This window comes from Trichomycterus rosablanca, chromosome 19, assembly GCF_030014385.1.
Source record: "Trichomycterus rosablanca isolate fTriRos1 chromosome 19, fTriRos1.hap1, whole genome shotgun sequence".
Taxonomy (NCBI): Eukaryota; Metazoa; Chordata; class Actinopteri; order Siluriformes; family Trichomycteridae; genus Trichomycterus; species Trichomycterus rosablanca.
In genome coordinates this window covers 3,325,904-3,470,082 of record NC_086006.1, presented here as the reverse complement: position 1 = coordinate 3,470,082, position 144,179 = coordinate 3,325,904, and the positions used below count along the sequence as shown (strand labels likewise).

General features: G+C 40.9%; 5 protein-coding genes across 8 annotated transcripts; 3 read left to right on the top strand and 2 right to left on the bottom strand.

Moving 5' to 3' along the window:
- The first annotated feature begins 29,245 nt into the window (after nucleotides 1-29,245).
- fignl2 (fidgetin like 2) lies at nucleotides 29,246-31,282 on the top strand. Its single transcript, XM_063016186.1, has one exon. The coding sequence runs from the start codon at nucleotides 29,258-29,260 to the stop codon at nucleotides 31,280-31,282; it is 2,025 nt and encodes a 674-aa protein (XP_062872256.1). The 5' UTR covers nucleotides 29,246-29,257.
- A 10,608-nt stretch (nucleotides 31,283-41,890) lies between these two features.
- stat6 (signal transducer and activator of transcription 6, interleukin-4 induced) lies at nucleotides 41,891-82,367 on the top strand. Of its 2 annotated transcripts, XM_063015969.1 has the most exons (21): nucleotides 41,891-41,978; nucleotides 58,955-59,103; nucleotides 59,996-60,140; nucleotides 60,362-60,445; nucleotides 60,550-60,748; nucleotides 64,841-64,923; nucleotides 65,060-65,208; nucleotides 65,873-66,007; nucleotides 66,268-66,429; nucleotides 69,336-69,423; nucleotides 70,420-70,542; nucleotides 71,321-71,413; nucleotides 71,489-71,689; nucleotides 72,251-72,345; nucleotides 72,450-72,583; nucleotides 72,808-72,957; nucleotides 76,623-76,683; nucleotides 77,829-77,885; nucleotides 78,322-78,351; nucleotides 78,846-78,923; nucleotides 79,095-82,367. In XM_063015969.1, exons 2-21 carry the CDS (start codon nucleotides 58,973-58,975, stop codon nucleotides 79,153-79,155), a joined length of 2,259 nt encoding a protein of 752 aa, XP_062872039.1. In that variant the 5' UTR covers nucleotides 41,891-41,978; nucleotides 58,955-58,972; the 3' UTR covers nucleotides 79,156-82,367. The 2 variants fall into 2 exon arrangements, with proteins under 2 accessions (XP_062872039.1, XP_062872040.1); XM_063015970.1 differs by lacking the exons at nucleotides 41,891-41,978; nucleotides 58,955-59,103 and adding an exon at nucleotides 59,180-59,248.
- mipa (major intrinsic protein of lens fiber a) lies at nucleotides 54,911-92,378 on the bottom strand. The gene is made up of 5 exons (XM_063015971.1): nucleotides 92,019-92,378; nucleotides 90,285-90,449; nucleotides 89,237-89,317; nucleotides 87,953-88,153; nucleotides 54,911-55,051 (listed from the first exon to the last, which is right to left on the bottom strand). The coding sequence occupies exons 1-4, from the start codon at nucleotides 92,376-92,378 to the stop codon at nucleotides 87,968-87,970; spliced, it is 792 nt and encodes a 263-aa protein (XP_062872041.1). The 3' UTR covers nucleotides 54,911-55,051; nucleotides 87,953-87,967.
- Nucleotides 92,379-98,342: 5,964 nt separating this feature from the next.
- ptges3a (prostaglandin E synthase 3a (cytosolic)) lies at nucleotides 98,343-106,680 on the bottom strand. The gene is made up of 8 exons (XM_063015617.1): nucleotides 106,513-106,680; nucleotides 103,280-103,393; nucleotides 102,293-102,362; nucleotides 102,105-102,203; nucleotides 101,929-102,018; nucleotides 101,792-101,848; nucleotides 100,371-100,398; nucleotides 98,343-99,365 (listed from the first exon to the last, which is right to left on the bottom strand). Coding segments are annotated over exons 1-8 (480 nt in total). The 5' UTR covers nucleotides 106,515-106,680; the 3' UTR covers nucleotides 98,343-99,345.
- Nucleotides 106,681-112,898: 6,218 nt separating this feature from the next.
- On the top strand, nucleotides 112,899-119,705 carry dtx3 (deltex E3 ubiquitin ligase 3). 3 transcript variants are annotated; one of them, XR_010015394.1, is made up of 5 exons: nucleotides 112,899-112,956; nucleotides 114,908-115,722; nucleotides 117,414-117,631; nucleotides 118,753-119,109; nucleotides 119,216-119,705. XR_010015394.1 is itself a non-coding variant. In XM_063015745.1 (4 exons), exons 1-4 carry the CDS (start codon nucleotides 112,944-112,946, stop codon nucleotides 118,826-118,828), a joined length of 1,119 nt encoding a protein of 372 aa, XP_062871815.1. In that variant the 5' UTR covers nucleotides 112,899-112,943; the 3' UTR covers nucleotides 118,829-119,705. The 3 variants fall into 3 exon arrangements, 2 of the variants coding, with proteins under 2 accessions (XP_062871815.1, XP_062871814.1); XM_063015745.1 differs by having other exon boundaries at nucleotides 117,417-117,631; nucleotides 118,753-119,705; XM_063015744.1 differs by having other exon boundaries at nucleotides 118,753-119,705.
- Nucleotides 119,706-144,179: the final 24,474 nt, after the last annotated feature.

Genomic DNA, 144,179 nt, shown 5'->3' with positions numbered 1-144,179 from the left:
GACTGAATAACGAGGGAGTGTCTGATGCTTCCTCAGCGCTGAAGGCAATCCCAGCATTCAGTGTGGCACAACTCACAGCCAATCAGGAACCTCGCTGTACCGGCGTCCTCCGACTGTGATTTAACATGCTCAGTCGCTCTGACGGGTCCTGACAAGGTCTGACTGCTGGCTTGGTTTGCTAGAGCCTCAAGGCTAGTGTGTTTAGTGTTTGTAGGCTTTTACAGCCGGGGCTAAACGTTCCTGAGTTGGATGATTCGGTGGGGTGACACCTGTCAGACTCTCTTTCTGGTGGGCTGTGCTTAAATCTCGCCGTCCTCCTCTGATCTCTGTGAAGGCCTTTTGCTGCTCTCAGCAAGCTAGCGTTTGTTTAAATGCTCACATCAGCACAAACAGCCTTTGGGGGTGAATCACGTCTGTTGCAATGCTATCAGCAAACAGCTAAACTTTTATGATTAAACACCTGCTGTCGTCCTCCACCTACAGTCAGCCAGGATAAAAAATACACAACTACTGTAATCACCAGTCAAACTCATCTTCAGGTCTTTTTACAAATGTTAGACTGGGGTTAAGTTTAGACTTTGACTGAGCTGTTAAAGGACATTAAGACTTGCCTTTAAACCACTTCAGTGTTGTTTTAGCTTTATGCTTTGGGTCATTGTTGTGTTTAAACATGAACCATTGCACCAGTTTGCATGCACATTTGTAGCTGTTTGGCTTTTTCTTCAATTTAACATTGTTTACTGTTTTTAGCAAATTCATCTTTTGGCCTGGAGCATCTTACTGGTCCTGTGGGTGACCATTCCTACCATTCCCAGCACCTTTTTAGATAGATAAATAGATAGATAGATAGACAGTTTGTTTTTTGGAACATGACATAAAACAGATTTAGGTTTCAGGCTGTATGCAGAGATATTTCACTTGGTTCCTAAACAGCACAGAGAGAGAAAAGTGTTGACTGAGTATTTCTGTGCTGAATAGCAGCGCTGGAATAAAAGGCCCGTGCTGGACAAAGGGATCTTTTTTATAGATGCTGATAGAGCAGGTTGTTGTGTTGAGTTGTCGTGGAAACTGGCTACAAGCTCAGTCGGTACCTGAACACAATGAACAATGTCCAGAACTGCATAGTCGCACGGGAACATTTTTGGTTTTGGGTGGATCTTTGTTTGGAGGCATTTAGCATCATGTTTGCATTGTGTGTTGGGAGCTGGAGGTTTTGGATGCTGCCTTGTTTGGTAAATCTGGTTCTCAGTTCCTTGGAGCGAAATCTGAGCTGATGAACTCAGTTACAAATGTCATGTGAGTCAGCACTGACGGCTGATTGGCTAAAAAGACTCACATATTACCAAGAAAACAATATATAAACCAATCACATAGACAGAAATGTTGCTTGAAAACATTTGATCTTAAATTGTTACTTACTAATTAAGCTAATTAATAAATCTATCTAATTTATTAATAATTCATTCTTATTTTACAGCTAAGCAGCTAAATCCTGCCTTTTGGGAACAGCGTTATTACTGTTAATGAAATCTTACACTAAAATTACAGTCCTCCTAATATCCTTCTCTTTGATTTCCTCTGTAATTGCACATTTTCAGATTATTAAAAACATGAGTTAAATGGAAACAGAACACATTTAGAAAAACATCATTACATTTATTAAAATTAAGGAATAAAACCCTGGGGTAGCACAGTGAGACATGATTGGCTATGTCTTGTGGAGGGGGGCTGCAAGGGAGGTCTCCTGCCTTGCGCTCTTTATTGCCTGGTGGAACCGGACCTGCTGCAGCCCTGACCAGGTTAAAGCAATTGATCAAAATGATATTAAATTAAGTTAAAAAATTCACATTAAATTAAGTAACAAAATTATTTGACACCAATAAAACCTTTGTGAAATAATAACTGTCTCTTAATCTTTATAGGAGTAATTTCCACAACTAAAAGCTTTTTATAATTTGATAGTCTGTCACGTTGCTGTAAAGGGTTTCTAAGCATCAACTGTGTGTTTTAGATCCTGCTTCAACATCTCCAACTACTTCAGTCAGCATTTGATCCAGTCCCACTTTAAAACTTCAAATCATTTTATTTTTAGCCACACTGATGTGAATCTGGATCTGAGTTCTGGATCATTCTCCTGCTATATAAGCTAATCACACTTCAGCTTCAGCTCAGACAGATGATCTTACATTCTCTGCAGGAGTTTATAACAGAGAGTGAAGTCGATTTGATGTTTTTCAAGTTCTGATGCAGCAAGAACGCTTCAATGCCACAAAAATTTTAATTTTCCTTGTTGTATAAGAAGCATCCATGTTGATTTGTCTGTTTATGAGGTTTGTGTGGGTGCCCAGGTGGCGCAGCGGGATATTCCTCTAGCACACCAGCGCCGAGATTCTGAACTCCTCGGTTCAAAACTCAGCGTTGCCACCGGTCGACTGGGCGCTATCTAGCGGGCATAATTTGCAGTGCCTGCAGGCAGGGATGACCGGACTATGTGGGTGGGGTCTTCAAACGCTGTGTAATGACCCTGATTAGCAGATAGAGAGGCATGGGCAAAAAAAAGGGGTCCACTGGGACTGTGCACGGGTCAGAGGAGGCGTGAGCGGCAACATACCCTCCCTGAATGCAATCTGGGATCCACAGCAGCGGATGACAAACTGACTACACTAGATTAGGAGAAAATGGGAGAGGTTTGTGTGTGTTTTTTTGGCCAATATTAGACCAGAACCGGCGTTTAACCACGTTTTCCTGAATGCTGAGCTCTTAACTTTGCCTGGTGTTTTGTGTATTGGATTGTATTAAAGTCATGAACACATTTTGTGACCTTAACTGAGGCTGGAGAAGATGCAGTTCTTCGGATGTTTTTGTAGGTCCTTGGTGGCATGCTGTCGGAGAGTCCTCAGCCCCAGATTCATCAACTTTTCTTTTATCTGTGGTTTGAGGGAGTTTTAGTTTTGCAGCTTTATCAGGACTGATATATTTTTAGCGTCTCTTGAAAATTCCTTTGATCGCTGCATAGTATTCCTATATATATTTTGCACTAACTGCTTGGCTTTGATGATAAGGTTGAAGATAAGTGAGATTAATATTTTACAGGCCTCACCAATATAAGACAAAGAAAAGATGTGTTTGGTTTGCTAACCTGGTTTACTGATCCAGTTTGGGTAACTGAATGATTGACTAAGCTAAGGAGTTTTTTTTTTTACCTCGTTGATGCGTGTTTTATTCCTTAGTAATAAAAAAATCTAATTTACGTTTATTACGTTACTGGGTGGGGTCTTCAAACGCTGTGCAAGGACCCTGATTAGCAGATAGAGGCGTCTGTGCAGAGTGCATGGGCGAAAAGAAGGGGTCCGCTGGGACTGCGCACGGGTCGGAGGAGGCGTGAGCAGCAATATATCCTTCTTGACTGCAATCAGGGATCCACAGCGGTGAAAGACAGATTGACTACAATAAATCAGGAGACAAAATGGAGACTTCTTCTCTTACTCTCTATGTAAGGGCTCTTGGATGCTCATTCTGTTTCTGTGTGGGTTTTGTCTGGGCAGTCTGGTTTCCAAAAAACATGCAAAATACAGGAGGCTGAACTCTTACAGAACAAAGAAAATTAAACAATTTAAACGTATTAATAATAATGTATAAACCATAAAAACATGCATGCAAGCATGTTTGGTAAAAAATACCGTATGTGCGGTGGGTTGCATGAAGATAATTAAATTGGTAATGTGATGTCAGCGTAATGTGATGTACTGCGTCTGCCGGCTGAAGTGTTCAGAGGATTGTGTAACAGAATCAGTAGCCGAACGTACACGGCACTGACCGGTGCTCTATAAACAGACTGTCAGCTGTGCTGTCTTCATCCTCCTTAAGAATCTCTGGAGTGTCCCAAATATATCTCTGAGCACAGAACCGGTTCCACCTGTGGAAATATCAGGAGAGGAAGTGTGTGTAAACAGAGCAGCTCGGTTAGCTTTTCCTGCGCTGAGCGGCACACTGCGGTGGTAAGATCATGTAGATCTGTACACACGTGTACGCGTGTATGGTTCGCTGTACCGCTGACACATGGCAAGTCACAGTCGGGGTTTCATGTGGTTAAACAGGAAAACCTCAGGAAAACCTCAAATCAAAGCAATGACCATTTGACATCCATTACTAGTCTGGACTTCAGCGCTAATAAAACCGTTCCCATGGCCTTCAAGAGTCCTGCTGAAAAATCTAGCTTTCTTAGAGCTTCTATTCTTATTTTGGAGTTAGACCAGATCAGTCTTTTTTCTAGGGTCGGACGACCTTCCAAGTTCCAATTTATCCCAAACTGGTTTAGTGGGGTTAAGCTCAAGGCTTGTATTTGTAGTTTAGTGAACAGAATTTAACCTGCTAAGATTGAGTGAACATGAGTGAGTGAGTGTGAGTGAGTGAGTGTGAGTGAGTGAGTGAGTGTGAGTATGAATGAGTGATTGTGTGAGTGAATGTGTGAGTGAGTGAGTGAGTGAGTGAGTGTGTTAGTAAATGAGTGAGCATGTGAATGAGTGCCCTGTCATTGGTTCTTTTTTTTTGCACCCAGTGTACCCATCATGTTCTTAATCAGATTGGGCTGCTAAGATTGAGTAAATGAGTAAGTGTGTGTGTGTGTGTGTGTGTGTGAGTAAGTGAGTGAATGAATGAGTGAGGGATTATGTGAGTGAGTGAGTGTATGAGTGAGTGAGTAAATGAGTGAGTAAATGAGTGAGTGAATGAATGAGTGAATGAGTGAGTAAGCGAATGAGTATGTGTTAGTGTGTGTGAGTGAATGAGTGTTTGACTGAGTGAATGAGTGAGTGAATGAGTGAGTGAGTGAATGAGTGAGTGAATGAGTCAGTGAATGAGTAAAAGAGTGACTGTGTAAATGAGTGAGTGAATGAGTGTGTGTGTGTGCAAGTAAATGAGTGAGTGAATGAGTGAGTGAGTAAGCGAGTGAATGAATAAATGAGTGAGTGAATGTGTGTGTAAGTAAATGAGTGAGTGAGTAAGAGAGTGAATGAATAAATGAGTAAGTGAATGAGTGAGTGAGTGAGTGGTGAATTAGCCCTGCCATTGGTTTATTTCTTTTCTTGCTCCCAGTTGGTTAGAATGAAGGAATTACTACAATTAAATGAATGGATGAATAAATGAATGAGGCTTGTTTATTTTTAAGGGCAAGCACTGTTTAGTGACCGTGGTCTTAGATCTTAGATCAATCCAGCGAATCTGATCTGAGAAAGATTGCGATTCATATCAGACTGATCCAACCATGTGAGAGAATGATCACCTCCAACTCTGGTCATTTCCGGTCACTCTTCCAGGAGCCACAATGTTTTTAGTATAAACCATGTCTGTCATTGGTCAGTCTGTTGATGTGGACAGTTTTGCCACCCCTAAACTCTCTGAAGGGTGAACCCAGGGCCCGTCCCTTTCTCTCTGTGAGCAGGAATGGTCAGCTAACCCTCACCCCCCACCACCACCACCCCACTGCCCACCTCTCATTCTCTGCTTAAATACTTTTAACAAAAAGGATCTGGAGGGAGGAGGGCGAGGGGGGATGGGAACGCTGGGGGAAGGGAATTGTGTATGTGCTCTGTGTGTCACTGGAGAGAGAGAGAGAGAGAGAGAGCACGAGAGAGAGAGAGAGAGAGAGAGAGAGAGAGAGAGAGAGAGAGAGAGAGAGAGAGAATGCAAGAGAGGGTGCGAGAGGCAGAAGGACAGTTGACTTCAGTAGAATTGAGCTCTGAGTGGAAAAACATAGCCGTGTACCCACGCTCGCTCGGGATTATCTGGATGCTTCTCAATCTGAATCTGAGAATGCAGGCATGAACAGGTAAGCCTGGCACTTTACCTGGCACTTCACCTCCTCTCTCTCTTGCATTCTCTCATTCTCTCAGTCTTTTTATTTCTTGCATTTGACTCTTTCTTCTGCAAGCTTAAAGAAATTTGACTGCTCTAAAAAATAAGCAGGTATCTTGCTGTAGACTTGAGGGTGTTTGGACTGTCCGTGCATATTTGCCCCCTGAATTGTGCCATCTTTGTCATCTTTACGCCTTTCTCTTCATTATTTTCTCCTATTATTATTTTCTCTTGTTATTAAAGCATGCTTAGATGTGACACTCATGAGGTTCCTCTGCTGCTGGAATTGCTGCCAGTTCTTGTTTTGGTCAGTAAGTTTTGGTTTGGTGAAGTTTGCTTCTGCATGCTTTAAGACGTCTATCATCTTCCTGCGATGGCTCCAAACTGCAGGACGCTGCCCGCTCGTATCACCTGATGCATTCCTGCAAACCTACACACGCTTGTACACGTGCTTCCACTCCTCTGTTTTCAATCTGTTAGTAAATGATCGTTTCTGGTACACGAGGGTACACAAGGGCTCGGCGGTAGTCGTGGAAGTGGTCGGTGTTTTGAACAGCATGTCAAGTCTGGTCAGAGCATCAGGATCTCTGGGCAGCGTGAGCAGCAGCAGTGTTTGAATGGCATGATTATGTAATATTTTTCATTCATGTGTGAGCTCCTCTGCGCTCCTCTGAGCTCTCGCATGAAAGCGAATGGCATTCCACTCTCAGCTCCTGCATTTAGACTGATGGGTCATTTAATGTTTTTACAATACAGTGACCACATAAGATGTCCATCATTCAGAACATCCACTGGATATTTAGTTTATTTACCTGCACTTCATTTGTTTTGTATTAAAAGAAATTGAATTCATCTTTAAGCATCTTCAACAGATGATTTAACAGACATTGTGTATGTGTTTAATTTAAGGAAATGCAAAACTTTTTACTTCTTTGAAAAAATACTAAATGTTAAGTCAATATTATTGTTTTTTATTTATTGGTTGTTTTATTAAATAAATAATTTAATAAATGTTATAAACATAGGGAGAAAATAGAACTTTATTTTCTTTATTTTCTTGTGCTTTATTTAGTATTTTATTGATTTTCTGAGAAAAGATTATTTAAAAAAAAAAAATCCACTAAAATAATGAGATTTATCATTTTTATTTGTTGATTTATTATTATTATTATATATATATTTTTTAATAATATTTAGTGTTGGTTTAATCTAAAACAGCTGTTTAAATAAATGTCATTTTTTTAATTTTTTTTATTTATGTAGTTTTATTAATTTTATTTATTTTGCAAAGTGTGTAAAATAGTAAGTTAGACAGCAATTTAACCTTTTTAAATGTATTTAAAATATTAATTTTAATGCTTTAATTTATTGATAAAATGTGTTAAATGTTTGTTAGATCAGATAACTAATAACTATTATATTGGATTTACACTTTTTTGGAGTTATTGTTTTTATTTAATTGATTTATTTATTAATAGTTTAAGTTCTATAAATATATGACATATTAGAAAAATACAATAATATAAAACTGTATGAGTGTAAGTTTATACATTTTAATAGTAATTAAAAACACATTCATGTAAATTAATCATAATTTATTTGTTTTAATTTTTAAAAGATATTACATTCTACATGTCGTACACTTTCTAATAGTATAAAATGTTTAAATCTTTACATTTATTTTACATTATCATTACAATAAATTGATATACAAGGGTTATTTATTTATTCTAAATTAAAGGTTTTGTTTTTATTGATTTTGATTTTATAGATTTATTGGTTTTGTAAAATATGTAATTAATTAGTTTTATAGATTTGATTGTGCAGGTTAAACATTCATTGATGATAAATATTAGTGAGTATAATAAAGTTTTGCTCTCCGCTCCTGCAGAAGAGAACATGCGTCTGTGGGTTGTAAAGTGAACGGTGAGCTCTGTAGAAAGCTCGGGTTTGGGATCTGAAATGTGCCTGGTCTTGTGATAGAGCTCTCTTTATTACTGCTGCTGCTGCCTGAGCTCTGGTATGCGCTGGGCTTTTTGTGAGGCAGATTTAGAAAGACCTCTTTAGAGAGTGGACACAGCCATACAATCAGCTTAATGCCTGCGTGCAGGCTCTTAATGAATACCCCCGTGTGTGTCCGGCCCACTGAGAGCGCAGGTCTGAGCAAAGCATTTCCATAAAGATCAGATTCCTGCACAAAAGGATCTGTTTCTTTCTGATAACTCGATTCTGGAGGCTCTGGGTTATTCAGTCAGCTGCTGGTGTATTTATGTTCCCAGTGTTTATGTGTACTAACTTTCTCTGTCGTCCTGTTCCAGGGTGTGGATCTGTAGTGTTCCAGTGCAGGCCGGTGATGGACTACAGGCGAACCGACACTGAACTGGTTTCACCTGCAACACTGTCGTTCTAAACCAAACCAGGTCCGCATAATGCTGAGTCCCATTGTTCCCTATAGTAAGTTCCAGCATGCTTTAACATCTTTTCCACATGTGTCTCACAGTGACAGTCATGTCCAGGTGGAAACTGTAAATCTATTTAGCTGTAGCAATATGCTAATGGATAGTTACTTAGTTAATTATTAACTAATTGTGAAGTGAATAATTATAACTGGTTAACTTGTGTGTGTGTGTGTACTTTACCTAATGTGTCAGGACTGGAAGGAAAATGCAAAGCAGAGGGATGAGGAGTGTGTGTGTGTGTGTGTATTGGGGGGGTGGATTGATGGCTTTAGCAGTAGAATCCCTGCAGTTCTGACAGTGTCATCTCCCAAATACCCCCCCCCCCCCCCCCTCTTCGTTTTCTCTGCTCTCCACACTCGGCCAACCTAATAACTGACGTGTCCAGTTTTAGGCCCAGTCCCCCCCCCACCACCATTCTTCATTTGAGCCCTTTCCAAAACAGCATTGTTTGTTAGACAGCATGGTGCTTTTTCCTCCCGGCGTGGAGCCTGATGGAGCGTTTTAGCCGGGCTCTTCGGCTCGGCACCTCTGCGCTTTATCGGCGTGACAGCTACATAAAAGAGGGAGAGAAATCAAACCCGAGCGCCAAGTCCGATCAATCTGAGATGTAATTACATAATAATGAATGGAGGCCTTTCAGTGCAGCCCGAGCGCGTGTTGCAGCATGCAAATGTTACTCGCAGCAACGAGTGATCGTTATGCTCCTCAAATATACTCTGTGTGCTGTCTAAATAGTTTACAAGCTGCATCTTATAGCAAGTTTTGTTTGTTTTTTTAAAACACAGTGGTCTAGGGGTGAGTGTAGAAATAAGAAGTCATTAATTACTTCACATCAGGGATGAGCAAGATCTCAAAATATATCGTCAGGCATTTTTACGACACGCGAATCAGTATCTAATTATGTGAACGATTAGGTGAAGAGGATTTGGAGGAGCTATATTACAAAATTTAAAACTATGCATTAATTTTAGCATTGCTGTAATCATGATCTGGAAAAGAAAGAGTCATTTATTAAGAATAAAGGAGGAACAATAAAACAATTGGGTTTTAAAAGCACTTTTAGTCAAAAACAAAAACCCACAATGATTAAATTAGTGTATAAGTTAGATGGGGCAGTTGTAGCGTAGTGGTTAGGGTACTGTACTAGTAACCGTCAGGTTGCTGGTTCAAGCCCCACTACTGCCAGGTTGCTGCTGTTGGGCCCCTGAGCAAGTCCCTTAACCCTCAATTGCTAAGACAATATACTATCACAGTATTGTAAGTCGCTTTGGATAAAAGCGTCTGCAAAATGCCGAAAATGTACTTAGTGAAACAAGTTTGATACAAGTGACACCATTTGTAAGGGGATTTATCTGCGCACTCTTTTATACAATGTAATAATAAACACACATTTTTATTATAACCGTGTCTCACTGTTTGATGTTCTGAAAATCAGTTTGTAAATAACCTCTGTGTCCAAGTCGCTGGTGCAAACTAAAAAGCTTTGTATAAAACAATTAAATTATAAAGTACTTGTAGAGAATATGTAGAGATGATACCTCTATACTGTGCAGCTCTACTAAGAAAGTATTTATAGTAAAAAAAAAAAGGGGGGTTAGAAGGTAGGATTGACTATTTAAATCACTAGAAAAGGAAATTGTGGTGTCAACATGATGCAGTTATTTAAACACAACCACACCCAAATCTCCACCTAACCTTTAGAGAACAGTTGAGGTACACATACATGACGACCCTGTATTTTTGTTACCTCCCCAATTTGAGCTGCACTACAGTTTAGTTTCCTCGTCTCAGAACAGACCTGAGATTATCAGCACTGCCAATCTGTCTTTTGTTCTTACGAAGTTAGCGAGGCTGTATTCGCTCAGAGCATCTTTTGTGCTGGAATTCACTTAAAGGCTTAAGACCAGACAAGTCAGGTCGGTCGGGCTGGTGGACAGATCCTGGACGGACGCTTCCTGACAGACCACATTTTTGTCCTGCCTGATGTGATGTAAATAATACAGAAATGTGCAAACAGCTTTCATGTCAGTGTGTGGTTAGTGTTACGTGATATATAAGGGGTTGGTTGGTCATATGGCTCAAATTCTCTCTCTCTCTCATACACACAATTGTCTCTGGTTGTTTCCCAAACATTCTATTATTTCTGAAATATTCTTTGGTATTCCACACCAACTCAATAATCTAAATTGCTGTGAATATTTTTAATCCTGCAGATAAAATTAATAGTTTTTTTATTATCTTCAGGGCCTTCAGTCACAAAAACAACAGTAGCAATAAGGCCCCAAGCCTGCATGGCTTAAACTATATGGCCAAAAGTATGTGGAGACCCATCTTAATCACTGAGTTCAGATATTTTAGCCACACACATGCCAAGAGGTGTATATATGACATAAAATATAGTCCTCAAACACTGTAAAAACGGAGGTCCTTCCACAGGGTACAGAAGGTTTAATAATTTAGGTAAAGACAAACTCCAGATCCCTGACCTCAACCACAGTGAACCCCTTTCAGATGAACTGGAATGATGATTTTAAGCAAGGCACAAAAGACACATTTCACACACCCTTCTGCCTAACCAGAAGAGAGGAGACTGTTATAGCCACCTCCATCTGTATATTGTTTGGTATGTTAGTCCTTGTAGCTTTAAATGACCAGTGAATGCGTGTATAAAGATCCTGCTTACCCAGAGTTTCAGCACCAGCAGCATTCGATGATTGATCTTTGTTGATAAGCATGTGTGTGTGTGTGTGTGTGTGTGTGTGAATAATAGGACTGCACATGCAAATGTTAAATATCTTAAATGTTTACTCTTTAACCACTTAAACAGAGACAAAATCCTCCCCCAGCTCATTTAGCTTTCATCCTCTTCCTCAGAGCTCCTCAGTTCTGAGTCAGCTGAGTCGATGTGGTTTACATGTGAATGTTGGCACGTCTTTGTTGGAATCCTCTTTGTGAAATAGCTGAGTATTTTCACCATGAGAGTCGAGCCAAAGGAAGTCATATTGGGCATTTTTTTTACTGCACAGACCTCTGGAACTGAGCTTGTAGCGCTAGATCTGGAACTGAGAAACTACCAAACCCTCCAGTCGATGTTATCTAGTGGTACTAATGGGTCAGAACTCCAGTACTGTTGATTTCAGAATTATATGTTCTAGATCACTAAAATAATGTCATTTGTATATTTAGTACTCCAAAAAGTTTTCATATGGCAGGATTTTCATTTGTCCCTCTTAGTTTTATGTCCAACTTAAATGCATTTTTGTTGTTTGATGATATAGTGTGCTGAATTTACTAAGATTTAGTTACAGTTGAAGTTAAAAGTTAGCATACATGTGTAAGCTTATTAGTCTTTGAATTTCAATTATTTCTGCAACTTGTCTGTTTCTGTGACTAAATAGAATACACTTCTTAGTCAAAACCTTCCTAAATTCACTGTGGGTCTTCTAAAAATATACTTAATCCAGCTTGCATTTCTAAAATGACTTTCAGCGTTGTGGTTTGCTCTGCTGATTCCTTGTTAGTTATAGGGATTGGGGGGCTGTATTGCTCTCGCTGTATTGACTGGTGCATTGCAAAAAAGTGGACTGAATATTTATTTATTTATTATCTGAATACATATTTAAGTGTTATAGCAGGATAATGACCAAAACACTGTCCAAAACTAGGTTTTGAACAGCTAAATCAGACAAATATTAGGCTTTTGGGATGGTGGGATGATCTAAATTGCTTAAATCATGTGGGCTGTACTGTAAAACAGAGTTCATTCCAGAGAACCAGCGCATTTAGTTTAAATTATTTAACTACAGAGGTCAAATGTTCAGGAGCATGTTGATGGCTGTACAAAACGACTTAATTCATTTAAAATTATCGCGATCGAGGTGTGTGTTTATATTTATGATCCAGTTGATTTAGTCCTATTTTCCGAAATCCCACAATAAACGTGTACTTTTAAGGATAAATAAATATGTGTTCTAATAATACTATGATAAAAAGGACAGTTTTGATATCTTTGATATTCCAAAACAGCGGTGAAATCCCTCTCCCGTACAGGTGTGTGTAAACTTTTAACTCTGACCCTATACCCACTACGCATGTTACCTTTTCTCACACTCAAATTCGGACCTGAAGGAAATCTGAGAGAGATTCCTGGGGTCACGGATACTCCTGCAGGGATTTGGTGCAAAGAATCTGTAATCTACACTTCAAACACTCTCCTAAATCAGTCCCAGGCCCGCAGCCCATGAGTGCTCTAACTTTTGTTGCTCGGAGGCCCAGCGTCCAGAGGACCTTTCGCTTTTGAAGAGCGAAACGAATACAGCCGGCACCTTTTCCCAACAATGACCTCATTTCTTCTCCTACTCCTCGCAAAAAAAAAAAAAAAGAACCTGGCCTGCTGAAGTGCTCTGATTACATCTGTTAAGTCATTAAAGCTCAGAGGCGAAGGGGCACGTCTGCGCTTCTGGATGAGTGGAATATCTCGCGGGCCTTCATCCTGACACGTCCACCTTAACGAGAGCGGCCGGCCTGAATGCGGCTCTCGAGGGGCCCTTGAGTAAACAGGAGGTCCGCTGAAGTGTCTGTGTGAATGAGCGCCGGGGTCATTAGCGACGGGTGTGAATTGGGTTTAATTAGCCCCTCAGTTCACTGTGTGGGATACAGAGCTAACGGGGCGATGCAAAAAAGAGGGCTTAGAGATGCTCCAGCTCCCCCTTCTGCAATCATCAGCTCAGCTTTATGCAGGAGAGCTCATTAAGGTCCGGCGCTGCGGCAATTACACTCCTAATTAAGGTCTGAACACATCTCTGGATCATTTGGGTGGCCTATCTGCCTGCCCTGCTGGTTATAATCGTGGTACGGCTGAGATATTTTCTTCACTAATAATGATATATATTTTTCACCTGTAAAGCTTTTTCTGTACAAACTAAAATAGCAGGTCTAATGGAAACAGGCAAAATGAATCACGTTTATAGTACCTGAGCAATATAAGGTGCTTATTTGAAATTATATGTATATATGTTTCTATATTTACATATAATTACATATTTTAATATTAAGTGTTTTTATCCATATCTGACACATTTATAAAAGTGCCACACTAAGGTAACATATCATTTAGTACAGTACTATGTGATTTGGGACACGCTCAGACTGCTTTTTTAGGACGGACAATAAGCTGGAACTGTTTTTAAAGGCTCAACTACGATGTTGCCAAAATACAGAATACGGAGACTCAAAACAAAGCAAATTTAAAGATCAGTATCTGGAGGTTGAGGATGCAGGTTGAATGTGTCAAAGCTGCAGAAACAGAAGCCAGTAAGAGAAAATTCCAGTGTTTTTAAATGGTATGCTAAATATACAGACTATTTAATAACTAACAGGGAGTCCCTAAAGTCTGGACACACAGGAAATATCACTAACTGTAACTAACTATGTTTACTAAAATACACACACATGCATATTGCATCACAAATAGTGGAAACACATTGAAGATGTTATTGATTAATATTCAAATGAAATCAAATGTTGTTAAATTGTATTGAAATTTAATAAATATAGGAATTTTGCCTATGTGTTCAGACTTTAGGGATTTAGGTATTTTAACTCAAAAACCCTTCCGGCGCCAGAGTGGCAGCCTTCTCAGTAGCTCCATGTTACGGTACCTTTCTATCTATCTATCTATCTATCTATCTATCTATCTATCTATCTATCTATCTATCTATCTATCTATCTATCTATCTATCTATCTATCTATCTATCTATCTATCTATCTATCTATCTATCTATCTATAAGCCAGTCTGTCTGTCTGTCTGTCTGTCTGTCTGTCTGTCTGTCTGTCTGTCTATCTATCTATCTATCTATCTATCTATCTATCTATCTATCTATCTATCTATCTATCTATCTATCTATCTATAAGCCAGTCTGTCTGTCTGTCTGTCTGTCTGTCTGTCTGTCTATCTATCTATCTATCTATCTATCTATCTATCTATCTATCTATCTATCTATCTATCTATCTATCTATCTATCTATCTATATATATCTATCTATATATATATGTCTGTCTATCTATATAGTCCGCTAGTATGCTTTGGACGCACTCAAACTACTTTTAATGGATAGACAACACGATTGTAACAAATTGACTGAGTCTGAAGTTACAGATTACAGTCTTATTAAACAAATATAGATCAGTTTAAATTGTAGTACCTATAGACTGAGGGTGTATTTTGTACTTGGGGTCAGGATCACATGCTTGTAAGAGCACTAACTGGCTTATTACTGTCTATTCTGACCATCAGAACTGCTTTGTTACATAATCTTCGTTCTTTAGGTAATTTCTCAAACAGATGAAACATCAGTGGTTTAAAAAACTGCATCATGCACTGTCGAATATTAGCATGGACACAGGAGTGGCAGTTTCACCCCTCACGTGGATCTCCCTTAGTGAAAATCCTAATTACAGCCCCGGAGTGATGAAAATAGACGCGTCCTTGTGTAACGTCCTGGTCCACTTCTCAGCGCGGTGGCTCAGAACTCAGGCCTCAGCGATGCAGGTTTGGTTTGGCTGGCTGTTCGTTTTGTGAGCACACAAACAGAATCCTGACTCGGCTGTAAAGTCAATAAACAAACAAAGAGAGAGAGGGAGAGAGAGAGAGAGAGGGGCGAAGGGATTTGGCAGGGTGGGAATGCAGCACTCACGGTGGGATTGGAAAAGAGGGGGCAGGGAGGAACGGTGAGGGAGGGAAAGAAGGAAAGCAAGTTAGAGAGAGTGGGAAGGAGGATTGGGAGAAGAAGTGGGATGAAGGAAAAAGGGGGAGATGCAGGAGAGATTGGGTGTACGGGGACAGATGGAAAGGGGGGTGATTGGTCATCAGCGAGCTTTAGAACAGCTGTTCTTTGATATATTAGTGGACACAATGACCTAAACCCAGCCTGCAGCCACAGAAAATAGGGACCCTGGTTCTCTGTAAGAGGAGGGGTCGTATTTTTGGCCATTTGTGGACATGAATTTGCAGGATGATGGGGTGGGGGTGTTGTTTCTAAAATTATGAGCATCTAGGCCATTACGTTTAGCCTTTTCACGCAGCTGGCCACTAATAATTGAAATCTGTGACTCCTACAAATTCATCAAAATGACCTGTCAACATAAAAAAGTATTTATGATCTGTTTTAAAAATATATTGTCGAATCAGTATCATATATTTTTTGGAATAACAAATGAATTTAAATGGTTTGCAATTTCTTTTATATTATATCATTATTTAGAAACATTAAAAGAAGAATTTTATGTTCTGTATGGCTAGGTCATGTGATCATATGGCACGTATAATCATTTACAGCACAATTAAATATTTGAGAGTATCTTATGTATTATTAAGACTATCAAACAACTATTAAAACTCTCAAAACAATGACATTAAATGTAACAAATAAATAACACACACCCAAAACCCAACAGAAATGTAAAGAATGGAGACCAAGAGTCAAATAGACGTCATAAACCGTATCTACTTTTCATTTATAATTTTTTTCTCATGCAAATGGGCTAAACTCAGATTGTGACAATTCACAGATCATTTGTAGGCCTGTGCTTAATTGTTAAATGTTTTACAGTGATTCTTGTACACTATAGTGGCAAAAATATTGGCACAAATTCCTGCAGGCATACTTGTAAGAAGCCTTCTCAGACAAGAAGCTGTTGTTGAAAGATGAAAAGATCACAAATAGGTCACTCTATTTTATTCTATTCCATTTGTTTTTGAAACGGGATATCCAACGGTTGGCCATATTGTTAAAAACGCAGTATTTATATATTTAATTGCATCTTTGCTAGAGATTTCATTTCATTTTAACCACTTTATCTCGGTCTGATTCTACTGGGATGCTGGACGCTATGCAGGAATGCCCTGGACAGGGAGGTCTTTGGCTAATGCCCCCCTTCAGACATAGCCAATAATGTCTGTGTAGATGCCTGGCTGGTCAATAACTCAGGTTCAACTCTCAGTGGTGGGCTGTCGGCGCCAGTAGAAATATTTGCTGAGTATTAAATATAAGAAAAGACACCAGGCAAATTATAAGCTGTACACATTTAACACATTTTAAAACAAATGTAGTAACTATAACGCACTTTTATTTGTTTAATCTGTAGGACATTAACTTTAAACCTTGCTAGACCTTGCTACACTGATAGTTTTTACATTTACATTTTTTTTTTTTTATTTGTGCAGTGACACAGCTAATAAAGTGGGTATCAAACTGCACCACGGTCGTGTAGACCAATTCCTCTCTGTACTCCTGTGTACAAATACCTTCCTGACGTGCAGGATCTCATATTGTCATAAAGTTTATTCATTTAATCTCTTTAATTTTCTGTCTCTGTAAAACAGTTTGAATTACTACTGTGTATAAACGGTGCTGCACAAATAAACTTGCCTTGTATTTGTCTGGATTTCACATCTTCACAGACGGTGGAGTAAGTGATTGAGTGTGTGATGCCCTGTAATGAACTGGCACCCTATTCGTGCTCCTAGTGTTTCTTGGTAAAGCCGGACCCAACAAGACCCTGATCATTTACTAAAGATGAATGAAATAAGTGTAATTTGTACTTTATTTTAGACTTTTACATTGTCTAAAACATATCAGTTATTTTCTTGCTTACTGTGAAAGTGAATGTTAAACTAATATAAGCACCTCAGATTCCCACCACTAATCAGAGTACAGATAATTAGGTTTCTCTGCACATACCTGCAGCGGTTCTTAGTATTTTTATTAACTAGGCCACAGTGGACACCATCAGTGGCTAAAAGTGAATCCAGTGCACGTGTATAAATAAAAAACTTGAATAAATAAACTTGAAAAACCAGTCATGTTGGTTGTGATCAGTGCTTCAAGGACATTTATTTATCAATATACTCCGACCAAGCATAACATTATGACCGCTGACAGGTGAAGTGAATAACACTGATTATCTCTTCATCACGGCACCTGTTAGTGGGGGGGATAAATTAGGCAGCAAGTGAACATTTTATCCTCAAAGTTGATGTTAGAAGCAGGAAAAACGAACAAGCGTGAGGATCTGAGTGAGTCTGACGAGGACCAAATTGTGATGCCTAGACGACTGGGTCAGAGCATCTCCAAAACTGCAGCTCTTGTGGGGTGTTCCCGGTCTGCAGTGGTCAGTATCTATCAAAAGTGGTCCAAGGAGGGAACAGTGGTAAACCTAAGGCTCATTGATGCATGTGGGAGACGAAGGCTGGCCTATGTGGTCCGATCCAACAGACAAGCTACTGTAGCTCAAACTGCTGATGAAGTTAATGCTGGTTTTGATAGAAAGGTGTCAGAATACACAGAGCATCACAGTTGCAGGGCTGTTTTGGCAGCAAAAGGGGGACCAACACAATATGAGGAAGGTGGTCATAATGTTATGCCAGATCAGGTTATATTAATAAGGCATTTTTTAAATAATTATATAGGGCCTTGTAACTTTGTACAAACGACTATTATATTAAAATTTGACCAACGCATGTTTTATCAAAACTTATTTCTAAAAGCTTTTGATATACTGTAGTTAAATGCATAAGTGTAAGTTAAATGTAAGTATGATGCCACTTTTAATGTAAGTTTGTACAGGTGGTAAATTAATGAAATATTTGGATAGTAATTCCCCTCAAATGCCCATCCTAACAGAATTATCACATGAATGTATTTTCCATAATGCAGTCATCTCACATCTCACTTTGTATTAGACTTTCAAATGGTTCTTGTTATCAGGAATGATCATGCTCACCTGTTTGCTCTTATAGCGGCCCGATGTGCAGCGTTAACGCATCCAGGTCTCAGTGATTTAACAGAACTGGGCATAGGGGGGATGAAAACTGAACATAAAGCTTCTTCAGTAGCACTTCAGCAGATCGCTTCCTCCTCTAGAGATCCTGGATGCTCAGTATTAATAGATGTGCGCAGCGTCAGGAGGAAACCGGGCAGCAGGTGTGAACTCTCGTAAGAGCTCTCCAACTCTTCTGCTATTACATCTTTTTAGGACCAAGAAAAAAGAGAGCAGATGAGCTCCACAGGGATTGGGTTTCATTTGATTGATCACAGCACTTTGACTAATGCATAGATTTATAATAATTTTCGCAGCAATGCCCAATTATGCACAGCCTATAAATAACGACAGGCTGTTGTGCGTGTTATATGAGGCTCATCTGTTGGGACCTCACACTGGCTTGGGGGAATTTGTTCCAGAGCTCAGCGTCGTTTTTATGTTTCTTTACTAGATGCTGGACAAAGAAAGTCTAGTTTGACAAAACTACTATGATGATAAATAAACACAGTTTATATGCAGTGAGATTACAAAGTCCATTTAAACATTTACACAAATATGTAGGGACAGATGTTTTTAATTGCCTAACATTTGCAAAACTGTGTATCTTCATAGAATTTAAACTTTTCTTTAGAACTCTTCTTTATTAGTGTCAGTCCAGTTGTTTACATAATGTTTAACACTTACATCAGTCTAAATAGGTTCTGTACATAATCTATAAAAATGTCTTTTTAACTTGATCAGGGAAAAAAACCAAAAGCAGTTTAGTTACTTTCACAGCAGTGTGAAATTTTTATTTACTTTTCTGTGAAGAACCCATTCATAAGCAAAACATTTACAATGACCAGACATAACATTATGACCACTGAGAGGAGAAGTGAATAACACTGATTATCTCTTCGTCACAGCACCTGTTAGTGGGGGGGATATATTAGGTAGCAAGTGAACATTTTATCCTCAAAGTTGATGTGTTAGAAGTTTGACGAGGGCCAAATTGTGATGGCTAGACGACTGGGTCAGAGCATCTCCAAAACTGCAGCTCTTGTGGGGTGTTCCCGGTCTGCAGTGGTCAGTATCTATCAAAAGTGGTCCAAGGAAGGAACAGTGGTAAACCGCCGACAGGGTCATGGGCGGAGCTGTGACTGACTTTTCACTGTGCATTGAGAGGAACAAGCAGCTTCATTCAATTGTCATCATTTAAAAATCAATACATTTAAAATTCAGTGAGTACTCTATGGTTGTGATAATTTAGCAAAGTAAACATAGCGGTTCTCGTTTGGAAATGTAGTAAAATTCAGGTAGAAAGATTTGTAATTTTTGTTTAGTTTAATAAGAAAAATTTTACTGAATTATAAAAACTCTTGGCTTAAGGATAATGTAATCCTCCTTGACAAGAGTGACCAGAGGCGGGTATCAAACCCAGGTTATCATGGCCAGTTTGCCACCAGTTCTGCAAGTATGGCATCAGCCTACGTTATACTGTAATAATCTTTGCTATGTTCACATGCATGATCTGTTTCATGTTATGATTTATGACACTTGGTTTTGGATAATAACATTTCTATATACTGTAGAAGTCTTTCATTTATTATTGATACTTTATGCTGCTTTGCAACATACAAATGAAAAGATGCTTTTAATTAATTCTAGATTTTCCAGACTGGTGTTCATAGGGTCTAATAATATATCTGTACATCTCAATGAAATGACAACATTCCCAGATTAATTTGGCATTAAAGTATTAAATTTATTTAGAGAGCATCAGAAAGCACTAAGAGTTAAATCAGCGAATGAGAGAAATGTACGTTCCCAGGTCTGTCCACACACCACCAGCTTTTATAGCATCTTTCCCAGAAGGCAAGTCGTGTTCAAGTAGTCTTTGTTCCTCAGGACAGAAAAACAAAAGTGGAATGAATGTGGAGCGAGAGGGAGAAGGGGAGATGGTCAGTGGAGCCCATGGGAGCTGTGAAACGGTTTCAGCAGCCTGGTCTGATGCTCTCACATTACAGGCGCCTGGAGTCACTTTTACATGAACTCTACAAATCAGACCCAGCGTCTCTGTACGACTCGCCATCAAAGTTTAGAAGCCTGAAAACACAGGAGCTCTTTACATGTATGTTTCATTTCTTTATTTATTTAGCAAATGACATTATCTGAGTCACAATGAAACGAGACACATGGATTTTAGAACAGAAGCTTTATTGTATGGTGGTATGTGATTTAAGGTGAAGCCATTAATTCAGTTGTAAGTAAACACAGTGTTAGTGGGACTCAAAGTTCTGTAGCTCAAGTTAATCGCTAGTAAAACCAGCAATCTGAATTATTTTCTGCCAGTGCTTGTGGGATTGCTTTTGACCCACAGTGAACCTGACGAGGATAAAGTAATTACCTGATAAATAAATAAATGCATAAATGAATGAAGTGATGAATTGATTTAATTGTAAAATCTTCTATAATACAAGTTTAAACAACAGGCAACATTTATGTTAGTTATCTGTATACAGTATATAGATGCTTGCTTTTGAGTGTTCATAGTAGTTTAATTTGTTTAATAAGTTTAGCTCATCTTATGTGAGTTACCACTTTTGTGGTTCATTATGGTAAAATCCAGGGACTTCTGATTTGCTCTTATTTACTAAAAGTTGGGTGGCACTGACTGGGTTAGCAGGTGCTTTTACTCCGTTTCAGTGCTTTTTTTTTTACCTCACCCCAACATTCAGATAAAGCTTATCAAAGCCGTCAGCCCCAAACCAGGGCTTATACTCTATCTTCATCACACACTCCTTCTAAAATACGAAGTGCATACACACACCCCAAAGTCCCTCAATAAATCCCAGGCTGTCACAAAAGCTGTCAGCTGAATAGATTAATAAGATTTCCATAATTAGGCAGAACTCTGACAATAGGATCCCTCTCCTTTGTCTCAGAGACCAACGGGATTGTCGGGCTAAGAGCGCGTCTGCCGGACCGCCGTTTCAACAATGGACGCAGAGACAGTAAGGCGGTCGGTGGAAACATCTGTCTCTCTGCCAGCCTTGTGACTTGTGCACAGCGGCGGTCTCAGGCCTGCTGACTCAGTTTCTCACAAAGCAGCGTCCACATGCCTCCGTGTGGACAATAAAGCCTGGTGGGTGAAGAGCTTAAGCCTTTAAAAAAAGGCTAGTTGACAAATTCATAGAATTCCCTCCATACCCCCTTATCCAAAAAAAGGTGCTTTCTTCCAGCCTAACAAAGTTAACTTAACTTGTGATGTTTTAAAAATAATAAGTAAAATAAAGTGTCCATTATAAGTGAGCTGATCAAATTCAAAATTGCTCGTATGAGACAGATAAGCTGACGTATTTCTTTTTTATTTCAGAGATCTAAAGTCTGGTGTGATTACTACCTGCTAGATTTTAATAAGTTCATCATTTTTACACATTTGACATAATAAAACTTCCTTACAGAGCTTTTCCTACACGTGCATTTAATTAATTAAATTACTCTTACAGTTCGTTCCACAGAACTAAATGAAAACGTCCACAATTTAATCCCAATTTAAGTGCAGATCAAACCCCGACCAGATTACTGCCGGATCCCTGCTGGGTTTTTTAAAAGCCAATCTCGGAGGCCGAGTTGTAATTGCGAGCTGTGGTTCATGTCCGGTCCATTTAATGCTGGATGGAATGGTGGTTAGTGAGGTTAGAGGACAAAAGGGAGTTGTGGAGGTAGAAGGGATGAAGGTCAGAGCCTGTTCTTCATCCTGCGCTTCATGGGAGCAAGAATATATCCTCCCATTCCAAATGGGTCATCTGTGAGATTGTTTGCGAGGAGGAGCGGGGGAGGTCGTGTGGACAGCGAGCAGTCCGGACAGCGCGTGTGCGTGTGTGTTTGTGCATGCATATCGGTGGCTGTGCGCAAGGCCTCCTTGTATATTGATGGAGTGGACAGCAGTGTGGCTGCTTGACGGAGTTCTTTAATGTCAGGCCGTGTCCGTACACATATGCACACACACACACACAAACTGGTCAGTGCGTCTGTTGTCCACTCCCCCCCCCCCCCCCCCCCCCATCCCTGCTACAGGTTTTATGAGCTCCCCTGGGCTGCCATCCATCTCTGTCACACACTGGCCCCATTATTGGGCTTCGCACGGCTCTGGCCGCAGATGGGAATGTCCTGCAGGACGTCTACTGTTTCTCCGGCCTGGACAATGACCGTGTTTGCGTGCGCACTATCAGTCCGATCGTGGATCATCTGCAGTAATCGAAATTTTGTCTAAATGTTCATGTTAACAACATCATCTGAAAACTGAAATCGGCATAAAGTTGTTTTCGATTTCAAGAAATCCAGCCAGCCAGATTGTAGCACGGCAATTAAATCGTTTCATGCACGTTACTCTGTTCTAGGACTTCTAGGATTTCTATAATTGCGCCAAAGCCATTTGCTTCAGGATCTATTCTAGCAGTTTTAGGGGAAGATATAAGGCACGTACTAGTCGGTAGGATGAGTAAATAGTCTTACTATGCTAACATAGGCAGGGCAAGTTTATTTCTACAGCACCTTTCATACCGTGGTTATTAAAAGTGCTTTACAGATTCAAAAATACAAAGGTAATAATTCAGGTTGAACTTTTATTAAGGAAGAATATCAAATCAAGACATGATTAGAATTGATTAATAAATGAAACAAATAAAAACATCCAATAATAAATATCAGAAATAAATTAAGAAAAGTGCCGTTACAGAATTGAAAGTGAGCAGTGTATTAAACTGAGCTGTAAGCCTGGTCAAGCAGAAATGTTAGAAACAGGATGTATTTATTACACTGGTGTACAAATTTAGAAGGGACCACTGTGCACTGGTTTCCAGTGGAAATATAGAAAAAGAATAACAGGAAATTTACTTGATGGTGGGTTTGTTAGACCTGGAGATAATTGTGCTTTCAGCCAAACGAATACGAATACAAATACCTTTATTGTCCTTGTACAAGTACAAGATTTAGTGTGCTCTACTTAGGAAATAACATATACATATACATACATATACAGTATATACATACAAGTAGTTATGGAGTTGGATAGCAGTATGTACAATCAGTCCAGTGGGGGACTGTAAACAGCAAGATGTACACTTTTTAGGTGATGGGTTGATTTTTTTAAATATCTATCAACACAACTATGTTAAAAATAAAGAGAGAGAGAATTTGCTTGAAACAGTAATATATTATCATTATAACTGAATGACAGCTTGATGGTGTAGTAAATATGACTGGAGATACAACATTCACTTCTTCAGTAAAAAGTAAACAGCTTTACACTTTACACTAGTTGTTACACTAGCCCACTTAAAAATCTGATTACTGACTGACTGACTGTAACTTGGATAATCTTTTGCATTTTATACACCGAATCTTAATCCTTGACTCGTTCCACATATGGGAAGGTGACGTCCTTGGCTTCAGATATGAAGCACGGTAATGCAGTGGCCATCTGGAGAGAACGGGAGCAGAACTCGAGGGGGGCAAAGTTTAGCGGCAAGACGGAAGGAGAAGACTGGCCAGGGTTTGATTTAAAATGCAATAAAGCAGGGGGCGCCCCACACACTCTTCCAGAAGTATGAATAATGAATCATCACTTTCACGAGAAGTTCCGCCTGTAATAAAGACTCGTGGACTTTATTCTTCTAGCTCGGCATTTTTCTGCTGCAGGTTCCACCTCGGGCAACTCTGTGACAGTTCAATAACGCTGAGATATGCCAGGAATTTCAGGCTAATACCTCTGCAGAAAGCAAGCACTGCAATATGCCTGGATTTAGTTCTGTTCCACACACAGAAACTCTCCACACTTTACTTTTTAATGTGGAAGAGGTTAGAACTGGCCGATATGAGATCAGCACTGCAATAATGTGTGTCAGGGTACAATTTTATAAGACTTGTGGTTTGGATGTTATCACCTTTAGATTTGTTTTTTTTTTCCTGTAGTCCCTTCATTGTTAGATCCTTCACTTTTTTATTTAATAAAGCTGTTTTTTTATTTGTTTGCTGGCACTTTTTAGTAGTTATTTTTAAAGCTGCAGTGGTTCTCGTTTGTGGATTTAATAATTTAGGTGAATCTTGAGTAGAAATTTGTAACCAGATGCACTTCAATAAATGCTGGCATAGAATGTTAGCCAGTTAAATCATGTTCTTATTTATTATACTTTAGCTTTTATCAATTTTTCCTCCAAATCTATTCGTATCCAATTCCCCAACTGCAATTTTCTGCACTGCTGCAGAAGGAGGAGAGACGCAGACTATCACATGCCCCGTTTCATTCATTTTATAGGCTACTTAAGGCCAACATACATTAGCATTTACTTTTTAATGATTTTTACTGAATGCAAGTTAAGGCAAGATGCCTTTATTGTCATTGCACAGTGTACAACAAAACTGAGCAGCAATCCAACACGCTTACACATGCAATAAGTAAACACAGGAACAAGAAATATATACATATACACATACACACACATGTATGTATGCCTTAAATATAAAGAATAAAGACTGAAAAAAGACAATATACAATGGGTAAAAACAGCAGTGAGGTAACAGTAGGGTATTGCACATGCCCTGAGTAGCTTAAGGAGATTTTGCACAGAATATATTGCACACTCTAAGTTATCTATATTTAACAAAACAAAGCTTTTTGAAGTATTTTATAGGATCTGTATTGAAATGTTAAAATATCTTCACAAATTCTTCAATAGAAGATAAAACAAGCTTCTAACAGGATTAGTAACGACACTGGTGCTGCAAGAACTTACTAGCAAGCGTGTTAGTACAGGACCATCATCCTCATATTACTGCCTATAAATTTCATCTAGTAAATAACGAACACACTTACATTTAAATACAGTTATTTCTGGTGATATTTATGTATCACACCTTTAACCAGCTGTTCCATGTTTGATTTGATGATGTTTTCTTGTGTTATAAAAATCATGGATCGGTTCTGGTTCACTGTTAAGCTAAAACTAAATTGTATCATAACACTAAACACTTAACGTATCATAAAAATTTATTATGCTTGTGATCATAATTAAAAAAAAAAATTGACTAAATAAATAGACTTGTGTTCCACTTATGTGGTTGCAGGTAATAAAAAGGTTTTTCTGTGTTTGTGTGAGCGTGTGTGTGTGTGTGATGACGCTTTACAGACTATTTCTTTAACTTAAGTATTGATTGTGCAAAAATCTGAATAAGTCACCAGATAAGAAGTCATTTTTGTATTAATTTATGTTACAAACATCCTCTTAGCAGTTTAAATGAGCAGGAAATTATTATACATATGAATAGGGTGAGACCTGTGGTAAAATTCACCAATATTTAATGTTAGACAAGTATTTATTAAATTTATCAGACTCTTAATTTACCATTATTACAATAGAGTGTGTAAAATAAACGAAAGGATTCAAGCATCAAAGCACAATTAAGGTCAAATATAAAGCAGTCCATATATCAGCTAATCAGAGAATTTGCCGTCCTGGACATTAGAGAGAGAGAGAGAGAGAGAGAGAGAGAGAGAGAGAGAGAGAGTGGGAGTCTCACATTTGCAGAGAGAACTTTCTGTTTTATTCTCCCTCCACTTATTACTCTATTATCCCTCTTTCATCCCTTTAGCATTAAGCCGCTATAATGAATCACCGGGTACAGAGCCGGAGGAAAGGGCATTTCATGCTCCCAGTGGTTCATGGGAAGCGGCCAATGAATAGAGCAACTATTCTGTCCCGCTAACCCATCCCCCCGTTGTCCTCCTCCCCTTCTCCTCTCTGTCCAGGCTGCTGAGGGCTTTTAGAGAATTGCTTTGTGGTCAGGCCGGAGTGGTGTGGGGAGGTTGGACAGCAGGCGTTCAGTCAAACATACACTGGCTGATAACAATGGCTCCTCAGGGAGGGCTGCAGATGCTAGCACATGGCAGCTATGTGCTCTAACTGGAAAAGAACAACTCCACCCCCTTTACACTCAGGGGAATTCAGAGAGACCCTTTCTAGGGGTGCGTGTGTGTGTGATGATGGACCAGTCAGCTTTTTATCTAGCAAACAATCATCAGTAAGAAAAAATTAAACTTAGACATCATCGTAAACTTATAGTTTAGTTTCTCATCGCAAAATCTACATCATATAATGATTGTGTTCAGTTATTTCTCTATTATTAAATAGTTATTTTTAAAATAATGAAGAAAAACACCTTTATTTGTCATATACAGTGTATCACAAAAGTGAGTACACCCCTCACATTTCTGCAGATATTTAAGTATATCTTTTCATGGGACAACACTGACAAAATGACACTTTGACACAATGAAAAGTAGTCTGTGTGCAGCTTATATAACAGTGTAAATTTATTCTTCCCTCAAAATAACTCAATATACAGCCATTAAGGTCTAAACCACCGGCAACAAAAGTGAGTACACCCCTTAGTGAAAGTTCCTGAAATGTCAATATTTTGTGTGGCCACCATTATTTCCCAGAACTGCCTTAACTCTCCTGGGCATGGAGTTTACCAGAGCTTCACAGGTTGCCACTGGAATGCTTTTCCACTCCTCCATGACGACATCACAGAGCTGGCGGATATTCGAGACTTTGCGCTCCTCCACCTTCCGCTTGAGGATGCCCCAAAGATGTTCTATTGGGTTTAGGTCTGGAGACATGCTTGGCCAGTCCATCACCTTTACCCTCAGCCTCTTCAATAAAGCAGTGGTCGTCTTAGAGGTGTGTTTGGGGTCATTATCATGCTGGAACACTGCCCTGCGACCCAGTTTCCGGAGGGAGGGGATCATGCTCTGCTCAGTATTTCACAGTACATATTGGAGTTCATGTGTCCCTCAATGAAATGTAACTCCCCAACACCTGCTGCACTCATGCAGCCCCAGACCATGGCATTCCCACCACCATGCTTGACTGTAGGCATGACACACTTATCTTTGTACTCCTCACCTGATTGCCGCCACACATGCTTGAGACCATCTGAACCAAACAAATTAATCTTGGTCTCATCAGACCATAGGACATGGTTCCAGTAATCCATGTCCTTTGTTGACATGTCTTCAGCAAACTGTTTGCGGGCTTTCTTGTGTAGAGACTTCAGAAGAGGCTTCCTTCTGGGGTGACGGCCATGCAGACCAATTTGATGTAGTGTGCGGCGTATGGTCTGAGCACTGACAGGCTGACCCCCCACCTTTTCAATCTCTGCAGCAATGCTGACAGCACTCCTGCGCCTATCTTTCAAAGACAGCAGTTGGATGTGACGCTGAGCACGTGCACTCAGCTTCTTTGGACGACCAACGCGAGGTCTGTTCTGAGTGGACCCTGCTCTTTTAAAACGCTGGATGATCTTGGCCACTGTGCTGCAGCTCAGTTTCAGGGTGTTGGCAATCTTCTTGTAGCCTTGGCCATCTTCATGTAGCGCAACAATTCGTCTTTTAAGATCCTCAGAGAGTTCTTTGCCATGAGGTGCCATGTTGGAACTTTCAGTGACCAGTATGAGAGAGTGTGAGAGCTGTACTACTAAATTGAACACACCTGCTCCCTATGCACACCTGAGACCTAGTAACACTAACAAATCACATGACATTTTGGAGGGAAAATGACAAGCAGTGCTCAATTTGGACATTTAGGGGTGTAGTCTCTTAGGGGTGTACTCACTTTTGTTGCCGGTGGTTTAGACATTAATGGCTGTATATTGAGTTATTTTGAGGGAAGAATAAATTTACACTGTTATATAAGCTGCACACAGACTACTTTTAATTGTGTCAAAGTGTCATTTTGTCAGTGTTGTCCCATGAAAAGATATACTTAAATATCTGCAGAAATGTGAGGGGTGTACTCACTTTTGTGATACACTGTATACACCGATCAGCCATAACATTAAAATAACATAACATTTTATCAGCTCCACTTACCATATAGAAGCACTTTGTAGTTCTACAATTACTGACTGTAGTCCATCTGTTTCTCTACATACCTTTTCAGCCACCTTTCACCCTGTTCTTCAATGGTCAGGACCACCACAGAGCAGGTATTATTTAGGTGGTTGATCATTCTCAGCACTGCAGTGACCCTGACATGGTGGTGGTGTGTTAGTGTGTGTTGTGCTGGTATGAGTGGATCAGACACAGCAGCGCTGCTGGAGTTTTTAATTATCGTGTCCACTCACTGTCCACTCTATTAGACACTCCTACTTAGTTGGTCCACCTGCTGTTTGAGTCGGTCATCTTCTAGACCTTCATCAGTGGTCACAGGACGCTGCCCACGGGGCGCTGTTGGCTGGATATTTTTGCTTGGTGGACTATTCTCAGTCCAGCAGTGAAGGTGAGGTATTAAAAAACTCCAGCAGCGCTGCTGTGTCTGATCCACTCATACCAGCACAACACACACTAACACACCCCCAACATGTAAGTGTCACTGCAGTGCTGAGAATGATCCACCACCTAAATAATACCTGCTCTGTGGTGGTCCTGTGGGGGTCCTGACTGTTGAAGAACAGCATGAAAGGGGGCTAACAAAGCATGCAGAGAAACAGATGGACTACAGTCAGTAATTGTGGACCTACTGAGTGCTTCTATATGGTAAGTGGAGCTGATAAAATGGACAGTGAGTGTAGAAACAAGGAGGTGGTTTTAATGTTATGGCTGATCGGTGTATATGTACAGTACAATGAAATTCTTTCTTCGCATATCCCAGCTTGTTTAGAAGTTGGGGTCAGAGCGCAGGGTCAGCCATTGTACAGCATCCCTGGAGCTGAGAGATTTAAGGGCCTTGCTCAAGGGCCCAACAGTGGCTGCATGGCAGAGCTGGGATTCAAACTCTCAACATTTCAATTGATAGTCTAAAGCTGTACCCACTATGCCACCACTGTCCTATAGCACTGGACTTGACCTGGTTTGTTGTATCTTCCAATAATTTAGTTTCCCTGAAAAAAAGCACAGGCGACACTGTGGTGCAACTGGTTTTACTGGTTTACTAGCTACACTAAATTGGTCTTATGTAGAAAATAAGGTACAATGAACCAATGAAAACAACAAGCATTTCCAACATATTGAACAGAATCATTTCCCCTTAGTGTTTGTGTTGTAACATGGTGCATTTGTGTCCCACAGGCCTTTTGAAGATGCACTGGAACCCGGAGCATGCCCAGCCCCTGAGCCAGTGGCCCGAGCAGCATTTGGATGTATCCTCCACCACCTCCTCTCCTGCACACAAACCCGATCTGTATTCGGCTCGCGGGCGCGGCTCCTACAGCTACGCCTGGGCTAACGACGACATCTCAGCACTCACTGCCTCCAACTTACTAAAGCGCTACGCTGAGAAGTACTCGAGTGTGCTGGACTCCACCTATGAGCGCCCCGCCATGGGTAACTACCCCGAGTCTGGTGCCTTTGGGACCCTCAATGTCAGCCAGAAAAGTGAACTAGAACCCTGGCCCCTTACGCACAGCACTGACACAGCATATTCTTTAGTACCCCCCTCTTCGCACGATGGCTTGAAGGTGGGGCCGGCGGCAATGCCACCCGGGTCGGGTAGTGTCTCTGCGGGCAGCAGCAACCTCTCGGACTCGGGCTACAGCGCAAGCAGCTCATGTAGTGGCCCCCACTCGAGTGACTACCCACCCAGCTACAGCGGTACCTACCTCTCATCAGGATACTGCCCCCAGGGCAGCTCAGCACTTCCTTCTGCTCCACTGCATGCCCTTCAATCTGGCTCTACCCTCTTACCCAGCTATACACCTTCTACACCTGTGTATAACTACCCTCCAAGCACCTACCCACACCAGACCAGCCTCCCACCAACCTACGGCCACCCGACTACTGCTTACCTTCCCTCGGGTATTGCTACCCCAACCCCAGTCCCTACACGCCCCACGGTGGTGGGAGGCAGCTACAGTTATCAGAATAGCAACCTGGGCTCAGAGTCCACGGGCTCACTTAAGAGGAAGGCATTTGAGATGTCTCCGGAAGGGGAAGACGGGGATGGAAGCTCACGTTACAGGAAGTACGGCTACGATGCCTTAAAGTCTGGCGCAGACTCACCGTATAGTGTAGGTGATAAAGCAGAATGTAGAGGAAATGGCTTTGCCACCAATAGTGCAGACCCACAGGCCTTCAAGCCCAGCAAACCTGGGTCTCAGCCAGGGATCGGTGGCGACGAGGTGGGCAAATATAACGGCCTGAAGCCACTGCTGTCCCCAGCCTATGGGGCAGCTGGTGACTACAGCCCCCCAGCAGCTATGACTGGAGAGAATGGAGGAACTGATCACGGTTTCCCACAGCAGCAGAGATCACTCAAGCGCTCAGAGAACCTTAAGGGCACAGAGCAGCGACTGCTGGAGGTGGTGAATAACGAGCTGCAGGACTGCACCCTGCTACCATTGTGGTCAGACCTGGTTGGGCACACGCATCTCAAAGCAGCGCTGGAAGAGGAGTTCCTGTGGCCGGCACTGCGCACTGATGGTGCCATCCGATCCCCGCGAACTGTTCTGCTATTTGGTCCAAGAGGGGCCGGTAAGACCACACTGGCCCATTCCATGGCCAACCAGTTGGGAGCCACTTTCTTTAAACTGAGCTGTGCTATGCTGACCTCCAAGTGGAAAGCCGAGGCCGAGCAGCTCCTCGGCATGCTATTCTCCGTGGCCTCTGCACGCCAGCCGGCCGTGGTGATGCTGAGCGAGTTAGAGGCCATTGAGGATGACGAGGGTCTCAGACAACAGTTGCAGTCCGTGTTAGAGAAAACACTGCGTGGAATGGTGCTGGTGGTCAGCTCCACATGCCACCTAGAGCTCTTAAAGGAGCCACTCCTGCGCTGCATGTCCAAGAGGTACCACGTCAGTCTTCCCGATGTGATCGGGCGCAGGCAGCTTCTCATGCAGGTCCTCGGGCCGCACGGCTGCGGTCTCAGCGAGCAGGAGCTAGCAGCCGTGATCCAACGCACAGAGGGGTTCTCCACACGCGAGCTGCTGCAGCTCGGCCAGCAGGCCATGGCCTCAACGTCAGGCGCCGGTCAAATGCACGGCCTCAGTAACCCCCTCTCCGCACCCGGCTTTAAAGACTTTGAGAACGCCTTCTGTAAAGTGCGCCCACACGGCGCCCCCAAAGAAGCAGACACTTGTATGGAATGGAGCAAGGTGTATAGCCACTGAGAGACGGTTCAGCCACTGGAATCAGGACTGTTTATTGTGTCTTTCTGCTGAGGCATAAAAAGATTTGTGGATGTTTTTGTTGTTTTTATTGTTTGGGGTTTTTTGTAGCTACTTACATTGCAGCCAAAAAGTGGGATTCTTTTGGGAGATTGCATTTTACGGTAGAGAAAATTTTAGAAAACATACCATGGTGTGTGTTTTTACATAAATAAACATATACGCTTATTCTTTTCCCAAAGAAATTAAAATATTGGCCATTTCTCAGATGTGGCAGTTGAACTATAGACAGAAATTTCAGTCTACTTGCCTTGATCCTGAAATATACCCCAGGTATACCCCAGGTCTTCGAGGTCTTTTTTAACTGATACCCTTTGAACTGCAATTCTCAGGATGCTATTTATTGCCAGTCCACTCCACGGCATTATATTTTAAATTGCTACTCAAAATAGATCTCTTGAAGTTAAAGGGTTTGGGGTATTTTGAAAAAAATTGACTGTTTTTTGACCAAAAATGATCACGAAGCACCGTATCGCTTTTACCGTATGCATTTAAAAATGTTTAAGATTTTGCAGCATTTTACCAAAAGCCGACCACCATTATGCAACCTGCTTTAAACCAACAGTATTGTGCGAAACAATGAAGACTTCAGTGTTGAATTTTGGTTGCTATATCGTGTGCACTTTGTCAAAGCCTGGCCTTTTAATGAGAAGTGTATGCATTGCTACCCAGATAGTATTATGATCGAGGAAGTAAGATAGAAAAGAGAACGATAGACGCACATTACGCAATATAATCTCAATTTCTTTGGTCTATCAATAAGTTTGGAGGACCACCTTTAATTTAAAGTAGAGATTCTCCTGTGGACTAGCATCAAGTTGTGTCAGTCACCAATAATTTCCAAAGACTTCAGAATCCAAAGACTAACAATGTGAATAAAGAACCAAAACACATCCGATCAGCGGCTATCATGACATTTGGGACACAGGCCTGTCAGCTCATGCTGAAGTATAAAATGCACCCGAATCTTTTTACCTCTATACAGACTACCCTCCAGCCTCACGTCCCACAGACAATATCGCTTTCGTATTTTCAATTCTAGCATATCCAAGCCAGCCAATCACATCTTTGCAGGCTACGGCTCATGCAATGCCATTAGGCAGGATTCTCTACCACTTTTAACAGTGTTAGCTTACAGACACCTAGGAGACAGAGCATAGCAGCGCCAGTCATTCCCAAACAAACGTCATCAGGGCTGAAACCGACTTCAATAAGCTGCCTAGAATCCTATTTCGGAGGCTGATGTGACCCCGTTTTGTGTAGTGTCCACTACCCAATGATGACATAAATGATCAGAACCATGTAGAGTCATGTAGTGGACACCAGGCCGCACACTATCTGCACTTACTTTCTGCACAACGTGCTCTGTACACTGTACAACAACTGTAATACAGACACAACCGACAAGCCCACAAACCACAACTTCCCCCAGTTTATCTCACATTCCTCATCTAAATTTCTCATTTCCTGAGACTGTCACGTCAGGCCATGAAACACGGGAGAAGGAACGTTCCTCGGATGTCTAGTATTTCCTTCGGCGTACTATTTTTTTTTCTTACTATATGTAGTCTTGTTTAAAATACTCAGGAAGAAAAATGTCTTTACCTCAGAGCTGATAAAGAATGTATGTTACCTTTAGGGTTTTGGTGAATTCTGAGGTGGTTCAGAGTTCTGGAAGGCAGAGAGAACTGTCGCAGATTGTACACACACTGTACACACACTGCAGCGCTGGGATTACCTCAGAGGAGAAAACTTGAAAACGCTACAAAGACTAACGATGAATGTAATTCAGGTACTTCAGAGAATATCTGATGCCATAAAACACAATTTTGTAATTGTATTCTATATAAATCCATATTTGCTTCATCCTTTTCCTTTATTTCTGATGTAGCTTTCGATGGAGTGTTGATTGTTTTCATTCTTGTAGATGCCTGCTTTTGTTGGACAAATGCTTTATACCTGATTATTCAATCGCTTTATTCAGTTTCTCATAAACAGATCGACCCAAAGATGAATCAGAATGCATTTTTTATGCAACTGGCAGCTAATCGTGTCTAATAATCAACTGTTAATGTGTCACGCTGATGTGGGTTGTTCACTCACAGTGCTGATACACCACACATGTAGACAATCCAGCAGCTTGTACCAATGTTAATGATTCTGTATTACGGTTTTTAATCCAGACTTCACATCATCCATTTATTTTAATCTGTCAAACTGATAAAACAGTCAGTAACACTTGACTTAAGGGTGATTGACTTAAAGTATTAAATTTACCCAACATTATTTAGATGGCATCATGAGACGAAGACAAAACAGAGCTGCTTTTATGATCATGCAAGAAAATGCAAATGCAAAAACGTCCTGTCTGTATTAGGGAAACATGCTTTTGACCTTCTGATTGGACTTTAGGTAGCCCTGTACCTAATGAAGGTAAAGGGGCTGTATGTCATATTTATAACCCCTTTATGACCACTGATAAACATTTATAGAGCTTATTTAAGAAACACTTTGTAAATTCTGCTCTGCTTTTAAGTTCACACAACTACACAATCAAATAATGTTGATTGTTTTTGATATAAGGTCATGCTACCAAACTTAGGCTGGGAGGAAATGTATGGCAGAGGCAGTTTTATCATTTACAGCATTAAAAGTCAGTTCTCTTGAAGGGTTAATAAAGGTATTATGTACTTCAATAAACATCACCCTTACCTAAAGATCATTATACTTGCAAAACGCTTATTTCCCTATGAAGTAAAATTCTAAATTGTCAACACAGACACGTGACTATATGTTAAAGGTGGTCGTTATATTACATCAATGCATTTAAGTATCAATATAATCAGTTTATTTTTTTCTCCATCTCATGATGCGATCAACTAATTTGCATTCCCAGTGTGGCTAGTCATAATAAGTTGTTGGCTAAAATCATCGTTCATACTAGTAAAACCTCCAGAAACGAACCCATGCACACTGTGCTTCACATGCACCAGTATTATTTTATACTTACGTATTTTTGTTTTTAACTGTTTTAAAGTTTGATGGGTCAAAGTTACCTGAATAGCTTGTGTAATTTACCATTTTTTTTGCATTTTGTCTGTCTGTGATCTCCACTAACCTATAGCACTGATACACACGGTTCAGTCTGGTTGACCCTCGGCTCACATATCGATTCAGAGTGCTGTAGTTACTCAGCCAGAATCCACCTTTTAGGTTTATAGATGATACAGAATACAGTCCACTCCTGTTCACAAAACATAGAGATAATGATTTATGTAAAACACCAGTGTTACAAATTTATACACGTCACACAACAGGTCGAAGGTTTGTTTAACAAAAACAGGCATTTCTTAGTTGCTTTGAATCTCTTAGTACAGATCTAGCTTCTTGTTCTTATATTTTCTGTAACCATTTCTACCTCATTTTTTGCGACGTATTGTACATGAAAGTATTTATTTCATGTCTTCTTTTTAATGTCTGTTTTGAAAAAAATGATTATGTCATTTAACTGTAATGGTCTACCTCAGAAAAGACTGTATTTTAAGAGATAATAAAGTATCACACATTATTAAAGAGAATATGTCAACCTTTTGGATCCGGGTTTGTTTCTCACGCTCACTTCGTGTGCGGTTGAACCGATGTTGCTGTATTTGGCAGTTAACCAAGATAAAACTGCCTGACCTCACTCCCTCACGGCACTCGTATCCTTGCCTGACCCCCGTGTACAGGCCAATAACTTCACCTCGATTTATTAACTAATGATCTACTGAAACTGAATACCAGTGAGATCCAGGACCACAGCTGATCCAGCTGGATTAGTAGCAAAGAAGACAAATAGACACGGGGATGTTTTTAGGAAGGGGTTTATGAAGTATGTTGGATGTGAATAAGTGGACACATGCCTAAACAGAAACATGTGGAATCCATTTTTCAGGATTAGGGTTATGCAGTTTATCCCAAATTAAAATAAATCATAAATGAAGAAAAAGGCAAAACGTGAACTACAGTGATTTACAGTGATGCATTTAGTAACTTACAGCAGACTATACAAAATCTTTATTCTGTTTAAAAATCAGCCTCATTCACATATTTATGTTTCTTTATTCATTATTAATCATCATCAGTCATTTAAATATTGTTAAATATCATTAAAAGTAAAACAATTAAAACAATCAATTATAAAGATAACTCAAATTATAAATAAAAAACAAAATGACTAATATACTGAGGATTATAGCTCAAAAAAATTATAGTTTAGGTTTCTAGACCAAAACTACACAGTGAAATGTAAACAAAAAATTTGCTCCAGCAGTTTTGGGGGGTGTAGGAAATGTATGACATAAACCTTGATCAGTTTAGATGGGAAACCAAGTTTAAATTCTACAAAGTAAAATTAGACCCCCTGTCTGATTACAAAGCATTACAAGTCAACTAAACCAAAAAAAAAAATAGTTTCATTAAATGTGTTTAAGCTGCAAACATTGATTTAAATCAGTTATGATCAACATAAAGCAATTTATTTAGATTTGACCTGGTATTACATTTTTCATTTAAAAGCAAATGCTACATGGGTGAAATGCATGTTTGCAGAGGGAAGCAGTTAGTTCTGATTAAATGATTTATTCCTAACACACAGTACAAGCCAGCTTACAAAACATGACAGGATTAAAGCTTAAATTTAGGTATACAATTAAAAAGCCTTTAACTCAAGAGTCCCACAGTTCAGCTCGGTGGTGCTGAGACACAAACCTTCAACCAATAGACATGGTTAAACTGGCAAGGTAAATGGTTTATAAACTGGGATATGATAAAGGCTAAGTGCTTCCACATGCAGAAGAACTGATGAAGTTCTTTAAGTTAAATCACAGATCAAATATGTATTACAATGACAGTCCATGTTTAAAACAAAGCAGTACACAAACCAAGTAGTCAGAAGAGTGTTCCTAGGTCAGGGAGATAAACAAAGCAAAGTCTAAACCAGAGATCAAAATACACCAAAAAAGAGAAACAGAAACAGAGTAACATCATACAAGAAAAAGCAACACACAACATGCAACGGCTTGGTATTACTGAAGGTATCAGCAATGCTTGGCAATTTGGCTTAGAAGCCTTAAATGAGGTGTTCAAAATCAGTTTCCATGTGAAACAAAGCTAGAATTTAAAAGACAGTGCCCTCTGGTGGTATGGGGGAGTATTATGTAACAAATGTAAGGAAAATGTGCTAAAACATACTCAATAAGAATCTACAGATCTAAAATAGTCACAGATCTAAAATATGAGTTTTTTTTTAACTCAATGATTAAATTCCTTAATTTATTCCTTAATTAAATTCATCTGAGTCATTAAATTATTCAATGACTAAGAAATAGTGAATATGTTGTTATTTAAAACTGCCCAGACGCTGAGCTTTATCACGACTAAAAACAGAACTCGTACGTGGTTCAGCGCTGCATTTCCCTGAATATCTCTGTCCATAAGTCTCCATAGGTGCCTTGTCTCTGCTCTACATTGTCCTGTCCAGCCTTGATACAGACAAGGTTGACATCAGAGGAGAGCCCTGACACCGGGTGAGTTAGGGATGCCAGCTGGTAGCAATCAAGTCTATTTTGAAGTCAGGGACATACGGACCCCCAGGGCCAAAGCTGTAACTAGCCTAACCTGTAGACCCCTCTCCCCCAAAAACCCTTAGTTACCCAGCATAGCACTATTGATTCCAGATGTGTTAACCCCTCCAAAAAGAGGGCTTTACCTAAGAGGACCCTAAAATAATCACAGCTTCACAAGCACTGATGAAGGGGCTAAAGAATGCCACAAAACCGGCTTTAACATAAACAAGCCTGCTCCTACCCACTTCATTAGCCTGCTACAGGGTCAGTTAACCCTCCTTTATGCTTCCACCGAAATATGGTTTTGCAAATCGTCCTCTGTTTGTTTTGTATTATACAATATGTGCCAGTAATTATTAAAATAAATGAGCTTATATTAAAAAAGAAAAAAAAGAAGGTAATTGTTTCCATTCTGATTCCTGTTGTTATAGCATGTTTGTAACACAGAACACATCATATACAACATAGTTTCATTTATATAAGGAAAAGGCCCTCCTATTAACTGGCAGCAGTGACTTCATCTAAACTCTTTCTACATTTCTATCTACAAATTCTTTAATATCCGTGGAGAATTTTTATCTCACCAAGTGTATTTGTTCTGGCATGATAATATCATTTAAGTCATGCCATTATATTTGTATAAGGTTTGAGTCAGAACCTTATCTAGTCCACACTAAACCTGTTCTGTTTATGATTCAGCCTTTCCAATGTTAACTGGTTTATGATTATATGAGGATCGTATGATCTGGATTTTTTTTATTAGAAGGTAGAATTCTATGTTAGACTGTTAGTTAGTATGTTAGTATGTTAGTTATAATGTTTGACTATAAAATGATACATTTGCTTTTTCAGACATAATGACACTTCTGTTGCCCAAAAAGGACTTTGGTTTGGTTTGTTTAAAAGTTATAGGGATTCTCAAGGTGCTTTTGGCAATTATAAATGTATTATTAAAGAACATTTGTACTTTCTCGTTTATTAGGATTTTAACGTCATGTTTTACACTTTGGTTACATTCATTACACAAACGGTAGTTACTCATTACAAGGTTCATCAGTTCACAAGGTTATATCAAACACAGTCATGGACAATTTTGTATCTTCAATTCACCTCACTTGCACGTCTTTGGACTGTGGGAGGAAACCGAAGCACCCGGAGTAAACCCACACAGAAAGGACCTGGACCGCCCCACCTGGGGTTTGAACCCAGGACTTTCTTGCTGTGAGGCGACAGTGCTACCCATCGTGCCGCTCTGTACATTTGTACAATGTCCTGATTTGTTTATTAATCTAAAATTATATGGTGTAACAAACATGCCAGAGGCATTCAGAAGGAAATTAACTATTATTTTATTTATTTTTTTGCACACCACTGTACTGTACATACCAGAAAAAAGCATAGTATCCCTGTTCATAGTTTCTTGCTAATTTAAGATTATTAAATCTGTTATCTGGTGCGAAATCAACATTTAAACCACAGATTTTACTGCAAATAAAATAATAAAATACAATTTAAAATGTAAAATAGTTACTAATTTAATCTTAATTTGGGTTTTACTATGTTAGTGTGTGAAACAAACTGTAGTTTAGATCTAATGTCTTGGTTCAAAAACTAAACCTTAACACTGTGCATTGTTCTGCTAGTTTCACATCCTATAGATTGTGTTTCTATATGGTGCATTTTATTAATGTACACACCAACCTAAATGACTAGAACCCTGGCGTGTGATTTCCTGTGTTATTTCTATTTAACATATTTAAAAGTAGACTTTTATATTACATATATTTTTTAACTTTCATATCTAACAGCTCAGAAATTGTAAACTTTACCGACAGGACAATGTCATGTGGGAGCCTGTCAGACTCCATCAGTGCGATTGATCGGGTAAACCACTGGTTTTGTTTAAATTCCAGTGAAACATCAAAACAATCTCATGAAGCCTGATGAAATTGTGCTGACCTGTCACACTGGTCCACTCACGTACGCCAAACTCATCACCAGTCTGTCAGGAAATAGGCAGTGATATGAGGAATGCCCTCAGATGGACCTCTTCATCTGATACCACTCCAACCACACACACACACAAACACACACACAAACCCACACATGCATTCACTCACACACACATGCACACATGCGTGTTTGTTATTCATTATTCATTTTCATTTTTACTAAACACTTTATCCCTTTCAAGGTTGTGGTGTGTTTGGTGCCACACTGTTGACAGGGTGCAATTTTATTTTAGGACACCGACCCATTTATTCACACCTAAGAGCAATTTAGAGTCCAATTTACTGGAGGGTTTTTTACCTCAAAACATTACATTGTGATTACCAAACATAAGTGTGGGTCATAAGGAGCTAGGTCAAAATTGTGGGCTAAATTCTTCTCTAACTATGTGTTGGAGTTTGACATGTTCTTCTTGTATATGTGTGGGTTTACTTTCACCTTCCAACCTTATCTGTAAAAATAATGGCTGGTCTTGTTAAATTAAATCAGGAATGTAAAAACCTGGGCAGCACAGTAGTATTGGTGCAGTAGTAATGTGAGTACTGCACAGCACTAGCTAGGTTTGAGCTTCACCCATGGCAACTGTCTGTATGAAGTTTGACATGTTCTTCCTGTGCCCATGTTGTTTTTTTCTAGATACTCTGGATTTTTCAGGCTGCTTAAAAGAAGACAGGAGGTGTGTTAGCTGTCTAGCTAATGGCCCTTGGTGTGAGTGAATGAATGGTGGGTGCAAAGATTGGTGCACAGTTCAGGGATTTTTAGCTTTGAATTCACCGCGACGGTAATAAATAATAGGTTAATGTTTGCCTGTAAATAATTATAAACAATTAACAAGCACTTGTTATGTACATCGTGACCGGTTAGAACGTGGTCATGTGTTGCCCCCTTTTGGCAGAAGCAGGTTGGTGCAACCGGATTGCAAACTCCCCACTAGTAATTTTATTTCATTTTAAGGGGGCATAAAAAATTCCATATCATGCCACTTTCACTCTCACACTGTACACTAAAACTGTATTTTCTTTAAACACTGAGAATAATGGTGGAACGTACGCCTACTGACAACAAGCATTTCCGACACAGAATGAGTGTGTTGAGTGGAAAAACAGCCGAGTTTGTGTCAAAACCATCTGTGTCCCAAATCGCACCGTGCTCCCTACTCCCTACTCCCTTCAATGCTTGTTATTGGAGATTTCTCTTCTTTATGGTTTGTTATTTAGACATTTTCCTACACCAATCTATTGTATCTGATGTGTGAACTCAGTAGATTGCTGAAATTATGTTTACCTGGCTTGATAAAGTGGCAATATTTCGCAACTAGTGCACTACGTAGTAAAAACGATGTGATTTGAAACACAGGGCAAACCTTTTACTGGAAATGGTGAGACGTTCAAGCCGAAATGACGTCGTGTGGTACCGCCCACTGTGTGATGCAACAGAGCTGCTTTACATATTACAAAAGCAATTTCACTGGAGGGCAACTTCACCCACCCGGCTACAGTGTGGTGCCATCATGGCATTTGTTTTGTTGGCATTAAAACATATTCATTACTTAATCACTGAGCAATGACAAATGATAATTTTGTGAATCTTCCCTGCAACTGATGAAGTAATGAAGGTTCCCTGACCAATATTGATATTGTTACTATTACTAATATGTAAAAATATCCGGAAAACATGGTTAAACAAAGTTCTTAAAATATTTAATCAAAGCAGGAGTGTCATAAGAAAGTTCAGAGAAAACAGCATCTCAGAAACAAACAGCTGGACTGGCTCATTTACATACAGTCACAATCTCACAGAAGAAAACATGACAGACTCCCTTGCTAAATGGTTTGCATCTCATGATTGCATGATTTGCTATAACCACTAGAGCCAAAGTTCGACCTCAAATAGCAGTAAATATAGATGTTTGCATGTGCTGCTTGTGTACATGCAAATGTTTAGAGTGTGCGTGTATGCATGCATGTTGTATTAATGTATATGTATGTATGCAAGTATAGGCTTAATGTATGCATGTCTGTGCATGCGTGTATAGGCTGTATATTATATATGCATGCGTGGGTAGGCTGAAAGTATGTCTATTTTGTGTTGTGTGCATATGGTATGCATAGATATGCATGCATAGGCTGAGTGTATAATCATGTGTATGTGTGTATAAGCTGTTTGAATGTATATGTATTCATATGTGTGTATAGGCTGCATCTATGTATATGTTTTCATGTATATAGGCTGTAGGCTGTGTGTATATACGTGTACATGTGTATATAAGCTGTTTGTATGTATATGTATGCATGTGTGTATAGGCTGTGCATATTTAAATATGCTGTACGCATGTTTATTCATTTATGCATGTTTTGGCTGTACTTACGTACGTATGCATGTGTATATAGGCTGAATGTATGTGTTTGTGTGTGTATATATACATATATGCATGTATGTGTTGGCTGTTTGTATGTAGATGTATGCACGTGTGTATAGGCTGTGTGTGTACTTGTGCATATGTAAACAGGCTGTGTGCATGTATATTTATGCATGCATGTATTTACTGTACTTATGAACGTGTACATGTGTGTACAGACTGCGTTTATCTTGTCAGTGTGTAGATGTACAGTATGTGTTGGCTGTTTGAATGTAGATGTATGCAGGTGTGTATAGGCTGTGTGTGTGTACAAGTGCATATGTAAACAGGCTGTATTCATGTATATTTATGCATGCATGTATTTACTGTACTTGTGAACGTGTACATGTGTGTACAGGCTGCATTTATCTATGTGTGCATGTGTGTAAACATTCTTCATGTATGTGTGTGCATGTGTGTATATCTTCAGTGTGTGTGTGTGTGTGTGTGTGTGTGTGTGTGTGTGTGTATGTATGTCCTGCAGAATGTGCTATCTACTGCTGACAGGAAAGTGAAAGTAGTAGTTGGGAAGGGAAACAACACACAAACACTCGACGCGTACACGGAAGGAGGGTCTACTTCTCATTTCTCCTTATATGAGCTTAAGAGCTGGCGTCGACCAGAGGTAAGTGTAAATATATAACTTACTATTCTTATTATTAATGTTTTTGTACTCTTAACCCGGACTGGTGCTGTTTGTGCGTGTTTGTACAGTAGCAACATGTCGAAGTCGATAAGAAAACAGACTAACTGACGCTCCACTTCATTTACATGTAACAACACGGCATAAATAACTGCTATTAAACCACTTTTACTACACTACAGTTATATAACTACATACTTTTAACACTAAAGTACCAGCAGAAAGTATTTAGGTGGTATATTTTATTAAAAACCCGAAAAGAACAACGAGCTGATTTTGACGTTTACTGTAGTACAAATGCGTTTAGTCATGATCTACAGTAGGGCCACAGTAATCCGTACGATCGCATTTTATCATCGATTTGTTTGTAAACCACATTAAATCTGAGTCATATTTTCATGAAATCGTATTTATTACCCTGATTTACCTGCATGTAATTAATGTCAAATTCTTACCATGCGTATTAAAGTCAATGTTAACTGTACGGAACACTGTGATCTGCCAAAGACAGTTTAAAAATGAGCCTTTAGTAAGTTGCTGTATTTCTTTTTATTGTAAATACGAACAAAACTATGTACTTTGACTTACAGATGTGATTTAGAACATCTGCATTTCTAAGCCAAAACAAAGATAAGCCAAGACAAACTGATTTATACAGGACTTTTTGCAGTACACATGGTCTCAAAGCAACTTTACAGAATCCAGGACTAAAAACCAAAAACCCGGGACATGACTAAGGGAACGTGTTCAGGTATCACAAAATAATAATGTGTATAAATTGCAAAGCCTTTTTTTTGCAATGTCATCAAATCTTGACACATTTCTTGTGACATTGTATTCAGTTCCTCAGGCGGCACGGTGGCTCGGTGGGTAGCACTGTCGCCTCACAGCGGCACGGTGGCTCGGTGGGTAGCACTGTCGCCTCACAGCGGCACGGTGGCTCGGTGGGTAGCACTGTCGCCTCACAGCAAGAAGGTCCTGGGTTCGATCCCCAGGTGGGGCGGTCCGGGTCCTTTCCGTGTGGAGTTTGCATGTTCTTCCCGTGTCCGCGTGGGTTTCCTCCGGGAGCTCCGGTTTCCTTCCACAGTTGCACTTGCACGTGCAAGTGAGGTGAATTGGAGACACTAAATTGTCCATGACTGTGTTCGATATGACCTTGTGAACTGATGAACCTTGTGTAATGAGTAACTACCGTTCCTGTCATGAATGTAACCAAAGTGTAAAACATGACGTTAAGATCCTGATAAACAAACAAACAAACTTCAGTTCCTCAAGCGACCCTCTTTACATTATGAATGGTTTTCATGAAAAATTCTTGGGTGATATTGGCTAGATTCAAAATCCAAAGCGACTACACTGTGACAGTATACAATCTAAGCAATTAAAGGTTAAGGGCCTTGCTCAAGGGCCCAACAGTGCCAACCTGGCAGTGTTGAGGCTTGAACAGGCAACCTTCAGATTACTAGTCCAGTACCTTAACCACTGCCCAACTCGTGAGTTTTGTATCACGTTGTGACATCTTGAGTGGTGCGACTGTTAGGAGAGGAATTGTGGTTTGTTAAACTTTACACTTGTTGATTATTGGTGCAGTGAGACTGAAGGTGCTGTTTAAGGTGTTAGCTCTGATTCTGTCATTTTTATTTGTGTTGTTTAATTGTTTTTAACTCTAAGAACTTTAGAAAGCTTCTATCCCTTTACTATGTTGGTTGTGTTTTGTTAACTCCTCTCAACCAACAGTAATCAGGTTTAATTAAATTTGGTTGATTCATTTCTAGAGATTAGAAATTAGACCAGATTATTTGTTTCCTTATCAATTCATCTTTTAAATATATTGTTGCTTCTGCTTATAAACACCCACTTTTTGCACACATTTGAAATACAAAGTCAAAACATCTTGTGTGTTAATTTGAAGTTAATATACACAAGAGTAAATCATTTTAATTTAAATGTATTTAGTAGAAAAAAGCATCGTCCTTTTATTGGACAACAATTAGAGGGAGACACATTTTTAGTACTATGTTTTTTATTGACATAGATTAATAAAAGCCAGAGGTCACCTGGACAGAACTGAATTAGAATTGGGGAAATAAAAGCTAACTGTATTAATTAATGGTTAAACAGGTCTTTAAATGTAGTATGTAGTACTATACTGAACAAACATTTCCAAAATGAGCTTATTATTAAAAAAACACAAATAAAAAACCTTTAGCATCAAAATAATTCTGAAGGTGCTTGGTTGGCACATTATGCTAGCTCACTACCACTGTGATCCAGGGTTTGAATTTCCAGTGGTTCTATTAACCAGTCAGGCATAATTGGCTGTGTTTGGATGGATTGGCAAGGCTTCTCAATGGATTGACATCCTGTTTGGGGTGTGTTACTGCATTCTGTTGAATGATGGCATAAAGCGTAAGGAGATCGACCTCCAATAAAGAATCTGGTAGTTCGTAAGGAGTAGGGAACAGGGTACGATTTAGAAAGAGTAACCCTGACCAGGAAGGACCAGTGGTAAAAATAAGTTTATAAGGGATGGCATTGTATGATGTGTGCCACTGAGCCTGGGACTGGAGTTGCTTGAGGTTTTTTTATTGGTGTTCACTCATTTCCCAGAAACATGAAAAGGTGAATCAGCTGCTCCAAACTGCCTCAATTGTGAAGTGAACTTTAACTGAAGTGAGTGAGGACAGCAGTTCTTTATATATTAGTCTTGGTTTGTTTCTGATCTCCTGGATGCATTGTCAATGTGTTCTTAATGAAATTTTGGGTAAGGTTCACCACCTTTCCAAGTTTTCACCATTTTGGATAATGTCCCAGAGGCCCAGACTGGTAGATTTCAGTGACTTGTTTCACATTTGTATTGGAATCTCTTTAGAATGTGGCGTCATGTGACTCTTTCTGAAAACGTCTAGCCTGCTTTACATTGCCAGACAGGTTCTGTGTAAATGATTTTCAGATTCGATGGGTCTGGCATCATGTATGGGTGTGGCTAGTGACATTGAATCCAAAAGTGAATTCAATTTGGTTAACTGGTTAAAATAAACAAAATTTTTCCTTCAGTAAATGAAATTATAATAATAAAAAAAAAAGTGTTTTGTGTTTACTCAGGTTTTCTGTCTAATGTTTAAAGCAGCTTGATGATCTGAAATATGTAGAACAAAATTCCATAGGGAGCACAGCACAGTCTGGATGTGGGCTGCTTATAAGCGGCTGCTTCTTCAGAAACGGTGAAGAGTCATTACATGTCATCAAAGGAAATATGAATAGAGTGATTAACTGGGACTTATGAAAGGAAAACTTAATCCTGTAGGATTTTCTGCAACAAGAGGAAATCATAACAAAGGTGGAGAAGCTTCCTAAAGTTCTCAGAGACAAAATGACAACAAATAAATGGAGAAGCTTCAAAGTCATGAAGGAGTTTGCTTGACGTAATGCAGCGCTCACCAACCTTTTTTGCACCATGGACCGGTTTCATATGAGATATAATTTACAGACTGGCGGGGGCGGGAGGATTTAACAACACTACAATACCCATACTACTCATGAGCTTTTTTCGCTGTATCAAGACGCTGCTCCCACCTAGGGGTGATAAAAGACCCATTTATCACCCCTTTTGAGTACTGAGGCGTCCAGGCGTCCAAAGCACCTGAAATGCTTTGGAAATGGAAGCAGTAAAAACTGCTCCTGTAGCGATCTCTAAATATTTATTCTTTCTGTGCGGCCTGGATTGGGGACCTCTGGCTTTATGTGTAAAATGTGTTTGTGTGGTCTGTGCGTTCCTGAAAGAGGAATATAAGGTACCACTTGGATTAAAAGCTACTAATCTGGTGGATGGAGATGTTTTACACCGCTGTACCATAAGTTAAATTGGTTTTATGTGGTCTTTACACATCCACTACTAACAGGTAAATTAATTTAGTAGTATAATTTACAAACCCTATTTTTTAAAATGTTGGTAAACTTAATGTTGGTTTATTTTGTCATACTTAGGGGTTGCTACAGCAGATCATTCTGGTCGGCATACCTGATCAGGCACAGTTTTTATGCCGGATGCCCTCGTAATTTTCATCCGGGCTTTAGACCAGGCTGTTTGGCCACTTCCTAACCAGAAATAGCCAATCGTGTTTGTATAGACGCTCGATCGGCCGATAGCACTGCTGAGATTCGATCCTTAGATCTTAGCAGTTGTGGGGTAGTGTAGTTCTCGCTGTAGTCTTGCATACCATTTATTGTGAAATGCCTTTGTGTATTATGAGGTAATACTGCCATATTTTTCAACACTGGTATCCAGTTTATTGCTTTAGGAAAGCTATAGGTCTATAATCATCTTGTCATATTATTTCTATTAAGATATGAACACAGGCAGCATATAAACTGCAATCAGGAGGAAAAAGAAAATGAAGATCTGAACTGAGGTGTCCAGGTTCTGTGGAAATGGCAGTTTTTCCTGAGGAGTTACATCCATTTGTCACTGTTGGTGAATCTGCATGTACAAGCATGTAAATACGTCCGTACGTTAAGTATTCTGTCTTCTGTAGAAATGTACTTCAAAATGTTCAGTTTAGTAGTAGTTATATGAACTATATGGTCAAATGTATATAGACACCTGTCCATTAGCTTTTGGGACATTTAATTCCAAAACCACAAGCACTTATGTGGACATGGACTGTGTGTGTGGGAATTGTGTGTGTCCGTTCAGTCAGGCGCTGGATGAGAAGGTCTTCACATTTTCAAGTGGTTTCAAGTCTTCCCAAATGTGTTTAGTCGGGCACAGGTCAGAGTTCTGTCATCATACCACATATTTATGCAATTAGTCATGCTGGAATAGGAAGGGCCTGCCACACATTTGGAAACGTCATTTACAAGCTCTTTTTTTCTCAGAATAGTTGGGACAATTAGTGATTTGTTCCTTCTCTTGAACTTTTGTTTACCTGATAATAGTACACAGAACAGAGGGCGCCCAGGTGGCGCAGCGGAATATTTCGCTAGCACACCAGCACCAAGTTTCTGAACTCCTCGGTTCAAAATTCGGTGTTACCTCCGGTCAGCTGGGTGCCATCTGGCGGGCATAATTGGCAGTGCCTGCAGCAGATACTAATTGGCCACCGTATCTGCAGGGTGGGGACCGGACTGTGTGTGTTGTTCATACACTGTGTAAGGACCCTGATTGGTGGAAGAGACACCTGTGCAGAATGCAGGGGCGAGAAGAGGAGGGCAGTACACGTGTCGGCTCTACACGTGAGGCGTGTACAGTGACATGCTCTCCTTGAATGCAAACTGGTATCTCTCAGCAGCGGAATTATACTGATTATATTTTGTAAATATACTGAGTGTAAAAGCGCCGAGTGTAAAACGTCACCAAGTTCTCTGAGCCTGAGCTCATCTCAGATGGACCGAAATGGTCCATACAGATAAGACCATGTTTCAAACGGACGTCAAGTTGTCAGTGCGAAAGACTAAAAGGACCATCCACACTGTTATCAGCAAAAGGTTCAAAAGCTGTTATCTGTTATGCCTCAGCATTGATGACCTGTATAGGTGTGAAGGTACCAGTGATGCAGTGGTGTGTATTTGGATCTTCAGAGAGGCCACACTTATTATATCAAGCCTCATTTTGCACATGTTGAAAAGCATCACTTTGTGGACACAGAGTGCATGAGCTTGACTTTCCTGCCTGCAGTCCAGATCAGTTTTCTACTCAAAATGTATAACACATCATAAAGAGCAGAATCAGAATCAGGCAACAGCGACCAGTGACTGTTGAGTAGCTGAAGGTTCGTGTCAAGCAAGAACAGAACTGCAACAGTTAGTATCCTCAGTTCCAAAATTATTCAGTTGTCATTAATATGAAAGGTGATGGAACACAGTGGTAAACACGCCTCCGTCTCAACTATTCTGGCATTTAAGGCAATAATTTCTACATTTGTTTATGTGTATGTTTGGAAATCTTTGGTATTTTTAAGGTTCAAGAGAAAGATTCTGGTTGTTTTATTGCATTTTACAAATATTTCTGTCAACAAGGTTGTAAAATCTGTCACTGAAAGTACAGCTCCAACAGTTTTGTAGTTTAATATTAACTGAAACGTCTTTTATTATCAGCTTTTCTAAGTGAACATGCAGTAAGCTAACACAATCCACAGGGAACAAAAAGTCTTGGGTGCACAATTTCTATCTTTATATTTATTTGCTTAATTTAACATTAAAACTAATGAAATCAAAGGTACCTTAACTTTCACTCACATCATTTAATGTTTTATTTTTTTATATGTTAAAATCAGAAAATACATTTTGTCAAAAGTTTATTTGAGCTTTTTTTTGTTAATAAAATAAAATGAAGCGCTTAGTACAAGGCAGCTGGACGTCTCTGAGTACAGGCCACACCTTTAAATTTAGTGAATAAATAGGGACTATGAGCCTGTAGAGGAAGGGAAGGACGAGGAACCGAGACTTTAAGTTGAAGTTCAGGGTGGCGTCGCTTTTAAATAAACACAACATCAACTGCTGTGCAGGAGCGATGAAGGAAATGATGGATAGATTTAGGAGTTTCAGTCCTGGACAATCCCACAGGAGAGCTGCGATTATTACACTTCTTTTCACCTGTACAAGGTTCATACGGAGGTCTGTATCATGCACAGAGGGTCACACCCGGATCTTTGTCGATCAGCCATCCTCGGACAAGCCAATCATTGTCCTTATAGATGCCCAATCAACCACTTAATGCTATACACTGAAGGACTGTAGTCCATCTGTTTCGCTACATACTTTGTTAGCCTGCTTTCACCTTGTTCTTTAATGGTCAGGACTCTCACAGGACCACCACAGAGTAGGTATTATTTAAGTGGTGGGTCGTTCTCAGCACTGCAGTGACACTGACATGGTGGTGGTGTGTTAGTGTGTGTTGTGCTGGTATGAGTGGATCAGACACAGCAGCGCTGCTGGAGTTTTTAAATACCGTGTCCACTCACTGTCCACTCTATTAGACACTCCTACCTAGTTGGTCCACCTTGTAGATGTAAGGTCAGAGACGATCGCTCATCTATTGCTGTTGTTTGAGTCGGTCATCTTCTAGACTTTCATCAGTGGTCACAGGACGCTGCCCACGGGGTGCTGTCGGCTGGATATTTTTGGTTGGTGGACTATTCTCAGTCCAGCAGTGACAGTGAGGTGTTTAAAAACTCCATCAGCGCTGCTGTGTCTGATCCACTCATACCAGCACAACACACACTAACACACCACCACCATGTCAGTGTCACTGCAGTGCTGAGAATGATCCACCACCTAAATAATACCTGCTCTGTGGTGGTCCTGTGGGGGTCCTGACCATTGAAGAACAGCATGAAAGGGGGCTAACAAAGCATGCAGAGAAACAGATGGACTACAGTCAGTAATTGTATAACTACAAAGTGCTTTTATATGGTAAGTGGAGCTGATAAAATGGACAGTGTGTGTAGAAACAAGGAGGTGGTTTTAATGTTATGGCTGATCGGTGAATAAACAAATACAGTGGTGGATCAGTGTGTGCAGCAGGGTCAGCTGGATCCTGGTCAACAATTTCCTCCTGTCCTAAAACATACAGTACATATATTACCTGGACTGAACTACAAAGTTACAAGCAAACAAGCTACATAGAAAACAAACATGACGTGGTACAGAAGGAGATATTGCTGTGTGGAAATGTGAATCTGTACACTTGTGGTTATTGTGCAGTTAAAACATTGTAGCTTAGTGGTTCGGGTACTGGATTAGTAATCGAAGGGTTGCTGGTTCAAGCCCCACCACCCCCAGGTTGCCACTGTTGAGCAAGGCCTTTAACCAGTTAATTAGATAATATACTGTCACAGCACAACAGTCGCTTTGGAAAAAATCATCTGCTAAATGCTGAAAATGTAAATGTGAAAGAGCAGGTCGTATAAACGTTGGATCAAGAACAACAACAGGTCTGGAATTTACCCAGTAATGTGAGTCGGATTAAAGTTCACGCTGCATGGTGAACAGGTTTATGCCACACAGTCCTTCCTCTGTCTGTAATTACACTGTTTACTAAAGCTGACGGGATCGTTTCTTTACTTAGCAATCATGTCTGTACCAAAGCGAGGAGTAGAGTGATGGTGAAATGGTTCTTCTGCTATCAGATATAACAGCTACCTGTTGTGTAATGATAATTATTTCATGTTATAGAAAATATAACTGCATAATTACATTTCACAAAAAAAAGATTTACAATGCTACAGATGTACACACACGTCATCCTGTTAAAATATCATCAAGTCTCATATATAGTGGAGGCGCATGCATGTCTGTAAAACATCAGTTCAGAGATTTCTATTTACCATACAAATAAAACAAAAGAGAAAGAAGTCTACTACATCGTTACTACTTTTGTAATAGATATATTTTACTGTATCATCTTATTGTCCAGCGCTTGCTTAATACATTTGCTTTATCAGTCATAACATTAAAACCACCTCCTTGTTTCTCTGTTTCTCTACATACTTTGTTAGCCCCCTTTCATGCTGTTCTTTAATGGTCAGGACCCCCACAGGACCACCACAGAGCAGGTATTATTTGGGTGGTGGATCATTCTCAGCACTGCAGTGACACTGACATGGTGGTGGTGTGTTAGTGTGTGTTGTGCTGGTATGAGTGGATCAGACACAGCAGCGCCACTGGAGTTTTTAAACACCTCACTGTTACTGCTGGATTGAGAATAGTCCACCAACCTGACAAAAGCTGCTTTTCAAACTTCTGAATGAAACACCGCTTCCCTTTTTATATAATGTTAAACAAAGCTGAACTAACACAAACACAAAGCGTTTGCTAACAGGTGAAGTGTTGGTACATGTAAAGCAGCAGCACTTAGATCCGGTGCCAGCACACTAACCTGCTTACATGGTTTATATTATATACACTATATGGTCAGAAGTATTTGGACATCTGTCCAAATAGATGTTCCAGCATGTTCCAGCATGATAATGACCCCAAACACACCTCTAAGACGACCACTGCTTTATTGAAGAGGCTGAGGGTAAAGGTGATGGACTGGCCAAGCATGTCTCCAGACCTAAACCCAATAGAACATCTTTAGGGCATCCTCAAGCGGAAGGTGAAGGAGCGCAAAGTCTCGAATATCCGCCGGCTCCGTGATGTCGTCATGGAGGAGTGGAAAAGCATTCCAGTGGCAACCTGTGAAGCTCTGGTAAACTCCATGCCCAGGAGAGTTAAGGCAGTTCTGGGAAATAATGGTGGCCACACAAAATATTGACACTTCAGGAACTTTCACTAAGGGGTGTACTCACTTTTGTTGCCGGTGGTTTAGACATTAATGGCTGTATATTGAGTTATTTTGAGGGAAGAATAAATTTACACTGTTATATAAGCTGCACACAGACTACTTTTCATTGTGTCAAAGTGTCATTTTGTCAGTGTTGTCCCATGAAAAGATATACTTAAATATCTGCAGAAATGTGAGGGGTGTACTCACTTTTGTGATACACTGTATATATATATATATATATATATATATATATATATACATTAATATATATACATATATACATTAATATATATACATATATAAAATCTGTATACACGCATATACATATATAAACACATACATATACTGTATATCTATAGCTATATATATACAGTGTATCACAAAAGTGAGTACACCCCTCACATTTCTGCAGATATTTAAGTATATCTTTTCATGGGACAACACTGACAAAATGACACTTTGACACAATGAAAAGTACTCTGTGTGCAGCTTATATAACAGTGTAAATTTATTCTTCCCTCAAAATAACTCAATATACAGCCATTACTGTCTAAACCACCAGCAACAAAAGTGAGTACACCCCTTAGTGAAAGTTCCTGAAGTGTCAATATTTTGTGTGGCCACCATTATTTCCCAGAACTGCCTTAACTCTCCTGGGCATGGACTTTACCAGAGCTTCACAGGTTGCCACTGGAATGCTTTTCCACTCCTCCATGACGACATCACGGAGCTGGCGGATATTCGAGACTTTACGCTCCTCCACCTTCCGCTTGAGGATGCCCCAAAGATGTTCTATTGGGTTTAGGTCTGGAGACATGCATGGCCAGTCCATCACCTTTACCCTCAGCCTCTTCAATAAAGCAGTGGTCGTCTTAGAGGTGTGTTTGGGGTCATTATCATGCTGGAACACTGCCCTGCGACCCAGTTTCCGGAGGGAGGGGATCATGCTCTGCTTCAGTATTTCACAGTACATATTGGAGTTCATGTGTCCCTCAATGAAATGTAACTCCCCAACACCTGCTGCACTCATGCAGCCCCAGACCATGGCATTCCCACCACCATGCTTGACTGTAGGCATGACACACTTATCTTTGTACTCCTTACCTGATTGCCGCCACACATGCTTGAGACCATCTGAACCAAACAAATTAATCTTGGTCTCATCAGACCATAGGACATGGTTCCAGTAATCCATGTCCTTTGTTGACATGTCTTCAGCAAACTGTTTGCGGGCTTTCTTGTGTAGAGACTTCAGAAGAGGCTTCCTTCTGGGGTGACAGCCATGCAGACCAATTTGATGTAGTGTGCGGCGTATGGTCTGAGCACTGACAGGCTGACCCCCCACCTTTTCAATCTCTGCAGCAATGCTGACAGCATTCCTGCGCCTATCTTTCAAAGACAGCAGTTGGATGTGACGCCGAGCACGTGCACTCAGCTTCTTTGGACGACCAACGTGAGGTCTGTTTTGAGTGGACCCTGCTCTTTTAAAACGCTGGATGATCTTGGCCACTGTGCTGCAGCTCAGTTTCAGGGTGTTGGCTATCTTCTTGTAGCCTTGGCCATCTTCATGTAGCGCAACAATTCGTCTTTTAAGATCCTCAGAGAGTTCTTTGCCATGAGGTGCCATGTTGGAACTTTCAGTGACCAGTATGAGAGAGTGTGAGAGCTGTACTACTAAATTGAACACACCTGCTCCCTATGCACACCTGAGACCTAGTAACACTAACAAATCACATGACATTTTTGAGGGAAAATGACAAGCAGTGCTCAATTTGGACATTTAGGGGTGTAGTCTCTTAGGGGTGTACTCACTTTTGTTGCCGGTGGTTTAGACATTAATGGCTGTATATTGAGTTATTTTGAGGGAAGAATAAATTTACACTGTTATATAAGCTGCACACAGACTACTTTTCATTGTGTCAAAGTGTCATTTTGTCAGTGTTGTCCCATGAAAAGATATACTTAAATATCTGCAGAAATGTGAGGGATGTACTCACTTTTGTGATACACTGTAGCTTGTGGGGGAAAAAGCTCCTTCTCATCCTCTCTGTTTTGGCTTTCAAGGAACGAAAGCATTTCCCAGACCGTAACAAAGAAAACAGTCCATTACTGGGATGACTGGGGTCCTTTACTATCTTCCTGGCCCTTGACCAGCACCGTTTCCTGTATATGGACTGCAGGACGTATGGACAAAACGTTAAAATCCTAAAAAATAAATAAATAAATAATACACTTGTTAGCAATTGTTGTAAAACTCAAGTTAGGGAGTGTCCCAATACTTTAGTCCATTTCATTTGTCCGATTTCATTTGAGCACGTTGTCTGAGTCTGATTGTGCCTCGTCACTTCCGGTTGTAAAAACAGCATGAGGTGGCTGTTCTTCAGCGTCTTGTCTGGATATCGGCTATAGCTCCAGATCCAATGTGCCTCCAACCTCTACAGAATATCCAAGTAAACAATTAAACATGACTCTGCTTACATTATACCGGTACGTTTGGTTCCAGGAGGCTCCATCCAATACCTCTTGCCAACAGACTGAACATTTAGCTGCTAAATACTGCAAACGTATTGTTATTTTAATCAAACTGAAGTGCTCTGCATTGTTTCTTTTACACCTAGAGGCAAATGCAAATATCACATATTGCGCCGGGACTCCCCACACTCGAGAGAACGAGACGTGGTTTCAGTCTGACTCATTTTCAGACGTAGCCGGGTGTGTTTTGGTTTTGTTGCGCTGCCAATATTTCTGCCGTGTCATGGGGAAGATGGAGGAACCGACTGTGGGATACGATCAACGCAGGATTCCTTCCAGCTAGAATCTCCTACCGTGACGTTTGTTGCTGACAATTGGCTCATTTTTAAACCTCTATACAAAAGGGGAACCACAACCAGTCCTGCTGGATGGTTTCCTATTTATTAATAATGTAGAAAAATGTCGTCTAGTTGGTACATTAAATTTACACGTTTTTGTACCATGTAGCTGCAGGCTAATGAGTAACTACACTAGCATGAGAATCAGACCTCTGTTTTCTTATGTTTGGATTTGATGGTTTTCTTATGTGGCAACTTCTTTACCACCATCCGAAACAACATTAAAAAGTGCCGAGTCGAACCGTCTGGTCTGTATTGTGGCTGGTCCACTCATGTTAGCTAGAGATAAAGCAGACAGGATGTTCTCACCCCAAATAAAAGCATAACGTCCCTGTTCCAGTCCATGAAACACACCGATCATTGATCCTGCTCATCAAAATACTGAACATATTTAAACAGAGTTATGTAACGTAACCAATGTAAGATATTTCAACTCAGCTTATCATTTTTAGTCTAATGTTCCATGCAAGCAAATCATAATGCTTTCAATTCAGACAGGAAACAGAAGTAAAATTGAAGATGAAAGTTTACACACTCGTAAGGGACCTGAAAGTCGGAGCAGTTTTTGTATTTTAATGTTTTCTGCAGCTGTTTTTTGGGGTTTTCCAAAAATGACATAACAACAAGTTCTCAAGGTCAATTCAGTCCTTTATTATTTAATACAGTGTTTTTTTAAATTACAAATCATATCAGCGGGGCCGCTCAGGTGGCGCAGCGATAAAAACACACGCTGGAACCAGAGCTGGATCTCGAATACATCGTATCAAATCTCACCTCTGCCTGCCGGCTAAGGCTAAGCGGCCACATGAACAACGATTGGCCTGTTGTTCAGATGGGTGGTACTAAGCCGGATGGGGTCTCTCTCTCTCTCATGACTGGTGCAGTTGTGACCTCTGCTGGCTGATTGATGGCGCCTGCACAGAGATGAGAAAAGAGTGCTGTCAGGGTGTCAAAGTCAAAGTGTAGGTGATAAGATGCATACGGCTGCTGCCCACGTGTCGGAGGGGGCATGGGTTAGCTTCGTTCTCCTCAATCAGAGCGGGGATCGGCATTGGTGGAGAGGAAGCATGACGCAATCGGGTAATTGGACGCGCTGAAAAGGGAGAAAAAGGGGAGAAAATGCATTAAAGAAAAAAAAATCATATGAGCAGAACAGTTTTAGTAAAGCTGAATATAAATTGTAGAACTTTTTAGTATTTGGTGTGGCCATATTTATGCAAATTGATGATCGTTGTTCATGTGGCCACCCAGCCCAGACGGATGGCAGAGCAGAGATTCGATACGATGTATTCGAAAGCCCAGCGCTGGTGTGCTAGCGTGTTTTACCGCTGTGCCACCTGAGCGGCATGACTGGAACTTTAAATATATTTAATATAATTTGTTGACCTGACCAAGAATTCCAAGATTTTGCAAAGTGTCTGGCGATTTGTGACAAATTAGCTCTTGTCAGCATTACAATACACCCCAAAGTCATTGACTGGGGTTGATATCAGGGCTCTGTCAGGCCTCTGCTTCAAATTCATTAAACCAAACGTGACTCACTGGGGCAGGAATGCTGCAGTCCACCCCAAACTGTAGCCACAATGTCAGAAACAACTCATTAATTTTATTTAATGGATTTTATACACCTTTAGTGAAGTGTAAAGCCTGAAACACTCATTAATTAGGAGGGGTGTTCACATACTTTTGGCCACATGATGTATTTCAGTACCTGTACAGATAGGTGAATCTTATAGGCTGCTTTTCATTATCAGATTAATAAAATGCATTTCGTAGGTGGATTAACTGGTCAGGGTCTCGGTAGGTCTGGCGCCCCGTAGAAACACTGGGTACGAAGCATGAACACCCAACACATTTCAAATATTAATAAATAAATAATATAAGCAGCTCGATTCACCACGTTCAGCCGCATTTTACTGTAAGATTACTGAATCATGAATCAGAATCAAACGTCAGAGGATTCACATGATTTGATTACTGAAGTGCTCTGATCTGATTGTTTGAGGTCATAAAGCTGTAATGTTGTAATAATTATTACATTTCCTGGAAGAGCTTTGGTGAATAGAGATATTAAAAGTAATACGGAGCCTGTTTTTTCTGTTTAGACTTTTTATATCACTGTGTGTGTGTGTGTGTGTGTGTTTGGCATGTTTTTCTTTACTATTAAGTCACAGAACTTGTGCCAGGACCCAGAGACTGGGATCCTTACCAACTCCAAACATGCAGAAACAAGCTGAAGAATGCTCAACTAATGCCAGTTTTCTTTTCTGGACAATAACTTGAATTGATACTAGTAGTTCATGCATTCAGCTAGCACACAGTTTGGTGGTTTTTGCTTTGTGCTGTTGATCTGGCGGCATGATGGCTCGGTGGGTAGCACTGTCGTCTCACAGCGAGAAGGTCCTGGGTTCGATTCCCAGGGCCGAGTGGAAGGGCCCGGGTCCTTTCTGTGTGGAGTTTGCATGTTCTCCCTGTGTCTGTGGGTTTCCTCCAGGACCTCCGGTTTCCTCCCACAGTACAAAGAGAGGTGAATTAGAGATACAAAATTGTCCATGACTGATATTAAAGACTTGAACTGATGAATCTTGTGTAACCAGTAACTACCTGTCCTGTCATGAATGTGACCAAAGTGTGTAAAACACGACTTTAAGGCCGCTCAGGTGGCGCAGTGGTAAAAACACACAATGTATTTGAAATCCCAGCTCTGCCTGCCGACTGGGCTGAGCGGCCACATGAACGACGATTGGCCTGTTGTTCAGATAGGGGGTGGGGATATTAAAGCCGGATAGGGACTGTCTCTCATAACTAATGCAACTACGACCTCTGCTGGCTGATTGATGGCGCCTGCACAGAGACGGGGAAAAGAGTGCTGTCAGGGTGTGTCTCTCCGTACGCAACGCTGAGCTGCACTGCACTCGTCAAAGTGTAGGTGACAAAATGCATACGGCTGCTGCCCACGTGTCGGAGGGGGCGTGGGTTAGCTTCGTTCTCCTCAATCGGAGCGGGGATCGGCATTGGTGGAGAGGAAGCATGACGCAATCGGGCAATTGGATGTGCAAAATACATATATATATATAACGTTAAAATCCTAATAAATAAATGAATTGTGCTGTTGACAAGCAGCATTTCTTAGCCCTTTAGGATCAAGGCCACGGTGCCCATGACAAAATGTACTTATAATAACAAAAGCTGTAGTTTTCAGACACAGATGAGGCAAAAAATTAAGACCACCCGTCTAATCTACTACTGAAAACAGCTCTGATCTATCGTATCCGATACCACAGTAGTCCCCAACCACCGGACCACGGACCGGTACCAGGCCACACAAAAAGTTTTATTGACAATCTGAAAGATTAGTTTTATTTTAATAACATACGTCTGTTCATCCTGACGCGTTTGACGCCACATTTGATCATTTTATTTTAAATCCTCTTGCCCCCGTCTGTCCATAAAATAATGTCTTATATGAAATCGGTCCATGGTGCAAAAATGGTTGGGGATCGCTGCGATACCAGGGCATGTGAAGTGAATCGACCTGCATCCTGGTGCCTGATCTCTTCCCAGGGTAATTAATAACACACGTGCCCGGTCTTCACATGATCTTCAGCGCAGTCCATTTTCTTCGACGCCTGTGTGCCAGTTCTAGGTGCTTTTGTCTTCTCCGACCGCTGTCGGTAGGTTCTCACCACGGCAGCCTGGAAGCAAACCCTGCTGTTCGTCTGGCCACAACGCCATGGCCCCTATCAGAGTCACTCAGGTCTTTATGCTGATCATATCAGCTGCATTCAACACGTGCACTACGAGTAGCTACCATCAGCCCAGTGTTCGATAGATCCCTAAACCTGACATGCACTGTTGTTACGAAGTACACACTTGCATGCACGTTTTCCAGGGGTGGTCCTAATGTTTTGGATTATCAGTGTATGCATTCATGCACAATGATTGTGTGTTTTTCTAGTGAATAAATTGAGCAATTCAGCTTCAGGAAATCAGGTGAAGTCAATTATCGAGCACGTTTACATTCACCTCAGTCATTTCATTAATGAAAACCTTTAAATATGCTTTAAATACAACTAACCAGGTGTGAGTATAAAAATTGTAATGCATTATCATATCCTGACATAATATAATGTATAAACTTTATTTCATTTTAATGCTTTACCACATTTTTAGCCTTGACAGGGTCGCACTGGGTTCATTTTTCCCTGAATCCATCGAGGGGACTCGGACATCCCCCTCCTCAGACATAGCCAATCATGTCTGAATGTAGAGGCATGATCAGCTGACAGCACCGCTCGGGATTCGAGCCCTGGATCACAGCGGCAGTGGGTTAGCGTAATTTACCACCTGCCACCCAAGCGCCCACCTTCATTCACTAAACATCTTTATACAGTAACAGGTCTGTTATTCCAATCCACCGAGGGGACTCGGCCGGCTAAAGCACCTCTCAGCGGTGGCGTGCTAGCATAATAATTAGCTTATAATTATCAAGATTTGAAGGCAAACTTGTAAGGGTGCTTGAGTGGCGCATTGCTGAGATCTCAAGCTCTGGAGTTCAAATCTCAGCTCTGCTATCAGTCGACCGGGTGGCTACACAGTCTGTGCGCGATACAGATCTCTATACGAACCCTCATCGTGCGGGTAAGAAAGAAAGAAGTGGTCGGTACTGCACATGTGTCTGTGGGGGTGTGTGATGGTCGTGACTATTCTCAGTCAGGAGCGGTAGAGGTGACTTGGATACGACTAGATTGGGAGGGAAACTGACTTAAACCAGTGCAATTCTGTACTCAACTCCAGATGTTGTGTTTTGTTGACAGCGGCAGCTTTGCCTCACTATGGCACAATGGAAGATGTTTTCCCCCCAGATCGAACATATGTCAGACCAGGCCTTGAGGGAGCTCTACCCAGATGTTTTCCCCATGGAAATCCGATACTACCTGGCAGAATGGATTGAGACCCAGAGATGGTACGACCAGTTTTTCACTAAACAAACTCACAAGTGCATTCCACACACTTCCAAATCTGCTCTGTGTTTAGCTGCAGTGGGCTCGTGGGGGTGTGGTTCAGTGCTGGCTGCAGAAGGGAGGATTGAGGATTACAAGGGTTCACATGTGCGTAGACATGTGCATCACATACAAATCTTCTTCCCCTTAAAGCTTCTTTGAGTGTCCAAAAAGGTGGAATCAGATGGCGCTAAATCTGGACTGTAAGCGTCTCTCAGACAGGACCGATTTCAGACCATAAGTGTTTAGTGTTTAGAAATGCATGTTAATTTTTTATTTCCATAAATGTAAGTGTTTAATGTTTAACAGTTTATGTCCTAATATTCAGTATAAAACGTGTAGTTCTGATCACGCAGCCATGAGGAGGATGGCCGGCCTGACTTGTGACAGCCGATGCTGACCAACAGCCCTGTTAAGATTAGCGAGGTTCTGTTCTTATCCGAAACAATCTGACCACTTTAACTCAAATGGAAAGTGCATGCTGAGCACACACACTTGCAGTGTACAGGTGTGTGTCTGGGTGGGTTTCACAGTGTGTTTCCTCTTCAGCTGTGTTCACCCAGAACAGCAGGAAAATAATTAATTAGTAATTATGAAAACCACTTAGCGCTAAACAAACTAGGGGCATTATCGAGAGCAGCTGGCACACCAACTCACCAAGCCTACCCTACCCTGTGTCTTTTATACATGCTCTCCTTAAAAAAACAGGTGAGCAATAGCACTTAATAGCATTAATTTATTACTTATTACTTGTACTGTGAGGATTTGCTTTCATTTGAGGTGGTACTCTGTTGGCACCATGTTATGTATTTCTGTGTGTGTGTGTGTGTGTGTGTGTGTGTGTTGTAATTTCAGGGAGGAGATTGATGTGGACAGCTTGAACCAGGAAGGGGAGGCGCGACAACTTCTAGAACAAATGCTGATTCTTATACACAATCTAGCATCCCAAAATTCCCAGGTGGTGGAAATTGTGAAGTTCCAGCAGATCAGCAAGAAAATGGTAAAAGAATAAAGCAATTTAGTGTTGCAAGTCTACCTACTGGCATGTTTTAATTCATGTTCGGTCCTGTAGCATGTTTTGCATATTCCTAAAATGTGGTAGAAGGTGCACAGATGTGCAACCCACATTGTCCATGTAGTGATATTTATTTATACGAGTGAAGGATATCAGATGGATATCAGTGAGGAGACGTAAGCTAACCGGCTAAACCACTTTTTCAGGGAACTTTCTGGAAGCAGCCTTTAGAGTTGGTGAAAATAGTGAGACACACTCTGAGGACAGAAAGGAACCTTCTTCAACACTTGGTAAAGATTTCTATTCATTCGAACCTGAGATACTATATATTCCCAGTGCAGTGTGAAAGCTCAGCCAGAAGTTTGTTTGCTAGTGCGTTTTTATTTCCCAATAGGGTATTCAGCAAATCCAGCAAATTCCACAAATCCCGCAAATGCAACCACCCACTAACAACACCCCCAAGCCCTGCAAAGAAGTGAACAATGATGATGTGTCGGAACTGATGACAAAGGTGCAGCAGATTCAGAACATCCGAAAGAAAATTCAACACTACCAGGAGGACCTCAACTGGGAGACAGAAGGCTCTGAGCAAGGTACACCAACCAGTGAGCCATACACGATATTTCCAAAAGTATTCGCTTGTCTGCCTTCACACGTATATGAACTTGAGTGACTCCCATTCTTAATCCATAGGGTTTAATATGATGTCGGCCCGAGCTTTGCAGCGACAACAGCTTCAGCTCTTCTGGGAAGGCTTTTCACAAGGTTTAGGAGTGTGTTTATGGGAATTTTTTTTATCATTCTTTCAGAAGCGCATTTGTGAGGTCAGACACTGATGTTGGACGAGAAGGCCTGGCTCACAGTCTCCGCTCTAATTCATCCCAAAGGTGTTCTATCGGGTTGAATTCAGGACTGTGTGCAGGCCAGTCTAGTTCTTCCACACCAAACTACCTCATCCACGTCTTTATAGACCTTGCTTTGTGCACTGGTGCGCAGTCATGTTGGAACAGGAAGGGGCCATCCCCAAACTGTTCCCACAAAGTTGGCAGGATGAAATTGTCCAAAATCTCTTGGTATGCTGAAGCATTAAGAGTTCCTTTCACTGGAACTAAGGGGCCAAGCCCAACGAACCCAGGCGAATATCCCCTCCTCAAAAACAATCGGGAGAAAAAGGGAGAAAATGCATAAATAAATAGAAAATAAGCTCTGTGATTAAATTCTGCCCTGTGGCATTTAGCAGATTGTCTTGTTATGTTATGAGGATTCGTTTAATTGACTCACAATTTAAAATTTCTAATGAGATTAAAGTCACAAAAACTGATTTGGCAACGTACTTTGTTCTTGAGAAACCTGGAAGTATTAAAACAACTATATGAATGTGGTTCACCCCCCCACCGCCACACACACACACACACACACACACACACACACACACACTGTACATGTTCTATACTTGTGTCACTCAGTAACACAACGAACTGCTTTAAAAAAAGCACAGAAAGAGAAAACTCCTGTCACGCTGTTGGAGAACTGAAACGAATCCAGCATGTCCGAACACAAACGCTTGTGTTTCTGAGTGAAAATATGAGGAACAGAAAGTGCTATTTGAGCTCACTCAGTAGCTGCTGTTATTGTTTACTGGTGCGATAATTACTGGGTTCTTAAAAAGCAGGAGAAGAAACCGGTTGTGCAGAATTCCTTTAGCGCTTCATCACGTACCCTCCATTTTTATACTACTGTAGTCCAGTATCATGATAATGTAATGGCAGCGTGGTGTGATACAGGCTTTTTTGAGTGGGCACAGTTTAACTACTTCCTGTCTGTATGGCTTACAATATTAACACATTAACTTGAAGGTCCTGATTTACTACTCTGGCTTGTGAACCGTATGCAAAGCTGCTAAGATATATATATATATATATATATATATATATATATATATATATATATATATATATATATATATATATATATATATATATATATATATATATATATATATATATATATATATATATATATATATATATATATATATATATATATATATATAATATATATATATATATATATATATATATACAGTGGGGCCAAAAAGTATTTAGTCAGCCACTGATTGTGCAAGTTCTCCTACTTAGAAAGATGAGAGAGGTCTGTAATTTTCATCATAGGTACACTTCAACTATGAGAGACAAAATGAGAAAAAAAAAATCCAGGAAATCACATTGTAGGATTTTTAAAGAATTTCTTTGTAAATTATGGTGGAAAATAAGTATTTGGTCACCCACAAACAAGCAAGATTTCTGGCTCTCTCAGACCTGTAACTTCTTCTTTAAGAAGCTCTTCTGTCCTCCACTCGTTACCTGTATTAATGGCACCTGTTTGACCTCGTTATCTGTATAAAAGACACCTGTCCACAGCCTCAAACAGTCAGACTACAAACTCAACCATGGCCAAGACCAAAGAGCTGTCGAAGGACACCAGGAAGAAAATTGTAGACCTGCACCAGGCTGGGAAGAGTAAATCTACAATAGGCAAGCAGGTTGGTGTGAATAAATCAACTATGGGAGCAATTGTAAGAAAATGGAAGACATACAAGACCATTGATAATCTCCTCGATCTGGGGCCCCACGCAAGATCTCATCCCGTGGGGTCAAAATGATCATGAGAACGGTGAGCAAAAATCCCAGAACTACACGGAGGGACCTGATGAATGACCTGCAGAGAGCTGGAACCAAAGTAACAAAGGGACCATCAGTAACACACTACGCCGAGAGGGACTCAAATCCTGCAGTGCCAGGCGTGTCCCCCTGCTTAAGCCAGTACATGTCCAGGCCCGTCTGAAGTTTGCCAGAGAGCATATGGATGATCCAGAAGAGGATTGGGAGAATATCATGTGGTCCGATGAAACCAAAATGGAACTTTTTGGTAAAAACTCAACTCGTCGTGTTTGGAGGAAGAAGAAGAACCCAAGAACACCATACCTACTGTGAAGCATGAGGGTGGAAACATCATGCTTTGGGGCTGTTTTCCTGCAAAGGGGACAGGACGACTGATCCGTGTTAAGGGAAGAATGAACGGGGCCATGTATCGTGAGATTTTAAGCCAAAACCTCCTTCCATCAGTGAGAGCATTGAAGATGGAACGTGGCTGGGTCTTCCAGCATGACAATGATCCCAAACACACCGCTCGGGCAACGAAGGAGTGGCTCCGTAAAAAGCATTTCAAGGTCCTGGAGTGGCCTAGCCAGTCTCCAGACCTCAACCCCATAGAAAATTTTTGGAGTCCGTGTTGCCCAGCGACAGCCCCAAAACATCACTGCTCTAGAGGAGATCTGCATGGAGGAATGGGCCAAAATACCAGCTACAGTGTGTGCAAACCTGGTGAAGACTTACAGGAAACGTTTCACCTCTGTCATTGCCAACAAAGGTTATGTTACAAAGTATTGAGTTGAACTTTTGTTATTGACCAAATACTTATTTTCCACCATCATTTACAAATAAATTATTTAAAAATCCTACAATGTGATTTCCTGGATTTTTTTTTTCTCATTTTGTCTCTCATACTTGAAGTGTACCTATGATGAAAATTACAGACCTCTCTCATCTTTCTAAGTAGGAGAACTTGCACAATCAGTGGCTGACTAAATACTTTTTGGCCCCACTGTGTGTATATATATATATATATATATATATATATATATATCCTTTTTGCATTTTCTCCCCTTTTCTCCCTGGTTAGCACGTCCAATTGCCCAATTGCGTCATGCTTCCTCTCCACCAATGCCAATCCCCGCTCTGATTGAGGAGAACAAAGCTAACCCACGCCCCCTCCGACACGTGGGCAGCAGCTGTACGCATCTTGTCACTTACACTTTGACGAGTGCAGTGCAGCTTAGCGTTGTGTACAGAGAGACACACTCTAAGAGCACTCTTTTCTCATCCCTGTGCAGGCGCCACAGAGGTCGTAATTGCACCAGTCATGAGAAAGAGACCCTATCCGGCTTAGACCCGCCCATCTGAACAACAGGCCAATCATTATTCATGTGGCCGCTCATCCTCAGCCGGCAGGCAGAGCTGAGATTCGATACGATGTTTTCGAGATCCCAGCTCTGGTTCCAGCGCGTGTTTTTACCGCTGCGGCTGCGCCACCTGAGCGGCCAGTGAAGGTGATATTTATCCCAATATTTGCTTGATATAACACCTTCTATAAAAGTCTAGACTGCAACTATGCCCATAATTAGGACCCTACTAAATTCACGCTAAAATGTGCTTAATTTCACAGACCTCGTTTTTCAAAAATCTCAGATTTCATGGATTCTTAAACAAAAGTACCACATTACACGGTTTGTTTGTTTGTTTATTAGGATTTTAACGTCATGTTTTACATTTATGATAGGAGCGGTAGTTACTCATTATACAAGATTCCTCGGTTCACACAGTCGAACACAGTCTTGGACAATTTTGGAGCTGCAGTTCACTTTACTTGCACGTCTTTGGACTGTGGGAGAAAACCGGAAAGTGCATCGTTTGTTGTAGCATTATTTTATGAAGTGGGTGGCACTATGGTGCAGCAGGTAGAGTGGAGCACTATGTTTTGCATGTTCTCCCTTGTCTGTAGGAACATTAACAGTTAAGATTAGAAACATGCAGTTCTCATCCTGGTTTCTTTCTGTGTTTTTTCAGGCCAGAACGAGGTGGATCCAGAACAGATCGCTAAAAAAAACCGTATAGCGCAGATGGAGCGGGAGTATGAATACTACACAAGGGTAAACACTTGACACAGACACGCCTTCACTGCAGACGTACCTGTTAGGAAAGGCAGCGTTTAGCTCCGTTATGGAAATGAAGTGGTTTGTGTAAACGTGGTGTAAATATTGGGCGTGTGTGTGTTTGTGTACACAGAAGCGTGTTGAGGGGCTGCGTATGACGATCTGTGATTTGGAACAGAGCCAGTCTCGCCTCATAGAGCGCATTTACTCCTGGCGCTGGGAGCAGCTCCGCTCCACCATCGGCTATGAGTTTGATGAGAATCTCCTGCCTCTGCAGACGCAGTAAGACTTTCTCTCTCTCTCTTTCTCTCTCGCTCTCTCTCTCTCTCTCGCTCTCTCTCTCTCTCTCTCTCTCTCTCTCTCTATATATATATATATATATATATATATATATATATATATATATATATATACAGTATATATATATATATATATGTGCAGTATATGTATACACACCGACAAGGCATAACATTAGTAGTAAACAGTAGTACTACCGTTAGTAGGTGGGATATATTAGGCAGCAATTGAACATTTTATCCTTAAAGTTGATATTAGAAACAGGAAAAGAGTGTGAGCATCCAAAACTGCAGCTCTTGTGGGGTGTTCCCGGAACAGTGGTAAACCGGCGGCTGGCCCGTGTGGTCCGACCCAACAGACGAGCTGCTGTAGCTCAAACTGCTGGTTCTGATATAAAGGTGTCAGAATACACAGTGCAGCACAGTTTGTTGTGTATGGATAATCAAGCATCTGTGGGATGTGCTGGACAAACAAGTCAAATCCATGGAGGCCTCACCTTACAACTTACAGGAGTTAAAGGATCTGCTGTGCTACGCAAAATATTAGGAAGGTGGTCATAATGTTATGCCTAATCTGTGTATCTCTCTCTCTCTCTCTCTCTATATATATATATATATATATATATATGTGTATATATATTTCTTTGCAGGTGTCAGCAGTTGTTTGAAGTGAATGTGAACCTGAGACAGGAGCTGATGTTGCTCAAGAGGGACTTTGGAACCGATGAGAAAGTCCACCCATTGATAGAAAACCTAAACTGCCTCCTGCAGACTCTTATTCACAGGTACGTTCACGTCTGTTCACCTTTTTATCTGCAGTTCAGAGAAACGATGACATGATATCGATACTTTTAACATTTTACATGAACATTCTGAGGGCTACATGTGCTCATGCTTGGTTTCGTGTTTTAGCTGCTTTAAAATAAATGAAATATGTTTTCTTATTAAAAAAAAGCCTGACAGTGAGGTATATCCTACACCGTAACGAATGAGGTGGCATCAGACCTTAAGAAGCTGTTAAAGTGGTACGATTGTGGTTCCTCAGCTCGCTGGTGGTGGAGAAGCAGCCTCCTCAGGTGATCAAGACCCAGAGTAAATTCTCCAGCTCTGTGCGCTACCTGTTGGGAGAAAAAGTGGCTCCGGGGAAGCCGGTGGTTCTGAAAGCACAGATCATCACGGAGTCACAGGCCAGAGTCAATGCACAAACGTAAGCAGCACAAGCACACACACACACACACACACACACACATACACACATACTGATACACTAACATACAGTGGTGGTCAAATGTCTATGACAACTAGTTTACATACAATGTTTTTACTGCAAATCATTCATTCATTGTCTGTTTTACCACTGCTGTATCCTGGTCAGGGTCGTGGTGGGTCCAATTCAGTGGCCGAAAAATAGAAAACACCCCAGACAGGTCGCCAGTCAATCACAGGGCACACACACACACACACACACACACACACAGGCAAACTCCGGTGAACCTGACTGCATGTCTTCATACTGCAAACTCCACACAGAAAGAACCCGGACCGCTCCACCTGGGAATCGAACCCAGGACCTTCTTGCTGTGAGGAGACACCGCAAAGCAGCATAATTGAATTGAAAAGTTGAATCTATGAAAGATGTTCATGCCTTTTGGACGTTTTTAGTAGTTGTTACAGCCAACGAGCTTCTGATGAGCGAATCAAATCCACCTGAGAGTCAACTGAGCATGTGCAGCAGTGGAAAGCACGAGGGCGCATTCACATGAGAAGTGGCAAAACCGCATTTGCGCTGCAGTGCCGTTGTTTCCTAGGAAGTGCGGCGGTGCTGCTTAGTTTGCCACTGCACTTCCCCTGATTCAACTTTGACTCAGCCACTGACATTTTCGAAGCACCTCCAATGAGACGAACTGTTTGATACGACGCAGTAAAAGCAACTCAAGCCGTACGAACAATGCTTAACGTAAACAAAGCTTAACGTGACTTATTGTATTAAAACAACAAGCGAGGAATTTCATTAGTGGAGAGAACGTATGAGCAGTAATAATTAAGAGAAGTTTAGTCTTCTTGTCCACTTTTAGTACATTAAATCATGTTAAGCTCTTTCTGAAAAGCTGATTCTCACAATGTATTAGCACTCCGAGCTGTAACACAAGTTTAAAAGTGAAACAGAAGGAAAATCCAGATAAACACACACATATGTGGAGCTTTAAGAGTGGATTTGATGGTTATTTCTCGTGTGAATGCGCCCTAAACCTCAAGGAAATCTGACTGTTTGGATAAAGAGATTGACGTTGCTTGCTAATGTGCTTAATTGCATTTGTTGGCGTTCGGGTGGCGCAGCGCTCTATTTCTCCCACAACCACTGTGGGTCAACTGGGCATCTACACAGACCTGACTGGCTACGTCTGTGGGATAAATGGCCGAGGGCCTTGACCAGGGCACTCCTGCCTTGCGCCCACTGTTTCCGGGTGGATCAGGATCTATTGTGACTGGTCACAATGCATTTCTCTGTTTACAGGAACTCTGCACCCACAATGAATAAAACACACACACACACCACTACTGTGCTAAGGCCATTTCTTAGCGGTTTACAGTTATACTTTTCCAACGCCCCCACCCAACCCACACACACACACTTTAGTGCACACTACACACTTAAATCTCAAACATCCATAATCTACACACGGCTCGCTAAAGATGAGTGAAAGATATGCATGTTGTGTACTTCACCAGCCAACCACACACCCTTACAACACACGGCACAGATGTTGTAACATCCCATTACAACATCTGATCTTACACACAAACCAGAAGAAGAAGAAGAAGCTTCATCAGCTGCACATTTTTACTCCCATAGCAAAAGAGCTTGACCTTTTAGCGCTACACATCACTGACACAATCAAGCATGCTGATACACACTCATGCTACACACTAATGCTCATACACACTCATGATACACACTCATGCTCATACACACTCATGATATACACCTATGATACACACTCATGCTGGTACACACTTATGCTACACACTCATGCTCATACACACTCCTGTTGATACACACTCATGCTGGTACACACTCATGCTCATACACACTCATGCTCATACACACTCATGCTGGTACACACTCATGCTCATACACACTCATGCTCATACACACTCATGCTGGTACACACTCATGCTCATACACATTCATGCTCATACACACTCATGCTGGTACACACTCATGCTCATACACATTCATGCTCATACACACTCATGCTGGTACACACTCATGCTCATACACACTCATGCTGGTACACACTCATGCTCATACACACTCATGCTGGTACACACTCATGCTCATACACACTCATGCTGGTACACACTCATGCTCATACACATTCATGCTCATACACACTCATGCTGGTACACACTCATGCTCATACACACTCATGATACACACTAATGGTCATACACTGTCATGATATAGACTCATACTACACATACACTTATTTAGCAGTTGCATGTCTCACTGTGTTCAGCTGCACGTGACTGATAAGTGTCTGGGCATCATGGGTACCAGTACACGTCCTACACATCTGTAATCTGACCCAGTTACCTTCACTACAACTGCAGCAAAACCACACAAGCCACGACATCCAGCGCAGCGTTTTAGTGAAACATTGTACTGAAGCGTGCAGCAGCGCTAGTGTGTGGTGAGGTGTGTGAGGTGTGCCAGATAAGAACTGAATGTACCCAAAAACAAAGTGTTTTTTTCTGGTTCTTAAATAGACCTGAAACCAAGCAGAAAAAAATGACAAGTACTCGAACACTTTTGTTTTTGTTACGTAATACACTGTCAGTGCAAAGATTCACTTTAAATAAACACACACACACTATCTCAAGACACACACACACTCTCAAGACACATACACACACACACTCTCAAGACACACACACACACACACACTCTCAAGACACATACACACACACACACACACTCTCAAGACACATACACACTCTCAAGGCATACACACACTCTCAAGACACACACACACACACATTCTCAAGACACTTAATTAATGATTAAAATGAATAAATATTTTCTTTTCTGATCTTTCCCTCTGTACTCAGTGAAAATGTGGGGGAACTGATCAACAACAACGCCATTTTAGAGCACAACACAGCCAGCAGGAACACCTGCGCAACCTTCAGAAACATGGTTCGTACCTTCTTTGTTGGGCATCATTCATTCATCATTGTCTGTTTTACCACCACTTTACCCTGGTCGGGGTCACGGTGGGTTTGGCTCATTGGGTGAAAGGCAGGGAAAACACACACACAACAATTTCTAGTAGATCCAACTGTTGACCCGACTGCATATCTTTGGACTCCGTCTTTGGAGGAATCCGGAGCTCTCATTGGAAACCCACGTGGACACAGGGAGAACATGCAAACTCCACCCTGTGGCTGTGGATCTCAACCCAGGCCCTTTTTGCTGTGAGGTGACAGCGCTACCCACTATTTAAATAGGCTGTGGTACAAATTCACTGAGTAAGCGTAAAAATGTTCAGCATGCACAGAAACAAAAGGATTTTTTTAAAACTGTTTAAATTATGTGCCTAAAATCATGAAAGATTTTATATTTCATATAAAAGGGGTTTGTTTTTTTATGTAAAATTACTGTAAGCTACAGAAATATTACACATATTTACGAGGGCTCTTCAAAAAGTTTCTGCACTTTCTTTTAACTCTATTTATTAAGAATTTCAAAAACAAACTACATCACTTTTTTACAGTTACAATCATTAGATGCATTTTTCCAACGTTGTAACAGAAACGCTGCTTTCACATCATCATCGCATGAAAATCTTCTTCCTCTTAAAGCTTCTTTGAGTGTCCAAAAACACGAGCGACACTGTTCTCAGACACGACCGATTACTCCTCCTCCCACCCTCACACCAAAATATAAAAGTGCAGAAACTTTTGGAAGATCCCTCGTAGAATCAATGTTATCAAATGTTATTTATTTATTTTTGCTGTGAGGTGACAGCTTCGCCCACTAAGGCACTGTGCTGCCCCTCTTCTTTTACATGAGGCTGACTAGAACAAATTCCAGGAGGAATAATGCTTGATCTATCGTGCACCCCTTCAGTGTGACCAGCAAACGAAGTCCAGAATGTACTTTTTGTAATCAGCCCTTGTTTTGCTTCCACAGTCGATCAAGAAGATCAAGCGAGCAGACAGGAAAGGCTCGGAGTCTGTAACAGAAGAGAAGTTTGCCATCCTCTTTACTACACAGATAACTGTGCCAGGCTGTGACATTCTGTTTCCCATCCAGGTACTGATGTTATAGTACCACTGTACACGTTTATGGACACTGTTATGTTCACGTGTTTCAGCCACACGCATTACTACTGCATGTATGCAATTAACTATATAAACATAAATAATATGCATTTATCTTTACGGTCACTGTTGTGCACACAATACATGGTTTGACTAGTTTAGTGGGAGGAACTCTCACAACTCATGGTCAGGTGTCCAGATACATTTGGCCATATAGTTCATGTAATTCACGGGAAAATGTGCTTCACAGACCTCGTTTTTCAAAAATCACAGATTTTACAGATGTTTCAACAAAAGTGCCACATTTCACGTCAGTCATTAAATTACTCTCATAAATTGGTTGAATGTAAACCCAGAACATCCAGCGACGGTCTCAAATACCAAAATTCTTTCGTGTTTTGATGCCCTCCCCCCCTGCGTCCACAGAATTGTTTGTGAGTTTCCCAAACTGAGTGTTTTTAGCTGCTTTACACTTCGACATCTTGGACATTTTTGCTAACTGAATTGCCGTAGGATTGCTAGGATGCCTCACAGTGCAGATTAACCAGTAAACGTGAGGCACTTGAACGCTGCATGAACGAAAAATGTTAAATTGCCAAACATAAACCTTGAAGTTTGAATTTCATAGGAAATTGCATATTACATTAGGTAGTGAATTAGGTAGGGCCTTATACATAGTGTATATTAGATGTAGCTTATAAACGTCTAGATTTAATAATGTATTGTATATATGTACTGACCCTTTGCTGTTTTGTTTTGCTTTAATTTAGGTGATCACTCTGCCAGTTGTTATAATTGTCCACGGCAGTCAGGAGAACAACGCTGTGGCCACCATCATATGGGACTGTGCTTTCTCAGAACCTGTGAGTGACCCTGACTGTTTAAATCCCCCGTTTAATGAGAGGAGAGTTTAAACAATTGTGTTGTTGTATTTTCAGAACAGGATCCCGTTTGTGGTACCTGACCGAGTGCCCTGGAGGCAGATGTGTGAGGCTCTTAACCACAAGTTCATGTCTGAGGTGCAGACCCGGCGCGGGCTGGATGACAACAACTTTCTGTGCCTCGCTCAGAAGATCTTTGACAAGCCAGACATGTCTGACTTCAGCAATGCGCCGGTGTCCTGGGCTCAGTTTAACAAGGTGACGTTTGCATCGCTCAGTCAGTAATGGTGTGTCCTTATAGTACAATCAGAAACACCCGTCATCAGCAAAAATGTGAAATACGTACCGGTACAGTCAGAAGTAAGGGACTAACATTTACTGCCGGCAGGCAGAGCTGAGATTCGATACGATGTATTCGAGATCCCAGCTCTGGTTCCAGTGTGTGTTTTTTACCGCTACGCCACATGAGCGGCCCTTATTAATTATTTTATGACTTCATTAATTTTATTTATTATTTAAAACCTGCTTTTTGGTAGAGACTCAGCTTAAACACGGTGAAAATGGCATCTAATGAACTTTGTCTATGGAACTATTTCTCTACACATTTACCCTCATTAAATGCAGGATCTAGACAAAACAATCAAGACGGTGGCATTTTTGTCTCTGTGAATTATTAATAGTGGTAATATCAAGAAAGGCTTTTTACTAAGCAGATCTTAATACTATCAGGACCTGTACGCTAAGCTTGTATGTGAAATATCAGGAACTGTGCTGTCGTTCAGACTCTGAGTTTCAACACGTTTCATGTTTCTGATACAGGAAGTCCTGCCTGGTCGTAATTTTACCTTTTGGCAGTGGTTCGAGGGAGTGATTGAGCTGACCAAGAAATGCCTGAAGCAGTACTGGAGTTCGGGGTAAAGGAACCTCAATGCGTCTAAACACTAAATCATTGTGATGATCCGTGTAATGACGAGAGGCCTGATTAAGACTCTGATCTGTGTTTGATTACTCACTGCAGACTCATCTTTGGTTTTATCGGGAAGCAGTACCTTCACGTCATCCTGCAGGACAAACCGTGCGGCACCTTCCTGCTGCGCTACAGCGACTCTGAAATCGGAGGCATCACCATCGCCTATGTTGGCCAAAGTGAAAGTATGTGTGAACATTTTTGCACACGCTTTACTTCGCTTCAAGGAAGTGTTTTGATTTTACCTCAATAATATTACCTCAGTAATGTTACCTCGATAACGTTTGGGCGGCACGCTGGCTCTGCTGCAGTGATGACCTCTAATGACACGTGTCAGGTTCATTCATTTTGCATGTGTTACACAGCTCTTGTTAGATTTTTGGGATCTCATGTTCTCGCCTCTTTTCAGATGGATGCAGGAAAATTCTGAACGTTCAGCCGTTCAACAAGAAAGACCTGGATTCCGTCGGCCTCGGGGACCGGGTCCGGGATATCAACTGCATCTCACACCTTTATCCACATTACCCGAAGTACGACAAGTTCAGTGGATTTTATACAGGCAAGTACTCAAGGATTAACTATAAGTTCAATATTAGCAAAGATGGACATGTTGCTCAGAATAGTCAAATCTGCTGATTCTTTATCCTGTTAAATCTGCTGATTCTTTATCCTGTTAAATCTGCTGATTCTTTATCCTGTTAAATCTGCTGATTCTTTATCCTGTTAAATCTGCTGATTCTTTATCCTGTTAAATCTGCTGATTCTTCTTGTCTATCTAGTAAAGATTGATAGATACATGTAGGGCTGGGCGGTATGACAGTACATTCGGTTTTGATTCCTCATACGGTATGGATTTTTCATATACCGCCATACCGTAGCACAGTTCATTTTAACAGCTGTAAGCTTCAAAAGGCAGCAAATCATATAAAATTGTTCGCCACTGAAAGCAATAGCATGACAGTGTTAACAGATGAGAGATGTTTCCTCAACATGGTTAAAAAAATAAACAAAAACAGATGGAGGATGAAGAGAGGAAGACCAAATATGCACCGGAAGAACCTGCCAAAGAAATCAGGCGTGTCGGCAGTTTAGAACAGACTTAAACACTTTACACTGCAGGGTTTGTTGAGCCACGGCTGTTACAAACAATTACATTACGAGCGCAGAAACAATCCACATACGCCAGGTCACGATTTGTCTATAGACAGTCGAGAAAGAAGCTTTCAGAGCAATAATTAAAACACTGGATTCCGGGTTTGTCCTACGGGGCGAAAATACTTTAGGTCAGTTACTAAACCAACGTTATAAGTGAACTGGAATCAGAGATATATAAAGTCATCCACTTTTCAGGGAGAGCTAAGGGTAATGGTACAATACTTAAATATTAAATAAACAATAAACATAATATTTATTGCACCTGTTTCCACTGATTCCATCATATTATGTGTCATTTTGTTGGGCCAAGCAAAGCTTATAGTCCTTAAATCCTTCATTATATACAGTGTATCACAAAAGTGAGTACACCCCTCACATTTCTGCAGATATTTAAGTATATCTTTTCATGGGACAACACTGACAAAATGATACTTTGACACAATGAAAAGTAGTCTGTGTGCAGCTTATATAACAGTGTAAATTTATTCTTCCCTCAAAATAACTCAATATACAGCCATTAATGTCTAAACCACCGGCAACAAAAGTGAGTACACCCCTTAGTGAAAGTTCCTGAAGTGTCAATATTTTGTGTGGCCACCATTATTTCCCAGAACTGCCTTAACTCTCCTGGGCATGGAGTTTACCAGAGCTTCACAGGTTGCCACTGGAATGCTTTTCCACTCCTCCATGACGACATCACGGAGCTGGCGGATATTCGAGACTTTGCGCTCCTCCACCTTCCGCTTGAGGATGCTCCAAAGATGTTCTATTGGGTTTAGGTCTGGAGACATGCTTGGCCAGTCCATCACCTTTACCCTCAGCCTCTTCAATAAAGCAGTGGTCGTCTTAGAGGTGTGTTTGGGGTCATTATCATGCTGGAACACTGCCCTGCGACCCAGTTTCCGGAGGAAGGGGATCATGCTCTGCTTCAGTATTTCACAGTACATATTGGAGTTCATGTGTCCCTCAATGAAATGTAACTCCCCAACACCTGCTGCACTCATGCAGCCCCAGACCATGGCATTCCCACCACCATGCTTGACTGTAGGCATGACACACTTATCTTTGTACTCCTCACCTGATTGCCGCCACACATGCTTGAGACCATCTGAACCAAACAAATTAATCTTGGTCTCATCAGACCATAGGACATGGTTCCAGTAATCCATGTCCTTTGTTGACATGTCTTCAGCAAACTGTTTGCGGGCTTTCTTGTGTAGAGACTTCAGAAGAGGCTTCCTTCTGGGGTGACAGCCATGCAGACCAATTTGATGTAGTGTGCGGCGTATGGTCTGAGCACTGACAGGCTGACCCCCCACCTTTTCAATCTCTGCAGCAATGCTGACAGCACTCCTGCGCCTATGTTTCAAAGACAGCAGTTGGATGTGACACTGAGCACGTGCACTCAGCTTCTTTGGACGACCAACGCGAGGTCTGTTCTGAGTGGACCCTGCTCTTTTAAAACGCTGGATGATCTTGGCCACTGTGCTGCAACTCAGTTTCAGGGTGTTGGCAATCATCTTGTAGCCTTGGCCATCTTCATGTAGCGCAACAATTCGTCTTTTAAGATCCTCAGAGAGTTCTTTGCCATGAGGTGCCATGTTGGAACTTTCAGTGACCAGTATGAGAGAGTGTGAGAGCTGTACTACTAAATTGAACACACCTGCTCCCTATGCACACCTGAAACCTAGTTACACTAACAAATCACATGACATTTTGGAGGGAAAATGACAAGCAGTGCTCAGTTTGGACATTTAGCGGTGTAGTCTCTTAGGGGTGTACTCACTTTTGTTGCCGGTGGTTTAGACATTAATGGCTGTATATTGAGTTATTTTGAGGGAAGAATAAATTTACACTGTTATATAAGCTGCACACAGACTACTTTTAATTGTGTCAAAGTGTCATTTTGTCAGTGTTGTCCCATGAAAAGATATACTTAAATATCTGCAGAAATGTGAGGGGTGTACTCACTTTTGTGATACACTGTACATGCTGAAATTAAAACCTTTTATGTTCTATGTACTTATGACAGTGGAAACAGCCACAGGAATATAAAACATGCCAGTCATACAAAAAAAAACACACCGTGATTTATCATGAAACCATCAGTACAAACCGTGATACATATTTTGGTCATACCACCCAGCCCTAGATACATGGCTAACACAACATGGTTAACAGTAAATATTGCATCAAAATAGCTACATTTATAGAAGTCAGTATCAGTACCAGTCAAATCTGCTGATTCTTCTTATGTATTTAATATCATGGCAAAAGGGGCACGTCGTTAATATAAGAGTCTGTATTTGAACTAGAGTGTGAATCAGATCTTAAGGTTTTTTGGATGTTTTGCCACATCTGGCTGTTTTCTTTTGTTTAGTTTTTCAATATAAGAAGTGTGTCTCAGACTAGAAAGGCACATTAAATACAGCTGTTGTGTACATTAACATCATATTTGGCAAGTCATACTTGAGATATATTCAGGGCACTACTAAATTCACAGTAAATTTTGCTTAATTTCACGGACCTTCACCGATTTTTACAGAAAAAAGCCACATTTTACTAGTCATTAAATGACACTCTCAAATTAAATGATAGAACAAGTAGAAGCTCCAATACACAGCACAGCTACCTTAATAGTTGAATGTAAACCTAGAACATCCAGCGACCGTCTCAAATACGAAAATTCTCGTCCACAGAATTGGTTGGGAGTTTTCCAAACTCACTTACCTGGGTCGTGCTTTAAGCTGCTTCAGACTTCGACATCTTGGACATTTTGACAAAGCGATTGCTAACTGAATTAAGATAACTGTAGGATTGCTAGGACACCTCATAGCGCAGATAAACCAGTAAACATGAGGCACTTGAATGCTACAGGAATGACAAACGTTAAATCGATAAACACAAACCTTAAAAATTGAATTTTTTAATTGAAAAGCTTGTTTCACAGCCGTGTTAGTTATTGGACAGTGTTTTATAATGTTATCTGAACCTTTATTGCAGAATTTTGCTATACAGTAAATGTTGAGCTTTACTATAAGGTAACAAAAGCTGTTTCTCCCGTCACAGTTCAACCCGCCACAAACCCAGATGGATACATTCCATTCAAGCTCACTACCGTGGTGAATCAGTAAGTAATCAGAGTTCATGAATTTAATTAAGCTGACATGGTGGGTGTTTTCTGGGAAAGGACTTACAGAAGGATGGAAAGTAAACGTAATAAAATCAAACAAAATAAATGAACCAGCAGTTTGCCTTCGCCTGCAGCAGGTACTAGTTATCAGAGCAAGTAATAAATACTCTTGTCACTGGTGATATATAAAATATGAGACTCAACCATAAACTTTCTGGAAGACTATCTCCCCGCTGGAGGGATTATATCTCCTGGCTGGCCTGGGAACGTCTAGGTTAAAACTGCAGGGGACAGAGATGCCTGGGCTGCTTTGCTTCCCCTTTGCCACCACGACCCTGAATGGACAAGCGGAAAAGATAAAGATGATGATGATGATTGTTTCTAAATTGGCAATAATAGAAAATTGGCTACTCGTAAATTACCCTTCACAAGGTTTTGGAAATAGCATTTGTTTTGTGCTGTGACAGATTATGAGTAAGTGAACTCCCTTGTTCTCTGGAACTCATAACACATAAACGATGCAACCAAGTGCAACAATTAAAAATAGGGGCTGCAAAGTGTGTGATACTATTTGGAACAAGGCATCTTTGCAGCTGATTACGGCAATTTTTTGGCTGTTATATAAATGCTGCCCATCAACAAATGTACGAGGGTTCTTCAAACAGTTTCCACACTTTTTAAGCTCTATTTATTAAGAATTTTACAAACAAATGATATCACTTTCTTACATAGTCTCCTGCATTAGATGCATTTTTCCAGTGTCGTGCCAACTTTTTAATGCCATCAGCAAAAAATGTTGGTTGAGCGTGTAGCCTCTTTGCTGTGAGGCGACAGTGCTACCCACCGAGCCTCGGTGCCACCCTTATAAAGGACGTATCCTGGGAAACCGATACATGAAAATGAATGAATGAATGTATGTATGTATGTATGAATGAATGAATAAAAGTATAAAATAATGAATGAATGAATGAGTAAATGAGTATAAGTGAATCAACGTATAAGTGAATGAATGAATAAAAGTATAAAAGAATGAATGAATGAATGAATGAATGTCTTTCTAGCCCTGATTTGTTTGATAAAGCCTTGAGACTCTGAGTTTGGGTTTAGACGTCGTTGCTGATTCTTGTGTTTTGTATGTTCAGGGATTCTGGACAATCTGTATCATCTCAGCCTGAAATATCCTTTGAATCGTACCCCATGTGAGTATGCAAACACACACACACACACACACACACACACACACACACACATTTACTGACACACTTATTGTAAAGGTCTGCGCTGTATTCAGTTTTATTTAGTTAAAGCTTCTTTCAGTAATACACAAACTCTGGCTAAATGTTTGTGGGTTTGAATATTGGCTCTGCCATGCAACCACTGTTGGGCCCTTGAGCAAGGCCCCTAACTCTCTTGCCTTCAGGGGCGCTCTAGAAAGCAGAAAAAGCATCTCACTGATCTGTAATGAGAAACAACAGAGAATAAACAGCAGCCTGGATGCTTAGACCTGTGTGTGTTTGTTTTTTTGCTAAATAAGTGTTATTGGGTTTAGTTTAGTGATCCACACACAAAACCACACACATTATTATTTAAGATGCTTGTGATCACATTTTCTAATCAGGAAATGTTTCTCATTAGGAACACAGAGTCGATTTACAGTGTGCATCCGTAAGTATTATCGTTTACATCATTACTGTTTAGATCATCACTGTTTAGATCATTACTGTTTATAGCATCACTGTTTAGATCATTACTGTTTATATCATTACTGTTTATATCATTACTGTTTATATCATTACTGTTTATATCATTACTGTTTATATCTTTACTGTTTATATCTTTACTGTTTATATCATTACTGTTTATATCATTACTGTTTATATCTTTACTGTTTATATCTTTACTGTTTATATCATTACTGTTTATATCATTACTGTTTATATCTTTACTGTTTATATCATTACTGTTTATATCATTACTGTTTATATCTTTACTGTTTATATCATTACTGTTTGGGACTGTTTAAGCTTCTCCTTCTCAGTATTATTAGAATAGTGAACTTTTGATTTTGGGTTTGTGTATTTTTAGAGCTAGTGTTTACAAAATGCTTTACTAACGGGTGTAATGCTTTTTAATTTTTTTAACACAACCTCTATCCCCAGACCTGTATATGCTCCCACGTATCCTGTGGATTCGCACATGCCCGACCAAGGAAGCTTCGCTAATTTTGGGTACAACGAGTAAGTCATCACACGCCGCTCACCGTCACACACGTTTCCAAACATAAACCTTCCTTTCACCATCGTACTGCACACCATCTTATCATCTTGTCTTATCTTATTCAGGAGTTTTATTTACCCGCAATAAATAACAGATTTGGTAAGTTCAAACCCCATTTTTTTTGTTATCAGGGCAGCAGATGCACCAAGTAACATGGAGCTGGATGACCTTGTCAAGATATTAAGCACTTAGCTATGATGCGAAAGACTGGAGCCGTCTTCCTGCTAGAAACAGAAGCACAGCCTTGCGTGCAAACACACACGCTAACACTCGGCGTTCGGTTTCCTTTCGGGGCGCAGAGTGAATCAGAAAGCTCCCCGTGGATGGAACTCGGCTCATCTTCGTGGTATGATATCCGGTGGCCTGCTACACTAAGGATGTGCAGAAAAGCTCACTCGCTTTTGCCTGTTTTTTTTACAATCAAGCTTCATGGTTGCTCTTTAATCTTCACTTCGCTCACGTCTCCAAATCTGATTTTATTTCCAGTGACTTGTTAATAAAAGGGGTTTAAGCTTTAATCCTGTAAGTGCTGGAGTGAATAAGCACAGTTTTGCTACGCTTCCCGTTTCTACTGTGTCATTTTACTCCAGCGTATCTTCATCTTTCATCTTTCATCCACCCTTCCTCCTACAGTCAGGAGTTTTGGAATTGACAGCATGTATTCCACTTTATTATATCCAAATGAATCACAATTACTGATGTTTAGTGTTCAAATTTAAAACTCAATTTAGCTCGTACTCAGATCTGAAATTCCTGACTGTGGCTGTTAGCAGGCATTAGTGTTTATCATTAGCATGACCCAGCGAGCACCGACACCGATCAGAGATGTCAGTAGATGTCAGTAAATGACCAGGCTAGTCTGTCCTGATTTAAAAACCAGACATTATGCAAATTTAACATCTTTACCTTTATGATTAAAAGTGTTTTCTGTACAGTTTTAACTTTGTTATACGTTTACAAAGTGTCCATACACTCCCCCCCCAGTCCATTTACAGAAATAAACAAAGAAATATACTCATCACTTACAGTTTAAAACATCCAACAATTTATGACCTCAGGTTTGGTCTACAGCAGTTAATCCCACACAGTCGTAATTCCTCTAAATTATTATTAAATTATTATTATATTTTTAAAGTTTCATTATTATTTTGTATTCAGCTGCCTTCCTATTATTCTGGTTGGTATACCTGATTTGGCCGGATGCCCTTTCTTTTTTCCGGGCTCGGGGCTGGCACTGAGAGCCAAGCTGTTCAGTCACCTCGCTCCTCAGACACAGCCAGACCAACTGATAGCACAGCTGAGATTCGAACCCCGACAAGCATCGTCTGAATTTAGTTGATTTTGATTGCATATCTGATTGCATTTCGTTTCCTCCTCTGCTGCTGACCTGACCGAGGAGAGCCGTGACTAACACGTGTGCAGTAGCCGACCTCTTCTTTTCACCTGCTTGAGCAGGGTTTATAAAGATTTATAAAGATCTGTATCACGTACACAGACTCATGCACTCCATCATCCAGCAGAGGTCGTAATTGGAGTAGTTATGAGGAATCCCGTCTGTAACTACCATCCTGGGATGAGCAATTTATTGTTCATTTAGGTGCCCAGCCTGCCGGTAGCAGAGCTGAGATTTAAACTCGTGAAGATGTTCATTTTTATTCAGCATTATAAATGTTTTATTACCATAGACTACGTAGACTTTTATTATAAACGAAGCACTAACCAAACAACTCATCCTGGATATTTAAATGCTTTAATAGCTTTTTTATTAATATCACAAAACAGAAAGTCTACAAGTCTAAAAATCCAGACGTGACCGAGAGTAATTAACAATATAAATTGGGCTAAATTCACACAAATCAGTGTTAATGGCACTGGGACCAAAACATCCTGTGACATAAATTATACCAACAATGAATTCAACTACAGTGAGTTCAGATTACAATCTGCCTTTAAATCTGCCTGTTGGTCAGTTTTAATGTATAAAGTAACCCAGAAACTAACGTCTGTGTTTAAATGGTTCTGCTCAGCCCTAACGTCCTGTATATGAGCATCTCACTCACGAGGACAAATATCTGGATATCTCATTAACATCTGGTGAAGACATCTGGCTTTTTTCCATGTGTATAAAATGCATTCGTGCTCACTGGGATCCCCTTTGATATACTGCGGGACATTTCAATAAAAAACGTCGGTACCCTGAGAGGATTTTAAACAGGAACCTAAATGCAGTGCAGGTTCTGTCCTGGTCTTCAGCTCAGTGAGGTTCTGGTCTGACATTGTGTTATTGTAAATGGTATAAATCTTTATCTTTGGCGTCTGTTCAAGCCATTGAGGTTGATCTGTGTTTTAAAATTCCCTGTACATTTTACTTTATTAAAAGGACCAAGAGTTTAACCAAAGCGGCAAAGTCTTCACCTGTAAAGAGGATTTTTACTGTCAGCTTCAGAATTACCGCCATCCTTGATTAAGATGGTTAAAAAAGTATATTTTTTAATGTGGTTAATTATTAATTCACGAGAGTCCTTAAACCTTGAATTTAAATACAATTGTTTCACCAAAATAAAAATCCAGACAGTCAAAATAATTGTTATAATTACAATATACCAGCACTAAATCTGTGCTGAAGGGCAGTTGTGGTAGCTTAGTGGTTGAGCTACTGGACTAGTGATCTGAAGGTCACTGGTTCATTCCAAACCCCGTCCGAGTTGCCCCTGCTGGGCTCCTTAGCAAGACCCCTGAGCCTCAGTTGCTTTTAAAAGCGTCCGCTAAATGCTGTACATGTAAACAATACAAAGCAAAAGATATAAAAACCCGACTATTTTATATCTGTTCTTATAAATGTTGTATAACATCTGTTCCAGTGTATCGTATTTGCACTAAAAATCACAAGGACGTTATAAGATGCTATAACCTTTTAACTCATCTTTATCAAGCATACAGCTAATTCAGGAGCTGGTTATAAAAGGTTTAAGACACTTTACTGTGCAGTTCTGCCACATCTCTTTGTGTCGTCTGGGCCGGATGATTCGTTTTCATCTTCACCTTTCAGTAACGTCTGATCACTTTATTGTAAATCACAGAATCGCAGCTAAGATGAACCTTTTAAGCACAAGTGTGATTATTAATGGCTTTTTCTCTGAGAATGCAGGTAATATTCAGTATTCAGAACCATATCGTTCTATCATGTGATTCGTTTTCAGTACAGTATATGAGCAGATATGATCTATACAGCAGTACCTTTTGTTTTCATTTTCACTTTTAGCACTTACGTTGGTCTTACACAGAAATGTATGTAAAAATGTTCATAAGCATGAAATTGTTCATAGGCTTCCATTTAAAACCTGTATCTGTATGGTGCATGTACTTTCACACACAAACTCATTAAAAACAACGGGGACCTGTCATCGTAGTGCAGTGTTTTACACCCACCTTTAAATCTTCTGCTTTTTTAATCAAATATATTTGTCTTCTGTATGTATCCATAATAATAGTCTTGTGACAATACTGTTTTTACTTTTGTACATTACTCTTTCGTGTTTTGAGTGCTATGTTGGGGGAAATTAGGAGTCAGTATATTAAAAAAAGTGAAGATGGGAACAAAAACAGTAACTTTCTGCAGGTATAAACACACTCCAGTAGCCTTAAATTGTTCTCAACTTCTTTCCACCGACAGTTTTTTTAATGAAATACATCCTGTTTGTATTTTGTATTTAAAAGTATATACAGAAATAAAATACACATTGTTCAAATGCAACCAGCAAATAATTTAATTGTAGAATAATGTTTTTTTCTCAAAAAAATGGTACCCTTGATAATGATAAATAAAAAAGATTATAAAAATACCTTAATTAGCTCAATTATGCACTGGTAATGTGAGGAAAGTAAAGGTAAAAAGAAGCATATCTGTTTTAACGAAAACCCATCACAATTTTTGGCACAACCTTCCTTTGCTAGCACTTTCCTCTGTGCCAGAGTTTTCTCTTGTTTTACTTGATGCAGTTGAAGAATACAAAGCAATAAATCTGATTGCACATCAAAACTGAATCTCTCCCTATCATGCAGGCTCCAAAGTCCTCTCTTCTGGACTTCACTTGGGTCGAACCACAGCTTTAAGTGAGGTTCAGGTCAGAGAACTGGGATGGCTGTGCAAAAGCCTTGCAAATTTCCCCCTGTGCGAAAATAAAAGGCTATCTATCGTATCTTATCTTACTTTATAGTATGTAAAGACTAAATTGGCCGTATCCTGCCGAAGAGCTGCCACAACACATCAGAGACATTCCACCAAACTTATCAGTTCTTCTCTGTACACAGACAAACCAAATCATGCTTATGATCAGCCTATTGTGCTGTCAAAACAACTCTGATTTGCCAAGACATGGACGCCACAAGACGTCTGAAGGTGTCCTGTGGTCTCAGGTATCTATTCTGTGGATAAACAATGTGCAAATGCCCACCTATCCACATGATCTTGGGGAAAACAGATTTTTCTGACCTTTTATTTATTTGTTTGTTTTTAATCAGCTCATGTCCTGGTTTTAATCTTAATTTTAGTTACTGTCTGCAGAGATCTATCTTTTCCTCTGGATACTTCAGTTTCTTCAAACCTCCAACAACATGTCAGTAGTTAAATTGGCTTAATAAGTGAGTTAGTGAACGTTTGATGCTTTGGGATATTTTGGTCTCGTTCCGGGCATTTCCTGTTTTGTGGCTTGTGGCTTCTAGAAAGACTCTGAACTCAGTGCACAGTGCAATACTAATCAGGAAAAGGGATTATCATGATGACACTGGAGATGAGTTCTGTTCATCTATGACTCCAAACTCATCAATAAAGAGACATTCACTTACTCAAGTCAGTCATTTATCTGTATTTATCTCATCTGAACAAGCAGTTTACATTAAAAACATGACAAAAGTAACACTGTACACTCCATTTCAACTGCAAATGGGTTTAGTTCTCGTGTAAACTTAAAGGAAACTGTTGAAAAAACTTTAAATAGGGCCATAAGCAACAGCCTCTCCTGTATCTTCAGTCCTTAATGTGTGAATCATCTTTGATGGTTGGATAAAGAAAGTATGAGATGAAATGGGAGATAAAGCAGAGATAAAGGACTCATTTCTACCTGTTTGATTTCTTGAAATGCACAAGCAAAATATTCACGTTTAACACGACCTCAGTCTGTCTTTTCATAGATAATTCAGCTGGGAACGGACGTTAAACATTCGTACATGAGTTCCTCTCCAAGGGCAATAAAATAAAGATGGGTCACTGCATGGTCATTCACTTTTCTTATCTTAAAAACAGAGTAAACACAGACAGGAAAAGATCCACAACACAATCACCACACCATCTAGTCCAGACAATAAAGCTAGACCTGCAAAGTCAGAGCAGAAGATATACAGCAGTGATTTAAAATGAAAAATAAGAACTGTAGTGTCAGATAAGTGGTAAACAAGCGCCAACACCAGTGGTGGATTGAGTAGCTTATGTAAGTGTATTCAAAAGTATTTACTTACTTACCAATATAGATGTATCCACAGAAAAATAAATAAATTACGAGCACAAAGCTGAACGTCTGACAAATAAACTCAAGAAAAACTGAAGTGTATCGGCAAAATGAAACTACTCTAAAAAGCAGAATTTATTTGAAAAGTTACTTCTTGTTGTTTCTGCTACCGGTGCCAAACACTGAACACTATGTAAACCTTTTGAAATAAAAACAAACATCACCATGATTCTGTAACTAACTACAGTTGATTGTAAAGGTTGTTTAGGCCTGAGATTCTCTACCTACTACAGGGGGGGGCATTTCTAGGCATTAATAGCTGAATATTTACACTGTGAGTCAAAAGAATTGAACCTCTGTACTTTTATCCATAACTTGGGCAAATGTTGGTCAGTTTTCAAAATTCTTTCATTGTTGGACACAACAGTGAAATCATTTATCTTAGTTAAAATATTGTTGGCGCCCAGGTGGCACAGCGAGTATTCCACTAGCACACCAGCGCCGAGATTCTGAACTCATCGGTTTGAAACTCGGCGTTGCCACCGGTCGGCCGGGTGCCATCTAGCGGGCATAATTGACAGTGCCTGCAGCAGAAACGGTTCTGCTAGGGCAGGATGACCGGACTATATGGGTGGAGTCTTCAAACACTGTGTAAGGACCCTGATTAGCAGATAGAGAGGCAGCTGTGCAGAGTGCATGGGTGAAAAAGGGTTCCACTAAGGGCTGAGTGGCAATATACCCACCTCGACTGCAATCAGGGATCCCCCAGCAGCGGAAGACAAATTGACTACAATAAATCAGGAGAAAATGGGAGAAAACGCATAAATAAAATAGAAAATATATATATATATATATATATATATATATATATATATATATATATATATATATATATATATACAGTGTATCACAAAAGTGAGTACACCCCTCACATTTCTGCAGATATTTAAGTATATCTTTTCATGGGACAACACTGACAAAATGACACTTTGACACAATTAAAAGTAGTCTGTGTGCAGCTTATATAACAGTGTAAATTTATTCTTCCCTCAAAATAACTCAATATACAGCCATTAATGTCTAAACCACCGGCAACAAAAGTGAGTACACCCCTAAGAGACTACACCCCTAAATGTCCAAATTGAGCACTGCTTGTCATTTTCCCTCCAAAATGTCATGTGATTTGTTAGTGTTACTAGGTCTCAGGTGTGCATAGTGAGCAGGTGTGTTCAATTTAGTAGTACAGCTCTCACACTCTCTCATACTGGTCACTGAAAGTTCCAACATGGCACCTCATGGCAAAGAACTCTCTGAGGATCTTAAAAGACGAATTGTTGCGCTACATGAAGATGGCCAAGGCTACAAGAAGATTGCCAACACCCTGAAACTGAGCTGCAGCACAGTGGCCAAGATCATCCAGCGTTTTAAAAGAGCAGGGTCCACTCAGAACAGACCTCGCGTTGGTCGTCCAAAGAAGCTGAGTGCATGTGCTCAGCGTCACATCCAACTGCTGTCTTTGAACGATAGGCGCAGGAGTGCTGTCAGCATTGCTGCAGAGATTGAAAAGGTGGGGGGTCAGCCTGTCAGTGCTCAGACCATACGCCGCACACTACATCAAATTGGTCTGCATGGCTGTCACCCCAGAAGGAAGACTCTTCTGAAGTCTCTACACAAGAAAGCCCACAAACAGTTTGCTGAAGACATGTCAACAAAGGACATGGATTACTGGAACCATGTCCTATGGTCTGATGAGACCAAGATTAATTTGTTTGGTTCAGATGGTCTCAAGCATGTGTGGCGGCAATCAGGTGAGGAGTACAAAGATAAGTGTGTCATGCCTACAGTCAAGCATGGTGGTGGGAATGCCATGGTCTGGGGCTGCATGAGTGCAGCAGGTGTTGGGGAGTTACATTTCATTGAGGGACACATGAACTCCAATATGTACTGTGAAATACTGAAGCAGAGCATGATCCCCTCCCTCCGGAAACTGGGTCGCAGGGCAGTGTTCCAGCATGATAATGACCCCAAACACACCTCTAAGACGACCACTGCTTTATTGAAGAGGCTGAGGGTAAAGGTGATGGACTGGCCAAGCATGTCTCCAGACCTAAACCCAATAGAACATCTTTGGGGCATCCTCAAGCGGAAGGTGGAGGAGCGCAAAGTCTCGAATATCCGCCAGCTCCGTGATGTCGTCATGGAGGAGTGGAAAAGCATTCCAGTGGCAACCTGTGAAGCTCGGGTAAACTCCATGCCCAGGAGAGTTAAGGCAGTTCTGGGAAATAATGGTGGCCACACAAAATATTGACACTTCAGGAACTTTCACTAAGGGGTGTACTCACTTTTGTTGCCGGTGGTTTAGACATTAATGGCTGTATATTGAGTTATTTTGAGGGAAGAATAAATGTACACTGTTATATAAGCTGCACACAGACTACTTTTCATTGTGTCAAAGTGTCATTTTGTCAGTGTTGTCCCATGAAAAGATAAACTTAAATATCTGCAGAAATGTGAGGGGTGTACTCACTTTTGTGATACACTGTATATTGTTTGCCATGACAACCATTTGTGTTTGTAATTAACAGCAGTAGACAACAATATTGTACCATATATAATATAAAGTGGTTTTCAGCACATAGGACAGAATTTTAATGAAGAGCTCGTATCTGATTAAAGGTTATAAACTGTATGAGATGAATTTACCTGTTGAATTTCCAAAGAAAAACTGGAAAAAAGGAGAAAAGCTCAGCGCAGAACAGAAAGCGTGCGTACCCATGACAGCATAGCACAAGTTCAAGAACTGGTGCTCGGCCAAGAGGATAAAACTTAGACCCATCGGTCAATGTGTCGAATTTCCAGGAACACTGGACTCTCTGGACTGGAATTATTCATCGTCATCTGGTGTTGCAACAGTGAAAGACTTGAAAATTGTAGGCAAAAGTGCAGAGGTTCATTTTTTGACTCAAAAAAATGAAGATACTGCATTCAAGACTGACCATTTCTGCTACCCAGTGGATGTAAAGCACCACTGATCTACAGTCTGTGGAAACCTGGGGGGTCTTTTCCTTCGTTTCAGAAGAATAAGATCCACAGTTTGATCGGAATGAAAAGCCAAAATAAAAACTCAGTAAAACACACATGCATGCACACACACACACACACACACACACAAAGCATGTTAAGAGAGTTGTCCTGAAATTCTGTGGTAGCAAATCAAAAACTGAATCTGAAAAGCCTGCAGGAAGAAGGTCACGGCCCTACTGTAGCGCACGCCCGTCCCTGTCCTGAGCACATTTAGCCACAAACTGCCGTTCTCTGCGGCATAGTCCTTCTCTAAGTTCTTCAGTCCGGTAAGGTGGGGCGTCAGGTGAATGGTGTGGGGTGTAGAATGTATCGTGTGGGGTGTACGGTAGGCTATGGGAAAGATATGGATATGCTAGGTGATAGCTCGGCCGTGCAGATAATCTAGGGTTAAGGAAGCCAACCTTTCCTGAACGTGTTTACAGGGCCTGCGTTTTGAGCTCGATGGGCTCTCCCCGCGTGTCCTGCTGGCCATCGGTTTCGGCGGGTCGACTGCCTTTGAGCACAGCGATTCTCTCTGAGAAACCGAGCATACGTGGGAACAGCACAAAGTCATAGAGAAGAGCGCCAACAGCACCACCGATCAGTGGACCAACCCAGTACACCTGTTACACAGAGACACAGAGAGAGAGAGAGAGAAATGTGGGGTTATATTTACCGATTTGTAAAATTCTACTACAGCTCATTTCCTACATGGGACATTTTAATTATCCATGTTGTCCATCAAGGAACTCTACTTATCATGGGTTCAAACATAGTAAACGTAGATGTATTAACCACCAAGAAACCATTTTTGGTCCCAGGAGTGTGGAACCAGGTCTTATCAAAAAGGTAGCTAGTTCAAATCCCATTTCAATCTAACAGACTAAAAGAAAGCCACTCATGCACTCTTCCCAAACTGAGACCGGCAGCAATGAGACACAACAAAGCGACCAGCTGTCATTTATTTTCAATTAGAGCTGGTGATTTCCGGCAACAGGAGGCAGAGTAAACTTTGGCAACCCAAAGTGGGCAAAGTCAGCCAAGTTTTGCAAATTAGGAACGAAGCGAAGTGGGAATTACCAGTAGGAATTGAGCATTTAGTAGATTGGTATGCACATTACCGTCACCACTTTAAAATGGTACACTCCAATTTTGGTCCCTCGATAATCATTCCTGCTAGAGACGGAGGAGAAACTCATCGTCTCAGTGTCAAACTTAGAACAGATGTCAACTATTCTAGCTATTTAAAATGAGCAAATAGATGGCAGCTATCTCAAAGAACAAACAGTTTTCTTGGCATGTTCACAGCACAGACAGTGATGGACTACACGGGGATGGAATTTATAGATGAGCGGTTTCCCTCCCGGATTTTGATTTGTAGCGGGAACACGTCTGATTTGTGGTTAAAAACGGGTGGAAAGGAATCTGATTTGTGATCTATATGCTCTGAGGTTGCTAGTCAGTAAATGACGCTGTACTGCCATAGCATGTTATTAAACCCTGGCAACCAAATGGCCACAGCCGATGATAGCGCTTTCAATACGAACACAAGGCGATGAGTGATCAGCAATTCGGGCGACGAGAGGTGAAAAAACACTGCCAGTCTGAACGTAAATCTGAGCTCTCTTCTTGGACTCGATCCTGTTTCACTTTTGAAATACATTTGCCAAAAGAACTACACACACCTAAACTTAACCTCGTCTTACCCAGTGGTTGATGAAGTTCCTGAAGAGCACAGCTGGTGCGAAGGACCTGGCAGGGTTCATTCCAGCACCAGTGTAGTACATCTGCAACACATTTGTGAGATTTTCTTTACAAGACTTGAGTACATAAGTGCATAAACTTATAGTTTACTTTATTTCTCTTAGTTTACTTGAATCCTGACACCGTCATGGACATAGCTCACCTCTGAGCCTGTTTTGAAGAGGAAGCGTGTGTTAAACCTTGCCAGATTCCCATGTAGCTGCTGGGCTTTTAAAACTAGTTTGACTATTTAAATACTATTCCAATTTACATATTATTTTATCTGCTACACCAACTTTCATCTCAGCTTGTAAGGGCCCAACAGTGGCTGCATTGCAAATTTAAGTCCATGTTAAATCCTGTAGATGTATCACCCCTAATGATCAATTATTAAAGGGACATAATACTTCCCAAGTGACAGGTTAGCTTAATGAAGAGGTTTGTGAATTAATGTAGTTAATTTTAATGATTAAATAATAAGCAGTAGACTGTAAACCATAATTTAAAACCATAACTGCCCTCCAATTATCTACTCCTTTGGTCTGTCTGTCTACTATGGGGGCTAGAGCCTTTAGCTACTCTGCCCCACATCTCTGGAACTGTCTCCCTCCTGACATTCGCACCATTGATTCATTCCCTAGTTTCAAAACATGCCTTAAAACGTACTTCTTTAAACTTGCCTACCCTTAATCTGTGTAATTAATTATGTACTGATGTTTTGTATTGTAAGGTGTCCTTGAGTGTTTTGAAAGGCACCCATAAATAAAATGTAATATTATTATTATTTATTTATTTATTTAACCTATAAATAAACATTAAGCGCTTCCCTGTTGGAAGTTTAAAAGTCGTACATGTACGCATTATGTTCTTGATACTAAAAACTTTGGAATAAAAGACTAGATAGAGTTCCACATTTTAAAGCCCATTTGAGTCATTCAAACTAATTCATAAAAGTTTCCTTTCAAACTGATAAAACTTGTAATAATTGATCCCCTCCTGAGTGACTCTTACCCCGAACAGATGACCCATGAAAACAGAGAACCCGATGGATAGAGCAGCAGAACCCAGTCGTCCGTTACGCCTCTCGTCGGTCACGGCAAACACACAAACCACCAGCTGCAGAGTGAGAAACACCTCGATGGTGGTTGCCATGCCCAGGCTGATGCCAGGCTGCAGCTAACCACAGGAAATGACATGAGAAGCACAGAGTCAGCACTGTTATTTTATTCTTTCACAATTATACTATTGTTATTGAGAAATGTTAAGTCTACAGTGACATCAGTGATGGAATTGTGGTTAATGTAATGTTTAGCTCACACTTGCGGTGGTTATTACTCAATCTGAGACTTAAATATACAGTATTTAGGGGTATGTCAGAAGTTTACATACAAAAAAGACAATGCAACTGATTTTTCTCTATAACTGAGTGAATAAAACACCTTCTTCCTCAAAAGGAAATACATTTTTAATAAGTTTGAGGGATTTCTAAAACGATACAGCAGCTATTTAACCCTTTTAATGGTCTTCTCAACCATTTGGTTAAGCTTACTTTGAGTCTAAATACTTGGGTAAAAATAAGCTGTGTTTAAATAATGTTTTTGGGCCATATCTACTGCTTGGTTGATGTTTGGTAAACTCTAAAATATTGCTAGATGGTTGTAAAGAAAACAGCCTTTCTAACATGTGTCAAACTAGCAGCTGAAGAATTATCCATGAAAATGCATCATTTTTGTGATTCTCAACTGTCTGGTAGAGGCTCATTAAACAAATACTGTGTGCACTAGTAAAAAAAATTATGAATTGTTTGTTGTTGGTATAATCCCAAGAAACTAAGAAATGCAAATTAATTATTTATTTACTTTAGTTTGTTAATACCTTGAATACAGCAAGCTGGCATTTTAAAGTTTAACGTCAAGTTTGTTGACATGGACATGTGACCCATAAGCTCATGGGAAAGTAAAGCTTACTTGACTGTGAACAGTGTACCTGTGTTCCAGCAGCTTCCACTTCATGGCAGACCTGCTTTTTGATGGTTGTTGGATTATATCTAACTATTTATAAGGGTGACAGTTTTAAGAGGGGGTGGTGAAAAAGCCAAGACTGCTTGTTTACCACCCAAATGACAAAGACCCAAGTGCCCAAATAAAGTTATTAAAGTGAGTACACAAATACAATCACGCAGCGCAGGGATCGATCTGTCAGTGTAGAGAATCAAAGTCTGATGTTCTGTTTTCTGTGCTAAACCACTAAATAGTTAGTGAAGAACAGAAAGGAACTAAAGCTCTGTTTATTCACAAATGTGATCAGACCTCAGGAAGCCAACAACACTGATCAGTTTGTGAATAAAAGATGAACATGAGCAGCCCTTGTGTTCACATCTCTTATAATTGTGGAAATTTATATTGGCTCAACTTTGACTTCCACTGAATAATTTAGTGATGATTTAATAAGGAACAGTTAGTGAGTTCCTGTCAGACAATCATAATGGGAATAAAAGGGTCAGTTTCCAAACTAAGGATCTTGCAACTCAAATGCTCGGTGCAAATAAATCATATAAATAGATCAGTCATATTTGGACTGATCTATTTAGTCACATAGTCAATTTAGTTACACAAGCAGATTTTGACTTGATATTTTGACTATTTATCAGTTTTACAAACTGTAAAATCATAAAACATTATACTGTTTGTTGAACTTGTCTAGTTTCTAGTTGTTAGACAGCAGAAGACGGCTCGACTGACTTACTGTGTTAAGAGCCAGGTTTCCTCTCACATTGCTCGGTGTCACCCCGTACAGCACAGCAGCCCCGGCCAGCGCCCCCAGACACTGAGCGCAGATGTAGAAGAAGGCACGAAACAGGGACATCTGGGAGCTGATCACGTAGGCGAAGGTGACGGCCGGGTTGATGTGGCCGCCGCTGATGTGGCCTATCGACTGGATGAGCGTGGCTGCGGCCATCCCGAAGCAGAAGGCCACCTGGAGCACGTTATAGGAGCTGCTGGTCCAGCGCAGGGCCGCACCGAGCCCGAAGAAGACGAAGAACATGGTGCCGTAGAACTCGGCGAAAACCGCCCGCCAAAAAGACAGAGAGCGGAACTCCCACATGGCTGCAGCGGCTGTAAGGCAAGCTCAACAACTGGAGGGATGTAAACTTCGAATAAACTTGCAAATCAAAATCAATACAAAGTTCTAAACGTAAGAGCTGAAGACGTCGCGAACTACAGAAACGTATGTACACAAATCAACGCCAGTTCTACTCAGTTAGCTTACTGCTCTTGTCAAAAGGCCATGTGTCTACCTGTCATCATCTGCATCTGTCTAAATACAGGTCAGTGGTAATAAGGGGACATGGAGAGACAAAAGTTGAGTGTGTCCTGCAGACATTCAGCCCCTGTCTGTGGGCCCGACGTACCCGTGCATTTATAACGCCCTCTGGCAAACGTGACGCTGTTAGCCCCCTGCAGCCCTGTGGGAGGGGTGAGGGGACAATACAGGAATCAAATCAGAAATTCTCAACCCTTCTCTCATACACACAGCCTAACCTCTAGTTCATGGTCCACGCCGCACAAATCAGTGCTGTTTTACAGTTAACATGCCTGAAAGAGGAACATAATGCAGTTCTTTACCTATAAAAATACCACCAACAGGCTTGATGATGCAGCTGGTATAGTGGGTATCACATAGCAAAATGCATCCTGGGAACATTGCTTTGATTTTCGTCCCTGATCACTGCTCGTGAGCATATTGGGCTTGTTTTCCCATGTCCGCTTCGGGTGTCTCCCATAAGGTTATTCTGATTGGCTTTCACCTTTCAAACACAGACAGAAGGTGAATCGGCTGCTCTTAATTTCCTCTTGTTGTAAGCAAATGATTAAAAATAATGAAGAAGGATTATTTTATTTGTCATATACGAGGGTTCTTCAAAAAGTTTCCGGACTTTCACATCATCATCACATGAAATTTTTTTTCCCCTTAAAGCTTCCAAAAAGGTGGAAATCAGATGGAGCTAAATCCGGACTATAAGCGTCTCTCAGTCTCTCAGGCACGACCGATTACTCCTTCCACCCTCACCGCTTCCAACCAAAATATAAAAGTGAGGAAACTTTTTGAAGATCCCTCATAAATATATACACGAGTACAGTACAAGGAAATTGTTTTTCCAGGTATCCCAGCCATCGTACTGCACCCTCGGAGCAGAGAGGGCCTTGCTCAGGGGTCCAACAGTGGCTGCATAGCAGAGCCTGAACTTGAGCCGACAACTGATTGACAGCCCAACGCTATACCCACTAGGCTACCACTGTCCCTGTAAAAGTATAACTTTGCCTCATAATAGTTAAATGGGTTGTACATAATCATTATACTTTTATAAAATTATAAAACTTTATTATTATTATTTATTAATTATTATTATTATTATTTAGATCCCATTTAAGTAGTACACTATGTAAGAACTCTCGCTCAGTTTCTCTCTTGTCCATGATTATTATTATTGTTGATTCATGTTTCTACACAATTGGTGCACAGGGCAAGCCATAGCTAGTGGTTAGGGCACTGGACTAGTAATCAGAAGATCGCTGGTTCAAGCCCCATTACTGCCAGGTTGCTGCTGTTGGGCCTTTGAGCAAGGCCCTTAACCCTCAGTTGCTCAGACTATACACTGTAACTGTAATGTAAGTCGCTTTGAATAAAAAAGCGTCTGCTAAATACCAAAAATAGAAATGGTGCACCAGTGTGAGAATACCACGAGAAATCTGATTCTCTTACAATCTAAAAGCACTGATTAAATAGTATCATAATCATGAGTTCTTAAATACAGCACCTCTCTAAAACTTGTGTTTATACACTGGTATGATTGCTATGTTAGTGTGGTACTTTACAGTAAATGTGAACCCTTCCTTTCAAACTCTGGGGTGCACCAAATAAGTGGACCGAAAGCCCCTGAGCAGGGACGTCTCGGTCCGTTTTTAAACAAATTCTTGTGTGATTCGTTTAGGTATGAACACAAAACAAACTAGAAGAAGATATACTTTATTTGTCATACATACATATACAGGCATACAGTACAATGAAATTCTTTCTTTGCATATCCCAGCTTGTTTGGAAGCTGGGGTCAGAGCGCAGGGTCAGACATCATAAAGTGCCACTGGAACAGACAGGGTTTAGGGCCTTGCTCAAGAGCCCAACAGTGGCTGGATAGCAGAGCCTGGATTTGAACCGCCAATCTTCCAGTTGATAGCCCAAAGCTCTACCCACTAGGCTACCACTGTCCCAACTAAAGGCTTGTAAATGAACCAAACACAGGACGTGACACTAAAAGCAATGTGAGAGTGTGAGCTGTGTTTCTAATTGGTAACACTACTAACAGGTACACACAACCCTGATTAGTGCATCAATCCCAGCGTGGTGCGCTGTTCTGACTCTAAGGGTTCAGGGTTTGCTGGACTCATTATGTTTGAAATAATGTGTACTCAATTTCTTGGTTGGTCTGGACCGAGGGAACTGAGCTACAAGTATAAACACGATCTGATTTAAGATACCTGACACCACACCAGCCTACACACCTTCAGTTGAACCATGCTTTGCCATGCAGTCTGCTCAATCAGGGCATTGCCAGCCTGTTCGGTGCAGAACTGATTAGCCAGGCTTTTACATTGTGAGCCAGTTGAGCTGTGCAGGGAATCTCTGGAAAATCAATGTTAGAGTCGAGGAGGGAGCAGGAGGGGCGAGTGCTGAGCCTCTATCATACAGATGAGAGTAACACTGAAAGAATACTGCTGCACTCATCTATTTACCTTTTCATTATATGAAGACCAAATGCTAGCAGGAACACTTTATTGTCTTTGATTGCATCGTTCCTGCTAAAGAACACAGTTTTAATGGAACTTAACATGTAGCGTTTACCTTCTACAGAACAGAATGATTATTCAAGGATTGTTAGGTGCTTTTAAAGCTGTTAAGCAAATTAAATATGCTTAAGAGGCTGCATGGTAATAATTTATGAGTGCACCAAAGAGTCTTTCAATCAGAACCTGGACTTACAATCACATTTAGACGTACTTGTAGTAAAATAAAATCTATTTACAGGACTGACACGTCCCCTGGATTTTGGAGAGGGAATGCAATGACAATGTATTCATTATTACTCACTCACTCACTCACTGTCTTAACCGCTTATCCAATTAGGGTCGCAGGGGGGTGCTGGAGCCTATCCCAGCTTTTCAATGGGCACAAGGCACGCAGTAACACCCTGGACAGGGCGCCAGTCTATCGCAGGGCAGACACACATACACACACATACACATACACATACACATACACACACACATACACACACACACATACACACAAACACACACCCATTCTCCTTTAGGGCAATTCAGTGTCTCCAATTAACCTGACTGCATGTTTTTGGACTGTGGGATGAAACTGGAGCACCCGGAGGAAACCCATGCAGACACGGGGAGAACATGCAAACTCCGCACAGAAAGGACCTGGACCGCCCCGCCTGGGGATCGAACCCAGGACATTCTTGCTGTGAGGCGACAGTGCTACCCACCGAGCAACCGTGCCGCCTTGTATTCATTATTATTAAGAATAAATATATTTGGGTGTACATGTCTGCCCCAGTATTCAGATATGCTCTAAAGCCCTCCGCCCCAGATTATACTGATGTAAAAATTCGAAATATACATATTCAACTCACTAGCTTAGTGTAATGTTAGGATCCCCCTTTCCCAAAACATCTGGTCACCCCAGATGTTTATTTCATGACTACAGCCTTTATGTTAACTCTTCTGATGTTGACTCACATGGTACAAATTAATCAGAGAGCAGTACCATTGCATTTTGCATAACTTGGTTCTGGAAGGGAGTCATTATGAGTGTCAAGAAGCGTGTAGAGCTGTTAGAATTCGGTAGAAATGGGAAAACTGAATTAGAACAGCTGTAGTGATTTACAGCATAGATGTACGTAGCAAATAGACACCATCTACGTGTTCACTGTTGTTTTCCAAAATGGCAGCACTGAAAAAAATACACTGGTGTTTGTGTGTCAGAAAGCAGCGCCCACACTGAAGCCAAACTCCGAACTTTGTGCATTTCCATTGTGCTCTGGATTACCGTGCTGATGGGTCAGTAAACCAGCTTTTGTAGACAGAGCACCCAGAACACAGGGCCGGCTTTTTAAACCCGCTTGCACAGGGATTTTTCTATTTTACCTTTATCACAGACTGCTGACACAAGCACAAACTCCTGGCTGGATCGAACCCCCCTAAACTCCACACTGTCACTGAGCCATTAACGTAAAAGTGCAGGCTCAGGACTCCCAGTGCCCTGAATTATCCAGAACCATGAATATCCATCACCTATGAGCGAGCTGGCTTTTATTTAAATACCAAATGTACCTGTTTTACCCACATTTAACCAGACTAGAAAACTGAGCACTTTCAAGAGCAAGTTCATAGAACATGTCAGGGCCAGAAATGTCATGCCCTACATCTACAAGCTGTCTAAAACAAACATGTTTAACCTACATAGGTTTTAGGTTATGTAGCCTTAAAGCTAATTTTGTATACAAAAACATCAGCAGATCAGAAGTTTGTTGAACCATGAGTGTGTTAAACATGCTGTTCAAACAACATGGACATTAAAATAATTAACTTGCTGGAACAGAAAACATCAGAATATGTTGTAACTTGGAAGTCATTATAAAATGCCACTATATACCATATTTACCCTCAGGTCACACAAGAAACTGATTTATCAAACCAGTCATTCACAGGCAACCACTGTTGAGCCCAAACCTTCCCAGGTCCAAGAGTGCTGTGCATATAATGGCTGATCCTGCATTCTGACCCCAGCTTTCAAACAAGTTGGAATATGTGGACAGAATAATTTTATTGGACTGTTTGTGTATTTAACACAATCAATGTCATTTTTATTTTATTTTTTTATAAATAAAATAACACACTGAGAAGTGTGCTAACGTGCTGCAATAAGGGTGGGTGTTACCAGTAGAGGGCAGCAAAGTGTAACTAACATAATATAAACAAGTGAAATGTTTTTATTTTTACATTTTTCATGTTAAAATAATATTTATTCTTGGTTGTTAAGTTTCTTTACTTAAGTTTCCTGGCATTATACTGTTTTTCTGCTTTAAAAAATTCACACTGGACTTCGGAATTGTTGTTTGGCAGAGGTGGGTTTATCCTGAGATTACCACCATAGACTGAGTCCATGTCCATGAATTCAAGTCCATGGGTTAATTTGAAACACTTTTTCAGTCAAATAAGAATTTTAAAAACACTAGACACCTCAAACTCCTCAGTAAAGCCACTGTTGTGCCCTTGAATAATCATGTTATTTCACTGGATTCTGATTCATTTAAGCTGCTCCAGGTATCAGTGACATTGAAATAGATGGGTAGGTTAAATAACCCAATAGTTAATACACTTTTAAATACAAATTTAATCGTGTTTTATTATTATTATTTAAAACTTCCAGTCATGCTTTCTATCTACTAGGTGCCCGGTAACATGACACTAACGATAAAGAATCAGGCGCCACCTGCTGGATGAGAGACTCACAGCTACCGAAACCACCACCTAAAACATTACTGTCTTACTGCTGTATCTGTACCAACTTAGGTTTAAGCCTTAAAGCTGACTTTGTTAAGTATTTGGACACCTGACCGCGAATTTGTTGGACATGCTATTCCCAAAAAAACATGGACGTTAATATACTTAACGATGCTGGAACAAGAAAAGCTTTTCCCAAAATGCTGGTACATACAAGACACCACAGGTTTACACCGATGAGGCATAACATTATGAGCACTGACAGGTGAAGTCATAATGTTATGCCTAATCGATGTACGTCCTCTGACTTTAGTAAATCCTTTACCTTTTAACCCAGTCACCTCGTCAAAACAATTCCAGTTACACTGACTATAACAAAACTATTACAAACTAAGGTTGCTATGATGAGTCTTTTATAAAATATATGCAAGCGTACGAGAAAATGAACATCGATACACAAGCACGAAAAAATTTCGACGTACTGAACACAGAGTACTTGTTTAGAGACAGTTTATTAGAAATATGTAGACAAAACCCCACTGCATTTAACAAACTGAAGTTCCTCAACCTGTGGTGACAGGTTAGCACAACATAAAACATTAGTCACACTTGCATTGATATTAGGAGTGCAAACAATTTGGTCAGCTATTGATAAGTTACCCTTTTGATCTGTACAGCGGTGAAGCTTACATTATATCACTTCACTTGACATAAATGGAAGAGATCAGTGCTTGGATGCCTGCTACACTTTCAGGTGAGACACTAAACGATGACCAACTTAAAAATCATTTGGGACAGAAGCGGTGTGTACAGACAGGACTATGTACTTTGAACATGTTTGATTTACACATCAGCCTACTCAGTGGACAAACCCTTATCTAACAGGCCTGGAAAAAACGTTTACCAATCGAGCAGATTTATCAGCAATATTTAAATCCAGTAAATGTTCCGGCTAGTCTTCTAACTGAACGAAAACACGTAAAAAATATTCTTGCTTTAGATCCACTCACAAACACTAAAACAATAAAATGAAATTTACTGTGTAAACCAGAATTAGAGACATGAGACCAAACAGAGCAAATTACTACATGAATATGCTGTATATTGGATTAACTTACTGATACTGGGGGGGGGGGTAAAGACAACACGTATGACATATCAGCTCTACCCACCGCCACAGCACTGATGAGTAAGTGGATAATAAGAATCTATAAAACATTATGTATGGAGAACTTCAATTGTCCATGCAGAATAAAAAGGTAAAGTAATTAGTGCTGATGACTTCAGTCAGCCATTAACACAACTAACTGTGCACTCTGGCGTGACACTAACAGCGTAAAAACTGCTCACATATAATCCATTTTTGTTTGTTTCTTGATTTGCATCGTAATTAATGTTTACCCACTCATAACTACCCCCCTCCCCGTCTCAAAAAAAAAGAATAACAGTTAAGTGATGATTCCTGTTTCCTGCTCAAGGTGTCGGTCTTTACAACTTCACTCGAGATCTGGCATCTCTGCAAAACATTCAGACAGACGAGGCTGATTATTATACATCTACATATCATGAAGAGGTTACAGATGCATATACACACATGGAGGTTTTCTACTGGACAGTACAGTCATTAATCAAAACTTAGTTGAGCATCTATGTTCAATTTTCGTTATGTAGCGGTAAGGAGAAAATCTCTGAAGGTTGAGTAGTAACGGCTTGTGATAAGTACTTTTCGAGGCCCAGTTTTATTATTTATTCATTTATTTGGATTTTAAACGTCATGTTTTACACTTCGGTCACATTCATGACAGAAACGATAGTTACTCGTTACACAACATACATCAGCTCAATTTTTAATCTCAAACACAGTCATGGACAATTTTGCATCTCCAGTTCACCTCACCCGGAGGAAACCCACACAGACACGGGGAGAACATGCAAACTCCACAGAGAAAGGACCTGGACCGCCTCACCTGGGAATCAAACCCAGGAGCTTCTTGCTGTGAGGCAGCAGCAGTGCTACCCATCTGGCCTGTTTTAACACATTGTGCTGGTAATGCTGGGGACATATGCCCTTTTTTCCCTGCATGGCACTCTAAGGTACTGTATGTGTTAAAATCACTGATCCCACATTTAGTGGTTGCCCCCATTGCCAAGTGAGCCGTATTGCACCCAAGCACCTGTGCTAAATGTGGCTACTCTTCTTGACTAGGGACCAAGCATGCCAAAAACAGTACAGACCATGTACAGACCATTATCAGTGGTAGTCTAGTGGACAGTGGTAGCCTAGTGGGAAGAGCTTTGGGCTATCAATCAGAAAATTGTCGGTTCGAATCCAGACTTGCTATGCAGCCCTTGAGTGAGGCACTTAACCCATACAATGGCTGACCGTGTGCTCTGACCCCAGCTTCCAAACAAGCTGGGACACATGGACAAAAGAATTTTGTTGTACTGTAAGGCCTCCTTCTTCTTCTTCTTCTTCATTGGTCAAACAGAATCACTACAACATACAAAGAACTTTACTCACTTTCATCATCGCTATCTGCAGATTCTTCCTGCAATCCAAAACAGAAACAGAAAACAGCTCACATGTTAGGATGCATATTTGCACACTGATTTACATTTTAACTGCTGAGCTTTTAACACAAAACCTGTTTTCTTCATAAGAAAACAGAGAGGACCGACAACTCCAAAAAAATACACATGAAACTAACAGTGCAGGGTTCATCAGAACTGTGCTGTTAATCCTGGGTGGATTTGATTGCCCAGTAACTGACTGTAGTTCTGATAAATCACAATGTTGTGTGACAAACCACCTACATTTACACAGTGAGTCAAATCAGCACACTAACAAATGCAGTTACTATTGTGATATACTGATATGTGTTACAAATCAAACATGGTACTATCTGATTTGCATTATGTAGCACTACATTGATGTGTCTGTGATGTGTGTGCTGTTGTAACACTGCAATTTCCTTTTGGGGATCAATCCTATAGAATGTACTATGCAGTTTCGAACACAGCCAGTATTAATAAAAGCATCCTTCGATGTTGCAGAGTAACTTAAGCTGGCTGAAACGTTCCCATCGAAAGGGTTGCCAGATCTTGCGCTTTTTTGCATATTGCCTGGGTTTGGTCTGATACCATGTACAAAAAGCAACCCAGACACTCAAGCCAGAGCTCAAACTGGCCTTTTATCTTAGGAATTTGTGATGCAAAGAAACCCATTGCCTGCACAAATGCAGAATAATGATAAGCAACCACAATTACTTTGTTTGCTTCAGTGTTGGGATTTGTTTGTTTGTTTATTAGGATTTTAACGTCATGTTTTACACTTTGGTTACATTCATGACAGGAACGGTAGTTACTCATTACACTGTACAAGGTTCAACAGTTCACACAAGGTTCTATCAAACATAGTGCTGGACAATTTAGTATCTCCAATTCACCTCACTTGCATGTCTTTGGACTGTAGGAGGAAACCGGAGCGCCCGGAGGAAACCCAAGCAGACACGGGGAGAACATGCAAACTCCACACGGAAAGGACCCGGACCGCCCCACCTGGGGATCGAACCCAGGACCTTCTCGCTGTGAGGCGACAGTGCTGCCCACTTAGCCACCGTGCCGCCCGCTTCATTGTTGGGAAGTTAAACTAAAGAGAACAGCTCTGGTAAGGACAATTCTCACATCTGTCACATCTGTCCATTGAGACAGTATCCTGCAATTAATGTAATTAATACTAATCTTTAAAAGACCCAGAATGATTGCTTTGAATAATTACACACACGCTACACGTGGAGATGTACACAGAGTAGATAGAGATTAGGTTAACATAGTAAAATATATATAAATAATTAGTGCAATACGTTGTTAAGTGTCACTAATAAACATTGTGGTTGAAAGATAAAATGTGCTTTAACATGCTTAGTGTGTTAATAATCTTACATCGTCCGCACCGTCCATATCAGGCAGATCATCCTCTCCACCCATGTTGTTCATCATCTGCAGAAACAAGAATTAGATCATTTAGCAACGTTTGTGGTAGAACATTAAACAGCACTTTAACAGCACTTAAGATTCACCTCTGAGAACCGATCATAGTTGGACAACTCTTCATCTGAATCGTCTTCCCAGTCTTTCCAGTTATTGAAGTCAACACTGAGCCAATTAAACTATTTAAAAAGAAAAACAAACCAGTCAGCATCTGGCAACCTCCAGGACAATTAAGTCAAATATTCCGTTTAAGAATGAACCTCACCTTAGTTTTGTCTTTTGTTAACCTAGGCCAGGACTTGCCAGGTTCTGCTTTTCGTAGACAGCAGTACACAGACCTGTCTGTCCGTTTGTGTTTTGACCCCTGTTAAAGTAAAAAAAAAAATCATCAATAAATGCATAACAGAGCTCTACAGAGGCTACAGCTAAAGAAGAAGCCGCTCATATACTTACATTTGGGTCGATGGCCTCAAAAAGTCCTAGGTCATTATGATATTTGATGTTATCGACGCCACCTACACAACTAAACAGAAAACACGACATATTAAACAAAGGAACAAATAATGGTACCGGCACCTGGAGATAAAAAGAATACATTTTATACCACCTCCTGGTTTCTACACTCACTGTCCATTTTATCAGCTCCACTTACCATATAGAAGCACTTTATAGTTCTACAATTACTGACTGTAGTCCATCTGTTTCTCTACATACTTTGTTAGCCCCCTTTCACCCTGTTCTTCAATGGTCAGGACCACCACAGAGCAGGTATTATTTAGGTGGTGGATCATTCTCAGCACTGCAGTGACACTGACATGGTGCTGGTGTGTTAGTGTGTGTTGTGCTGGTATGAGTGGATCAGACACAGCAGCGCTGCTGGAGTTTTTAAACACCTGGCTGTCACTGCTGGACTGAGAATCATCCACCAACCAAAGATATCCATCCAACAGCGCCCCGTGGGCAGCGTCCTGTGACCACTGATGAAGGTCTAGAAGATGACCGACTCAAACAGCAGCAATAGATGAGCGACCGTCTCTGACTTTACATCTACAAGGTGGACCGACTAGGTAGGAGTGTCTAATAGAGTGGACAGCGAGTGGACACGGTATTTAAAAACTCCAGCAGCGCTGCTGTGTCTGATCCACTCATACCAGCACAACACACACTAACACACCACCACCATGTCAGTGTCACTGCAGTGCTGAGAATGATCCAACACCCAAATAATACCTGCTCTGTGGTGGTCCTGTGGGGGTCCTGACCATTGAAGAACAGCATGAAAGGGGGCTAACAAAGTATGCAGAGAAACAGATGGACTACTGTCAGTAATTGTAGAACTACAAAGTGCTTCTATATGGTAAGTGGAGCTGATAAAATGGATGTTACCATGTAACCATAATGTTATGGCTAATCGGTCTATGTAATATAATAAACACCTACCTGAAGTCCAGCTTTGATTTGTCAAATTTCAAGTTGACGCCTTTGCTGTCTTCTACACAAAATTCAATAAAGACAGAGTCCCGTCTGTCATACCACTTAGCAGTTGCTGGTTGCCTGATAAACACAGAAATAAAGGTGAGTTTTAGTGAAACTAAAACAGAAATAAAATAACATTACATTTGCAAATCTGTAAATATCTGCAATATCCACTCAGATGCTCTGCAAGGCCATAAAATCACGTCTAAAAGGTTATTAGGAAATAGCAGTTAACCGTGGAACCGCTGGACGACCAAGAAAGCTCTCTGATGAACGCTTTGTACGCTGGCCAGAAAATAAAAGCAAAACAAAGCTGCAGAGTGGTTTGGCTGACAAAGAAGGGGTGGTTCACCATTCTACTCTCTGCAGTACTGATTGAACAAACTTGATCTGCATAAAAGTTTCATCAGAACAAAACCTGACTTGCTACCCGGTCATAAAAGTGTATCTTGTATGCAATACATCTACACAAGTCAGAGGCACAAACGGGGCAACATTTGATTAGAAAAACAGGCAGCTTGACTGTTAAGCTGAGGGCAGAACTACCCTGCCTTGGGGTTGCCAGTTGAATAAATGTGTGATGCTATCGTTTGACAATTTACAAGACATTGCTCACTTCTGCTCATTTATAATTTAACTATTAAAAACATCTACGCAAAACAGATAAGTACTAGCCAAAGGGCTCCAAAACGTCACAAAATAATTTGTGGACTAAGGAGTTGAAGACAGACATGGGTCCCATCACTTCAGCCATAAAGCTAACAGCATTCCAATAAAAACATCAAAACCATACCAGTTTAATGTGCCGGTAAAAATGTGATTGTGTGAAGCTTTGAACCTTTACAGCCTCAGCAATATATCATATTTCACAGAAACATAAATTCGGATCTGTACCTAAAAGAGTACGTCTATTAGTCTAGCTAAAGCTTAATTGCAACGGGCTATGCAAAACTATTTAAAGTCGAGCTCTGAAAAAATAAAATAATGTTTATAGTGGCCTAGTCAAAGTCTTGACCTGAATCCATGATAAGAGCACATAGGTCAGAAGCCGCAGGGGTTGGGGGTTAAGAACCCCTGTTTAGTGCAACACTGTGCTTTTAGTTAATTTTAGTTAATAAAAGTTCTCCTTTTTTTAACGCCACTGTTTGGTAGTTTAGTTCCACCATCTGAGCTTGTCGCTATGCAAGCAGTCATGTTACGTATACACTGTCAGAACAGTGGTAGATCAATGGTCAAACGACTGAACCGGTAATCCGAAGGTCGCTGGATCAAGCCCCACATCTGCCAGGTTGCCAGCGCTGGGCTGTTAACCCTCAACTGCTGGAGCTGTACATGTTCATGACTAAGTCGAAGTCGATAAAGGCATCTGCTAAATGCTGTAAGTGTAAATAAAGACACGCCCGATAATTCCAGTCTCTTGCAAAAGTAGTATTAGGTCTGGTATTAAATTGTATATACTTATAAAAAGGCTGGCAGATTAAGATACGCCTTTATTGATCCCCATGGGGGAATTCGAGGGCATTATTCTTTGTACACTGAACATATAGTAAACATTGTACACTATGCCTGTACATTATTGTTTGTACACTATGTAAGTAATAATTTTTTTGTACACTATGCAAATTTAAATGTAAAACTATTTAATATTCAATATGTAAATAAAAAGTTTACCAACTAAAGGACCTGTGGACAGTCCATAACTGACTTTGGCGCAAAATCACAGGGACTAATTCTTATGCTCCATTTAATTATTAGGTTCACACCCGCCCAAACAAACTGCATAAACATGTAGAAAATGTTATTTATTATTTATTTATTAGGATTTTAATGTACACTTTGGTTACATTCATGACAGGAACGGTAGTTACTGCTTACACGAGATTCATCAGTTCACAAGTTTAATATCAAACACAGTCATGGACAATTTAGTGTCTCCAATTCACCTCACTTGCACGTTTTTGGACTGTGGGAGGAAACCGGAGCTCCTGGAGGAAACCCAAGCAGACACGGGGAGAACATGCAAACTCCACACAGAAAGGACCCGGACGTTTGTACACTATGCGAATTAAAATATTAAACTATTTAACTAAAGGACCTGTGGACAGTCCATAACTGACGATGGCGCAATATCACAAGGACTAGCTGTTATGCTCCATTTAATTACTGGCCCCACCTGCATAAACGTGTAGAAACGTGTACTCAAGCTCCACACGATGCATTCAGCATATTATTCTGTTAAACCATGAGAAGAACCTGCTAAATGACCTGTGGATTGAAGTTAGTCCTGACTAACCAAGCGGATCATGTTATCCTGGAAACTCTGACCACGTTTGGGCACCTGTCCACTGCACACCCTGCTAGCTAGCAACCACAAATCCACCTGTGTACATAGAGAACTGAATATTTACAGAACATACACTAGGGTCTATACAGATCTGTACACAGGGGAATCATTATCATGGTATATTTATGCAATTTTTTTCTCCAAGGTCGCATATTTGAATAACTGAAGTTGGCTCTGATCCTGCAACATCATGGCTTTAGCGGCAGCTAACAATAGTGCTAACGTAAATCCAACTTAAATAAACAAACCACCTCATCCAACAACACGACTTCATTTACTTACATTATTATTGTTGTTATTGTTGCCTGATATATAGATGTAACCTGAATACGTGTGGTGTGATTGGAAATCTAGACAGCCATACGAACATCACTTGAGAAACCACCACGAATGCTAATCCAACTAGTGGGCGTTAGCTCACTGGCTAACCATCTATTCTGGCATTTTCTATAAAGTACTGGGATTAAAACACGCGTCCTTGTGTGCAAGTATTAACTTTAGAAAATAGAAATACAACCAATACAGCCTGGTTATGGCAGCGCGTAAAGCTAGCGTCAGTGCTACAATGCTAAATAACTAGCAAGCTGTGCCGAACAGCTTTCAGGCTTTGAATTAGCGGGCTAAACACGTTAGCATCCACTGTGCATCCCGGGGCGTTCGTTAACCCACACACGGCTCTTACAATCCTCCACAAACACACACTGTTACTGATAAATGCTGCATCGCTTTAACAACAATAACGGCTCCTGTACGAGATTATCTCCCAGCGTCAAGTCTGAATGAAACTAGCCTGCTAATACGAGTTAGCTCCCGAGCTAACGCCTCAGCGCTCTCCATTCTCACACAAACTCACATGTCTGAATTAGCGTTCGGTTTCCACTCGGTGTCGGTGCTCCGGACAGCGGAACTCTCGGGGATGGGACGGCGGTGGGTTGGGATCGGCTCTGTGTGCAGGTGAAGTAACGATACTGTGGGGATCTCAGGACCGCTCGCGTGCCTCGGCTGTGTTGTGTGCGCGCGCTCAGGCTGACGCAGCTCGTTTCTGGCGTCTTCTACGGCGCGCGCTCGGCCAGCGTGCGCGTGCACGAGGCCATAGTAACAACCCGGCCGCTTCCCTATTATTATTATTAATTATTATTATTATTATTATTATTATTATTAATTATTATTATTATGGACCTAGTTGGAAAGGAGCGGCGGTCCCGGTCAGGGTCGCGGCGAAAACAACAAACTCACTCATTCACTCACTTACACACTCACTCACTTATTCACACACTCACTCACTTATTCACTCACTCACTCATTCACTTACTTATTTACTTACTTATTCACTCACTCACTCATTCACTTATTCACTCACTCACTCATTCACTTACTTATTTACTTACTTATTCACTCACTCACTCATTCACTTATTCACTCACTCACTCATTCACTTATTCACTCACTCACTCATTCACTTACTTATTTACTTACTTATTCACTCACTCACTCATTCACTTATTCACTCACTCACTCATTCACTTACTTATTTACTTACTTATTCACTCACACACTCACTCACTTATTCACTCACTCACTCATTCACTTATTCACTCACTCACTCATTCACTTACTTATTTACTTACTTATTCACTCACTCACTCATTCACTTATTCACTCACTCACTCATTCACTTACTTATTTACTTACTTATTCACTCACTCACTCATTCACTTATTCACTTATTCACTCACTCACTCATTCACTTACTTATTTACTTACTTATTCACTCACACACTCACTCACTTATTCACTCACTCATTCACTTACTTGTTTACTTATTCACTCACTCATCCACTCACTCACTCATTTACTTACTTATTTACTCACTCATTCACTCACTTACTCACTCACTCACTTATTCACTCACTCACTCACTCATTCACTTACTTATTTACTTACTTATTCACTCACTCACTCATTCACTTATTCACTCACTCACTCATTCACTTATTCACTCACTCACTCATTCACTTACTTATTTACTTACTTATTCACTCACTCACTCATTCACTTATTCACTCACTCACTCATTCACTTACTTATTTACTTACTTATTCACTCACACACTCACTCACTTATTCACTCACTCACTCATTCACTTATTCACTCACTCACTCATTCACTTACTTATTTACTTACTTATTCACTCACTCACTCATTCACTTATTCACTCACTCACTCATTCACTTACTTATTTACTTACTTATTCACTCACACACTCACTCACTTATTCACTCACTCACTCATTCACTTATTCACTCACTCACTCATTCACTTACTTATTTACTTACTTATTCACTCACTCACTCATTCACTTATTCACTCACTCACTCATTCACTTACTTATTTACTTACTTATTCACTCACTCACTCATTCACTTATTCACTTATTCACTCACTCACTCATTCACTTACTTATTTACTTACTTATTCACTCACACACTCACTCACTTATTCACTCACTCATTCACTTACTTGTTTACTTATTCACTCACTCATCCACTCACTCACTCATTTACTTACTTATTTACTCACTCATTCACTCACTTACTCACTCACTCACTTATTCACTCACTCACTCACTCATTCACTTACTTATTTACTTACTTATTCACTCACTCACTCATTCACTTATTCACTCACTCACTCATTCACTTACTTATTTACTTACTTATTCACTCACTCACTCATTCACTTATTCACTCACTCACTCATTCACTTACTTATTTACTTACTTATTCACTCACACACTCACTCACTTATTCACTCACTCACTCATTCACTTATTCACTCACTCACTCATTCACTTACTTATTTACTTACTTATTCACTCACTCACTCATTCACTTATTCACTCACTCACTCATTCACTTACTTATTTACTTACTTATTCACTCACTCACTCATTCACTTATTCACTTATTCACTCACTCACTCATTCACTTACTTATTTACTTACTTATTCACTCACACACTCACTCACTTATTCACTCACTCATTCACTTACTTGTTTACTTATTCACTCACTCATCCACTCACTCACTCATTTACTTACTTATTTACTCACTCATTCACTCACTTACTCACTCACTCACTTATTCACTCACTCACTCACTCATTCACTTACTTATTTACTCACTCATTCACTCACTTACACACTCACTTATTCACTCACTCACTCATTCACTCACTTACACACTCACTCACTTATTCACTCACTCACTCATTCACTCACTTACACACTCACTCACTTATTCACTCACTCACTCATTCACTCACTTACACACTCACTCACTCATTCACTTACTTATTTACTCACTCATTCACTCACTCATTCACTCACACACTCTCACTTATTCATTTACTCACTTACTCACTCATTCACTTACTTATTTACTTACTTATTCACTTATTCACTCACTCATTTACTTACTCACTCTCACATTCACTTACTCACTTACTCACTCACTTATTCACTCACTCATTTACTTACTCTCCCATTTACTTACTCTCACATTTACTTACTCACTTATTCACTCACTCACTCAATCACACATTCACTCACTCACTCACTCAATTATTCACTCACTCATTCACTCTCACATTCACTTACTCACTTAATCACTTACTCACTCAATCACTCACTCAATCACACATTCACTCACTCACTCATTCACTCACTCACTCACTCATACATTCACTCACTCACTCATACATTCACTCATTCACTCACTAAGCTTATTGATTAAATAAACCTGTATTGATTAAACATATGTTTACGAAGCCTGTGGCTGTTATTTAAATAGTAATCAAGGACATTAATAGAGCTTAATATAATGGGTAGCACTGCCGTCTCAAAACAAGAAGATCCTGGGTTCGATTCCCAAATGGAGTGCTCTGGGTCCTCTCTGTGGTGGAGTTTGCATGTTCTCCCCGTCTCAGCAATGTTTTCCTACCACAGTCCAAAGACATACAGTCAGGTGAGAAGATGAAGATGTAAAAAAGTCCTTCTAGGTGTGTGTGTGTGTGTGTTTGTGAATTGTTGTGGCTGAAACACATTAATTCAATAATTAGAAGGTGTGTCCCAATACTTTTGGCCATATAATGTGTGTCCTCCACCCTCAGTTGCTTAATTATTGGTCAGTTTGTATTTAAAAGCTTCTGCCAAATGCATAATTGTGAATTAAAATAATTTAATCACTAGCCATACTGTGGCTGGGTGGCATGATGGTGCAGGTGGTGGCATTGGTGCCAGACAGCAGCGTGGCTTTCTGGCAGACCAGTGTTTAATCCTTGCCCCAGTTACTGTCTACAAGAACTTTTGCATGTTCTTCCAGCATCAGCTTTTAACTGCCCCCTTGAGTAAGTGAGTGAGGGTGTGTTTGATGTCCTGCAATGGATTGGTGACCTTTCCAGGGTGTATCCTACCTTTCGCCCAGTGAATTGGACCCACTCCGACCCTGAATAGGATAAAGCAGTGGTAAGACTGTGTTTCCACATCGTATGTTCTACAAAAGATAATACTGTAGTACTATCATTGTAGTACCTGAACTGTACTACAGAACTACAGGACAAATGTCCAGTGCAGATAACTATGCACTGATGATTAGATGAATTACAGTTCAGATTTGACCAGTCTAATGGCTGCATGGAGAAATGACCAGTGGAAGTGTTCCATCCTGAAAGTGTTCCTGCAGTGTTTTATGAAGTGGGCAGGAGGGGTTCTTCATGATTGCTGACACCTTTGCCAGCCACAATCTCAACTAAGTCCAGTTTCAGAAAAAGGTTTAGACTGCAAAAGCACAATCATTCAAAAGATGTCACATCTAATGCAATAGCACCATAAACATTCTGCACAAATCTAACATCTCGCTTTTTGGACGCTTTGTCACAGCAGGACGTCAAAATGCAGGTATGACATGAGACTACTGATAACACTCAGTTAGGGTTCAATTATTCATCATCTATTATTGCAGAAAGGATAAAGTTCATAATTGTGCTGATAACACTGCTGCAGATGAGTTACTGCTTGTTTGAGCTAATTATTTCAGTTCCCTTGTGTGTGTGTGTGTGTGTGTGTGTGTGTGTGTGTGTGTGTGTGTGTGTGTGTGTGTGTGTGTGTGTGTGTGTGTGAATTGCGTTGTGTCACACTTTTAGATTGAGTTGGCACCCCGCCCTACTTAAAACATCTTTCCCACATATAGTGCATCTAGTGTTTCTCAAGAACATTCTGTCTTCTGTTTGGGTCTTCAGGTTTCTTAATGGCTCGTTCATTGTTTCTCTAATTGTATCCATACATTTTGTTGCTGGCCATCCTCTTCCTTTTTTAACTTTAACTCTTTCACTAAATTAGTTCTTCTCATGTTGTGTCCAAGAGAGCTTCAGTTTGGTTATCTGAGCTTTGAGTGATGGGTTAGGTTTGATTTGGCCCCATGAGAATCCATTTGTTTGCTTTCTTTGCTGTGCAAGGCAGTCTGGTCAACATTGTCTCATGAGATTTAAAGACCAAATACCCCTGTTTTGCAACAATGGCAAGAAAAAACTCCCTTAAAACTACAAAGAAGAAGCCTTAAGAGGAACCAGAAAAGTCTTTGTCAGCACCAAAATGCAAAGGCATCAATATTCTTCCTGTCCTGATTTTACATCCTTAAAGAACCGCAGAGAACCAAATCTTGGCCAATTCTATGCTTTGTTTGGAGAAACAAATCTGAAGATCCTTTCCAGTTTTCTTCATTCCTGTACTGCCAAGTGCTAGTCTGTGTTGTGTTTCTTGGCAGCTGGATCCTTTGCTGTAAATAATTTATCCAACTCCACTTCAACATCTTCCATATCAGAGGTAAAGTTAGTGGTCTTGCCTGTGGCCATGACTTTTGTTCTCTTTGTACTGAGCTGTGGTCCCATCTTCTCACTTTCCTTAAACGGCCCTTTAAGGGAGTTTGCATGTTTTCCCCGTGTCTGTGTGGGTTTCCCCCGGGAGCTCCGGTTTCCTTTCACGATTTTCTCATGTTCTACAGGCACGGTGGCTAAGTGGGTAGCACTGTCGCCTCACAGCAAGAAGGTCCTGGGTTTGATCCCCAGGCCGGGCGGTCCGGGTCCTTTCTGTGTGGAGTTTGCATGTTCTCCCCGTGTCCGCGTGGGTTTCCTCCGGGATCTCCGGTTTCCTCCCACAGTCCAAAGACATTCAAGTGAGGTGAGTTGGAGACACTAAATTGTCCATGACTGTGTTTGATATAAACTTGTGTAATGAGTAACTACCGTTCCTGTCATGAATGTAACCAAAGTGTAAAACATGACGTTAAAATCCTAATAAACAAACAAACAAACATCATGTTCTACAGTCCAAAGACATGGTTAATTGGAGATACAAAATTATGTGTTTGACATTAAACTTGTGAACTGATGAATCTTGTGTAATGAGTAACTACCGTTTCTGTCATGAATGTAACCAAAGTGTAAAACATGACGTTAAAATCCTAATAAATATATAAATAAATAATCAATCCTTGAAATCGACTCAGAATCGAATCTGAATCAGAGTCGACTCCAACCCTGCCTGAATCGAACATCTTTAGCGTGGGCTGGACAGACTGGCCGTGGACAGTAATCCGATCCGATCCGATCCGAGAGTGACGAACTTCCTGCTTGCTTTATCACCCCTGTTAGGTGGATTACATGTGAAAAACGGATCGTGTTCACCAAGGGAAGATGACATCCAGTATCGTTTGAGGGGAAAAACTCTATTATCGTGACTGGCTTTTGTTGCCACTGTTTGAATCTTCAGTAAACGAGAAGGATGGACCTGGGAACAGAGGAAGCACTGAATGCATAAACACTGGGGCAGTGTTGTAAACCTACACAGGGTTTTTTTTACACCGAGCTGTGTGTTTAATCCAGTCTGAATAGTGTGTTACAAAGGGAAACTTGATGCAGCTCTTGTTTGATGCATCCACTGAACCGAAGCCGCTTTTTGGCTGCACATTCCCAGATCGAGCTTTTCCGGGACACGAGGTGAGATCACATCTCATGCTTTATATCAGTTTAATTCAGGCCTGATATAGTCTCAGAGAAAAGCCAGTGTGTTGCCACATTTAAGTCTGCCACTTAAATCAGCATTTGATCACCTGTCTTTGATCCCGCACCTGATGTCATAGTAGATGAAACGTTTCTCGCGCTCGGATGCTGTTTGATCCATGTGTTTATCTCTTCTGAAGCAGGCTGACACCCAAACCTGCGGGATTTATGGGCTCACAAGGTAACACTCTCTCTCTCGCGCTCTCTCTCTCTCGCTTTCTCTCTCTCGCTTTCTCTCTATTTGTCTGTTATAAACTCTTGATTTTTTAGCCACTAGCCCGTGTTTGATGGCGGCTGTGTGCAGTTACATGCCGAACACTAAAGGTGGTGGAGAAGGGATGGAGAAGGGATGGAGAGTGGGCTCTTTGTTTGCATGAGGTGTTTGTGAGGCTTGGAAACATCCAGTCCTGTTGATATTTTGACGTGTGCTGTTCCCTCATGATGATGCTATAAACTCCCCCGCAGCACTAAAGCAGATGTGGCAGGTCTAGAATATTCTGGGAAGGTTGTATGATCTGGTAGCTACACCATCGAACAGAAAATAGCCTCGTTCAGTCTAGCGCCATCCATTACCCCAAAGAAAGGTGGTTTACACTTTAAAATGTCTTATGGGATGTTCATGGTACATGTGTAAATAAGAACAACAAATTATTTTCCTTATAATCATCAACTACATCTAAATATAAAGATAATTGAGTTATCCACATGACTGTCTGTGTAAATGTAGGGAAAGAACTCAACTCCCAAGAATCAGTGTGGTGGCATTACCTAGAGGCAGGGCGGTACAGTGGCTCTGTCTCTTCAGATTTGATTCCAAGGCCCTTTCTGTGTTCAGTTTGCATGTTCTCCCTGTGTCTGCTTAGGTTTTAATACATAAATTAACAGGTTTAACACAAAAGTCTACCCCACAAACAAAAGTGCTTCAAATTAAGTAGGATATAACAGAAAATTTGGTTCTGTGCTCAGATATTTATTTATTTATTAGGATTTGAATGTCATGTTTTACACTCTGGTTACATTCATGACAGGAACGGTAGTTAGTGGTTACACAAGATTCATCAGTTCACAAGTTTAATGTCAAACACAGTCATGGACAATTTTGTATCTCCAATTCACCTCGCTTGCATGTCTTTGGACTGTGGGAGGAAGTGCCACAGATTCAGTGGGGTATAACAGAAACTTTGTCTTGTACTGGGTTATGTGGTCAGATAAAAAGAACATATTTTGAAGGAGGGCGGCACGGTGGCTAAGTGGGTAGCACTGTCGCCTCACAGCAAGAACATTTTGGGTTCAATCCCCAGGAGGGGCAGTGTGGTTTGCATGTTCTCCCCGTGTCCGCGTGGGTTTGCTCCGGTTTCCTCCCACAGTCCAAAGACGTGCAAGTGAGGTGAATTGGAGACACTAAATGGTTCAAGACTGAGTTCGATATAACCGTGTGAACTGATGAATCTTGTGTAATGAGTAACTAATTATATATTATATATGATTATATATTAAAATATTTTGAAGGAAAATCTGAATTGAAACTACGCAACTGAAGCTATGTAGTGGTTGGATTGTGGATGCATGAGAGAGACACACATCTCATCAGTACAGAATAAAGTCTTTGCCATGGTCGTCTCAGTCTTCTGACCTTAACCTCATTAAAAAAGTGAGTTGAGCTGAAGATGAGAGTCCTCAAGAGATTACCTTTGAGCCTGGAGAATTTGGTGAGATGTTTTATTTAGAAATGCTTTAAAATTCCTGCTCTGTGATTCTTAGTTTCTCTTTTGGGTTAGAAAACACAGGGCACACAGTGTACTTAACACAGGACAACAAGGACGTGTATACATAACTTTTGTTTATCAGCTTAACAAAGTGTGTTAGTTATTTTGACAGACACACTGACCTTTTAATCTATTTACATTAACATTTGTGGTATTCAGCAGACCCTGTTATCCAAAGCAATTTAAAATTATGACTGAATACAGTTTGAGCATTTGAGGGTGGCAGTTTTGGCGATGGTGGGCTTAAACCGGCAATCTTCTAAATACTAGTGTAGTACCTTAACCACTGCCCTTGTAATGTGATTACAATCTGCCTTTATTCTGTTTTAGCACATCTTCTCATATATCAACTTTTGTTTTTCCCAGTTTCTTCTGATGAGATGAGTGTGCACGTGGGTCAGGGCAGCGACGAGGTTCTGGTGTCTCAGGCTGTGTGGGATTACTTGGCGGCAGCCGGGCGCCCATGGCTGCTCGACTTTGAGGATAAGCAGGGACTGAGTGCTGGAATCGTACGCCGCGGTGAGCAGGGAGGCTGCTGCGCTATCAGATTATCACCGGTGGAGAGCCGGACTGGAATAAGCGAGGCTCCGGTTTCTTCTGCCACTCGCAAAGCCTTTATAGACCTCTGCCGCTGTGCTCGCAGGGAAATGACCAAACAGGAGGCTGCTCCGAAGAGGAAGCGCTCTTTGTTGCCTTGTGTTGGTTTGATGGAAACTGATACAGAGGGCAGTTTACTTCCTCCTCCACCACCACCTCCTCCACCACCTCCTCCTCAGCCTCGACGCTCACAGAGGCAGCAGCAGAGGTGCAGGAGGAGCGCCGAGATGGACTCCTGTTTCGTTCCCATCCTGAACGAGGCCGTGGCGAAGACTGATGTCGACTTAGGTGTTGGCCAGTTGAACCAAGAGGAAAATCTGATCTGTTCCATCTGCATGGGAGAAATAGTGGAAAAGACGACTCTGGAGAAGTGCGGCCACTCGTTCTGCCACTCTTGCTTGGAACAGGCGTTTAAGGTGAAAAAGGCTTGCCCGGTGTGCAGACTTGTTTATGGACAGCTTATTGGAAACCAGCCTGCCAACGGTAGCATGATGGTGGAGAGAGACCCAGATCTGGAGTTGCTGGGACATGAAGGCTACGGCTGCATATGTATAATCTATAGCTTTCCTCCTGGGTTTCAATCAGTAAGTGTATTGGAAAAATGTAGAATAACTTATAATTTATTTAAATGAATTAAACAGGAATTATACAATATCCCACTACTGCTGAGTTCTGGGAATCCAGGGTTGGAATCTTAGCACTGTTGACAGCTTTTAGTGTTTGCACAGACTTGATTGGCTAATGTCTGAGTGGATGGCTGAAACAGCCTAGACATTGGGATGTGCACTTGTTGGTGTGTTTGCAGTGCCGGTCCCAAGCCCGGCTAGAAATAGGAGGCTTGCAACAGGGTGTCCGGTGTAAAAACTGTGCCAAGTTTGGCACCAGATCCACAGTGGTGACCCCTATATATGAAAGCAGCCATAAAAAAATTATAATTCCACCAGGGATAAGAAGTGTACCCAACGTTGGTGGAAGCGCAAGTACTGAACCCCTTCCTGCATATTACGTTTACATACTTTGTACTTTTTTTGGTTTCATACTTAAAACAATCAACCAAAAAATGTGCTTATATAAGCATAAACTAATGTAATTATGTAAACAAATTCCAGGATTTGTAATTATATTAAAATGTATTTATATAAAGCTAAGAAATCAAGTCTAGATATTAATGCTGCAAATAACTAATATCAAATGTTCTTGTTCAGATTGCACCTGATTTTATGCAGCAAGTCATAATCATGCCAAAGGATAAGAAGCTTTCTAAAATTCATAGGGACAATTTTTTAACACTTGAAGGTTAAACCAACAGAGTCATAAAAACTTCATAAATATATTTCTCCATATAATTGGTTCAATAACCCACACGTGAAAATATAATGGAACCACAAATCGCCCCTAGACGGGTGCTAAAGAATTTACACTGTGCTTTAAAACTACAGTATAATCATTAACAAAATTATGTAAAAGAATCCAAGATTAGTAATTATATTAAAATGTTTTTATTTAAGGGTAACAAATTAAGTCTAGATATTTATGCTGCATATAAATAAATATCAAAAGTATATCTTGCCATTTGTTTAAAAAGGTTTTAGAGCAGCGAGTCGTAATCATGTTGAAGGGTATGAAGCCTTCTAAAATTTTAAACAACAAAAATTTGAAGTAACACTTAAAGATAAAATCCACAGAGCCATAAAAACACCATGAAAATCTCTCTCACTATAACTGGTTCAATAATCCACAAGTGAAAATATAATGGAACCACAAATCGCTCCTAGATAGGTGCTAAAGATTTTACAGTGTGCTTTGAAACCGATTCTGAAGAAGGAAGGGGACTCGGATGTATGCAGGACGATCTAAAACAACCAGAGCAAAATAAGCTATGAACTGCATCACACACGTCTCAAATCATACACCCCACACAGGCGTCTTTGTTAAAAGCAGATCTATTTCCTTTCTTAATTTGCACCCAAGCATTTGGACCAATCAGAACATTGTTTAAATAAGTAAATGAAACTGTTAAACAGTTTAGTAAAATATGGGTTGTACGTGGATTGGCCCAGTGAAATGTAAGCTTTCCAAAAGTGGATATTCTACCCAAACTCCCCAAAGAGCACACAGAGCACTTCTGGAATAGGATGACCGACAATCTCATGGACATGTGTCCCTATACTTTTGGCCATATAGTGTATACCAAATAACAAAAACAAATTTAATTTAATGTTAAACATTTTACTACCTAGCTTTATTGAGTTTGTGCATCTTTGTTTTATTTTAGCAGGAGCACCCAAATCCTGGGGTGCGGTACCCGGGTACTGATCGTGTGGCTTACCTGCCAGACAGTCCAGAGGGCAACCGTGTGCTGCGGATGCTGCGCAAAGCTTTCGAACAGCGACTCATCTTCACTATAGGAACGTCCATGACTACCGGCATGCATAACGTCATCACATGGAATGATATCCACCACAAGACCTCTATATGGGGTGGACCACGATGGTAAGCCAGTTTAAATCACTAGTGTAGGTACAGAGTCACGTGGCAGAGCTGTAAATGTTGGTTGGTCACATGATTCAGTTCAGTTTATTCCTTTAAGCACATTAGACCTGATCTCACTGTGTTTGTTTCTGTTCTCTTTATACACGCTGGTCATTTACGTTTACATTTATGGCATCCAGCAGATGCTTTTATTCAAAGCGACTTTACAGTTGTGAGGAATTCAATGCAAGAATTAAAGGTCTCGCATTGAATTCCAAACAGTGGCTACTTGGCAGTGGTTGGTCTTGAATCAGCAACCTTCCAATCAATAGTCCAGTACTTTAACCACTGCCCATACTGTTAATGACCAGTACAGGTCCTCAGCTACATTCTTAAGTGTTTCAGGGCTTTGAAATGAGGTATTAAGTCTCAGGTTGTGCCCTCTGGATCCGCTTTCCTGATCTAGAGCTTTTTATAGGCTTTTTTACTGCCTTTGTGCCCAGTTCACATTTGGCCTTTTTCTTTACTGATAACCAATCATAAGTCAACAGTTAACCATTAACCAAGAAACATACAGCGACACATCAACATATAAAACACATGAAAGATGCTCATGCTTTATTTATTTACAATACAGTGAGCTAGTTCATCATTCTGAATGTAGATTTGAAACAAAGTTGGTGGAAAATTGTGCTAAATAACATGCTTTGAAAAATGGAAATGAGGTCTGAAGAAAAATAACAGTTAAATAAGAAATTCAAGAAGAATTGCACTGTTTTAAAAGGCATTGCACAGTGTAGTACAGTGATCACATTGTAAACATTAGCAGAGCTTGCATTTGTAATTGTATTATATAATATTTCTGTGCATTTTTCATGTGAAACAAATACATTAAAGGTTTTCCTGTTTGGGTTAGAATGGCGGTTAAACTGGCACATGTTTATTAAAGGTGGGTAAGGGTGAGCCTTAATTGAACACACCTTCTGCACTCTGCAGCGCCACTCTCCATTTCAGTCAATCATCAGCAGGTGGAAATGAATGTAATCAACACCATTAACCCAGACACCGACTGATTCATTGGTTTTTGTTTAACTGTTTAATGATTAACATCCCTAATTTAGATGTTTATGGTTCTTTTTCAGCTTTGGCTACCCCGACCCTACGTACCTCGTGCGGGTGACGGAGGAGCTGCGGGAGAAAGGAATAACAGCCGACTGAAGTGACGGTACTCGACACTTTGGCTTCACTAGAGATCAGAGTTCTGGTATAAGGGCCAGTCTGACCACACAGACTTTCCAGTGATTCACTGTGTTAATGCAAGTCACAGCCATCAGGAGGCTTCTGAGAATGCTGACTTTGTGTTTTTCTTTTTGTTTAAACTAGAAGTGATTGCTGTTTTGCAATAATTGGCGCATTATAGTTGAGTGCAGTGCATTCCACATTTTGATTTACAGCCGGAGAGCTTTGGGAAGTACAGAGTGACGGTGGAGAGGACCGAGGTTTGTCAACGTTTGATGCCGGTGCACTGCTGAGTCACCTGTGTTATTATAATAGGGAAGTAATCTGTTCACTTTGTCCTTTAGACCTCCTGTTTGTTCTTTCCAGATGGAATTGGAGGCGCGTTCGTGTTTTGCGAGTCCTGGCGATGGCTGGTAATCAGGACGTAAACTATATTGGTACTGATGGCAATCCCACTGTTTTGTTAGTTATTTCTTCACAAGCAGCACTACCAAGCACTTTGCAGTCGTGTATGTTAGTTACTAATGTCGAATTGAGCTGATTTTCTTCCAGAAGGAAGGCAGGACTGAGTTTTGCAGTTCTGTGCAAGCTGATGTCAATCCCTCCTCGCTTTTTAAATCCCTATCAGTTTACATGTCAAAACAGGACCGGTGCATTTTTTTTGTGTGTGTTTTTGTGTTCGAGAAGTTAAATTCATCTCGAATTTCTTCTAGTTAAAGATTTAAAAAAGAACCTTGGTGAGAACACAGTGGAATCTGTTCACACAAAATGCTTATCAGGTTTTTTTTACGTTGCAAATGAATGTCTAACAAATGAAACATATCAAATAGGCTTATTCATCGTAGATAATATTAATCGTGGAAAAATTCAATAAATAAACTGATAAAATAATAAGTGGATCTCATTTAACTACCACATTTAAAAAAAATAATTTCAAATATTTCAGGAATTTCAGTTAACATCTAACATTGAAGTTACTTTGTAATTCAGTTTGCTCATATTTAACATATTTACATTCCTAAATTTAAACTGCAAACTTCACCTCACGTTTAAATAATCTTATCAATGCAGTTTAAGAGATTTAAAATCATGCCACACTAAGTGCTTTGACATGCACACTAATAATCTAATTGGATCATAATTCTGCAGCTATCTGATCATTTTAATCTGCTTAATCAATTACATTTATCTGCAGTTAAAGGTAAAAGTTTACGTACCTTTGTAAGGGACCTGTGTGTCATGACAGTCTCGGGATTTTAAAGGTTTCTGCAACTGTTCTTTTTCTGTTACTGAATAATTAGAAAACATTAACAAATTAATTGTGTGGATATTTTTAGTCAGAATATACATACAGCACATTATAGTATAGTTAACATACATACACACACACATACACACACCCATTCACATATAGGGCAATTTAGTGTCTAAACAAATTCCCAAAAATCCAATCTGTGTCCGCTTCATATTCATGACTGGCTAGTTTAAGTTCCTGTGTTGCATTAGACAATCTGTGCAATTCCTAATTCCTCTTAGCTTTAGGTAACACTTTGGGTTTGTTCTCCCCAACCCTGGCAGGGATTTCCAAGTTTGTACAGATGATTTTAGGACCTGAAGTTGCTTAGAAACCAGAAAATATATGATCCTCTTTCCAAGATCAGACCTTGCCTAAAAAACAGTCCCTAGCTGTAAGTATCAGGAGCTTGTGCTTCAAACCCAAATGACATTCAGAAAAATGTGTGGGTATTATTTTATTTTATATTTGGACAAGAAAATCATTAAAATTCCGAGACTGCCATGACGTACATGTTTGCACGTAAACTTTGTCTTCAACTGATTTCAGCCCAGTGTTTAAATGATTTAGCACATATACTATTCTATAATCTCCTTTGTTTATGTACCTCTGTGCTTATATGGTAATATCAAGCATAAAATGTTCCAAAATACATAATACACACCGTACTGTTAATGGTGCACATGGTGTGTTTCAGACAAACAAATGCTTACTTTATATTTTTAAACAATTTAGACAGCACAAAGGAGGGCAGTATTGTGCATAAAACTACCAAATAAACATTTAATGTTTAGTGACTAAAGATCTGCTCTCACTATTTATGAGGTGCTTTAACACTTAAAAAATCTGATTCTATATAGTGCACCCAAACGACATATCAAAGCTTATCAACAACTACTTTTACTACGTTTAATTTTGCTACTTGATTCCTGCATTGCAAACAATTTTTACCACTTGTATCTACACAACTAACTAAAAGAAATTGAATCACTGATTAGATCAGATAACTGCATATAACTCTTATTTTTTCATTGTGTTTCATTTCAAATGTAATGTTCATGTTAATGCATTTAATTGGAACCGTCACGTTCAAGCCTCGTCCAGCAGAAGCCAAATACTGGATTTATTTCTGTGTCAGATTAACGCAGGCCTGGTGTGTTTAATCAATCAGTATCAGTTGGAATATGCAGCAGTCCGTGTGCTGGAAATGTTCAGTAGCATTTTGTATTTTCATTTAATCTACAGCTGAAGGTCGGAGCATCCTGAGATTAACGATAACTGATGATCGTTGTTATTTAGTGTTAGCCGGTTGCTAAATCAGAGGCTTAAAGGCTAAGTAAAATTCCTCTAAAATTCGGTTCCTTGATTCTTTAGTCTCACTTCAGGCTTGAAAGTTTTGTGTCCTGAACGTCAGGTTTAGATCTCTTCTGCTTTAATGCGCTTTATTCCTTTCTTTTATCATCAAGTGCAAAAGAACACACTAAATATCACGGAGCTGTTAGGCCGGACCGTCACGTTCCCGTGGACAGTTTTAAGGGACCAATTCAAAAGTGATCAATACACCGTGGGTACACAGATTTCTATGCAGTTCAACTTGTGAAAGAAACAGACCTCTTCAGATTGATTGCTGTTTAAAAGGAGTTAATTTGCCTTTATGACTGTGTTTCTACTAGCAAATCTGTCTGCTCAAAATGAAAATACGTGCTTTACATTTTCATACTTGAATAAAAAGTTCTGTTCTGTTGCTTCGCAGCTCGAGAGTTTTTTTCTTTGTACGTGTTTAACCCATAACTACTCCGATTCTCTTCACTTTAAAATATAGTGAAGACTTTTCCCAGCACAATTAAGCTGTTAATCTGATTTTGTCGGTGTAAATGCCTTTTATATTTAATTACCATACAAATAGAAACCAACTGGGTGGCACTGTGGCTGAGTGGGTAGCACTGTCGCCTCACAGCAAGAAGGTCCTGCGTTCGATCCCCAGGCAGGGCGGTCCGGGTCCTTTCTGTGTGGAGTTTGCATGTTCTCCCCGTGTCCGTGTGGGTTTTCTCCGGGTGCTCCAGTTTCCTCCCACAGTCCAAAAACAGGCAGCCAGGGTAATTGGAGACACTGAATTGTCCTATGTACCTAGTCGCTAGGGTGCATACACCAGTGCATTGTAGTGCCGGTGGCTGAAAGATTGCCACGACATTTTGCTTTGTAGGATAGGAAAATGAGTGGGGTGGTGAGGAGTGGTGGTGCGATGTTCCCTTGAACAAACATAATCTGCATACCAGAAAACCAAAGATCTTGATGAAGAATGCAAAACAAGTGCTGTGGACTGATAAACATGAAGGGTTTGAACACTCACCAAATATACACCGATTAGGCATAACATTCTGACCACCTTTCCAATATTATGTTGGTCCCACTTTTGCTTCCAAAACATCCTTGACCCGTCGAGGCATGGACTCCACTAGACCCCTTAAGGTGTGCTGTGGTATCTGGCACCAAGATGTCAGCAGCAGATCCTTTAACTCCTGTAAGTTGTGATGTTTGGCCTCCATGGATCGGACTTGTTTGTCCAGCACGTCCCACAGATGCTCGATTGGATTGAGATCTGAGGAATTTGGAGGCCAAGTCAACACCTCAAACCATTCCTAAAGCATTTTTGCTTTGTGGCAGGGCGCATTATCCTGCTAAAGGAGGCCACAGTACATGGTTTGCAACAATGCTTAGGTAGGTGGTACGTGTCAAAGTAACATCCACATGGATGGCAGGACCCAAGGTTTCCCAGCAAAACATTGCCCAAAGCATCACACTGCCTCCGCCGGTCTGCCTTCCTCCCATAGTGCTGATTATTAAGCACATGGGTAATGCACATGTTGATAGAAGCATAGATTTAATTAAATATCAGCAAATGTTCAGCAATTCTAAAAGCAAATATAACAGTCAAAAACACCAATTAATTAAAGCTGAAAGATTCTGGCTTCCACAACAGGTCAGTAGTAACTACTGTACTTAATGTATGTACATTTTTTCTCTAATGCCACAATTACTATTCACTTTATTTCTTGAATATTCAAGTAACTGTTTCCATTTGCAGATTTTTTTAACTACTGTGCTGCATAAATTGTGTTTACTTCTTTACACACACACACACACACAAAATTACTTTAGGGGTGTTCAGACTTGTCGCACCTGTATATTTGTATATATGTATTCATATATACATTGTCTGTTTTACCACTGCTCTATTCTAGTCAGGAGTGTGGTGGGTCCAATTTACTGGGTAAAAGGTAGGAAACACCCAGGCTGACAGTCCAATCTCAGGGCAAACACACTCACATTAAGGGCTATTTTAGTATCTCCAGTTAACTTGACTGCATGTCTTTGGACTTATGGGAGAACATGCAAACTCCATACAGAGAGGACCTGGACCATTCCACCTGAAAATCAAACCCAGTACCTTACTGCTGTGAGCCACTGTGCTGCTGTATATCTGTGTATGCAAATATGTGTCATGTGGCAGCAGCGCAATGCATAAAATTAAACAGACATGAGTTTTAGTTATTGTTTACACTGATTAAATTCTACAGCCTTTCTAAATACTGTTGCTGATTATGTGCTTCTCATTAGGGTCAGAATTAGCATTGTATAATTACTTATGACTTCTTCCAGCATGATAATGCACCATGTCACAAAGCATAAATCATCTCAGGCTGGACCCATAAACATCATGATGAGTTTAGTGTAGTTCAGTGGCTTCCCCGGTCATCATATCTGAATCCAATAAGGCATCTTTGGGATGTGGTGGAATAAAACAAACAGTATACACTCTTATCCAGTATACACCGCTTATCCAATCAGGGTTGCGGTGCTGGAGCCTATCCCAGCTTTTCAATGGGCACAAGGCACACAGTAACACCCTGGACGGGGTGCCAGTCCATCACAGGGCAGACACACACACACACTCATTCACCTATAGGGCAATTCAGTGTCTCAAATTAACCTGGCTGCATGTTTTTGGACTGTGGAAACCGGAGCTCCTGGAGGAAACCCACGCAGACACGGGGAGAACATGCAAACTCCACACAGAAAGGACCCGGACCTCCCCGCCTTGGGATCGAACCCAGGACCTTCTTGCTGTGAGGCGACAGTGCTACCCACTGAGCCACCGTGCCGCCCCAACAGTATACAGTACTGTGTTTATTTAGTGAACCGAACGTACAGTTTGTAATGTAAAAAATATAAAAACAAAAGATACAGAAGCTGAAGACTCACCCTTAGGAGTACCAAGTGAAGGTATGTGTCAGTATTGTTTATATTTGTACATTTTATCAAAATGTTACATTTATTTTACACAATTAAGAATCATTATTGGTAAATTGTGTTTATTAGTATGTTATTGATTCATTATTGATTTATATATGTAATTACATTGTTCCTCTCACGTATTGCAACTTCTTACATTTGTAGTGAATCCCTGAGCACTTTGTAGGTGTAAGTTTGTGGGACATTTTTCAAAATCTCACCTCAGGCCCTGGGTGGTACGGTGGCTAAGTGGGTAGCACTGTCACCTCACAGCAAGAAGGTCCTGGGTTCGGTCCCCAGGTTGGGCGGTCCGGGTCCTTTCTGTGTGGAGTTTGCATGTTCTCCCTGTGTCTGTGTGGGTTTACTCCGGGTGCTCCGGTTTCCTCTCAGAGTCCAAAGACGTGCAAGTGAGGTGAATTGGAGATACAAAATTGTCCATGACTGTGTTCGATATAAACTTGTGAACTGATGAATCTTGTGTAATGAGTGACTACCATTTCTGTCTAACTACGTGTTTCTGTCAGGGACGTTGCCTAGCGGTTAAGGTACTGGACTAGTAATCAGAAGGTTGCTGGTTTAAGCCCCACCACTGCCAGGTTGCTTCTGTTGGGCCCTTGAGCAAGCCCTTAACTCTCAATTGCTCAGACTGTATACTGTCACAGTACTGTAAGTCGCTTTGGATAAAGGCGTCTGCTAAATGCTGAAAATGTAAATGTCATAAATGTAACCAAAAGTGTAAAACATAACTTTAAATTATTATCTTACATTATTTAAAATTAAAATCCTAATAAATAAACAAACAAACACCTCGGACCCTGCAGACAGACCCTCCCTAATTCAGCACATATCATTAGAATTAACACTAGTGTATAATGAAATATTACAGGAATAATGAAATGCCAGCCTGAGCAGGATGGTTGGTGTTTAATGTCCCGATTCTGCTGTTGTGTGGCAGTAAAGTAAAAACGCTGACAGCGACATTGCAGCACTGCTGATGTCCACTAGAGTGTGGAAGAGATTGGGTTGGAACTGTTTCCATGATGTAAAAGGGTGATGCTGTTGCCAGCAGAGCCTCTTCCTCGCCCATATGTTTGGAACATTAGCAGTTCCATTAGAAACGTGCAGCATTAGTCTGGGAGATGAATTACGGGGGTGGGTGCAGTAATGACTGCTATTTACCATCTGCAGATCCAGCTTTATCCCACTCGTGTTTGTAGAAATCAGCTCCACGGCCTGATTGTAAGTAGACCGGAGCTCTTACAGATGATGGACCGGAGTGTCGGGCTCTAATCAGATGGATGCAGGAGTCGTCCACGAGTCTGATGCAAATCTGTCCGTATTATAATTCTTGTTTTAGCATAAGGAAACCTAAAAGCTGTAACCATAGCTTGCTACTCCAATCCTTAGGGCAGCTGCACTATATATTACATCCATGCTTTCTTATAGCAATTATATTAACTCTCTGTAATGTAATGAATATAATTAGCTAACTGTTTTTAGGTAGGGTGGGACGGTGGCTCACAGCAAGAAGGTCCTGGGTTCGACCCCCAGGTGGAGCGGTCCGGGTCCTTTCTGTGCAGTTTGCATGTTCTCCCAGTGTCTGCGTGGGTTTCCTCCGGGAGCTCCGGTTTCCTCCAACAGTCCAAAAACAAGCAGTCAGGTTAACTGGAGACACTGAATTGCCCAATAGATAAATGGGTGTGTGTATGTGTGTGTGTGTGTATGTGTGTCTGCCCTGCGATGGACTGGTGCCCTGTCCAGGGTGTTACTGTGTGCCTTGTGCCCATTGAAAAGCTGGGATAGGCTCCAGCCCCCCCCTCCCGACGCTAACTGGATAAGCTTTTAGGTAGGGTGTTCTTAGGTAGGGTGACCATATTTTGGTTTTCAAAAAAGAAAAGTGGGCTACGGGTGGGCTATTTTCAATGCCCATGCCAACTTCTGTGTATGGTTGACAGCACTTACAGTGGATAGCAAACTAGAGATGGAAGCAAAAGGTTGATTAGTCCAGTAAATCCTGTTTTCTCCAAGATCATGTGGATATATGTGTACATATGTGTGTGTAAGTGTGTGTGCACATGTTGCTTATGATGTCCAACAAGCTTGTCTGGTGTCCACATACCTTTTGCCATATACCATAACAGTTTACCAGAACAGAGCCCCTGAGAGCCCAACAGAAAGCGTTTCCCAGAATCTGAGGAGGTTGTGTTGTTGTCCCCGCCTGAAGGTTGCCTCCCCAGTCGATTATGACTATAATTATGGGTGAGACAGGTAGGCTTCATATTTCTGATTTTACGAGGACTTTAACATAATCCCACAGTAACTCATGGTCATAAAAGACAGTATAACAATCATATATAGCAAATGATACCGCTGTTCCGGGTACTACAGGGCCCCGTTCAGGTAGGAGCTGTGATGAGCCGTGCTGACACTTTAATATCTGCAGAGATGAGTAGGACTCAAGGGCAACACCGGAGTGAGCGAGCTTCTCTGGACATCTGCTGCTTTATAACTGCACATTCCGGCCCATCTGGAGGTTCATCCATTTCTCCTGACCACTCATTTTGTTTTATGTACCTTTATTTTACTCCTCACTGCCAATTTAGACGGACATTGGGGTTAGTGAAGCAAAAAACAAAGAACATTTCATGTTCTACTAGCTCCAAACATCAACTTTGTACTCACAAGCTATGGATGATGCTTAACAATGTTTAATCTTTACAGCAGGTTACATTTTATTTAAATTATGTTGTATTAAACACTTTGGGGGCTCTGGGAATCCAGGGTTTGAATATTAGCATTGCTATCGGCCGGTCGAGCATCTACATTGACATGATTGACTAATGATAGTTTCAGTAGAGACTAAAAGATCGTGGCTACCTTAAACCAAGAACAGGCAGCCAAAATTACAAAAATTAAATGTACGCAGTGTTTATTTACTTTTACTCCAGTGTAGATGTTTGTAATCAAACTAACAGTGTAATCGATTCATACACCTGATAAATTAGAAGTGGTGCAAGCAGCAAATGTGTTGCAATAGGTAATGGGACATGACTAAATTAGAAAAAGAAAAAGATTAAAAAAAGAGCAATATGGAGAAAGTGGCTATATTTTCCTATTCAGTAACATGACAGATGTGTTTCTACAACCAGTTAATATGTTACTGAACACTTGTAATGTTCACTGTTCGCTAAAACCGCTCGTAATATAAAATATTAAAGTATATAAAAGAGCTGATGCGCCTGGTGTGTACATTTTTACACAGCTTGTGATTCGGTCGTTGCCTGGTGTGTCTGTTTCCCCGGGCCTTCTCCCTCATGTCATTATCCAGCTGGCTGTTCGAGAGGAGGGGAGCAAAGAGCTGCTGAAACTCCACAAGAATGCAAATACATGGAAATGATTGTTCTGAACATCAGTGTGCATGTGTTTGGAATTTAACAGCAGAATCAGCTAAAATCGAAGTTAAGTGAACAAAGAGAACAGCAACAGACGTACACCGATCATCCATGATGTAAAAACCATCTGCATGATACTGTGTAGGTTCACTCGCACGCCCATAATGTGTCCTGTGATATCTGGCACCTATATATTAACAGCAGATTGCTGTCAAGTTTACAGTCCTGAAAATTGCAAGGTGAGGTCACTTCCTTGGACTACTTTTAATAGGTACTAACCACTAGCCTGGGAACACCATACAAGGCCATTTTGGACATACTCTGCCCCAGCTGTCTGGCCATAAGAAGAAGATGAAGAATGCCTTTATTTGTAATATATGCATATACACAAGTACAGTACACCAGGGGTCAGAGCACAGGGTCAGTCATTGTACGGCACCCTTGGAGTCGAAAGGTTTAAGGGCCTTGCTCAAGGGCCCAACAGTGGCTGCATGGCAGAGCTAGGACTCAAAGTCTTAACCTTTCTATTAATGCCCCAAAACTTCACCTACTAGGCTTCCACTGTCCCTCTCCCTGTCCACTGTCAATGGCCAAAATGTGATTTTCCTGCTTCCAACATGTCAACTTCAAGCAACGACAGTTCAGTTCCTTAATTTAAAGATTTAGGGGTGAGGGGTTGGTTGAAAAACCCTAGCCATTGGGAGGTGCGCTTGTCAGAGAGCTCTCAGTACTGGTCCCAAGTCCGGATAGAAATAGGAAGGTTGTGTCAGGTAGAGCATCAGGCGTAAAACTGAGCTATCTGTGTTGTAGTTTGGTTTGGAACACTGGTAGCTCAGTGATTGAGGTACTGGGCTAGTAATCAAGCCCCACAACCACCAAGTTGTCACTATTCGGCCCCTAAACAAGGCCCTTAACCCACAAAGCATCTGCTAAATGCCATAAATGTTAATGTAGTCTGGTATGCAGCTTTCAGCAGCTGAAAGAAAAAAAATAGAGCTGCAGACGAATTTGGCTGCCTGATGATTAACTATGTGCACTCGCATTAGCATTCGTTCGCTCCTTTACAGGATTTTTGGAATCTGCTTTGGTACCCTGTGTCCTTCCCCTTTACTTATAGGATCTGCCTTGCCTTCATCTTTCGCCTTTAATAGTCTGTAGTGACTCTTTCTGCTAAAAGGAACCAAACAGAATGCTGATAAAGGGCATCTTTTTATTTACAGGCAAAATAATTCATCTGTATCTCTATCTTGTTTACAGAACACTGTGAACTTACTCTAATAATAAAAAAAACTCAGACATTGGATGTTTTATAGTTTTAAAGGTCTGTAAAGGTGTGTACCTTCCTTGCCCGTAAAACTGAAGACGTTCCTTCGTATAAATTCAGCATCCTGTCACTTACGTTTGCTTCTGCATGTGCGCGTGCTGCACGTGGATCTGAATATCTCACACTCCGGCCTCTGATTCATAGCTGCGTGTGGTTTTTCTTAGCCTGGCGTAGCCACACAGAACCTCAGCGTCTCTCCGCTCGGGCGCTGGCAGATTTACACTTACATACTGTAGCATCGGGGCAGAGCTGGCACTCGGCGGGCTTTGGCTCGGGGCTCCAGATCGAAAGCTCTGCCCGAGCTGTTTGTCATTGGTGAAAGCTAGCGCTTCTACTTGTCGGAGTTACAGGGGTATCATCATTCCTCTGAGTGTGTGCGTAAGAGAGAGGGGATTAAAACGGTAGCCTGTAATTACCGCCTGAACTTACATAAATACCGCCATTCTTACATAAATAACGGTGGGAGGCTATTGTTGGCAAGAAGGATTATATAATGTGGGAAGAAATGGCTTAAGATGGTTACACACATGCATGGGCAAGATTTTTCCCTCTGTCCTTATTAGAATTTAAAGGCTTTAAGGAGGTGTTTTCTATATTTACATTTACAACAAACAGTGACATAAACATTGATATTGACATTTTGTGTTTTTAATGGACTTTATAAAGTACCAGGAGATTGTAAATCATGAAACGTCTGTCTGTGTCTGGCAAAAGGTTAAAACCTAATGTTTGTTGGATCTTCTAGCATGACGATGATCCAAAATACAGTATGAATACAAATCCCTCAGTAAGGATTTAATAAGGACAAAAATATGCTTAAGATCTGGAGGGATCCTGTATTAAGGACTGCTGTCAGATCCATACTTTGCGCTACAGCAGAAGTTCATTTCCTGCTAGATACAGAACCTACGACACTCATGACATTATGAAGTTTTTTTTTATTAATGGTTTTCACTTTTTAAAGCTCTGGCATTTTGCAGGCTTTTATGCTCTTAATGTTCAGGTTGGTTGAGTAGAAGGGTTGCATCAGAAAGGGCATCCGGCGTAAAAACTGTGCCAAGTCTGTCTGGTATGCATATTATTACTTTTTTATTTACACATTTCCCTCAAAATTTTCTTCCAATCTTGTCATATCCAATTACCAATCCAATTGCTTCTTTCACTGTCTGCTTCTGTAAGGAGTTTTACATGTTCTCACTGTGTCTGTCAGGGTGGTTAAGTGAATGTTAAGTAGTAAGTGGATGTTTACCTGCGATGGATTTCCACCCTGTCTGGGGTAAAATAAAGGAATAAATGATATACAGTATAATAAATAATTAAGGACAGCTGAGAACTTTAATCTGCTTTAATCCATCTAATCATAATGTGATGCAGACCATCACTTTTATTTGGTGTCACTCCGGTGTGCGTGTGCGTGTGTGGGTGTCCTGTTCGGGCTCTTTCCTCCCTTTTGCCCAAAGAATGAGTCCCACCATGACCCTGACCAGGATAAAACGGTGGTAAAACAGACCATGAGTGAATGTATGTATGCATAGGCTGGATATATTTCTAAAAAAAGAACTTCTGTGAAAGCTAAAAACCGAACTGGAGACCAAACAAAGCCGAAATGAATCCCACTACAGCAGAACCACCAGTAGAAAGAGTTGGGTTTTGAACCCAGTTCCACCAGGTGCCGTTTATTCAGAGGTTGCAGATTCTTTAAAGCCACCGGCATGAAAATAAATATCGACCCGGTTCGTTCCCTCCACACAGAGAGCGCAACACATCACTGGAAATGTCAGCGGTGCAATCATCATCTTTTAAATTCTGTTTACTTAAAGTAACAGGACTGTGTGCTGCTGTGTGTGCAATAATAAACACAGAGAACTTTTGTGAAACTTTTGGGATAATTCTAAACTACTGAAAGAGTGACAGTTTGACTGGCTGTGCGCTAAAAGTGTGCAGAAATCACTTCCACTTTTCATAAGCCTAAGCCTCTGATTTTCTCCCACAGTCCAAAGACGTGCAGTCAGGTTAATTAGGGATACAAAATTTGTGTCTGTGATGGACTGGTGACCTTTCTGGGAAATCCTCGCAGACAACAGGAGAACATGCGACCCTGACCACCCCACATGTGAATTGAACCCAAGATCTTCTTGCTGTGTGGCAAGTCTAGCAGCTGGGTTTCATGCCTGTAGCTCTATAATCTGTTTAACAGTGCCAGACACTCTTATAAAAATGGGTGACAGATTAAGAATAAAATTTTATATATAACAAAGTGTCTTAATGAGGTGTTGGGCCACCATAATTCACCAGAACAGCTTTTGTACCAATCTCGGAAAGTGTATGGATGGCTTGAACACCATTTTCCAGACTCGACGGGGTGAGTGCATCACGTTCTCTTTGCATGTTGTTCTGATATGGACTCATGCTAGTGACTGCGAAGGTTATTGCATAGGAGTTACACTATTTTTATACTATCAAACCATTCACTGGGGGCGGCATGGTGGCTTGGTGGGTAGCACTTTCTGTGTGGAGTTTGCATGTTTTTCTTTCTTTTCCTTGATTACTGGTTTGTATATAATTCTTACAGTCATATCTAAAGTAAAACACACAAATTATTAATAATATATAGTTTTAAATATATAGTAAAGGTTAAAAGCTGAAGCATGACTCAGGACCCGATCTCCTGCACGATGAATCAGTAAGCGAGGTGCTAAATCTCTGCTGATGGCACACAGTGCCAGGCATGACTATCTCCCTTCTTTAGTGTTGCATAGTAACAGGGATTTTATCATCCTGCCCGACTGTGTTGTTGATTAAACGCGTCTCCTTTATCGGCCACTGCCATTCCTTTTGTGGCACGGTGATGGAGCTTCGGAGGAGGCCGCCTTATTTATGGCTCCAATTACTGTGTCACTATTAGAAAAACCTTCAGCCTAATGAACGGCGCATTGGTGGGGAGTTGTGACCCTCGGAGCTAGCTAGAAGACTCTGTTGGACCACAAGGGAGCCGTGAACAGACTTGTGATGCCAAAAATGTGATTAAATGCAACATTACATGCTAGTAATCCAGACAAGGATTAAATGTAAGGTAAACAGGACATATTCCTCACCTAAGAGCTGTCATAATGTAGCTCTGTGGGTGTTATGTACCCAGACAACTAGATCATTTCATCCTAAATGAAGTCAGATCCTGTATTTTTCTTGATCATGCCCTGTTGTAAAGTGTGTGAGGATTTCTGGCCTCGACCCATATTTTGGGCACCCGCTGAGTCTGTTCCAGTATCTGTACAATGGTGTAACAGAGCGAGGTCAAGCTGTGGGACGTGACAGAAAGGATTATAACCATGAACTGTTTAAATGTCATGACCCATACACCGTGTCACAAGCAGAGGTCAGAATAAATCCACCTGATGTAGCACTAAGACTTCATATTTAAAACTAGAGAGGTAATGCAAGTGTGATTGCAGCAATGGAGGGTGAGCGGGTATCCAAAAGCTGTATACAAGCCACGGTGTCATCAATGGGTCGGATGATTTAGAGTCGGAACGGCATTGATATCTCAAAATGTAAAAAAATTAATAGAAGTAAATGGGGAAAAAAATGGGTGTTGCGGGTAAGCGGGTCCGCGTATCCAAAAGCTGTATACAAGCCGCAGTGTCATCAACAGACCAGGCGATTTAGATTTGGAACGACGTTGATATCTCTAAATGTCAATAAAATAAACTGGAAATGAATGGAGCAAAAAATGGATATTAAAAACAAGCGTGGCGGGTGAACGGGCACCCCGCGCGGGTCCACAGAATAGGTTGGGAGTTTCGAAATCAGTTACCCGAGTCATGTTTTAGCTGCCCTAGACTTTAACATCTTGGACATTTTGACTAAGCGATTGGTAACTGAATTGCCATAGGATTGCTAGGACATGAGGCACCTGAACGCTACCCGAATGAAAAGATAAGATAAGATAAGATAGTCAGTAATTGTAAGCAAGAAGGGCCTAGGTCAAATTCCCTGGCTGGGCAGCCAGGGTTCTTTCTGTGTGGAGTTTGCATGTTCTCCCTGTGTGGGTTTCCTCCGGGTGCTCCGGTTTCCTTCCACAGTCCAAATACATGCAGTAAGGTTAATTGGAGATACTAAATTGCCCTAATTGTGTGTGTGTGTGTCTGTGTGTGTGTGTGTCTCTGCTTTATGATGGACTGGTGACCTGTCCATGGTGTTTCCTACCATTCACCCAATAAAACAGACCCACCGCGACCCTGACCAGGATAAAGTGTTGGTAAAACAGATAGTGACTGAACGTATGAATGTTGTTCTGCATTATGTGTGCCGAGGATGTTTAAAAAAGCAAGGAATGGTTATCCTTCACTCACGTTCCCATGACAACAGGAAGATGGAGAGTGGATTTGTTTCTAGATGAAGGAATCCAGCTCTGCTCAGTGAGTCCATATCAGAACAACATGCAAAGAGAACGTGATGCACTCACCCCGTCGAGTCATTTCATTACGACTTCCCTGAGGTAAACATTTCGTTATCTGTGCATTAAATAAATCAGATGTTTTAGAAAGTGAAAGTAGTTCATGCAGAAATCGGTCATGTTTGTCCGTACTGTATCTCTGTACTCGGACTGTACAGCCTGACCCACAGTTCTCTGGTCTCCATCTCTTACATAAACACCATTACGATTACTTTATGCTTCACATGTCCAGTCTCTCCAGAGGACTTCAAATAACATCTTCAGGGTACATGATGATGGAGTGCCCTCTATAACCCTGGTGCTGTCTGTCAGCATTGGCATCAGTCCTCTCAGCTGGATGATTCGTCAGTCCCAAACATCCAGAAACACAGACACACAACACACCAGTAACCTTTATAAAGTCATAACGTTTGAGTTGTGAGGATTTTTTATATTATGGCAGTTTAACTATAATTAAAAAATAGTATTCTATGCTTGTGTGTGATTTAATGAATAACGTCAACTAGATACAAGAACAACGAACATGAGTAGCACAAATTGGTTATGACTGTCTACTATACATATATTTTAGATTATGCAGATTATGCTAATAGTACTTCTTTATTTTCTATTTGTATTGATGCATTTTCTCCCATTTTCTCCCAATTTAGCGTGGTCATTCCGTTGTCTTCTGCTGCTGGGGGATCCCTGATTGCAGTCAAAGTGGGTACATTGCTGCTCACGCAATTTAGCTGAACCCTTTTTCATCCATGCACTCTGCACCGGCGCCTCTCTATCTGCTAATCAGGGTCCTTGCACAGCGTTTGAAGACCCCACCCACATAGTCCGGTCATCCTGCCCTAGCAGAAACGAGTCTGCTGCAGGCACCGCCAATTATGCCCACTAGATGGCGCCCAGCCGACCGGTGGCAACGCCAAGGACACCCAGCCAGCTTCTCACTCACTCACTCACTCACTCACTTTCTTAGCTGCCTATCCAATTAGGGTCGCGGGGGGCTGCTGGAGCCTATCCCAGCTTTTCAATGGGCGCAAGGCACACAGTAACACCCTGGACTGGGTGCCAGTTCATCGCAGGGCAGACACACACACACACACACCCATTCACCTATAGGGCAATTCAGTGTCTCCAATTAACTTGACTGCATGTTTTTGGACTGTGGGAGGAAGCCCACGCAGATACGGGAAGAACATGCAAACTCCACACAGAAAGGACCCGGATCGCCCTACCTAGGGATCAAACCATGGACCTTCTTACCGTGAGGCGACAGTGCTACTCATCGAGCCACCGTGCCGCCCCTTGTGGTCTTCACACAAGAGCATTTGTATGGATGGGCACTGATGTTGGACAAGAAAACCTCAGTTGATGTTCCAGTTCATTCCAGAGCTGTTGAGAGGGGCAGAGGTCAGAGCTCTTTACAGGACAGGAGTTTCTTTATAGAGCTTGCTTTGTGCACGGGGTACAGTCATGCTGGAACAGGAAGGAGCCCTCCCTAAACTGTTTCTGCAAAGCTGGAGGCATAGAATTTCCTTTGTATAAGTGATTTATTACACCTGTTAGTGGCTTAAACACATGATTCTAACAATCAGAATGGGTGTCCCAATACTTTTGTCCATATAGTATGTGTGTGTGTGTGTGTGTGTGTGTGTGTGTGTGTGTGCTTTATCTGGTGGTTCTCAATATCTTCGTTGGGTCTTTTGGGACACACACACACACACACACACACACACACACACACACACACACATGCTTTACCATGGTTCACGGGCAACATGAAGTGAATTGTGCCGGCGTGTTGGATGTGTGTTCATGACACACTAGGTTACCACTCTGCATGCGGCACGACCGGTGCTGCAGCCGGGGGTCGTGATAAGTGATTTTAGGCGATGAAAGTGTGTGTGTGTGTGTGTGTCTCCTCACACCCGCCATCGCTGGCTTTGTGTGCGCCCTGTTGCCTGGTGATGGTGAGAGTGCAAACAGAATGTGTGTGTCTGCGTTTGAGTGTGTGTGTGTGTGTGTGTGTGTGTTGCACGTGTGCATGTCTTTGCATGCTTATCCATGTTGCCTGTACAACATTTCTTAGCTTTAGCTCTCAATTAGCTGCCTCATTCAGCCATGAAGAGCAGATCTGTCCTCATTGTTGGGTTTAATTCGATTAGGTTTTTAGAGCACGTGCATAATTATACACGCAGACGCGCTCGCTTCAGAGTGCTCAGACTTCACCGCTGCTCATCCAGGTCATGAAGACGAAAGGGGATGTGTGTTTGTGCTCTGTGTTACAGGAGCGTTGCAGCATTGTGAGAGGAATCAAGTGTTCTATTACGTTTTTGTTTTATTATTAATTTACTTCCAGTATGATTTTATAATCATGTCTGTGCAGACGCTCGAATAATCGACTAGCACCAGTGATGCACCAAACACACATACACACAGTTACAATTTCAGCACTTAGCAGAGGCTTTTATCCAAAGCGACTTACAGTACCGTGACAGTACACATTCTGAGCAATTGAAGGTTAAGGACCTTGCTCAAGGGCCCAACAGCAGCAACCTGGCAGTTATGGGGCTTGAACCAGTGACCTTTTGATTACTAATCCAGCACCTTAACCACTAGGCTACACCTAGAGGGACTTCAGTATCTCCAGTTAACCTAACTGCAGGTCTGGACTCTGGGAGAAAACCGGGGCACCCGGAGGAAACCCACACAGACACAGGGAGAACATGCAAACCCCACACAGAAAGGACCCCCATATCTTGCTGTGAGGTGACAGTGCTACCCACCGAGCCACTGTGCCTCCCCGTATACTAATCAAGTGTGATTATTTTCACTCTTCTCAATAAAATTGAGCTCACCGAGACCCCCTAGTGGACCACTCCCCCCTGGTTCGAGAACCACTGGTGTAAATCGATACAGTTTTTACCATGACCGTGCCGTGACCAGTTTCTTTGGCAGGTATGAACATCCAGCTGAGCTTAAGCTCACTATGTGTTTATGTACTCTGTACTCCGCACCATTTGTTTTCCTTTTAATCCTGGCCAGACTGGAATATAGTAACACCATGCTGGGTAACATGGTCTGTGCCAGGGAAAGAAGGGGGTGGGGCATGATTTACCCTTTCCATCCAAATTGCTATAGTGGTTATATGATTTGTTATAAAAACATAATAAACAAGCATTTTTTCTTAGTGGTCTCAGACTTTTGACTCACATTAAATGTAAATTATTAATATATACAAAACAAACACCATGTTATAGATCAGGCTGTGAGTGTGTGTGTGTGTGTGTGTGCGTGTGTGATGTTATTATGTATTAGGACAATTCTGCTGTCACATGCCAACCCTGGAATAAGACGGTGGCCTGGGGGAAGCTGATGGTTTTGGATGCGCTGGCTGGGCACTGCACTGCGGCATACCCAACGTGTGTGTGTGTGTCTGTGGGCATGCTGCAGAAGCAGACAGCTCATCAGTAATCAGAGGGCAGCGCTCGCCTCTCCACCACAGGCGGCACACACACACACACACACACACACACACACACACACCGACAGATGTGAACACACTCAGAGCAGAACAGTGATCAGGTCGTTGAGCAGACTTCCTGCTGCGTTTACCCAGGATGCTCGGAGATGCGCCGCTCTTCAGGTCACGCCGAGCAACGAGGCTACACGTTGTTGAACACTGGCTGTTTACTTTTCTAACCAATGACGTCTCAATGTTTCCGTTATAGAAGCATTATTATGATTCATGCCTCAAAAATCAAATCCACTGGTGGTCAAAAGTATTTGGACGCCTGACCAGCTTGTTGGACATCTCATTTCAAAAAGAAGAAACTTTTATCAGTCGTAGCTTGGTGATGGTGCTAACTGTCTTGTTTTACCATGTCCTTGTCAATTTGACCATCACCATTCTTGTGCCTGCTGTTAAAGATGTACTTTAAAGTTTTAAAAAATACTTACCCCAATACTTACCCCACACAAAAATGGGTCAAGAGCTTTAGATATGTGCATATCAAACATCATCTTTGTGGCATGTTTGTCAAAGCCAGTCGGGCAACTTTGTGTACGTCTGAAACTGCTGAACTCCTTGGATGTTTGAGCGTGATAATCTTTGGAGTTGGCAAAGGATGGTGCAAAACAAAAACCAAAAACTAACTCCACCCATTTTGAGAAGGTGTTTCACAAAATTTCGAAGTGTGTCTGTGGAAATTTGTGCTAGTCAAAAGAGCATTTGGAACTGGAAATGTTCTTCCACACTGTTTCCATAAAGCGTAAGCATAATGATGAGTTGTATACACCTGTTAGAGGGGCGGCACGGTGGCTAAGTGGGTAGCACTGCTGCCTCACAGCAAAAAGGTCCTGGGTTCAATCCCCAGGTGGGGCGGTCTGGGTCCTTTCTGTGTGGAGTTTGCATGTTCTCTGTGTGAGTTTCCTCCAGGAGCTCCGGTTTCCTCCCACAGTCCAAAGACATGCAAGTGAGATAAATTGGAGACACTAAATTGTCCAGGACTGTGTCTAATATAACCTTTTGATCTGATGAATCTTATGTAATGAGTAACTACCGTTCCTGTCATGAATGTAACCAAAGTGTAAAACATGACGTTAAAATCCTAATAAACAAACAAACCCCTGTTAGAAATAAGCAGGCCTAAAATGCTTGAACTTAGAAGAGAGGAGTCCACATTCTTTTGAATTTGTTCATGTCCAGTTTATATTTGCAATATTTCAAACAGCTTAAAACTTTAAAATGCAAAAAATATTAATTTACTTCATAACAACTCAAACTACAGCAAGGTCGAAGGTGAGAAAAACAAGTCTCACCCAGCTTGGCTGTTAATTGTGCTGTGGAATGAAATTAACGTCCCTTATCGCCACCCTGAAGGTGCCACCCGCGGCTCACTGAGCAGTGTGATTCCCCGTACCCATCCAGATGTTGCCCTAATTTGCTTGGACTGCTGGTGTCTGCCTGACTGGGTGTGTGTGTGAGTGATGGGTAAGTGTGTGTTTAGAGTGGATACACAGTTCATCTGAGCTGACATTCATTTCTGGTTCTGTTGTTTAGAGGAATTACGTCCGCTGACCCAGACAGCACAGTGTGTGTGTGTGTGTGTGTGAGTGTGTCTGATTCACCACTCTCAGATGGATGGCTTTCCCCAGTGCCCTCAATCTCGTGTCTCCTGTATCAGACCAGCTCCTAATAAAATACAATTCACATCATGATGCCCTCAATCCAGCTTATTGATAGTCCTGTCATAACACCGCCTTCATCGTTATCATGTGGGTGCCTCATCACACCCCCAAAATAACGTAAATTGCTGCACTTAATTTAGTTCAGTGACTCCTGTTCTGTTCTGGCCGTCTCTGACACTTGCTCAGTGGTCGTTATCTTCCTCCGTGAGATTCTGAGCAGTTTTCTGATGCACTTGTGTGCAAAAGCCTGAGTAGGTCTTTCTCCCTCTTTCTTTAGTGTCCAGGCTTCACATCCATCAGTCTTAGCTTGGTGATGGTGCTAAGTGTCTTGTTTTTTCATGTTTTCAACAATTTGACCACCACCGCCCTGCCCATTACCATTCCTGTGCCTGCTTTCAGAGATGTACTTTAGGTCTTAAAACAATATTTACAACAACCACTTTTATAAAGGATATACACTAATCAGCCATAACATTAAAACCACCTCCTTGTTTCTACACTCACTGTCCATTTTATCAGCTCCACTTACCATATAGAAGCACTTTGTAGTTCTACAATTACTGACTGTAGTCCATTTGTTTCTCTGCATGCTTTGTTACCCCCCTTTCATGCTCTTCTTCAATGGTCAGGACCCCCACAGGACCACCACAGAGCAGGTATTATTTAGGTGGTGGATCATTCTCAGCACTGCAGTGACACTGACATGGTGGTGGTGTGTTAGTGTGTGTTGTGCTGGTATGAGTGGATTAGACACAGCAGCGCTGACAGAGTTTTTAAACACCTTACTGTCACTGCTGGACTGAGAATAGTCCACCAACCAAAAACATCCAGCCAACAGCGCCCCGTGGGCAGCGTCCTGTGACCACTGATGAAGGTCTAGAAGATGACCGACTCAAACAGCAGCAATGCATGAGCGATCGTCTCTGACTTTACATCTACAAGGTGGACCAACTAGGTAGGAGTGTCTAATAGAGTGGACAGTGAGTGGACACGGTATTTAAAAACTCCAGGAGCGCTGCTGTGTCTCATCCACTCATACCAGCACAACACACACTAACACACCACCACCATGTCAGTGTCACTGCAGTGCTGAGAATGATCCACCACCCAAATAATACCTGCTCTGTGGGGGTCCTGACCATTGAAGAACAGGGTGAAAGCAGGTTAAAAAGTATGTAGAGAAACAGATGGACTACAGTCAGTAATTGTAGAACTACAAAGTGCTTCTATATGGTAAGTGGAGCTGATAAAATGGACTGTGAGTGTAGGAACAAGGAGGTGGTCATACTGTTATTCCTGATCGGTGTATGCTTAAGCTAAAGCTACTTTTCCACTGCAAGTTAGATTTGAGAATCACATTTCTGGCTGGCATCGTCTCCACATGATCCACGTGTGCTGTGCCAATGCAGCCTGTGCCCAGAGATCATGTCTTGACACAGCCATGTACCCTGAGAGCATGAAGGATTGCCGAGAGTGCAGGATGAGTGTTCACTTCTTAGCGAGTTCTTATCTGAGCACTACATTCCTGGCTGGCATCAGCTGAGTCTTCACATGAGCCATATGTTCACTGGCAGCGCTCCTGCCTGAGCCACTTCCAGCCAACGTTGCCCAGATGCCATGTCTTGAGAAAGATGTGTTTGAAAGACTTCAGTGAGGAGATTGAGATGAGAGAAAGATGTCGTGTTCTGGCTTCAGAAGCGGTTACGTGTGCCAACATTACAGCCATAATGGCACTCCAGCACTGGCCACCTGTACCATCTCTCATCTACATATGGGGCTTTGGGATTTTGTCTGCATGATATGGGTGCATTGAGCTACTTGAAAGCAATACAAAAGTCATTTTCCTGATCACCTGATAAACATTTTCACATTTGTATCTTATGCATTTGGAAGGTTTTGATTAGCAGTTTTTATCTGATATCTAACCTAATGGGAGTAGTCTCTTCCAGGATAGCTCCTGCTCTATACACATGGCAAGATGCATCACTGTATGGTCTGGTGATTGAGGCCAAAGCAGACAATTGTCCTCTATTTTCTACAGTCCTAACCCAGGTAAACATCTAGAAATATTATCCAAGATTAGTAATCCTCAGCTCCAGTGTATTTTATTTGCTAAAGGACACCAAGTCCACCTAAAAATACAAATCCTAGGTGTCATCTTCTTCTGTTTATGGGACTCTTGCTTCCTAGAACTAGCCAGACCAAGGCATTCATCAATCGTAGCTTGGTGATGGTGCAATTTGTCTTGTTTTTTCATGTCCTTTCTACAAGCGAAGAGGGTTTCCACACTTCCATATTTTGGTTATAAACCAGAATTTGGTGATGGTGGGAGGAGTAGTAATCGGTCATGTCTGAGAGACCGAGAGACGCTTATAGTCCAGATTTAGCGCCATCTGATTTCCACCTTTTTGGATGCTCAAAGAAGCTTTAAGGGGAAGATTTTCATGTGATGATGATGTGAAAGCAGCGCTGCATCAGTGGCTACAAGCTCAACCAAAACATATTTTGCTGATGGCATTAAAAAGTTGGTACGACGCTGGATAAAATGCATCGGAAGGTGACAATGTAGAAAAGTGATGTAGTTTGTTTTATAAATTCTTAATAAATAGTGTTAAGTTTTTGAAGAACCCTCGTATATCCAGCGTTATGTTATCTTTGTGATTTATCAAACTAGAAATGCTGATCGGCTGGTGGCACCGTTTAAGCTCTAAGGTTAGCCGGGTTACACCAAACCAGCCACATGCTGCCCTGTGGTACAATGAAAACAAAGTCTGGGTTCATGAGTGCCACACAAGGCAAGCTTTATTACTGGAGAGACAAAATGAGGAGAAAAGCATGTCAAAAATAACTATCTGAAAAAAAACCGTACATGTAGAACACAAATACCAACATCGTATTCAAATAAATAAGACTCAATTATTTTACATCAATCACAACATATTAGTCAACCAACGACAAGAAGGAATATTTAAGTCATGGTGTCGTCAGGGTCTTACAAAGATTATAAAAGAAGAAGATATGTACAACCGGTTCATGCTTGAAGTATAACTGTGCCCACTAGTACACAACGACAGCGCCATGGCGGTACATGGGGAAACCACACAGTCCGGGTGGGCGTACGTTTATGGTACATAACAGACCATTTAAAGCATGAGATAATCATAACAAGTCCTTTTAATGTCCAGGCGGGAAATACAGCGGAGCTATGGTTCTGATGCGTCACGTTAAGTCTGTCCATTTCTCCGGGAGGCATGTTGCACTTTCTGTACTAGAACTGTTGCTAGGCAATGCCAAGGAATTCAACACCCGAGCACAGAAACGGCTCTCGCGGTTGGCACGTGAAGTGGCACACGATGTCAGGTGAACAGAAATAGAGATACAGACGGCAAAATGAACACCAGGATGAGAAAAGAAAAAATCATATCTTTTTGGTTTTACAGGACCAGCCTGTTCTGTTGGAACCAATACCCCCCAACACACCCCCCTATATCCCCACCCTTATCCGGAAATGTTCCACGCTCAAAGCCTTTATCACACGGTGATTGTTTCAGACAGTAAATCCGTCTGGTTTGTATTCAGAGAGCCGCGAACATTCGTCTCGTCTCTTTTCACCTGTCTCAGACGCCCGTAAGCCCCCGCGGCCGGAGATGTGTCACACGTAAATGTTTTGTTAGCTTCTAAATCCCACACTGACACAGTTTACTTCACAGCCATCTTTGCTACAACAGAATTACGATTCAGCCGGCTGGTTTTTACGGCACCGATGGAAGCATGCTCGCACGTCCACGAATTCATCACGAAGCGAATCTTTTTTTTTGTTATTGCCACTCTAAATACTTTGCATCACAAGCACTTCAAACGTTATTGCTTTGTGGAAGAAAAGCAGATTGAGGGCAGCATTTTAAACCAAAAAAACACCCCATTAGGCTTGATCATTTAGATACGAACCCATACGAACCCAACTGCCCGCGAAGGTTTCTAGCAACAAGTGTTCTCATGATACCGTGAGTTTAACTTTGACTTATAACTTTTAAACTATGGCACATCATCTGACATGAATCCCTCGGTTACAGTCCAAAACAACATGGTGTTTAATTTGCTAGCCGTTGATTGTAGGAGCGTAAACGTACATATGAAATCACATGTTTTAAGCCATGTTTTAAACTCGATAAAAAGTTTGGACATCGAGGTTTCCAACTGGATTGCCATAAATGGTATCAAATTATACACTGATCAGCCATAACCTTAAAACCACCTTGTTTCTACACACATTGTTCATTTTATCAGCTCCACTTACCATATAGAAGCACTCAGTAGTTCTTCAATTATTAACTGTACTCCATCTGTTTCTCTGCATGCTTTGTTAGCCCCCTTTCATGCTGTTCTTCAATGGTCAGGACCCCCACAGGACCACCACAGAGCAGGTATTATTTGAGTGGTGGATCATTCTCAGCACTGCAGTGACACTGACATGGTGGTGGTGTGTTAGTGAGTGTTGTGCTGGTATGAGTGGATCAGACACAGCAGTGCTGATGGTGTTTTTAAACACCTCACTGTCATTGCTGGACTGAGAATAGTCCACCAACAAAAAATATACAGCCAACAGCACCCCGTGGGCAGCGTCCTGTGACCACTGATGAAGGTCTAGAAGATGACCGACTCAAACAGCAGCAATAGATGAGCGATCAACTCTGACTTTACATCTACAAGGGGGACCGACTAGGTAGGAGTGTCTAATAGAGTGGACAGTGAGTGGACACGGTATTTAAAAACTCCAGCAGCGCTGCTGTGTCTGACCCACTCATACCAGCACAACACACACTAACACACCACCACCATGTCAGTGTCACTGCAGTGCTGAGAATGATCCACCACCTAAATAATACCTGCTCTGTGGGGGTCCTGACCATTGAAGAACAGCGTGAAAGCAGGCTAAAAAAGTATGTAAAGAAACAGATAGACTACAGTCAGTAATTGTAGAACTACAAAGTGCTTCTATATGGTAAGTGGAGCTGATAACATGGACAGTGAGTGTAGAAACAAGGAGGTGGTTTTAATGTTATGGCTGATCGGAGTACATTTACATGATAGTGTGTCTTCAATGCTGAATTTTTTTCCCCCCAAATTTGGTAACCCTGTTATGGATTTATTATTTATAATGTGTAATAACGATGGGAATCCAACTGATAATAATGTTTAATTTCCCACCATGAGACTTTTAAGACTCAAACGTTGTTATATTCACATGCATACGACTTTCTAAAGCATGAGAGTATCTACGGCAGCGTATCGGGTTGCATAAGTTATTATAACATCTTTTAATATCAGCACAAACAGGAGCTGTGATTCAACTGAGGGTAAATTTCATGTCTTGTTTATTTTGAATTCTA

What these genes read in the sequence shown, in the direction of transcription:
- fignl2 (XM_063016186.1), top strand. Translation starts at nt 29,258, where the DNA reads ATGCACTGGAACCCGGAGCATGCCCAGCCCCTGAGCCAGTGGCCCGAG.
- stat6 (XM_063015969.1), top strand. Translation starts at nt 58,973, where the DNA reads ATGGCACAATGGAAGATGTTTTCCCCCCAGATCGAACATATGTCAGAC. An exon ending in CTCACTACCGTGGTGAATCA is followed by an intron (nt 76,684 to 77,828) that starts GTAAGTAATCAG and finishes TTGTATGTTCAG; the next exon opens with GGATTCTGGACAATCTGTAT. An exon ending in GCTAATTTTGGGTACAACGA is followed by an intron (nt 78,924 to 79,094) that starts GTAAGTCATCAC and finishes TTTTGTTATCAG; the next exon opens with GGCAGCAGATGCACCAAGTA.
- mipa (XM_063015971.1), bottom strand. Translation starts at nt 92,378, where the DNA reads ATGTGGGAGTTCCGCTCTCTGTCTTTTTGGCGGGCGGTTTTCGCCGAG. An exon ending in GAAACCTGGCTCTTAACACA is followed by an intron (nt 90,450 to 92,018) that starts GTAAGTCAGTCG and finishes TCCTGTGGTTAG; the next exon opens with CTGCAGCCTGGCATCAGCCT. An exon ending in TCATGGGTCATCTGTTCGGG is followed by an intron (nt 89,318 to 90,284) that starts GTAAGAGTCACT and finishes AATGTGTTGCAG; the next exon opens with ATGTACTACACTGGTGCTGG.
- ptges3a (XM_063015617.1), bottom strand. An exon ending in TAACAAAAGACAAAACTAAG is followed by an intron (nt 102,019 to 102,104) that starts GTGAGGTTCATT and finishes CTTTTTAAATAG; the next exon opens with TTTAATTGGCTCAGTGTTGA. An exon ending in TGCAGATAGCGATGATGAAA is followed by an intron (nt 99,366 to 100,370) that starts GTGAGTAAAGTT and finishes AATGTTTTGCAG; the next exon opens with AGATGCCAGATCTCGAGTGA.
- dtx3 (XM_063015744.1), top strand. An exon ending in TTCCTCCTGGGTTTCAATCA is followed by an intron (nt 115,723 to 117,413) that starts GTAAGTGTATTG and finishes GTTTTATTTTAG; the next exon opens with CAGGAGCACCCAAATCCTGG. An exon ending in ATATGGGGTGGACCACGATG is followed by an intron (nt 117,632 to 118,752) that starts GTAAGCCAGTTT and finishes GTTCTTTTTCAG; the next exon opens with CTTTGGCTACCCCGACCCTA.